At 38.5% G+C, this 124,365-nt stretch overlaps 1 protein-coding gene across 3 annotated transcripts; it reads left to right on the top strand.

Annotated features, from left to right (window-relative positions):
* Positions 1–2,937: 2,937 nt before the first annotated feature.
* CEP170 (centrosomal protein 170) lies at positions 2,938–64,233 on the top strand. 3 transcript variants are annotated; one of them, XM_054392742.1, is made up of 19 exons: positions 2,938–3,042; positions 8,246–8,335; positions 11,700–11,778; positions 12,346–12,404; positions 12,521–12,683; positions 14,805–14,939; positions 20,313–20,789; positions 23,976–24,137; positions 24,813–24,814; positions 33,021–33,170; positions 39,041–39,167; positions 41,936–43,765; positions 50,310–50,436; positions 53,874–54,051; positions 55,472–55,639; positions 55,923–56,011; positions 60,266–60,359; positions 62,642–62,693; positions 63,940–64,233. In XM_054392742.1, the coding sequence occupies exons 1-19, from the start codon at positions 2,938–2,940 to the stop codon at positions 64,224–64,226; spliced, it is 4,374 nt and encodes a 1,457-aa protein (XP_054248717.1). In that variant the 3' UTR covers positions 64,227–64,233. The 3 variants fall into 3 exon arrangements, with proteins under 3 accessions (XP_054248717.1, XP_054248709.1, XP_054248700.1); XM_054392734.1 differs by having other exon boundaries at positions 50,202–50,436; positions 53,874–54,021; XM_054392725.1 differs by lacking the exon at positions 24,813–24,814 and adding an exon at positions 24,324–24,619 and having other exon boundaries at positions 23,976–24,143; positions 50,202–50,436; positions 53,874–54,021.
* Positions 64,234–124,365: the final 60,132 nt, after the last annotated feature.

The raw sequence follows: 124,365 nt of genomic DNA, 5'->3' as shown, positions 1-124,365 counted from the left end.
AGATGCAGTTTTGATGTAACTTAGTCCTGCTTATAAGTTTTCATACTTTGTGGCATCTCTCCTTGGTTGTAGTTTGTCTAATGGGGCAGGGGTGGCATTGTTGTGCCATTACTCAGTGCTTACATAGAATCATCAAATCATAGAATTGTTAGGGTTGGAAGGGACCTCAAGGATCATCTAGTTCCAACCCCCCTGCCATGGGCAGGGACACCTCACACTAGATCAGGTTACTGAGAGCCACATCCAGCCTGGCCTTAAAAACCTCTAGGGATGGGACTTCTACCACCTCCCTGGGAAACCTGTTCCAGTGTCTCTCCACCCTCATGGTGAAGAATTTCCTTCTAACATCCAATTTGAATCTATCTATTTCTAGTTTTGTTCCATTCCCCCTAGTCCTGTCATTACCCTAAATAAGTCCCTCCCCAGCTTTCTTGTAGGCCCCCTTAAAATACTGGAAGGCCACAATAAGGTCTTCTCAGAGCCTTCTCTTCTCCAGACTGAACAGCCCCAACTCTCTCAGTCTGTCCTCAAAGGACAGGTGCTCCAGCCCTCTCATCATCCTTGTGGCCCTTCTCTGAACAGATCTTTCCTGTAATAGGGGCTCCAGAACTGGATGCAGTACTCCAGGTGGAGTCTCACCAGAGCAGAGTAGAGGGGGAGAATCACCTCCCTCAACCTGCTGGCTATGCTTCTCTTGATGCAGCCCAGGATGTGATTTGCTTTCTGGGCTGCAAGTGCACACTGGTGTCTCATGTTGAGCTTCTCATCCACCAGCACCCCCAAGTCCTTTTCTTCAGGGCTGTCCCTAAGCCAGTCACTGCCCAGCCCATATTGGTGCTTGGGATTGGCCCGACCCAGATGCAGGACCTTGCATTTGGTCTTGTTGAATTTCATGAGGTTGGCTTGTGCCCACCTCTCCAGCCTGTCAAGGTCCCTCTGGATGCCATCCCTTCCTTCCAGCCTGTCTGCTGCACCACACAGCTTGGTGTCATCAGCAAACTTGCTGAGGGTGCACTCAATGCCACTGCCCATGTCACCAACAAAGATGTTGAACAAGACTGGTCCCAGTACTGATCCCTGAGGGACTCCACTTGTCACTGGCCTCCATCTGGACATGGACCCATGGACAGCCACCCTTTGGATGTGGCCATCAAGCCAGGTTTTTATCCACTGAATGGTCCATCCATCAAACCCAGGCTTTACCGGCTTGGAGACCAGGATGTGGTGCAGGACAGTGTTGAAGGCTTTGCTCAGGTCCAGGTAAAAGATGGCAGTTACTCAACCTTCATCTATTAATGTTGTGACCTTGTCATAGAAGGCCACCAGGTTTGTCAGGCAGAATTTGCCCTTGGTCAAGCCATGCTGACTGTATGAAATCACCTCTTCATTATTCTTCTCCTTCAGCAGTGCCTCCAGGAGGATCTGCTCCATGATCTTACTGGGCACAGAGGTGAGACTGACTGGTCTGTAGTTCCCTGGGTCATCCTTCTTTCCCTTTTTGAAAATGGGAGTGATGTTTCCCCATTTCCTGTCACTGGGGACTTCCCTGGACTGCCATGAGTTCTGGAATATAATAGAGTGGTTTAGCAACCTCATCTGTCAGTTCCTTCAGCACCCATGGGTGTATCTTATCGGGTCCCATGGACTTGAACACTTTCAGGTTCTTCAGATGGTCACAAAGCTGATCTTCACTCACAATGGGCAGTTCCTTCTTCCAGTCCCTGCCATTATCTTCATGTTAGTCTTGATTTTGAGAAACTCACTGCATTCTTGTTATTACATGTATTATGCTCAAGCCCGCTATACAGTCTTATGTCCACTTACAGTACGTTTGCTGGCATTGTATAATTTTGCTAAATTACATAAAAATAAAAGAGAAATTACAGTTATTTGCTACTGAGAGGAATACAGACTGTTTGCTTTTTGTTTAGCTTCTGTTTTAGTGAATACAATGATAATGAATGAAATTATTGCTTTGGCTTGCTTTTTCTTAAAGAGATATTTGTAATACTACTTAAAGGCTTTTCTAAGTATCAACCATCTAATTACTCTGGGGAGTACTTCTAATCATATTTTTGTCCAGTTTGAAGTAGGCTATATTATGTGAAAAAGTTTCCTGTAAAAGATTTTGTCCAGTTTTCAGGTTTTGTTTCCTTTCATAATTTGTGACATTTTAAACAGTTATGTTGGGTTTTTTTCTATGTAAGTACATAGTATTTCATGTCATTTATTGGAAAATTAAGGTAAAATCTTGTAGTGTAGTAATAGTGCTTTCAGTTTCATTACTTACAAATGACTTCTAAATTGTTCATATTTCTCTACTTTGTTTACCATTCTAAATGTACACTGTTAAATTTCCAAGATAAGTTTTATAGGGAAAATCTTAAGGTAGAATAAGAAGCAAAACTTCCTGTAATTTAAGCTTTTGCTTGGTGCTATACTGAGTACCTAAACTTAAAATGAAATGAGGTAGTTCTTTTTCACAGGAAATGATAATGACACACGTACAAGTTACTTGCAGTGTTTTTTGAACACTTGCCATGTTGTTTATTGGCTGTGATAGTGAAGCATTAATGTAGCCATTATCGTGATAATAAGCGGTCAGATGTTGAAAGCTTTCTGACAACTCGATATATGACTTTGGCATTAACCTGCTCATTTTCATTTTGAAGAAGCTTACCTCTAGTTAAATTTGCCTAGTTGCATGAAGCAGAGCTTCAGACTATGTAAATCTGGAGTCTGTTGCTTCCTGTGATTGCTGGATTCAGTACATGCCATTAAGAATGCTGTATTTTCAGAGTCTTTTTGTATTCTGCTCACAATGTTTTCTGAGCAGGAACTGTAGCTAAAAATAACTAATATGAATTTCTCTGTCTCTCTTTCTTTTTTCCTGCAGGATGACGTAGCTTTGCCAAGGATTTATCAGCTAAGCAGAAAATGAGCTTAACATCCTGGTTTTTGGTGAGCAGTGGAGGCACCCGCCACAGGCTGCCACGAGAAATGATTTTTGTTGGAAGAGATGACTGTGAGCTGATGTTACAGGTAATTGCGTCACCCTTCCATGTGCAGCTGCTGAAATTGTGAGCTTATGGCACCAGTTTTATATTCCTTTTGAAAACTAAATTTCCAAGATACTGGGGGAGTGATTGTTTTGATTAATCTTTTGTGTTCATAGAAAAAAGTTAATTTAAATAAATTGACACCAATCATATACACAGTTGAAGTGCAGAGGATCACATTTTCTTCATATAAATCATGTACAGAATGCAAGAATAGAAGATTAAATAAATTTTGCCATGTGATCAGTAAAGCAGACCATGTGCTCCATTAAGTGCTATAATGCTAAGTGCACTGGATACTTTCAAAAGAGCTTTATCTTCAACTTGTAATCTAATTTAGTCAGATGGTATGATGCAACTCTATCCCCGTATTCTGATCTTGTACAAAGGCCAGTGAAATCAGTAGAGAAGAGTATTTCTCTATCTCTAAGGAAGCTAAATGACATAATCTCAGTAATGGTTTCGGTGGAACTTTAAAAATAGAAATCTTAGTCAAAATAATTTGATGCTTCAGTAGTTTCCTCAATTTTGGGGATCACTATGCAGAGCATTTAGAGGTATGTAGCTGCATTACTATGTAGCCACATTGTATCAATTTTGTCCCATTTAAGCTATAGTCCTCTGAGCAGCTTCTTTCTAGTATATATATTTTTGAATGGATGATGGTGATATTTGAGGAGTGTCTTCTTAACTTCTTGTCTTTGTTTACTGTAGAGCCCTTAATATAGAATTCTAATATTTTCTTTAATGTTCTTTGTTCCCCACAGTTTTGTATACAACCATTAATGGCCAAATTAGTCTCACTTGCAAAGGAAGTACCTAGAACTGTATTTCTATGTGTACTATTCAAAATGTAGTATCTCTACTAAACTGCATTTTGCTCTGACTCTCAGAAAGCATCCAAAGCTTTTATTGGTGATGGAAGTACTTTGTCTTATTAGAAAGTAGTTGAAAATACTCTTAGTTTCTCCTTAAAAACAGATAATACAATGTCTTGGTGATTTATTTGAGAGGTATTAAAACCAAACAAAACAGCAAACACAGAGGAAACCCTCCAACATTGAAACGAAAAGGCAACCAAAACCCCCTGCTTCCTGCTCAGGTTACAATTAAAACATGCTTTTATTTTACTGCTATCTTGTTGTAGTAGACTGTTATCTCTGAATAACAAATCTGCCTTCTCTGTCCCCTATGCCATCTCCTGTTTGTGATTCATCAGTTCTTGGTGCAGAGCTGAGTATTCAAGCATTTATTGTATTAGAAAACTTAAGTCATCACCACCTTCAAAACACTCTAGTTATTTGCAAAAGTTATTAGTTGTGTATTGACTTTGGACCTAGTAAAAAGAATCAATGAGCCTGGTGATTTTTAAGAATACTCTCTTTTGCCTGCTCTTATGTCAGGTCTGCATGCCAGCATGACTAACACTATGTACTGCTTTAGGGGAAGGAACCCACCAAAAGAGAAGCTAATAATGTGTTCTTGTTCTGTATGTATAGCTCTTTGTGTAGGATGTTCCTTTCCACTTTTGATAGCTTGGTTGTTCTCTTGCTGCAAAGCATGTGGACAATGCATGATAAAACAAGCAGAATGTAATGCTTTTATTTGTAATTTCTTGACAGAAAACATGTTAAAAAGCCTTAATAAAAAAAGCATTTCACCTCTGTTGCATGCCTGATGGAATTAGATCTCAAATCTGTACCTGACACTGTTGTTCTCAGAGGTTTTGTTCATGTCTGGGAATACATGTTTGCTCTTAAATATGTTATTTTGTGGGTATGCTACAACATACTGTGCAGTTTTTGTATTTAGCTAGATGCTCCAATGAATCATCCTAATGTGGTTAAATACCACATTTCCCCTGTCTTTCACCATTATGGTTAGCCAACTTTTTAAATCATAGAATCACAGAGTGGCTTAGGAAGGGACCTCAGAGATCGTGTGCTCCAACCTCCCCTCCATTGACAGGGGTGCCTCACAACTAGACTCAGCTGCTCAAGGCCTCATCCAACCAGGCCTTGAACACCCCCAGGGAGGAGGCATCCTATTCCAGAACTTCTTCCTAAGATCTAGTCTAACCCTGCTCTCCCTCAGCTTAAAACAATTTCCCCTTGTGCTATTGCTAGACACCCTTATGAAAAGAGCCTCTCCAGCCTTCCCATAGGATCCTTTCAGGTATTAGAAGATAGCAATAAGGTTCCCTCAGAGCCTTCTCTTGGCTAACAACCCCCAGCTCTCTCAGCCTATCCTCATAGCAGCTCTTGAGGCATCTTTGTGGTCTTCCTCTGGACTTGGCTCCAGCAGTTCTGTGTCCTTTTTATGATGGAGAAATCATCTTCAGGATAAAAAAATCCTGCTTTATACATAATAGCAAATTTTTTTCAGAAGAAGAATACTCTTATTTCCTGTACTCTGAACATTTTCTTAGTAGTCTAGGTTGAATTGAAGAATCATCTAAAATAATGCCAGTCATCTAAAATAATGCCAGTTTGGGGTTTTCTTATCTTTTCAGCTCTTAGCACAGGTATTCTGTGATTTTATTATTTTTGCAGTTGTATATAAATCTTTGTAATGGATTTTTCTGGGTTGGAGTTCTGTGTTTTGGATTGGGGTCGAAAACACTGTTGGTAATACACCGATATTTTAGCTATTGCTGAACAGCATGTGCAGAGTTTTGAGGCATTCTCTCTTACTCTGTTCCTTCTAGATACACATGACTATGAAGGTGCACAAGAAATTGAGAGGGAGCACAACCAGGACAGCTGACACTAATTTATCAAAGGGATATCCTGTGCCATATAATCTCATTTGGCAATAAAAATTGAGGGAGGGGGCTTTGAGGAAAGTAACCAGTGCTCAAAGACTGATTGGCCATGGGTGTGCTTGTTACAGATGACGATTAATAGCCTTTGCATCACTTCAGTTGTTTCACTTCCTCATCTGCAGCTTTCATTTGCTGCTTAAACTATCTTTAACCTGACCCATGAGCTTTTTTGCTTTTGCTGTTCCTGCTCCTTCCCCCATCACACTGGGGCAGGTGTGAGGGAGTCAGCAGCTGTGTGGTGTGTGGCAGCCAACTGGAGCACCACCATTTTATAAAAAGTAATGGCAATAGTACTTAAATTTCGATAGAACCCTGCAGTAACAAATTGGAAGGAAAAATGGCATTCGAAAGATTTCCAGTCTTTGCAGCTGTAAAGATTGTCTGCAATGAAAAAAGGTAAGGTCCAGTTATATGCAAGTAATATGAACCTAAGGAGAACCTGAATGTTACACAGAATTTCAGGTGTTTCTCTAAAAGCCACAGGCTTTTGAATAATCATTCATACTATTTCAGAAGATGTGACAAAATACCATGTCATGAGGCTTCAAGGATGTTTTTGCATCCTTTCTGTTTTAATAAAGTGGTTAATTATTAATACAATAGGTATTTGAATGGCGTAATTGAAAGATGTTGAGAAATTTTCCCCATAGGCTAGGTAAAAGCTCACATTTTGGTATCACTTGAGTATGGGAGAGTGTAATATCTGCTTGACATTGTAAGCTCATCAGAACACCCACACCAGTGAACTTGATTTTATTGAGATAGCTTGTTTTCACTATGAATAAGGGTTATAAAGTCAGTCAGAAAATCAACTATACTGGTATATCTTCATTTACCATTAAGAACACTGATATACGAGTGCAACTTTTATTAGCAGGAACCTTGTTGTTCATTTATCTGTCTCTTCCTTAATTCTTCCTTCCCTCTTCATCTCCTGACCCCCTTTCCGTGCCCCTCAAGGCTGCAGAGCAAATCAGCTCGAATGAAAAGTCTAAAAATAAAATCGTAGGTATAAGCTGAAGAGGACTGATTTCACTTTTCTGAGGAGGAAACAAAGCAGTCAGAAGATAGCAAGGAAAGGAAGAATAAGGAAATACATTGAAGCAACGAAAATAAATGTCACAAGAAATGGAGAAGGAATGATGATAAATATGGGATTCTAAGAAGAGAAAGTATTTCCTTAGGTGTCATGATTGAATGTTCTGATGCCTTGAACTGGACAACGCAGTGATAACCTGAGTCTTTTAGAACTGACAGACTGCTGGTGCTGGTACAGAAATAAACACAGAAGTATCAGAAATTTACCATTCTGAGTGCTTTATAGCCCTGAGCAATGATTTGATTGGCAAGGATAAAAAATGCAAACCTGAAACTAGACAGAATGATGCTGGAAGAAATTTGCTGCTATGCAATCATGTCAGGACGCTACACTGGCAGAACTACCAGCAAACAGACTGAGATCAAGCATGCAGAGCTGGGGAAGAAGAGCTATGTGCACTATCGAGTTGAGGACTCTTCCAGATTTCAAGGTGCTGATGACATGAATGTGTAAGGGAAGCATTTGTCCAGCCCTGTCTCTCCCTTGCTTGCAGTCAGAGCCTCGGGTTTGCAAATACTTGTCTCTGGGCAGGTGCTAGAAGAGGGATCTGGCTGTCAGGGAGGTGCTGTTCCTGGAGAAAATAGTAACAAAGATTGTTCCTGATCTATGGGTTGACATTGGATGTGAAATAAACTACTAATTAAATAAATACCGAAGTGCTTAAGGAAGGACTGAAAAAGAGAGTCAGAAATTATGGGAATAGTAATTCAGTATCCAGTCAGACATTTAGTGAGGAGGCTACAGTTAACTTGTTTAGGAAATTGAGATCAAGTAGAAAATTTGAATGCTTGTATACTATGGTAAGTGTCCCAGGCAAGGTAATGGAAAATTTACTGATGCATGAAAGGAAACTGTGTGTTTCAGAGAGACCAATACAACAGAATCATATTCATATTTTGATAGATGCTTATAGTTTTAGAGAAGTAAAGTTGATTATGTTAGATTAAACATCAGTGATACTATGGTGAACGAAACAAAAATAAATCTTTGGCCAAGTCATAACTGGATCTGACTTACCGCCTTTGAGGAAACATTAGGAAAATAATCCTTAATTTATTTTGGGAATCTACTACAGGCCTCTTTGGTCAGAATCAAATATTGTAAGAGGTTGAGGGGTTTTATATGTGCGACTTACTTTTGTACATAATTTGAATAAATGTGCTCTGTAGAAAGAAAATAATCACACTGAAAAATAGCCACTAACACTATTTTGATCTGTTTTTGAAACACCTAATTTTCTGTAATTTTTAAAATATATTTTAGTCACGAAGCGTGGACAAGCAACATGCTGTGCTGAACTATGATGCCTCTACGGATGAACACTTGGTGAAGGATTTGGGCAGCCTGAATGGGGTAAGCTAACATTAGAAGCACGTAGCTCCTGTTAGGTTGGGGGGTAGGTTTTGAGCTAAGAGAATATGACTTAAGAAGTGTCCATTAATACCTTTTTAATGCAAGAGTTGAAATGGGGGAACATTCTAAAGGAAAATGCAGTTTTTGCAGGCATTTTCCACCACGTATTATTTAAAGGCTTGCAGTAAATTTCGTTATTAAGAGGGCCTTGGCAATAGGAAAAAAATGAGAATAAAAGAAGTTTGTTGCCCTTCTGTACTTCAGAAACGTAGGAGAAAAAAATACCTTGATTATATGGGGGGGAGAGGGATTTCAATTTCAAAAATCCATTTCTTAAACAGCCATTTTAAGTTTATGTGCTATTTCTTTCTTCTCCACTTTTTCATACAGAAAAATGTTAAACCGTACTTCATATGGGAAAAAATACATATTCAGTAAACATGTATATAAACTTATTTCATTCTGTATCTGCGTTTAAAATGAATAAGGTGTCATGTTACTACAAACTAATACAAGAAAAATGTAAAGTTATGAGCAAAATAAAGTTTCATGTGACATTTTACGTTTTAAAGCTTTTCTAGGAATTGCATGTACAATATTCTAGGTAAGCTTTACCTTTTATAAATGTTTTGAGTATTATAATAGATTATTAAACACTTAGTAACTTTGTAATTTTTTGTAGTCCTTTAGATAATTCTTTGAGCTATATATACACAGTAGTTATGGTTGTTATTTTATCTAACTTTAAATCTTTGGCAGTGTCATGAATGTGTACAGAATAATCATGAACTCTCCTGTGATTGCTTATTTGGGTCAATATTTAGAACGCTACTGGTAGGAAGTAACTTTGTCAGATGTTTAAAAAAATAGAAGCTGAAGAACAAATTTTGTAGTTACTGCCTGTTAGCATTGACTTAGGTTTTGGTGTTTGGTCTTGAAGTTTATTTCAAAATAAAAACCCTGTTATCATAGAATCATAGAATCAGTCAGGGTTGGAAGGGACCACAAGGATCATCTAGTTCCAATCCCCCTGCCATGGGCAGGGACACCTCACGCTAGATCAGGCTGGCCAGAGCCTCATCCAGCCTGGCCTGAAACACCTCCAGGGATGAGCCTTCAACCACCTCCCTGGACAACCCATTCCAGGCTTTCACCACTCTCATGGTGAAGAACTTCTTCCTGTTAGTCTCTTATTAGCTTTTCTGTGTTTTAAGGCAGCTAACTCAGTATTTCAAAGAGTCAGTCTCAACTCCATATGAAACCAGTGTAATCTAAAGGGTTATATCCTTCGAACAGTTATATATAAGAACTTCTTAAATATTTAATATATCTCTGTATTTGAAAGGCAGTGCAGTGTTTCAAGGTAGTGATAAAAAATGAATTCAGCACATAGTATTTTTTTGCTGAGCCATTTGATTTTATTCCTTGTTCTATATTACTCAGGTAGTCAATAGGCATACCTTCAGTTTTTCATTGCCTTGTCATGGAACTTAAGTATAATAACAATATATGTTGAAATGCCTTCATTTGACTCCTTCCTTTGCCTCTGGTAAAGAGTTTTCCGTTATTTGCTCTCAAGTTTGAGGTTTCAGTTGCTGTGTAACTCTTTTCCCAGTGATACGAAAAGGAACTCTTTCTTCCCACAGTTCTGGAGCAGGGAATATTAGATCTTAGAATTCCAGTCCTTGCTCTTGGTCTTCACAGTGTTTCTTTTACTATCTCTTTCCAACTGTAATTTTCTTATGTACCTTTACCTAGTTGGTTTCAGGTTCAAAAGAAGAAATGAATAATTTTGTAACACTTCACTTAATTGTATGGCAGAAGATATGTAGTGCCTGCCTAGCATACAGGGACCTAATAACTAGGCAACAATTCTCTTATTCGTCTATACAAAACCATGTCTTCACCCTTTCGGGTTTCTCTGTCACTGAGTGAATTCGGAAGATACTGACATAATGTAGAGTTGTCTCTGAAGGTAAGAGACTTGATTTAAGAAACAATTCCTTTTCACAGTTAGAGATTCATCCGAACTTGGGAGTGTTCAAGAGCAGTGGTACGACTCTGGATGAGCAGAAGGGTCAGTTTGAAAGTTGTCACTGGGAGGTGGCATATTCTTGGAGGAATCTTACCTGAAATGTAACCATCCCCACCAATGGCAAGGAGGGAGAGGAACACTCTAAGATCCTGGTTTCTACCACTACCTTATTGTGTTGTTATCCTTGGGTTCTGGTATCTGGAGTCACCACATGCAACTTCCAAGTCTTGCTTGTGTTTAGAATTTTATGTAGAAGATATTCTAGAATTTTCTGTACAGCTTGAATAATCTAGTTTCAAGCCCTGTTTATGTTCATTTAATTTTTTTCCCATGGAGGCAAAATTGTTTTCCAGCTCCTCCAGATTACATCTCTGAGATTGATTTGGGCTTGAATATGTATTATTCTTCTTCCTTACTGCCTCTGTAATCATTCATTGTATACATCTCAGATGGTCTCTTCAAATTTATACCAACATGTTTTTACAAAGTCCTCGTTATTGTTCATTGTTAGATTTAATCCAGATTTTAAAATCTAAATGATTGGTATTCTGTTTGTAACATCCAGCAAATACAGCTGGTGAAATCGGTCAGTCTTTCAGGTACATAAATCCTCCAGGTCACTGAAAGCTTGTCTGATTTTTTCTTTTTTTTTTTTTTTTCAGCTGTGTTTCCAATGGTCATTTTAAGGATGAGAGGATTATTTGTTGTGCAGTAACTTATTTTCAAATGGTGTTGTAAAGCCTGTGGAATTTGCTGCTAACTGGTGTAATAATGTTATTTCTACATAACAAGAATTATATCAACTTTTTCAAGAATCGCAATTGAATTCTTTATTACTGTTATTTTGAGTTACTCAGATGTACTGGCTTGGTCCATTTTTCATTTAAGTCATTTGACAATGCTTAGAAATTATAAGATGCTTCAGAGCTCTCTTAGCCAGGGTCAAATGCTGTGCAAATGTGATGGTTAATCAATTTTGACAGATAATTGGGATTGAAAAAGCAAAGTACATGAAAAACAATGAACGGAGGTGCTAATTTGAAGAAACATTAATCAGCAATTCAGTAAATACTGCTAACGCAATTAAACTTTTAGGAAACTTTTCAAGGCCAGTATGATTTTTACAGCCTGGATAATGGCTGCTGCTTACACTTCCTTTTGAAATATTTTGTGAAGCAAATGACAGTTGGAGCTTACAGTTCTCTTCCCCAATGAATTACCAATAGAAAATTTGTAGTGATGAAAACTTTCTTAGAAAATTAAGTGATTTGCCATTTTACTAGTTTGGAATTTAATAGTATCTCTTTCTCTTTCCATTTATTTCTGTAGACATTTGTGAATGATTTGAGGATTCCAGAGCAGACATACATCACTCTGAAGTTAGAAGATAAGTTGAGATTCGGATATGATATCCTTGTCATAAAAATGCACAGTGTTGGGACATGCTTTTCTTGTTCAAAGTTAAATGAAGGGCTCTCATAATAATTGACAGCTACAAAATACTTATTTCTCCCATTACTTCAAAAATGCCTGTATTAGAGAAAATGGCATGTTTTGGAATACAGTGCCTTGGTCAGAACTATTTCACAAGAGCTATTTCACTGTGTCTTGCTGTAAAAATCTCAACTTCCAGACTTCTGTGTGGTTGAGAGCAATTCTTTGAGGCACATACACAAATACTTGAATCATACAAGATTGTGTACAAGTGGAGAAGATTACAAGTAATTAGAAACTACAAAATGGGGGAAAAAAGCCAGCTTGCATTATTATGTTAAGGTATCTACTAAATGGTCTATTTACAGTAGTAAATTTGTGTATTTGCTTTGAGTAAATCATATATGCTAGTCTAAATAGTGACATATTTGTAGAAGTGTCACCATCCCAGTGGCAGAATAGGCTGCAGAACCATTACTTTTCTGTAAAATTTGCTTGTGACTTGAGAAATCTTCCCAGTGCTTTCCTTATCATATCCTACATACTAATCTTTTTACTGTTGTCAGGGGAGAGATGAGAGTTCCTGAAGAAGCACTTAAGGTAACAGTGTGAAGTTCATAGATGTTTTTCTGTCATAGTGTAGTTACTGGTAACACTGGGGTTTTTTCCACTCTTTGAGGATGTTTTTTTTTCCCCCTCTATTTAATGTCATGTAGCATGAAAAATTTTCAAGCCAACTCCAATTATCCCAAAAACCTTCAGAGGCAGAAGGATCAAAGCAAACCAGCTCCAAAAGCTCAGAGGCCAAGGTAACAGACTCCACAGCAGAAGTGCGTCACAAAACTCCAGAAGTATTGAAATCTGAAGAGAAATCAATGGGTAAGGTTCATTTTTATTGCAGAAGCAGGCAGACTTGGAAAGGATATTCATTTGCTGTGGTAGGATGCATGCAAAGTTCTGTAGATAGGAAAAATTCAGTATATGTAAAATTTCAAACATATTTTAAGTGTAAATAGTAGCTTCCAAAACAGAATTTCGTCCTCTTTTCACTGTAGCATCAACATTTTAAGAAAACTCACAAGGGGACATTTAATCAGCATTTAGCAGATTTTTGTATTTGTCTTTCTCAAAATCACAGATTTTCAGCTTATGGCAGGAAAGGGCTGGCTTTTGCATTTTTAACCAAAAATATTTGTTCAGGAGCATTTTATACTTTTTACCACCACCAAGTGCTGCCCATTTTTTTTCCTTTGCCATTTTAAACATGTAGGCTTTTTGTTTATTTTATAAATCTTAGCATTCATTTCTAGATCCATCAGGAAAGAATCAATGTGTTCTAGTGTGGTTTAAAAATTTGTATAGAGTGTAGATTCTGTCTTATTTCTTCGTAATCTTTGTTATGTGTAATGGTGGCTCTGCTGAGGGTATCCTAACTTCATTGTGAGACTTACTAAAATTTATTGTTCCATCTTATAGTTACTTGCTGCGTTAGCTGTTAGTAGAGGAAACAACTGAAATATTTAGGAAGGAGTAAGGTACTATTGCTTACTTAATACGTAGCTAACGAGATCTGACTACTTAGGTCAAGGTTGTACAGTTTGTTTATATTTAATCCATTCTCCTGGAAGGCACACTTCAAAGAGTTCTCTTCCCCACATACGGGATTCTGTGATACAACTAAATAATCTCTTTGTTTAGTTGGCTGATTGGGAATCCTATAAAGGGTACATAAAGCCTCTCCATTACTTAGTGTTGCTATTCGGTATGGATTTTCAGCATTTATGTCCTCTTACATGAGATAGCATAGCGTGTTTGGCAGGGAGAATTATAATTATCTTCCTTTTTTCTTTTCAGTTTTCCAACAGCAAAGTTAACAATAAGGATTTATGTTTGGGTGCAATTCTCAGATGCTTTTGGAGGGTCGATTCTCTCTCTATTGCTGTATATATGCATAGCTGTTTCCTGTTGCTAATTCAGTGCACAATCATCAGCTGCCAGGTTTTTAAAAAAAATTCAGAATTGACTGAAGCGTAATGCTCTTCAAAAAAGAAGTGCTAAGTATCTTTGTATCATATTGGAACTTTTGGCATGGTGCTGAAATTGTGTATCATCTTCGGAATGGCAGTGAATGAAAAATTGAATAAAAAATTTTGAAATTCATGATAGCAAGGTAACAAACTATTAAGCTGCATTTAAACAGATCATGTTATTTTATATATAGACTGTGTAAAGTATCTTCAGAACATCTGTGTGATAATAGAATAGCTAAATCTCAGTAGGGTGAAGTATTCATCCAGGAGATATCATCAAAGCAGAAATCTTAATTTTATCACTGTGGGTTTTTTCTTATTTAATCCTTAGGTTTAAAGGTTTTTAATCGTGTGCATACATCTTGTATAATAAATTGTAGTACAATGAAAATTATTAACTAATATCTTTTTCTTAAAAAAATAAAAATGTAAAAAGATTGTGCTCAGTAATGTTTTACACAAGGTAACTTTCAGCGCTCTGAAACTAGCTGTCAGCAATTCAGAACTTCGTCAACATCGCAAAATTTGATCAGTTTTTTTGTGCAGCAAGTTCAGATTTCATTGAAAGGTCAGTGTGGGTATAAGCAAGAACCTTCTCACAGAAATAGTAGCTTTAATGAATGTACTCCTATGCTGATGTTTTCAAACTGAAAGCAGAAAGTAACATTTACAAATATATCAGGGTAACAATAAGAGATGTCAGCTGCCTTTACATAAGCATTTGTGCCAGAAGTTTTGATCAGGTCATTAGTATGCTTTTATATTTAGAACCCAGATCAGTTTTCCAGCTTCCAAGTTTGTTTTGTATTTAGGCAAATGCATGCAACCAATTCACTTAGCCTTCAGGAGGAACGATTGAAGCAAATTACTCTCTCTTTATGTCAAATAACTCGTGTCTTTATGTTATTTTAACCTAAATATCGCAATTAAACAGGAAAGTAATTTCTTCTGCTTTGGGCTGATTTTATAGATCTTTCTGCCATGCCTCGTGGGACACCTTTATATGGACAGCCAGCCTGGTGGGGTGACGATGAAGCTGATGAAAAAAGTGGTTGCAAGCCAGATGGCAAGCATGAAGAAAAAATGCATGAGACAGGGGCTTCAGGTAAGTCTTGGTATCTTACTTTTGTGATTTTTCCCCTGCCTCCTCCCACCCCCCTGCAGTAAATTGCATATATTCTTAAGAAGGGAACCAAACAGTTATTAATGTTTGGAAGAAAAGATAAGAGCCTATTAAAATTGTTGGTTTAAGAAGTGTATTTGGTGAGAAACAATGCATTATTAGAGATTAATTTCACATATAATGTATCAGTTTTCTTGTATATAATAAAATTTATTATCAGTAAATACAGATCATATTGCCTGAACCAGTGTCTTATTTATCAATTTAAGCAATTTCTGTCATGTTGTATGCTTATAATTTGAGATTGCATCGTGATATTTTATTATAATTTCTCAAGATGGTGCCTTTTTTTAAATTGAGTTGTAGCTGTATCAGGTGATCTAAGTTGGTATTCTCTTCTGTAATTCAATAATGCTGTGTTAATGGAAATAGCATTTCATAGTTCTTGCAATAAGTATTTGCATAGTCTAAAATTAAGCTGCTAATGTTTATTTTCCCATAGTACAGATATTATTTTTTCAGTTAGCTTGTCTATACACAGTATGTGTTGCCAAAATTTGATGTCTATAATTAGGCTTCTAAGCCTATTACCAGGCATACAAATAAAGTGACTGCTCTTCAAATGAAAACAATAACCTTCTAACTTAGTCAAGTTAAGACAGAATTTCAGCTGTTTCTGTTTGGATGTTTAGACATGCATTTAAGGCCCTAAGGTTCTAAATTTTCAATATGGTAAATGATCAGTAGAGACAATGTACTCGTGGTTTCTGCATTTTTTAACTGATTTTGTTTGGTTTGCATATATACACTATAAATAAAAATTAGGTGCAAAGCCTTCTTGGCAAATATATTTTTTAATGTACATGTTAGAAATCCATTTTGTTTGTGGTGTTGCTTAATTGTGAGTTTATCTCCTATGAATAGAATTAATCTAAGTAAAACTGTAGGAATATCTTCTCTTTCCTCAAACTGAAAGATTAATAGATCTGCAAGAATGGAATTCAGTTTCAGTTCGCACATACTAAACAAAAGCTTATATGAAATGGTGTAGACACTGCTGGTGAGAACAAAAAAACCCTGACATTTTTGCAAAACAATTTAATTTAGCAGGATGTGGAACTAAAATCTCTTGTATGTACTAGTGATTTACTTATCTTGATCACTTAATCTCTGAGTGGACGTTAGTCATATGTTTTACTAGTCTGTTTTTTGACTGTTTTAGATGCTTTTAAGTAGTGTTGGCAGAGAGCCTGAGGAGACTGGATAAGAGTTGACATTTGCCTCTATGAACACATTTCAACAGTCTTGGAGCACTAACTACACTAATTATGTCAGTGTATAAGTGTGCAAAAAAATATCCTGAATGCTTTCATACAATTATAACATAAAAATGTAGGCTTTTGGGGCCGCTTTAGCTTCCAGTTACATTCCATGAAAACATGAAATTGTCAGCAAGTTAGTATGCATTTCTCTCATGTGCTTAGGTTTTATAGATTAATGATTGGAAATCAATATAAAGAAACACTTCAATGAAGGGAACTGGAAACTTCACAGGACTGTCAGATTTAAAACCAAACAAAATGTAATAAGAACTGTTCAAGGCTGACTTTCATGGGCTGAATTGTATTTAAAACACCCATTTGGAACATGCTTCTTAAGCTACCTAGAGATAAGTACATACATGTATTCCCCTGTAGGGTCTTAAACTTTTTGCTCAGTAGCTCAATGAAAACCTGATACCATTTTAACAAATTAATCCTATGAAGAGTCTGCTTCATGCTTTAATGATTCGGTACATGACTGTTCATTGAAAAGAAAAGAAAGCATGAACTGACAACAGATGGGGCAAGCTTTAATGAGGAGATTGAAATGGGAGATCTGTTTCTGCAAAGCCAACTATAGACAACTAGTTTTTACAGTATCAAGTTAATAAGATTATTTCAGTGGTACCATCTTTCTATCACAATGATAACTTGCTAATGGAAATTATTTGCAAACAGAGCAGAAAGATTCTTTCTTTTTAAAGTTTTCCAGGCTTTCTGCTTTTTTCAGACATGCATGTTTCTCTAATGGAATGATCTGCAGATCTACTGGTCCCTATTAAAATAAACAGTTTCATATATACCTAACGTGACTTTATGCTGCAGCTGTTAAAATTGCATGCTATTGGCACCTGTGGACTGGGTGTCTAATTATTATTATTATTGTCTCACTTCCTGGAAAATCAAAAACTGTGTTCTCTGCTGGTCTTAGTAGTAGTTGTAGAATTTTACATGATTAATGCCTTTATCAGAAACCTAAGATGGCAGTGAACCAGTTATTTCATATTTACTGATAAACACTGTTTGGTATGTGGCCAAGAGATTGCTCTTGCCTGGCCTAAAAGTAGAAATATTTCATAACACGTAGTGTGTTATCCAGTTATCTTTTGAACACTGTGTCTTGCTTAGTTATTGGGTACATGAATTGCATGGAATTGTAGTCTTGAAGCTCTGAGTAGAACTTCAGGTAAAAAATAAAATATGTGTGTGTTGATTCCCTGGTGTATTAGTCTCCAGTTCAGTGACAGTGTGGCATACTGTAAGGATCCTGCCTTCAGGCGTGATCCTACTCAAGCTTGATCCATTCTAGCAAGTTGGCTGAATGAAACAAATAGGATGATAGTAGTTTACTTGTAATCTAGTAGCTGCAAAGAGTGACTTCTGTTTATTTCTGTGGATTTTCTGTCAAAACTTAGAAGCTTTTTAATGACCTTTGTATCAGTAAAATAGATCAATTTTTTTATCTGCTGAAATAAGTGTTTTCAGGGAGGGAACTAAAAAGGCATTCCATTCCCAAGGAGGGGAGTAGTGGTTGCTGACAGTGCAGTGCAAAGTGTTAGCTAGGTTATTCTTGAAATGCTATAGCATGATATACAAGCTGTCTGAATTCTGAACATCTTTTGTGTTTGCAACAGCCCATTTTACATGAATTAAAACAGCTCTTTTACTTGCATCAGAGTTACTTCATGCTGCTGGCATCCAAGCATGGTAATAATAATCAATGTGTATTATTTTTGTTATCACTCCATAACGTTCTTTTTTTTGGTAACTGTTTCAGCTAATGAGCTGTCCCTTAATTATTTCTTATTCTCTGTATGAAATTACCAACCTTTTATTTTATTTTTTTTTTAATTTTTAACCTTTTCCTAAATTCACAAGAAGCATGTATTTGTGAAGAACAGCATAGGCTCGTTATGCCACCTGCATCCTTTGCCTCTTAAGTTCATGACTCCAGTATAAAGGTTTCTATTGCTACCTTCTCCATAGAGAAATGTTAACTGTCTCAACTGATATAGTGGGGCTGTTGTTTTCATTAGAAATCTACCAGTTGAATTGAATTCCTTTACTTGGCAACCTAAAATGATTTCTTAAACATCTTAATGTGGAATTCTTTTTCTGGAATGTAACTAGCTGTTGCCTGTAACATCTCAAGCACCTCTTGCTTGTACCACATCTCTACACCAGATATTTTATCTGGCTTACTAGTTCATAAAATGTGACCAGAAGTTATCTGTTCTTAAAAAACTTCAAGAGTCTAGTTGGAGGGCTCTAACAAGTGGTGTTCCTCAGATGTCAGTACTGGGTCTGGTCTTGTTCAGTCATCAAGGACCTGGCTGAAGGGCTAGAGTGTACCCTCAGCAAGCTTGCTGATGACACAAAACTGGGATGGGTGGCGGACACGCCATAAGGCTGTGCTGCCATCCAGTGTGACTCGGACAGGCTGGAGAGTTGGACAGAGAGTAACCAGGCAAAGTTCAACAAGGGCAAATGTAGGGCATGGCATCTACAGAGAAATAACCCCATCTATCAGGTTAGGGGCTGGCCTGCTGGAAAGCAGCCCTGCAGGAAAAGACCTGAGAGTCATGGCGGACAACAAGATGACCATGAGCCAGCAATTTGGCCAAGAAGGCAAATGGCTTCCTGGGGTGCAACAAGAAGAGTGTGGCCAGCAGGTCAAGGGAGGTTCTCCTCCTCCTCTGCTCTGCCCTGGTAAGGCCTCATCTGGAATACTGTGTGCAGTTCTGGGCTCCCCAGTTCAAAGACAGGGAACTGCTCAAAAGGGTACAGCAAAGGGTTGCAAAGATGACTAGGGAACCAGAACATCTTTCTTCTGATGAAAGGCTGAAGGTCTTGGGGCTTTTTAGCCTGGAGAAGAGAAGATTGGGGGTGGGGGGAGAATCTCATCAATGCTTATACATACTTAAACAGTGGGTGGGGCCAGTCTTTTGTTCTGTGGTCCTGTCACTGTGCCCAAGTAGTAATGGGCACAAACTTGAACATACAAAGTTCCATCTAAATACAAGGAGGAACTTATTTGATGGTGCTGGAGAACTGGAACGGCCTTACCAGAAAGGAGATGGAGTCTCTGTTCCTGGCATTGTTCAGAACCCACCTGGACACATTCCCGTGCATCCTACTCTAGAGGAACCTGCTGTAGCAGAGATTGACTATGTGATCTCCAGAAGTCCCTTCCAACCCCTACAATACTGTGTAAAGACACATTGGTAGCTTTGCTGCAACCTCAAGAAGCTTTAACCTTCTTTCAGGCTGTATGGTGTGACTTGCAATTACTACCCCATGCTTTTTCCTCATTCTGCTTTCTTTACCCAGTTAGAGCATGGTTTGGTGACAGTCTGCATGCTTCTAGCTATGATTGCTTTATCTATTAATCTGTGAATTATGGAAACAAGTAAAATAGGAGCAGGATTTAGCTCAATTCTTTGTTTTTACCTTTCTAGAAACATAAAATGTTTGAAGTCCAAAACACTATCCAGTGTTCACCAGTGTTAAAAGTTTAAGCCAGAATTTATGTTTAGCTTGTGTTAATATGTGAATTGTCTTTCCATAGAATTTTACCAAACTGTACTAGCTGGCCACTGCAGGAGATGAAAGCCAGATTGCTAGCACTTGTTTTGCGGGCACCTTGATTTGATTGTTTCCTTTCCTCAATAGATTGGAATTGTAATAATTATCATCTCGACTATTTCTCTGAAGCGATTTACCTGTTTTTCCGTTATTATCTACCTTTACATCATGTAAAGATTTTTGGAATGCACATTTCCTTTGCAAAATTCCAAGTGAGCTTCTTGCCACTTTACATTCTTCACAGCCAAAACTTGTGCTGTCTTTCTAGTACTAGTGTTCCTAAGTAATTCTGGAATTATTTTTCCAGAACTACATTGCTTAATCTTCTCCATAATCTTACTCTTCATTCCAGAAATTACTCAAGTGGATTTTACAGGAGTTTGGAAACTTCCTGAAGAACCTGAAGTTCCCAAATATTGTGAAATCTATTTCTTATTTTTCTTAATAGGGTGCGACACAGATGCCAAGCAAGCTGAGGAGCAATCTGCGGCTGCAAGTGAAGAACTTTATCCTTTCTGTAGGGAGCCAAGTTATTTTGAAATTCCTACAAAAGAATTCCAGCAACCTTCACAGGTAGCAGAGAGCACTATTCATGAAATTCCAACAAAAGACACGCAAAGCTCCCATGCAGCAAGTGCAGGGCATGCTTCCTTTACCATTGAATTTGATGACAACACTCCAGGAAAGGTAACGATCAAAGATCACGTGACAAAATTCACATCAGAGCAGCGTCACAAGTCAAAGAAGCCTTCTTCCTCCAGTGGTCAGGACCTGCCTGGGCTTCAAACAGTGATGATGGCCGCAGAGAGCAAAGTAGCAGATTGGCTAGCTCAGAATAATCCTCCTAGAATGATATGGGAACCAACAGAGGAGGATTCCAAAAGTATTAAGAGTGACGTTCCGGTGTACTTGAAGAGACTGAAAGGTAAAGTGAATAATTCCAGCTATGCTTATTTCTGAAAGCAACAATTCCTCACCAGCATCCAGTGTGTGGATGCCTGAACCCTTGTGGACTTCAGCTGAGATCACAGATACTTCACTGTGGGCAAGGATCTGTGCTGGGAAATTCAGTTGCAGTATTAAGTCCTAGAAAGAAGTTAGGAAATTAAATCGTAAATCATCTTACAATAAGTATTCTAATTGGAGATACTCTAGTACAACTGAAAACATCAATTAAAAATTGACCTTGGAAAAGGATAAAACCCAAACATTTGTTAAATTTTATATGTTTCATTTTTTCCCATGCATGACTTTTTAAAAAACTGTATTGCCTTTTAGAAACAAAGCTCTGAAGTTCATTTTATGCTTCTAGCAGCTCTTCGAATACATTATATTCTATGAATATTGATGTCCTTTAAGAAAATAATTTATAACAAAGAATACATCATATAGATATTCTACTTAAATCAATCATGTATGAAGAAATCAAGTTTGAGCCAGGAATCTGAAATAGACCAAGAGCTTCAACTTTTATGTTAAGCTTGCAGCCACCATGAAGCAGGAATAAGCACCTTGTGGTTCATTATTTTCAGACCTTTCCTTTCATAGAGGTTGCTTTTAATTGCCACCTGTAACCTGCATAGTCAGGTGTAGATGTGGTACTGAGGGACATGGTTTAGTGGTGACCTGGCAGTGTTGGATTAATGGTTGGACTTGATAATCTCAAAGGTCTCTTCCAACCTAAACGATTCTGTGATAGAGAATATTGTGTCTATAAGAATGCTGCTACTGAACAGAGTCCCAGGTGACTACGCACATTCATTTACAGCTGACAGTGACGCTTCAAATGATCAGATTAAGCCTGCTAAGTGTACTTTCTTTTGGATTCTACTTAGAAGAGCAGAGAAGACAGTAGATCTGATGATCAGATGAAGATTTCAGTGCCATTCAGACTTTGAAAACTTCTGAAGAACTTTTTCAAGTTTCTCATTTTCTGTTTTTAATTTCAGTGAGTTAACCCTTCAGTTCCCCTTTTTCTTGATTCTGCAACTTTATCATGTCTAGCTCTTAAACCAGCTGGGACTAAGTATAACATACTTTGTCTTTTTCATAAAAAGCCAGCTTTAAGGCTGACTCTCCCAAATTAAGAAGAAAACCTAAAATTTTGAAAACAGAATTATCTCAGTGTGGTAGCTGGAAGATGATAGTATAGTATTTCTTCTAGGCTATATGACAGAGGATTCTTTGGTTAGCATGATACTGTATTATATTCCTGAACATTCCTTAAAATATTAGCAATACCACGTTGTTAAATAAGAAGGGCTTTTCCTGGCAGAAACTCCTCAAAGTTTAATAAATTATCATCTGAAAGAGGTGCAAGTTATTGTGTGTATATGGCCATAATAGGTATCTGAGTATCCAGCTGTTGTAATCTTCTGTGATCTGTTTATATTCTTGTTACTTGTACTTTTTCAAATCATAAAAGTAGAGAATACATATAGAGCTACTTTGAAAGTTTGAGAATAATTTGGGGGTTTTCTCCTCAGCTTTTTCTTAAAATATCCTGTAGTGATGTCACACTGCTAAAAATAAATAATATTCCTTTCACTGTGATTTGGATATTTTTTATAATTTGGAAGTATATGAACCATCAAAACATTTTCAGAGACACTGAACAAATAAATAGTAAACAGGAATGTAAGTTGGGATTTCAGCTGTGCCTTCAGTACTGTTAGGCTGATAAGTTAAGCTTTCCCAATATGCAATTCCTATTTAACTGGATAGTAGCTGTATATCCTAACTATATAAGAGAGAAAACATTTTAAAAAGCTGTTCTCTTGAGAATAAAAAAATTAATTGTACCTTCTATGTATACATGAGTAAGGTAAGTCTTGGTCCAAGAGTTCAAAGAAGATAAAACTGTTCCTTCCCAGGACCTGAGATAAAAGTGTAGACACATTCATTGTACATGAAATTTCTCTGCGTTAAATGTGACTTGCTATGTATGAGTAGGGCTTAGAGTGTCTCATGAGGAGCATCTGAGAGAACTGGGGTTGCTTCACCCAGAGAAAGTGAGGCTCAAGGGAGACGTTATCAGTCTCACCAACTACCTGAAAGAAGGTTTAGAGAGGTGGGGATTGGTCCGTTTAACCAAGTAACAAGTGATAGAACAAGAGGAAGTGGCCTCAAGTTGTGCCAAGGGAAGTTTAGATTTGGTATTAGGAAGAATTCCTTTACTGAAAGGATTGTCAGGTATTGGAACAGCTTGCCCATGACAGTGGTGAAGTCCCCATCCCTGGAGGTATTTGAGGGTCATGTAGATGTAGTGCTTAGGGATCTGGTCTAGCCAAGGACTTGTCATCATTAGGTTAATGATCGGACTTGATCTTAAAGATCGTTTCCAATCTGGGCAATTCTGTAATTTTGTAGTATCCAGCCTTCTCCTGCATTTTCAGTTATCATGACAGTCTATTTATAGGCATATATCTGATTTATTAAATACGTAATTTTTATTCATAGATCTCAAAGTAGTATGTGGACTGAATAAGTAATAACAACCATTTTACATGCATATATCAGATGCTGAGGGGAGTGAATGATGGAAAAAATTGTACTTCTTGGAAAGAGTAATAAAGAATTCATTTTGATTCTCAGTAGAGATTTTTCATTATAAACTCTTGTAAATGCGAGGAATCCAACAATACAAACTGTGGTTCTCAATGGGTATTTTCAGTTACCAGAAAGGCTGTTTTAGGGTATTGTTTTTCCCTCTTTAACCTGCCTAGAGTATTTTAGTAATCATTTGTAATCAACTAGCTGTGTAATAGAATTCATATAAATCAGAAACATACTCTAGTTCTGCTGGTAAAATACTGGCTTTTTGAAGTTTCTGATAAGTATTCACAGATGAGAATATTGATGAAAAGGGCAATTCAAATGCACTGCTGTTACTGATCAGATTATAAAGTGTTTTATTGACTTGTAGTAAATTGATTGCATTACCAAGAGCTGTACAAAATTTGCAGAGCCAGGAACTGAAAACTGTTGGCATCTAAACAAAAAATAAACTTGAAATTCTTTCTTTCTTAGTTTATCCATTTCTTTGTTATTTGTTTGAGTTGGTTTTTTTGTATGTTGTTTCATTGTGCTGTAAATTTTTCTTTTCTTGTAGGAAATAAGCATGATGATGGTACACAAAGTGATTCAGAAAATGCTGGTGCACACCGGCATTACAGTAAGCGGGCAGCACTTGAAGAACACTTGAGGCATCATCATACAGAGCTGAAAAAGTCACACCAGTCACATTGTACAGAAAAGCAGCAAGAGCAAGCTGGTTTGAGTCAGACTGCATTTATGATTGAATTTTTTGATGAAGACCATCCTCGAAAGAGACGTTCTTACTCTTTTTCTCAGAATGTAGCAGCTCTGTGCACAGAATCTCCATCTCCAACACCTCATGTGCGAGCTGAAAGAGTGAAACCTACGTCAGGAGAGAAAGCAGCCCCTTCGTCTGTGCAAGCTAGCTCATCCCATCACAGAGCAGTACATGGTGTTCATGCAAAACTTCTAAAGCAGAAATCAGAAGAACCTTCTGCTGCATTACCTGTCTTACAAGCTGCATTGTTAAGGAGTTCAGGAAGCCTTGGCCATAGGCCTACTCAAAACCAGGAGATGGACAAAAAGTTGAAAACCCAACATACGACTTCTACTACTGAAAAGGACAATGAGGATGACCAGAGTGACAAAGGTACTTACACTATTGAGTTGGAAAATCCCAATTCTGAAGAAATGGAAGCCCGCAAAATGATTGACAAGGTGAGAAACTTAAAATTTGTACTGATAGTAATATGTGATGTGTGGACAAGAGTCTACCACTTCAGTTCTAGTAATGAAAAATACCACAATAAACCAAGATTTTAACCCAATCTATAATTATGAGAATATTATAAAAGCAGCAGCAGGCATTTGGCTAAAATTTGTTTTTGATACAACTGTTCATTTAGTTCAGTAGTTTAAATATGTTTTCACAAGACTTAAGTACTGTAGGAATACTAGCTAATTCAGTTAGCTGGTATTTTTGTGAGAATTCTTAGATTTGACTTTTTATGTCCCTGTTCTTAAAATCTTGTTGTCTCTATGTTTTTCAGTATATAAATTGGTTCTATCTGAATTTTCATGTAGAAATAGTTTATAAATGTTCTCTATACTCACAAAAAAAACTGTCTTCAATAACAGCAACTTCAATTTCAGTGTCTGTTAAAACCAATACGCTGAAGAATCCTTTGATTTTTAAAAAATGCTTATGTGATATCAATGTCATTTTCCTAGTCTGAATATAGGTTTATGTTTCACTAGGCCTAGGAATCTTACCCTGACCAAATAACTTGCTTCTTGATAACAATATAAATAACAACACAAACCATATTTGCAGTTAAAAAACTGCAAATAATTCTAGGGATTCAACAAGAGGATAGGGGTAAGAGAAGCACATTTAATCTTTTGATTTAACTGGATCTTGAGGAAGATTTTTAGGGAGTTTTGTGGCAAATTTAACAGGAAATTCATCACTTTGTTATACGATTATTTAAGGATTGATTTTGTATATCTAGAACTTTTTCAGCAGTCGTATCAGGTTAAAAAAATATATTCCTAGGTAAGTCCATTAGTGGATGAAAGAATTCAAAATTATGTTTCTGCAGTTTGTCTTCCTCTTGATACAAAAAGACTGAAAATTATCAGGCTAAGGAATTTCCTTTCTTCAATAAAGCAAACTACTGCCAGCTGCAAGTTTTAATAAATAAATGTGCAAATAGTTGTCAATGTGTTTGGAATATGAAACATTTTGAGGCTATGGCAGTAAATAAAAAGCCACTCAGTGAGTTGTTTGCAAGCTCTTCAGTTTTCTTGGGGAGAGTCCTTTTTTTGTTTATTTTGTGTAGGGGTTTTTAATTGTTATTCTTCAGCCAATTTCATTTCATGGTGCTACTGAACAGAAATACTTTGTATAACTTACTATATACTTAATCACAAGCAACCTCACTCCTCCCCACTCCTGAGCTGAGGGACTGCTAGGTGAGGACGAGGTGGGTGAAGTCCCTTCTGCTAAGGAGAGATCAGGCTTGGGGCTACCTGAGGAACCTGAATATAAATAAATCTCAGAGCTAATGAGGTACATCCCCGAGTCCTGAGGGAATTGGCTGATGTAGTTGCAAAGCCACTCTCCATGATATTTGTAAAATTCTGGCAATCAGGTGAAGTCCCTTGTGACCAGAAGAAACATGACACCTGTAAAAGAGGACCATGGAAATTGCCAGTCTGTCTGTCTCACCTCTGTGCCATGGAAGATGACGGAACAGATCTTCCTTGAAGTGATTTGAGACGGCCAGTGTGGCTTCACCAAGGGCAAGTCCTGCCTCACTAACCTACTGACTTTCTACAATGGTGTGACTAAATTGGTGGATAAAAGAAAACCAACAGATGTCACCTATCTGGACTTCTGTAAAGCCTGAAGTCCTCCACAACATCCTCCTCTCTAAGCTGAAGAGGGATGGATTTAATGGGTAGACTGTTCAGTGGATAAGCAGTTGCCTGGATGGTCACATACAAAGGGTAGTGGTCAACTGCTTGATGTCCAGATGGAGATGGATGACAAGTGGTGACCCTCAGAGGTCCATACTGGGACCAGTGTTGTTCAGTATCTTCATCAATGACAGAGACAGCAAGATTCACTGCACCTTTAGCAAGTATGCTGGCTCTGTTGACATGACTGAGGGACAGAATGCCATCCAGAGAGACCTAAACAGGCTGGAGAAGTGGGCTCAGGAGAACTTCATGATGTTTAATAAGGCGAAGTGCAAGGTCCTGCACCTGAGTCAGAGCAGTTCTCTGTACTAATACAGACTGGGGCATGATGAGATGAAGAGCAGCCCTGCAGAAGAGCACTTGGGTTTCTGGTGGATGAGAAGCTGGATGTGAGCCAGCAATGTGTACTTGCAGCCCAGATGGCAAATTGTCCTGTGCTGCATCAAAAGAAGCAGGGCCAGCAGGCCAAGAAAAATGATTGTGCCATTCTGCTCTGGTGAGACCTCACCTGGAGTACTGTGTCCACTGGAGCAGATCCAGAGGAAGGCCATGAAGATGATCAGAGCACTTCTCCTATGAAGACAAGTTGAAAGAAGAGTTTGTCCTGGAGAAGAGAAGGCTTCAGGGAGACCTGATAGCAGCATTTCAGTATCTGAAGGGGACCTACAGGAAAGCTGGGGAGGAACTGTTAGCAAGGACATGTAACAATAGGATGAGGAGGCAATGGTTTTATACTAGAGAAGGGTGGATTTAGCTTGGACATAAGGAAGAAATTCATTACAATGAGGATAGTGAAATACTGAAACAGGTTGCCCTGAGATGTGGTGTGGAGGCCTTATCCCCTGAGACATTCAAGGTCAGACTTGATGGGGCCCTGAACAACCTGATCCAGTTAAAGATGTCCTTGCTTGCTGGTGGGGGGGTTGAACAAGAGGGTCCCTTCCACCCCAATCCATTCTATGATTCTACAGCAGCGTTAAACTCCGCTATGTATGCATGACAATAGAAGGAACAGAGCAGAGGCTCTATGTTTGTTTCACTTCTCATCAGCATAGCTAAGCCAGGGAACGTTACAGCAAATCATATACATATGGAAATGCTGGGCTTAAATAAAGTTCTATTTAATTCCAAAATAAGGTTTGTATTTTAAATCATGCTTAGATTATTTATTTTTAAATTGATAAAGGATGCTGTTTTGAAGTCTTTGCTTATGTGGATACAAATGCCTCAGTAGTAATGACCTTGTTTTAAATGTGGATGCTATCATCTTTAATTTTATTTGATTATCAGCTATCAGAAGAGTATGCATAAGTTATTCTATTGATATAAGTGAAGTTCTGTTTTCCTTTTTACAAATTTGGAATAACAGTTTAGGAGGGAAAGCTGTGCTGATGTTCCTACAGACAGCAAATTTTCCATTTTCATTTTCTACATCTTTTTGCCCATGATACTGAAATTTCAGTTTGGTTTGACTTTTTTTTTTTTTTTAATATGTATCCAAATGGGAATGTAATCTGAAAAGCAGTAATAAAGTTAAGTCTCCTTACTCTTTTTGTTCCCAAGGTGTGTCTCTTCATACCATATTATGTTACTGGCTAATGTGTTTTTCAAGGACTGTGTACTTTTGAAAAAACCCTAAGTAGGTATTTTGTTTCACTGTTAAGGTTGGATATAGGTCTACTTCTGTGAGAAGTACAGACTACTTCAGTTTTTTTCCATCACGTGTAAACAGTGTGCAGTGCTCAGCAGGGATTGGTTTTTGAAACGTGGCTATATGGATTGCCAATATGCCAAATCCAACAGTATTTTTAAGATCTTTAAAGTTTATTAGAAAACACATGTTCCGGACTAAAACTATATTCATGCCAAAACTTGTATTTGTAGTGCAAATGGAGTAGTAGGAGGAAATGTTTCTTCACTACAATACTTAATATATATGTAACTCCTATTGTTGTCTTCCATGTTATGGAGCTCTTTCTTGGCACAGTTTGGCAGTGTTACAAATGACAAACTACCTGAAAAATGTCCGTGAAGAGGAAGTAGGTTAAGGGGGCAGGGAAGGGGGCGGAATATCAGCATGTTTCCCTGACTGTTTAAGGAACCAAGACAGATAAGTGTATTTTCAGAAAATTTCTTTCAGGTTTTCTGTCTTTTCGTACCCTCTGACTTGAATTGCTTTTGTTCAGTTCAACAGTTTAATAAGGAATGCCTTTTAACCCCTCATAGTGTCTTTGTTGCAAAATGACTGTACGTCAGGAATGCAATGCTGAAAAAGCACTAGAACAGTTGAAGCCTATCAAATTTCTGAGTGTATAACTTTTGTCAACAGTTCAGAAGCTTTTTCTAATCCTCTCTCTTTATTTTGTAAGGAGGAACCTTAAAATCTCTAAACATAATGTTTCTTTCTAAATTTGGAATTCTACAGAAAATGATTTATTCACTGTAGCAAATAGGTACAAAATATGCATGCATGTAAATATGTAACTGGCATCTGGTAAGATGAAGTTACTAGACTTGGCCTGTTGCTTCTTTTCATTTGTTTATGTAGCTTTTTTTATACCAGAGCATCTTGCATCTGATTCTCTATCTTCAGTATATAGTTAACATGGCATGAACAGCTCCTATGAAAATCCATGGCTATTCATGAGATATGCCCTGCAGAGATCACAGTCTGTTTGCCTGGGATGGCTAGGATAACTGCCAAAACCAAGCAAAAACTATTAAAATCAGATTTCTCAGAAGCAATACAGTTAAGCACAGTTCAGGCAGTAGCTAAACACAAAGTGAATTTAGGCACTGTAATCTGACTCACCACGCTTTCTCAAAGGTGGGAAGAAAATGTTTGCCTTTTGTCTTTTCTATCTGATGAGTAACTCTCATTTTAACAACCAGTTTAGCAATATACTGTGTATTGGGATAAAGAATTTAAAAAAATATGGATTTATGTAGTTACAATACTAGAAAAACCCTCACTGAGATAAAGTGATGGAGTTTATCAGTATGTATATCAAGGTGCAGGGTTTTTTGCCATCAGTTATTTTGTACTTCATGTGTGTACTTTACAAGCTGAGTTTGCATTCCAGTGAGTAACAGCATCATGCTTTGGGAGTTGCTATATTTTCAGCCTCTTGTTTTGTCCCTTTGTTTTACTGGTGGAACTAGAGTGTAAATGGCTTATCACAGGGGTGTCTTTGGGGAGCGTACCATTTATTGCTTTGAAATTGAAAAGAGTGTGTGAGGAGCTCCCTTTTCCATGCTGATTTAGGAGACTTCATTATATGTCAACCATAGTGTTAGCAGTTCTGCAGTTGAGAAATTTTCTATTTTCCTTGGGGCTTTCTCAAGACTGACTCTTTGAGCTAGCAGGTGAGAAGTTACAATCCTCATTAACAGTGATCCTAGAATAAGATCACATTAGCTGGAGAGGACCTTAGGAGGTCTCTTGTCCATCTTCCTCTTCAAAGCAGGGGTAGCTTTGAGGTCAAACAAATTGCCCTGAACTTTATCCATCTGCGTCTTAACACCCTTCAATGACAAGAGACTAGACAACTGTGCTAGGCTGTTCCCAGAGTGAAAAAGCTTTACTTTATATCCTGTCTAAACCTTTATTGTCCTCTGACCATGCGCCGCTGTGAAGAGTCTGGCTGTCGTCTTGATACACTCCCACAGGTATTGGGGGCTGCTGTTAAACACCCCTAAAGTGTTTGCCAAACTGATCAAATAGAGCTTCCTCAAACTCCTCCCTACAGGGAACGTGCTTCAGCCTTGACTGTCTTGGTGTCCCCTGCAGAGCTCCTTCCAGTGTCTAACAGTTAGTGTATTGGAGAGACCAAAACTGTACGCAGTTTGATTATCACCTCTTAATACGTTTGCTTAAAAGGTCAGCTAGCTGGTTGGTAAACTTATGTTGACTACATTTCATATGTAGGGCTTGACTTTCTACACTTTGTTGTTGTTCCCTTGCCGTTCAAAATGTGCTGATTTGTGACAGAAATTGTTCCATGCTTCATAGCAATGGTTATTTTTAAATACTATCACCACAATTTAGACAATATTTCTGACAGTTCCATGACTGTAGTTGTGGGCAGAGAGACCACAGGAAGCCCTTGTAGTGGTGCACTTCAGTGCAGTACCTAGGTTTTTCCCTGTCAGTCAGGTTTCAGGGATTGTATGAACATTAATGTCCTGGATGTTTTGTTTTGGTTTTAACTTTATGAAATGAATCATTCAGGATGTAATAATCTGGTCTTTCTGCTAAAATGTAATTTCATAAAAAATAAACAATAATAGGACAGACCAGGGCAGGAAACTTTAAACGTTCCAGAATGATTCCTTGTGGGAAGCTGTTAGCTTGGAAATATCTTCTCTGGTAATTTCATTTTTAAATGGCATCTGTTTAAAAAACAGTATTAATATCTGCTTTCCTGGCCTATAAGATCCTCACAATAATTTCAATCATAAAGAAGAATAACAAGATTCGCTCAAATAGGACTTCAGTATTGGAAAAGATAAGACTGAAAGAAATTAAGCCTTAGGTGCTATTGTCTGTGATAAAAAGAATTTGACACGGTAAATGAATGTGCCACTAGACAATGTAAAGCAATTTACAGGCATCAATTTACTCCTGTAGTCCTGATTAAATATGGAAGCATTGAATTCCTGCTTTCTTTCGGGTGCTTTTGAAATAAAATCAGAATTTAGTTTAAAAAAATGTGTAAAATTGGAGCCATAAGTAAGAAAGTGCAGGGCTGAGTGTCAAGTGTCTTCTCAGTTGCATTCTGTGATAGGACAAGGGGCAATGGATATAAATTATAGCACAGGAGGTTCCACCTCAACATGAGGAAGAACTGGAACAGGCTGCCCAGAGAGGTTGTGGAGTCTCCTTCTCTGGAGACTTTCAAGAGCCATCTGGATGCATTCCTGTGCAATCTGCACTAGATTCCGTGGTCCTGCTCTGGCAGGGGGGGTGGGGTCGATGATCTTCGAAGGTCCCTTCCAGCCCCTGACATCCTACGATCTATGATGGTGACAGCAATATATTCAAAGAAAGGAGACAATGGGTGATAGCTGGTTTATATCTTCAAAACCAGCTAGAGCACCACTAATCAAAACTATCATTAAACAGGAAACTTAAGTTATATCATATATCTTTTAAATAAAAGGAATACTGATGAATACCGTTACGAAACTTGTGCAAGAATGTAGCTAGACATAATTTATGTATTCATTGAAAACTGGGGAGTGTTGTCTGAATCTTAGAATTGCAGAAAACAGGCTTTTCTCACAAGAGAAAAATTCCAGCCCTACGCATTTGAAAAAGCTTCCTCAGTTACAAATGTGTAAATGCTATAGCAACATCTTTCTGGGCATTTAGAATTACATAGTGCCCAGTTGGTTGTTTTGGTTCTCCCACCACCACCTCTTCAGCTGTGTCTCAGATGCTAAAAACCATTGTGATCTGTGGCCACCTAGTGGAGAATCCATTTTAAATGCACTAACCTTGTTCAGAATTTTAGTAAACCAGGTCTCTCTAGCTTTGCAGTGCAAAACGGAATTAGAAAACGGTAAAAATAATTCTGTATTTCTTTCTCTATTTTGCACTAGCAGTATTTTTTACAGGAGGATAACATCGGTGAAGGTAATGTCTTTGTTTTCTTTGTCTTTCTCTTAAGACAAAGTTGTTTTTTTTTTTTTTTAGCAGCCAATGTTATGTGTGATTTTTCCATTTTTATCGTGTATGGGTTTTTTTAATGTGGAGATTCTAAGTAGTAAATTAGTGAATTTATTTCTTAGGCATAGATTCATAAATTTTACAAATTAGGTTTCCAAAATTTTCCATAAAATATCTTTGAAGCGTACATAAATTCTGAAAGCAATTCATATTCCTTAGTATCTGTGACTCATAAGAACCTTGACAGATGATATGCTGCCTCTCCTGCTTAAGACTATTACTAAATTGCCTTGGTAGTAACATTTTTCTAGTATTTTTCTCTGAATACATTATTTTTTTTTTAAATGTCATGGGAAAATTATTCTGTCACAAGCAGAACGGATTAATATAAATGGTACTGGAAGAACTATGGCAGGTCATATTTTGAATGAGATGAGCCTCCATTACATGGTTTTTGATACGTAGTGGGTTTCTAACACTTGATAAGTTCCTATCAAATTAAAAACTGAAATTTTGTTTTAGAGATACAGTTCCATAAACATATTAGTAGCAGGTGTAAGTATTTGTGTTTCCTGTTTTTACTAGATAATAGCAAAAATCTGATAACTTGGTGGTTCCAGATATATTTTTTCCTTGAGAAATGGGGCTGTAAAATGTTTTTTGTAATGATTTTGCCTTTACCTTTTGTTTCTTTCATCAAAGTGTCATTTTTTTTCATATCTGACCATTCCAACTAGCTGTCCCTGATTTTTCACAGTGTTGATATAGATTTCTGCTCTCTTTAAATTGCTGTAGATATTTCTTGTATTTAGTTTGTAGATTTCATCAAGATGACAGATAAGCATAATACAACAAAACCTATATGAACTCACTATTCAGCATGCCACCATCCATCCATTAACATCAAACACTGTATCGGGATGGTATTGGGTTAATGTATGTAATGGTTTGTTTCATTTTCAGGTATTTGGAGTGGATGACAGCCAGGATTATAATAGGCCTGTTATCAACGAGAACCAGAAAGATTTAGTAAAAGATTGGGCTATAAATTCTACTACAATAGTGCTGGAAGAAAAAAGACCACTGAGTACAACTGGATTTCTTGACACAGAGGTAGAATTTAATTTTTGATGGTCATCTTTTTTCTTCCAATAAGAGAGAGCACTAATAAGTAACCAGTAAGTGTAAAACAGCAAACAAAACCTTGCCTAGAAAAAATTGGTTCAGATCTATAAGTATTCTATTTTTCTTAGGCCATTATTGCATTATCAAAACTTTTCTGTCAGAGACATGCACATTACATTGTGAAGGTGTTTCAAACTTTGCTACATTTCTATGTGCACTAACACTACTGTAATGGAAATGTAGCAGGAGTTTCCATGTAACTTTATATTTGCAACATAACATTTGCACAATATACACTTCTCTGAAGTTATGCAGCAGGGCTGAGGAAAAACTAATTGTGTTTTATAGCCCAAAGCAAGTAGCTATATTAAAATTCAGCAGTAAGATGTATGCATTTAATGTGTGATACAGAATCAGCAGAAAAAGAATTGGTGACCAATACATTTCAGATTTTTTTTCTGAAGCCAGAGGACTTCAGGTTTTTGAGTTCACAGTTTGAGTTCTGAAGTGAGATGCTACTCATGAGAAGTCACTTTCATTAGTCGGCTCAGAAGCAGTATAATTTAATCAGTTGGTGCAAGATTAGGCAACGAAAAATACTTGTAGTTTTATATGGCTCAGAATATGCACACAAGCTAGATGTTAATCGTATTGCATATTGAGATCTTGCAAGACATTCTGAAATAGTCGTCATGGATTCACAAACTTGAAGTGTGGTCGAAACAGAATGGGCTCACACTGGAGCAGAATTAATCTGGTGACGGTAACAAAGCACACCACGTTAATTCTACTTTCCATGGCAAACTGTTTCTGAAGCGTGATCTTGTAAATTAACAAAATTTATAAAGAGAACATTTTCTGGAACATACCCAGAGCTTAAAGTACGACTCCGTGTGCCTGCCGTGCAAATACATTTGGTTTGGTATCTAGGAATCTTGTTTCTTCTAGAGCAGATGTGCTTTGTTTTGGTTGCATATTAGCGACTGTGGCAGTCTTGATATACTGAGAATGTTACTGCATTTAGATAAATCTCTTTCAATGATTTCTCTAAGGTTACTACTTCCAAGTAAATTACTGCCGTAAAGCATGAGCATGCAGTGGAAGAATTTAACAAACTTCGTCACCACGCTTCTGTGCATGGATTTATGAATGCCTTTTGCCACATTCAGCCTCCTGTGCTGTACAATTTTAAATGTTATTAAAAGTATTAATATTTTTTCTTTCTATAATTTCAAAAGCAGCAGAAGAATATATGATTATGAATGTACCTGACCTTTCCAGGTGTTATATTTTGCAAATAACAGGGTTACTTCAGAACACTGAGGTGACATCTACAGCCATATGGCAGGTTTAAGAAGCCTTTTGGCAACGGTATAATACTCACTTCTGTTTAGATTGAAGTTTAAAAAATTATGCTTTTTTATTACTGTCTATGCTTTGCTGAATAGGTCTTTGTATATTGGGAAAGGAATGAGTTATTTGGCATAGTCTCAATTTACAAGACAATTGCAAGGCATAATAGGGGTGGAAGAGGAGCTAAAGGAGCAAAACTTACGTAAGCAACATGGGTATAGCAAGCATTAGGGTAAGAAGAGTCATGGATAGGTGAAGATGAGTAATCAAGTTTACCAGAGAAAGTTAACAGCAGAAGCTGGTTGATACATATGTAGAAGAAACAAAGAAAACAATTAAAAGAAAGAGAAGTATGTTTTCTAGTATCATAATAAGAAAACAATCATGAGGGTAACTATTGACAGGAGGTTCTAATATTTAAAGTCTTATTACCAAAACTTAAACTCATTTTATGTTGTCATTAGGAAAGGGAGAGGCAAATGCGTTTAATTTGTAAAGTATGTGTTTATCTCCTATTACATACAGACTTGTCTGCTTGTGATTTTTGGAAGACTTACTGCATTACTGAGCTGCAGAACATAATCTAATGAACCTTCTTAAGATCTTGGCTAAGCAGTCATGTAACTTAAGGGTCACTCAATGTTCCAGTCTTGAATCCGCTCAGATTGTGAGTGGACGTTGTTCCTAGCTGCTCCATCACAGTTGACTGAAGTAAATTCAGAACATGATTGACATAGAAAAAGCAGACTAATAAAAATTTAAGATACGTCAATTCAGAAAGATGGAAAAGATGGCTTTGGAAATAAGATCTTATAAAAAGGGATTTTGGAGGTTGAAAGATTATTTAGGACTTAAATTTCTTAACTTTACCAGGCTTGTGAAGTATTGTTAATTATGTACTTGGGAAGAACCTAAAAGCCGGTTTTCTTACAAAGAATTTCTTGGTCGTTCCTTTGATATGACAAGCTTTGGAACTTCAGAGTTCTATATATGTCGTAAGAGTAAATAAAATGCAGAGTGAATGTCTGGCACAGTTGAACTGAGCCTGCATGCACTGGTTCTTGCCTTTTCAATCATTACAAGTAGCAGTAAACATTCTTCATCCGTCCATTTAAAATATTCATGTGTTTTTATTTTCTGTATTGTAAGCCAACCCACTTCCCAACCCAGGTACATGTGATTTAAGAAAAAGAATTACATGAGACAGAGAACAGAGATAGTGGTGGTGTTATCATCATCATCATCATCATCATTATTATTATTATTATTATTATTATTATTATTATTATATTCTTATTATGTGAGCTTGGTTAATAAAAATATGGCAGGGTGTTTTTAAAACTTTTTGTTGAGGCTGCAGAACAGTTAGAAACCTGGTTCTACATTTGCAGAGTCATCAGTGACACTGACTACAATGTTTCTGTTCCTGTTCTGAATGCCCATTTCATGTCTTTCCCATTGAAGATAAATAATACTGCTGACATTCTGAATACTGAATAACTACATTCATGTAAATGCTTGCTACATTGCTTCTTAGAAGTGGAGAGCTGCTGTGTGTATTTTGAGGCTATATTTCCTTTTGTTTGCCTTCTCTAATTACGTTAATTTCCTGTCCTGCTGTTGAGCAAACCATTAAGGCTGAATTTAGATGCTATACTGCGTCACATGATGATTGTGTCACCAATGTCATATGGCTATGAAAGGACAAATGTGATTCTTGGATACCCTGGAAAATGCATTGTTGTTAGAAAAGGGCAATGTTGTCTCAGAGGTAGAAGGTGTTGATGAAATTGTTTTTTAAATACTAGCACTATAATTATTACCATTCTTGGTTAAGGTTGAATGCAAGAGTAGAGGAGATACAAAGCTGTCTGCTCAGATTATTAAGGAAATGGAGATTTACGTTACACAAACAAATTAATACAATTCATTTTTGTCTAGCAAAGTAGTAGTGGAGATGGGCATGGTTGCTGGAGATTACAGTGTAAGAGCGGCAAAATGCAATAGGACATAAAGAACTATTTGAGACAGCTGTCAGTGTTGTTCCAGGAATAAATGAAAACATTGGCTGTAAATAAGATTGAGTATGGAAATATGAAAAAAAAACTCATCAACCCTGGAGGAATATGGTTCTGAAGCAGATAGAGCGAAGAGTGACTAAAAGAGCTGCTTTCAAGGTGGCACTTCAGTGAACAAAAGGATGACATAATATAGTTCTTACAAGTCGACTGAAAAGACTGCTTGCCTTTTTTTTTTTCTTTTTAATACAGCACATTGACTTTTTTTTTTAAATTATTTTCTGAAGATCTCTTACTCCAATGTAGTTTTTGTATGTGATGAGCGAAAGGTAAAGCATGTTTAACACAAAGTCACAAGGCTGGTATCTCTGATGAAAACACAGCTTTTCTGAAGGACTGGGAAATTCCTTTTGGTATTCAAAAGAAGAGCTGAAAGATTACCTGTAAGATGCAAATTGATGTGGATTATAGAAGGAAGATTAGGATAACTGAATAAATTTTTAAATGTGTATTTAATACACCTTTCACCTTTGGGATGTGCCTAAGCTACTGTTAGAAGAAGCTACTTTTCAAAGCCTTGTATTTACAGAGAGTTGGCAAAACAAATTTACATCTGCTGCTACGGAGAAGACATTTTTTGGCAGTGTTTAAATGTTGCTTTAATACAGCCAATCTGCAAGTTGTGAAGTGGAACTCAGATTTCTAATATATCTGTGTGTCTAGAATTGGTTGTGGTACACAAGGAGTAAGTTTGAGTGTTCTGTAGCAAAGATAATTGGGACATAGATCATATTTGGTCTTGGCTGTAATTTTTCCTTTAAAGATGGACGTTCAGTGGTATGGTCAATAAATAGAGAAAAAGTTTAGAGATACAGAAGAAAAGGGAGGCTTCAGCAGTAGTTGTTAATGCATAAACGCTACACATTTTTGCATGGGGTTTTTTGTAATACTCCTTCTGGCACCCTTTTCCTTGCATTGTTTTCAGAACTGCCCATAAATAATGGAAACGTTGAATTGCCTTTCTTTTCTGTTATTAGACTCAAATTTTAGAATGTTTTCATTCTAAGAAAGTATTTCACAATGTGAAAATGTGCATAATAGTTCAAACAAATGATTTGGTACATCTCTGACTACATTCATAGTGTTCTGAAAAGGATTCATGATGTTGCACTTGTTTTCATTAATTAGGGTCATTCATTTAATCAGGAGAAATTCAAGATCGTAAATTCAAGTCTTCTCAAATCTGTAAGTAAATTTTAATTTGAAAGAAGTCATCATACATTGGATGACATTGTCCAGTATTCTGTTTCTACTAAATATATTTTATAAAATGTACAGAGTTGGTTCCTGGTCAACGACTGAATTCCAGAGTGGCGAAGGCATTATGCAAAGATCAGTGTTCTGAATAGAAATACCAAGATGTGAACAGGCAGCAGAGCTTCAGCCAACATTTCAGATAGCTCCTCCAATAGTTACTGGTCTCTCCATGGCCATCCCATCTCTTTTGATCTTGAATTGTGATTTCTCACTTTTTTGGAACTATAGTCAATGACTTCTGTCATTGGCAGTGCTTTTTCTTTTGAGTCCAATAAATTTATAGTAGTTTACATAGTTTAATGTATAGCCTATGTGTATGTGCACATATATCTGCATCAACAATTGCCTGTGTTTTTTGCAGATATCAGTGAGAAATGCTACAATATATTTGATAAAACATAACACTGCATTATATTTAGAATTCTTTTTTATAAAAACAACCTTAAATACTATAATAACACACCATAAGATTTTGTTGGTTGGTTGGTTGTGGGGTTTTTTTGGTTGCTGGCTTTTTTGTGGGTTTTGGTTTGTTTTGGTTTTTTGCGTTTTACATGGTTTCAAGAGGCATGTCACAGAACAAACTCCTTTCTAGGTCAGGTACAAAAACCAAATCAGGTATTAATTACATGGACTTCATTGTTACCTGGTTGGTTTAAAACTTTTGCTTCTTTACTTTGTTTAGGCCAAACCACCTGATCTTCCTTTCCTTTTGTTTCTATCATAAGTTATCTTTTAGTCCTTAAAGTCATCTTTCTGTAATGAAGTAAATACTCTTATTTCATCTGGAGAGAGGGTCTTCCTGAAGCACATTTTTAATTTTGGAACTCACCCACACACACCCTGTTTTTCTTCCTCTTCTGAACTGAGGACTGAAAGAACCTGTGTTTAGAATTAGCACAATATTAGCAATATTTCATACTGATTTTCATATTTAAAAGAATGCATTAGGAAATGCTGTTTATACTAATTCTGTAACTATGCAGGTTTTATTTCTTTGTCATTCTAGAGCTGGTAACTCAAAAATCTATTGACATAAACTCTTTTCAATTTCCTCCAGGAGAATAGTATCTGATATACCTATTCAGGAAATACCTGGAAAGAAGATCTGCTTTTTATCAAATAGTTGTAATTTTTGTTCTGCCTTTTTTTTTTCTTTATCTTCCTTAGGAAGGTTCTACTGCTGCTGGAAGTAAACGCTGGGTATCACAGTGGGCCAGTTTGGCTGCTAATCACACACATCACGACCAAGGTGATATCAGACTGGAGTCATCTGTGCCTGCTCCTTTAGAACATGGTATTAAAAGCTGTTCTTGTCATAATTTCTGCTGAAGAAACCTATGAGAGGGACAAAAGAGTGGTTATGTATCTACATAAACAGCTTTGTTACTTTTAGTGCCTCATTTTTACTAAAAATTCTTTCCTGTCATTTGGAAGAAACAGCATAAAATGACCTCTGCAACAGAGTTGTTTGGCTTGGTGGGAGAGTACCAATATTAAATAGAACGTCATTAAAACAGAAGATATAAAAAGTATTTAATATTAAAAAAAACTTTCTCTTGAATGCAGTTTGGATTGGGCTGCATAGTATGTTTCTTTCCTTACTCTTTGTCATTTCTGACCCCAAATTGGGCTTTAATGAATTGGTTGTTAAACAGTCCAACCTTTGAATTCATTATTCAGTTCAGCTGAACCATAGCATACTTCCTTATCTTGGAAACCTAGAAAACCTGTGTGATTTGAAAACCATTAAAACCTCTTCAGCAATGAACAGCATTCTTGTTTTCTTGTGAGTGCCAGATGTTCAGACTATGCCTATCCTTAGTTATTTTTTTTTATTTTAAATTTATTTCTACTAAATTTCTTATTTTAAATGTTATTGTACTATAAGATCTACACTTTTAACTGTGAAAGAGTTGCTTACCTTACTTTACTATGTCTCTGCTCTTCCTGTCAAATTCATCTCAGAGGAGATAATTTAACACAGAATTACAGTGTCATTTTTATGCTGAGACTTGTGTATTGAGGTGGAGTTAACATAGCTCTTCATTACAGAATTGACTGGTAACTACGAAGGCATGTCATCAGTGCTTCATATTCTTAAAGTGATAATGCTGTTTAGTGATCAAGAAATAACTGTTTATCAGTCTATTACTTGAGATACGTTTTTTTCATGCAATTCTAGCATTTACTCTTATTTAAAATTTTCAGTGTTAATACAAAGTTTAAAAGATCAGGGGGGAAACTGTTTTAGAAGTGGAAATGCTTTTCTGTGTACCTCCCTTCTGACGATAATTCAACATTTACAGATTATGTCCGATAATCTCTTGTTAGGAAATGGCAAGTAAATTTTTTTTCCTATAGTTTTGGACAATTTTTGTATTTTTTTTTCCCTAAAAGTGTCATTCACTACTATAATGTGTGTTCTGACCTTTTTTTTTTTTTTTTTTTTGGTAATAGCCACCGGCTTTCTTTGGATTTCTAAGAATCCATATCTGTTAGAATTAATCTGAGAACAATGCATTTTCAACTGATAACTGCCTTTTTCCAAATTCTTTGGTTTTTCACCCACCACCTTCTTAAGTCCTTAGACTAGTATAAAAGTCTAGTGACAGGTTTTTCTGGTATTTAGTTGTTCTACATGACATATAAAAAAATTAGAAGAGGAAAAAACCCAAATGGTTAAATTGTCCATATTATTATGGCCAAATTTTAGTTTCTTTGGTAGGTATAGATAACTCCAAATAAGCGGAAGGCATTCAAGCACCAAAGATGAAATGAAAATACAATGTCCAAACACAAATCACAAAGTCTTGTCTTACTGGCTTTGAGACCTGTGTTTTCTTTAAAAATCTTAATAGCTAAACTTCACATAACATGTATGGAGTCAAAGACAGTGCTGAAAAACTCCACACCTTTCTTCTGCTAAAGAATGTAAGACTTTCTTTCCCACTCCCTGTTCTAATGATGTGCTGATATAACGGTGATTTGCTGTGTATCTTATTTGCTGTGTATTTTAACCTACTGTGACCACATAAAAACTTGATGTTCATATATATGGTCCCAGTTTACACAGCTGTCTGAAGGTTTTATTTCAGGGAGAATGTATCTTACGTAGCTCAAATTCTTGTATTTATGAAAACTTCGTTTTTATGAAAGAGCAATCCGAGCCCAAACTATGGAACGTATATACTGAGATCACAATGAAGCAGGAAAAATTACCATAGTTGCTCTGCAAGGACACAAATGTTCACAAAGTGTTCATGTTCCCAAAAACAGAGTATCAGCAAGGTAGTAATTAGCCCAAAATGCCACACAAACAGGTATTTGTTCAATCATAGCCAAAATTGTTCACATTTAGGAAGAAATTTTGCCTGTTTGTAGCTTAGCAGGAGGATAGGATGTTCTGTCTTTGCATTCTTACCCTGCTTCTGAAATTACCTGTTCCCTTTTCTGCAATATGCTAGTTTTAAGTATACTTTTGAAAGATGGATCTTCCTATTCTGATCACATCTCTCCAATCAACCTGAAATGGTTCATTGCAGTAATTCCATTGCAGCCTTTTTTATATATATAATATCATTAATCAGGAGATATCCATTATAAAGTATACTATTCTGTTCAGCTTTTATTACAAAATGTATTGAAACAGTGAAATGAAACAACATAGTTTACACTCTGTGATAAGAGGAATGTTTCCCCTCTTTCCTGAAAAGAGGAAATGCTACCTAATGGGAATAGGACAAGCAGTAATGGACTAAACTGGAGAAAGTCCATCTCATGTTAAAGAATTAGAAAGTTATTTTGAGAATTATGTCCTCAAATGGCTTATAGGAATGGTCAATCTTCATCAACTGAGAATTTTTAAGAGCTTCTTAAATGTTTTTAAACATATATTTGGCTAAATGTAATTGATGCTGCCATAAAACAGTGATGGACTAATGACTTTTTTCAGTTCTGTTTTACATTGTTTTATTAACCTTACTCAGGTCTAAGAATTTAATGTTTCTATTTACCATGCTCTTTGAATGACTTCTCAGATATTTTTTTCTTTTTCACTTTTAGACACAGACATGAGTGAGTCTGCTATTTCTGTTAGAAGCACAGGTTCAGCTGCTTCTATGACCAGCCAAGGTGAGCGAAAAAGGAGAACACTTCCACAGCTTCCCAAAGAGGAGAAAGGGAATGAAAGCTCAAAAGCAAAAACTACATCTCATCAGAGATCAGAAATAGGTGAAAAGCAAGACACTGAACTTCAGGAGAAAGAAACTCCAGCTTGTGCCTCAGATGCTGACAATAGATGTATAGCTAAGTCAAGCAGAACAATGAATGGTCTTTCACCCAAAGCAACTGGAGACAAAGTTTTTTCTTTTCCAAGCTCTTCTAGTAAAGAGAGAGTTGAAACTGGCAAAGAAACTTCTGTAGTGAAACAAGCTTTAGCAAAAATTCAACAACAAGAGAGAAAGGAGCAAGGACACTGGACACCCACAAAATTATCCTCTGCAAAACTTGCTGCAAACCACACTGAGAAAGGTAGGGAGGAAATTGCTATGTCACCCAAAACTTTGGAAAATCAAAACAAAGCTCCTGGACATGTGACAGATAAAGGAGAAATGAAGTTAGTGCAGAGTGAAGGAAAAAGAAGGAAAAACGAGGAAACTGTTAAAGTACAAATCCCTAAATCATCTGGAGGAGAAAAAAAGGAATCTTCAAAAACATTAGTGAGGCAAGGTAGCTTTACTATAGATAAGCCTAGCACAAATATACCTATAGAACTTATTCCTCACATTAATAAGCAAAGTGGACCTGCTGCCCCTTTAACATCTGCAAACAGGTTACGTGACAGAAGTGATTCAATGGACACTGATTCCAGTCTGGACACAACACTCATTTTAAAAGACACAGAAGCTGTAATGGCATTCCTTGAAGCTAAATTGCGTGAAGAAAATAAAACTGATGAAGGTCCTGAGACTCCTAGCTACAACAGAGATAATTCCATATCACCAGAATCAGATGTAGATACAGCCAGCACAATCAGTCTTGTTACAGGTGACAGTGAAAGGAAATCCACACAGAAGCGGAAGAGTTTTACAACTTTATATAAAGATAGATGTTCCTCTGGTTCCCCTTCAAAGGATGTTTTAAAATCTTCTGCAGCAAGTGCCAGAGAAAAGGCAGAAAAGAAAACTAAAAGTCGATCTTCAGATAGTGGGTCTAGAGCTGATGCTCGCAAAACTGTGCAATCCAGTGGAAGAATGAGACAACCGTCAGTAGATTTGACAGATGATGACCAAACATCTAGTGTACCTCATTCTGCCATTTCTGATATCTTATCATCTGACCAGGAAACATACTCTGGCAAATCACATGGAAGAGTTCCTTTTGCCTCACCAGATGAACTTCTACATTCCAAGATTGAAGGAAAGTCAGCTAAATCAAAAACCTCTCCTGTTGCACTTGGGCAGTCTAGTAAATCTACCACTCTTCCAAGACCTCGTCCTACAAGGACTTCTCTCTTGCGTAGGGCACGGCTTGGTGAAGCCTCTGACAGCGAGCTTGCTGATGCCGATAAGGCTTCAGTAGCTTCCGAAGTGTCCACTACAAGTTCTACATCAAAACCTCCATCAGGGAGGAGAAGTATTTCCAGAATAGACTTACTTGCTCAACCTCGCAGGACTCGACTTGGCTCTTTATCAGCACGTAGTGATTCTGAAGCAACAATAACTAGGAGCACTGCCTCATCTCGTACCCCAGAAGCTATTATCAGAAGTGGTGCAAGGTTAACATCAGCAGGAGATAGTAGTAAAGTTTCTGCTAGAACTCGAGCCAATAGCATTTCTCGACTTTCAGATTCAAAATCCCGGTCTTTGGCGTCAGCTCATAACTCTCCCTCAGGTACGTGTGATTATTTGAAGTAGTCTTATATAATAGTAGATCTTTTTCCTGTGTAGACAGTTTTAATTTCTTTCATCTCTTTTCAACAGTTGTTATGAAACATTTGTGGAGTTTTAGTTGGTATAGTCTTTGGAGTAAGAGGCTTTCTTGGCAAGGCTTGTGGAAGTTTCTCAGTTAAAATCATAAAGACAAAAAATTGTAATCCTCACTCTTTGGATTTTTTTTTTTTTAACTTGAAACCAGGAACAGAGAGTTGCATTGAGACATTCAGACTTGGCAGGACTGATTTGCATTAGTACAAAAACAGAGCGGAGATCTCTTTGCTCAGTTCACAGTAGGAGAAGTTCAAAAGATCAGCAGAACTCTTTACTGCGTAGAAGATACAGTATTTATTTATAATGTAGGCTTTTAAATATGCTGAACACAAAGTATTCCCTGAGGTAAAACCTTAGCATCTGTAGGATATTTATGTTTATAATTTAAGGTTAGCTTCCAGAACTACAAAAGTGACATTTGATTGACTAGAATAACAACAAGGAAGTAACAAATGGAGAAGTAAAACACAAACATTACCTAACTAAATATTGTAAAGTTAATTTTTATTGAATTGTTTTCCTTGCCTTGCAGTAGTTTCTGTTCTCTATTCCAAGTCGTGATAATTTATTATTTCATCACGATTTCCAAATAAGGTTGATCTGGCGGTAGCTCCTTTACATGAATGTTATCTTATGTATGGAAGAAAAAAAACCTGAAAAATAAATGGATTAATTTGCACCTACAGTTCTGTTAGAAGTTAATATAACGTAAGTGTAAGCAGTGTGAATGGCTGCTAGGTTTTTTCCAACAGCAATATTAAATTAACCAACAATTGAATGTGGTAACTCTGAATGAGTGAGCTTCCGTGTGGAATGAATATCTCAAATTTATGTCTTCTTGTATTTTGAATTATCATAGTACTGACTTGACTTTATTTGAAGCTGACCCACAATCTAATAAGAAATAAGTATAATAACTTCCAGTGTCATGGGTTGCTGCTGAGAAAATATATTTGCCTTTACTGCTTCCCATTCAGAGCTGATCTAAAGATCTATGATACTTAAGGTTCCCAGTCTTCGTTCCTTTTTGTTGCTTGCATATCATGAATGTACCTGATTAGCATTCTTAGCAGTGGCTGTTCCCCAGAAAGGTATCTTCTGTGTCATGTATTAGCTGAAAAGAAATTTCTGTAGATACAAATGAGGTGTTCACTGAACTATAAAGTAGAATCTGTTTAATATTACGACAGGTGTAGACAAAGATTTTTTGATTTTTTTTTTGTTTTATTTATTTAAAGATGAAACTTAGTAAAAAATTCAGCCTTTCCTTTTAAGATATTAATGGAAAAGTAGCATGGTTTTGGTTTTAGTCAAAGTTTCAAATTGGCATGTGTGGCCTGAAAGGTGGCAACATTAGGTCACAGAGTATGTTTGCTTTAATAATTAATGCTAATTCACATTGTGGTGTTGCAGATTTTTTAAAAGGCAAGCGCCAGTTGTTACTTCACTTCTTGTATTTTTCACAAAACTTTATATGGACTTTATGTGTCCATTTGAACTATTGCATGCTTTGGCTTCCTAAACTTTGCCCAAGTTGCTGCACTGAAGTGGCTTGCTGCTTCTGTTCAGGAAAATGCATGCATCTTTCTCTTTTCAGTCTTCTAGTCTATCACGGTCATCTTCATTTAATGTTCATTTTTTTTAATCTGCATTACACAGTCAAAGCTTATTGTAGCTTGTACAAAATACTCTGTTTACAAGAGATGGCATCTTCTCATGAACTACCTGTTATGGTTATGATTTATGAATAAATAAGCCAAATATGATATAATAAAAATATTAATAACTTTTTATTAATACGGAAATTTGCCCAACACTTATTAATAAGGTTTGGTGTATGGCTGGAATGTATATTTACAGTGGGAATGTACAATATTTAGGCAATATTTAACAGCTTTAAAGCAAACCAGAAAAATAACTGATAAAAAGAATCCCAGGCTCAATGTGGCTCTCGACCACTGGGGGAGATTCAACAAGAACCATTAAACAAAGGAGGCAATAAACTACTCACTGAGTTCCACCCAAGTAGGGGAGGTGTTGCTGCTATATGCTAGCCAGTAAGGCTTTTGGTCAATGGCTGGTCTAGCTTCACAGCATGACGGCGGGCAGCCCTTGAACCTTCTTCCCAGGATCCACAGATTGTCCTGGGGTTTTGCAAAGTGGGTGCTTACACTGGTAGTGGCTTACCACTGCAAGGGGATGGTTCCTGGAGTCTTGGCTCACCCAGGATTTGTCCCTCTGCCCGGCAAGACGCTTCTGTCTGCTCCTGGGCTTTATGGCATGCTATTGCGAAAGGCACTTGCATCTTTCTGGGTAACTTGAGGCACAGCACAGATTCCAAATGCAAGGAAGCAAGGCTTGGCTTCTCAGGCTTGCAGGGAACGGCTCGTGGCTTCTCTCCTAAATCTTAGGCAAGGCAAGGCAGATACAATCTGGGCTGTATTTACCAGTTGCCTGAGATTCAATTTGGGCCAGTAGGGCAACTGAAGCCAGCAAACAGCCAATGAAATGGGATTTTGCCAGGCCGTGACCATAAAAGACAAAGACATAGGCCTAGTCTAGGAGAAGCATCTCCTGTAAATGGAGATTATGTCCCTTTGTTTACCAGATTTACTGGTGCCTATTCTTTTGTCCTTTTCCTGTGTTTCCCCAGATTCTTGGAGGAGTGAGGGGGGAAGGGGGACCGTGTCTAGACATACCACGACCTGTCTGGGTTTGTGCTGCGCCCATTTGGCCCTACCGCCACACAACCCCAACGTAATAAGCAAGATATTTTAAATAGACTGTTAGAAAAATCTACAGTAGAAATAGCTTCTGTCATGGAAAGGCTTTGATAGTTTATATATCATGGAGAAGCCTGTATCAAAGTCAAAGTGGAAATCTAAAAGCAATTAATAAAGCAATGAAATATTTTGAAAACAAAATCATGGCATAATAATACAATAAAGTCATGTTACTATGTAACTAAAGAACATTATTGCTCCTGTTTAGGATTTTGAGTTCCAGATTTCATCTGTATCAGTAAGAATGTGTTACTGTTATGCAATATATTAAAAAAGAACATAGTAGAAGCTTTTTGATTCAAACAATATAATTCCTGAATTTAATTCCGTTCTAGAAAAGTCAGCAATTACTTAATTTTAGGAAGTTACTAATGAAGTGCTTAACAAAAGTGCCTCAGTTGTTTGAATGCATCTTACTTCAGGCACCTTTAATCACAGCATGCCAGTGATGTATTTTCTTCTCTCCCTGAACCTACACAGACTGAAAAATGAATGATTATTACAAATACAGTGTTTGGCCTTTCTTTTATGAGAAGACTGGATGCTACTGAAGTGTTTAAAATGTCCCATATCAGAGTTAAGTTAACGTTACTGCATTGTTGGTCACCAAACATTGGCAGCAGTCTTGCTTCTTAAATCTAGTAGATGAAAGAGAAAATCATGTCTGCATTTTTCAGATCTTTTTGAATTTCATTCAGACATGAATGTCTGTAAAAAGGGGGCAAAAAAAGATGTAGTCACTGGATTCTTTTATTGTCTTGGACTTTGTGTGGATGGATTGCAACATAATAGCATTAAGCACAAGAGTCTTTTTTTAATCCTTGTTACAGTTAAGTATTTCTTACTTTTAAATTAAAGGACAGGCTCATAAATAGAATCTCTTAAAAGAGAATTACTAGCATTAAAGTAATTACCAGTGTATTTCCATGGTAGGAGGCTTGATAACTAACAACATGTTGAAGACATGTGAAGCAGAATTAGTGATTTTATAGCACAAGCAATGAAAAATTCAATCAAGGCACAGAATGATTAAACTAAGTTGTGATCAGTAAAAACAGAGAAGACCAAGAACCTTTTTTCACAGTTGGAGAGGAAAACTGAAGGTAATGTTACAGGAACTCTGTACTGGGAAAATGAACAACAGGATCAGACCTATCGCAAAACTGCTAAGCTGCAACTGTAAATTGCAGCATTGAGTCAGAGGAGAGACCTTGAGCAGCTTTTTGTATTCAGCAGCTCTGCTGGGTTTGTGACCTAGCTGTCATTGTGAATAGTAAGCAGATGGGTTGATCAAAGCTATTGAGGTATCTAAAAAAAAAAACAAAACCACAACAACAAAACAGCACAACAAAAAAAACCCAATGGTTTGGAGTATATTCACAGTATGGTGATATATATCAGATAAGGAATTGCACAATAGCTTTCAGTATACCTGCATAAACTACAAACACATTTTGGGGCTGCATAATGTTTCAGTAGTATCAAAAGTATGTATGTGCATACATGTGCCTAGCTTACTGGTAACCATGCTTGGATATTGCTTGTGCTGTTGCATGACATTGGTTGTCATGAATCATATAGCTTTGAGATTTTTACTCTTAAGCCTACAGTAACTTTTCCCCCATATTAATAAGAAAGCTATTGCTAATATAAAAACAAATAACATTTTAAGGCCTCAAAATCTAATGGTCTTAAAACATGTAGGAAGGTTTTGTGGTATGATGTAGACAGTTATTACTGATGTCATTTCAGTTAGTATCTCTAAAATGTTGAAGCTTTTACAAAATTGAGCATTTTTGATTGAATGTATAATTAAAGAATCTTTTCCTAAAAACGTGGGTGGAAAAGAGGACCTAAGACTAATATCATAAATATATTTTATTTAAACAAGTGATTCTAATCTGAATGTTCTAATACAAATTAACAAGATAAAACACTATTTTGTACACAGAGAAATTCAAGCTTCTTCAGATCCAGATCCTGATGTTGAAACTTACATTGGTAGAGTACTAGAAATCAAGTCTGTTTCTGATATTTTACTTCTCATTCTTTTTGTTTTTTGTTTTTAAATACATGATTACATACGCTCTTTGTACAGTGCTGAGTTGCTGGGCTACCTCACTTGAGAGGATTTTAAGATAAATTTCATATTTGTTTTGATGCATATAATTTGAACTGGTACAAAGAATTTGAACAAAAATTGATAAAATGTGCTCTTTGGACTTTGGTCATAAATTGCTTGCATGCTATTGCTGGGGAAATGTGCTTTTTCTGCTTATATTCTGCTTCCTTAAGATGAAAACATTTTTAAAACCTCTAAAAAGAGCAGTAAGTGACTGGAGAGACATTTTTATTTTCTTCAAAAAAGTTAGAATATTAAAAAAAAACAAACCCAAACAAACAATAAAAGTGGACATGGCTTGAAGCCCACATTTAAACCTTAAAAAATTACAGAAGCATATTTTTGTTCTCAGTTACTAAAAATGCATTACTTTGATGGGAGGGATCTAAAGCTTATACACCAACATCATATTCTATATACTTTAGGCTTCGAGACCATTAGACAACATTTTTTTCTTGACTAAAAATTACTTTCATTATTTTGTTACTTGAAGTATACATCAATATGTATTTATCTGTCTTGATTTTTAGATGTTTCAGGAGAAATTATTGTTACTTCTTGCATTTTTCTTATGGTAAAAATAGTACACATTACTTGAATCTGTTATTTTTAAATTACCAAGAGTTGATCACACACTTTTTAAAATTTCTGCAAGAATTTAATAGATTGTTGTGATAAACATTCCCTTACACTCTCTTCTTGCAATGAATGTTTAAGGACAACAAATCTGAAATGCATTTTCTAGACTTCAGTCATTTGTAGGGGGTCAAGAGCCTCCTGCTTAGCTTCAGTTCTCTTAACACTTCAGGCTGTCTTCAGCAGCATAGGTGGCTCTATATGCTTTATGTGCTGCATGTGAGAACGTGCTTTTTGCTCTGAGGCTGCTGGTTTTGAAGATGTGCTGCTGATTTTTGTAACAGTAGTAATTGTAATGAATTTTTTCTTTACTAAATGCATCAGCCATCATCTAAGTTTTTGATACTTTCCTTGTGTAAGCAAACATTCCAGGCTTGGTGTTAGCTCCATCCTTTCTTTTATGCCTCTTCGGGGATTTTTTGTGTTTCACATAAACCTTGAACGAAACATGGGATAAACTCTGCAGAAAAAGTGCAGCCAGGCTATATACTTAAATGTTAACGAATTGGGCCCTTGGTTTGTAATAGTTTGCTTAAGCTCATACAAAATTAGTGGCTTTTATGTTTATTCCACTCATCGCTATACAAAGAGCATCTGTTTCATGTTTTTGTTATCAATATTTATTATTTAACGCAAATTTTTTAGTCTTTTTTTAAGATCTAGTAAATAAACCTTTTGTTGAGGTATCTGGGGACTGATAATGAATAGTTGTGCATTTTTGTGATGTTACTGAAATAATACTATTTTTTCCTTATTAAAGATGCAATAATAATTCTCTTTTAATAATTAAACTAATTTAGTAAGCGCAAGATGGAGGCGCTTTCCTACAGATTATGCTTCCACCTCAGAAGATGAATTTGGATCAAACCGTAATTCCCCTAAACATACCCGTCTGCGTACCTCTCCAGCCCTGAAAACCACACGACTGCAGAGCACTGGGACAGCAACTCTAAGTAGCAATACCTTCAAGCACAGAATAAAAGAACAGGAAGACTACATATGTGACTGGACTGCTCACCGAGAAGAAATAGCAAGGTTGGTTTGAAAGGAGATTTGTCCCCAACCAGTTATACAGATATATATATATAGAACAAAGAGAGGTAATAGATTTTCTGTATCAATCTGCTTACCGTTTTCATTCAGTAACTGAATGGGTAATTAAACATTTTTCTTATGAAGAATTCTGGCAGACAGAACACTCATGTTACCAGCACATCTCTTTGTAATGGAAAATAGTAGTCATACCTGATTTCTGATAGCCAGATCCCAGAGTATGAACTTCTGGTTGCATTAGTGGGACTTGCAGATTTATACTCTGTGTAGAACTTTGTTGCTAATGATGTATTTCCTGAGGCTGAAGTATTTTTGATTTTGTACTGCTTTTACATTCATATTGAGGTAAAATTTCAGGTTAATGCATAGGTAAGGTGAGTGAAAGCCAGCCTGGCTGACTCAAACTGGCCAACAGAAGGGCTCCGTACTATAAACATGGTCCCTATAAACTGGAGAGTTTAGTAGGGACCAGCTCTTCTCCTGATGGCTGCCATCCATGGAGGCTCTCGCCCATCATTCTGCTCTCAAAGGCAACTCCCCTGTTTGCTGTGGCCGACACATTTTCATTGGAGCTATGGTACTTGCAGTGCTTGAGATCCAGAATTCATTGGGTGACAGGACAAGTGACTAACCAAAAGCAAATGAGTACAAGTTACTCCTCAATGTTCTGATTGGACACAAGAGGAAAGTTTTTCACAACGAGGATCAACAGCCATTGGAATAATCTCCCCAGCAAAGTGGCAGAGACCCGAACATTGGACACTTGTAAAATTAAGCTGGACAGGGTACTCAGCCATCTTGGCTAAACTCTGTTTTTGCCAGGAAAGGTTGGGCCAGATGACCCTTGAGGTCCCTTCCAACCTGGTATGAGTAACAGAGAGAGGAAGAAGTGGTTTTGGCAACATGAGAGACTGTGTTGCCGTTTTAGTTTTTGATTTATCTAGACATTATTTCATGTTAGGTATTTTCTGGTTTAAATCCTGTATATTCCTCAAAAAGTCATTTCTATTGCGAGTTGCTGAGATTAGTGTAGCAATTCCTCCATTATTGCTAATAGCACTCTGCTTCAAGTGAACAAAGGAAAAAGGTAGTCAGTTTGACATTCTGGTAACCAATTATTCCCAAATCATGCAATACCCAGGCAGTGAAAAGTTCAAATACCTTGCTCTGAATAAATAAAACTGTCAGTATATAAATGTTATTTAAAACTTAGATGGCAGTGTTCAGTTTCTGAACCTTTCCATATAACTTCATTTGGAAGCAAAAACAAGAAAAGTGTTTTTCTTTTAAAATTAATCTTAACACTGCAGCCTCACAGATGTGAAGCGTTGTGTTTCGTACTGTAGGGGGTTTTGTTTGCTTTTCTGGTAATATTTTTCAATGTTTGCTTTTCTAGTGTGTCTAGAGAGAGTCTTGCAGAATCTTGATAAATCATGAAATAAACATCTTCAGGGATATCTTGCTGAAACATCTCTTTCTTTCCAAGAACCAAAAAGTTACAGATGGATATATGGAAACATGTGTCTGTGTGGGGAAAAGAATTTGGAATAGCCATAGCATATTACTTTCTTCTTACAATGAGTGCTGCTGAACCACTCCGTCATTTAAATGTCTTGGTACATTTTGCTCATTTAGGAGAACTGGCTATAGCTTACTGTCACACTGAAACTAGTTCCAGATTTCGTTCACTTTACTAGAGTTTGTCTAACAACTTGCTTGCCACCTCTGTTAGAGTAGACATCTGACATTTTGTGTAATTTTGATTGCTTGTTAAGAACTCAGTTGAAGTGTCTGTGGCATATTGAAGCACTGATGATTCCTGTGGAGAGTTAATTCTTGGTTGATTGATGCTACTGTTGATTATGGTATTTAGTGACATTTGTTTTCTGGAGGACATACTGATAATTGACATTTTGTGGTTTTTATTGTCATCACAACTATTCATTTAATACCAAAATTTGTCCTAGAAATTCAAACATGATTATTAGCAACTTCTCTGTTTTCAAAAAAGAGTGATATGGTTGTGTGAAACAAAGGAAGTAGGTGCTCTAATACCTCTGCTACTTACAATATTAGCTTAAACCTTGGAGTTTTACTCTTATACATATGTATAAGAAGAAAAAATATAATTAGGTTAATTTAGTTAATGTAATTTATTAAAACAAGCATTTGACTTGGTGTCTGTTTTAGTTATCCCAACTATATGTGTATCTGTGCTGGACAAGGCTGCATTTTGTTGCAGGTTGCTGATGGTTAGCCACAAAATCCAGTGTTGGAATTTGAATAGAAATTTCTCGAATTCTGTTTGCCTTTCTAGTCTAAATTCTGCTGACCAAGAATTAAACTATCTCTAGGTCAGTGTTTGGACTTGAAGGCAAAGTGAACAAGCAGAAAGAAGCCCACCTTTAACAAGCACTGGCCAGTAAAATGTGCATCACTGTCATGGCTCTGCAACTCCTTCCACTTCAGTGGTGGGTGCTGCTGTTCACAGAGTACTTGGTGGTGCAGAATTAACACTGTTAAATTCTCTGCCTTCGGTCGTTTCAGACAGAAGTATGAAAGGGGATCTCTTGGTGGGCTGCTCTGAATTCTGTGTCTTCTGAACTGCTTGATCCATGAGGTGCCATATTTAGTAGGAGGCATTTAGCCCTTGCTCTCTCTTGCAGATTTTTTTTTTTTTTACTTCCTTCTTTTGGGAAGTGTCCTGGAGAAAAGTAGCACAGGCAGAGCTAGTCAAGCCTTCTCCCTGTCCTGAGCAGAGCAAAAGAACAGAGCTTTTTTATATGGCAGATTAGAAGAAAGGAAAAGCAATCTTCATCTAACAATCCAGGTGTATTCATGTAGTGCTATCATATCCATGTGTTTAGAGACATGTTGGGTTTTTTTTCCAACTAGAAAGCTTGCCTTGATTAAATTTGAGGATTTATGGCATTGGTCTGGAATTTCAGACCAGCAGCTTGATTTGAGTGAACTTGCAGAGCTGCTAGATAATTAGAGGTCCTGAAGTTCTTTGAAAATGGGTCATATAAGTTATATATAAGTATAAGTTAAATGTCTTCTGGATGTTTCAGATTTACTGCCTGTACCCAGGTCCTCTGTGCAGTATTTTTAGCATGTTTCCTGTGCATCTCATCTTACTGGATTTACTGCATGTTGCATGTCTCTTCCTGGGACTCTAGAAAGAAAACAAGAATGTTCTGTCTTTTGAGATTGCCCTCTACCTTCTTCCTCTAGAAAGGCTTCAGTTAAAAATTTGCTTTTACACATCTATAAATAAATTTTCAGTGTAGAAAGGCATATGCATTTTTCACAGCACAGCTGTCAGGAACTAGGGCTTAGAAGCTCAAAGGTTGCAGATTGTGCTCTACTGGTTCAGAAGTATTTGTAGGGGAGAATGTAACACTCTCTTTATTATTTAGGATCAGTCAAGATCTGGCTCTCATCGCACGGGAAATCAACGATGTAGCAGGAGAGATAGATTCAGTGACTTCATCAGGCACTGCCCCCAGTACCACAGTAAGCACTGCTGCCACCACCCCTGGCTCTGCCATAGACACTAGAGAAGAGGTAGGAGATCTTCATGGAGAAATGCATAAGGTTCTTCCTTTTCTTTATTTCTTTTGCTTTTAGCATTTTGCATAGCCTTTTTTAATTAATTCCCTTCAACCCATATGCATGACCTCTATGTTCCTTTTTTGATTTGAAGTTCCTTTACATTTCAACAAACATCCCAGAAATTATTCTATGAACCCAGCTTGCTAAGAGAATGCATACTATCTCTCGCTCTTTTTTTTCCACGAAACACAGGACAAGATAGTTACTTGTTTCTTGCTTATCTGTAGCCTTAGATACCATTGGATAGTATCTAAGTGCATTTAAAGATACTGATATGTATGCAGAAATATATGTAAATGTATACATTTAATATTCCATATAACTATTAAAAATAAAAAAGTCCCTCTTTTCACAGATGACATAAAAGTTTCATTTTCTATATACTGAAATACGTAGGTACCATCAGTTAACAATAACTGTAGCTTTTCTTTCTTAGGGACATTGTTATAATGACATCATCAAAAACTGCCTTGAAATAAGTTTGTCTTGTGCTTTTAATAATTCTTACTTTCATTGACTATCTCTGTTGTGCTGTTCTATGAATATATTGACTAACTTGTTCTAGTAACCATCACAGGTCTAACACTGGTAAAGATGTTAATCTGAATTTAAATCATCACTTTCTACCATATTACAATTCATCCTAATATGTTGTAAATGTTTACTGGATTTTTTTCCTTCATAGTATTCCTTTCAAAATGTGTTCATTGATTTTTGTGTGTATAATGTTTAATACATTAATTTAGTGTGTTTTAGTATAATACTGTCTTTTTCTGTGGAAAAAAAGGATATAAACAGTGAAATCTGTGACTGAGACCTCAGAAAAATTTTAAATGCATACTTTTTTTTTTTTGGTCTTTAATCTTTATGGACTTATAGCTAAACTTCAAAGAAGTAAAGTGCTCCTTTTCTCAGAGACATTTAGATCACTCATTTTTATATTACTAAATAATTACTTTTGTTCTTTAAAAACTATTTATATATTGTATAGTTTTTACATACTACAGGTGGCAATACCTCCTTTAAGTAGGTTTTTGTAGCAATATGCTTAATCTGGAAAAAAACTCTAATTTTGATAGTAATGTGCTTTATTCCACAGATATATTTCATTAATTAAAAGAATAAAATATTCAGTACTAGTTTATAGGTACTATTATATCACCAACCCATAATCAAAATTTCTGTGGGGTACTCTAATTTTGTCATTGATGTCTGGTATTTGAGCCACATTCATTTTTACAAGCCATTGTTACATAAGAGATGCATCATTTTATGCTATTCAACAGAATTATTTTTATTTGGTAGGCTTCCTGTAAACTGTTTCAGAAGGAAAAAAGTAGTAATCTGATTTTTTCGCATGTATCCAGTAGGTTTCATAAACCATTTTTCTTTTACCCTCCAGTTGGTTGACCGAGTATTTGATGAAAGTCTCAATTTTAGAAAAATCCCTCCACTAGTGCATGCCAAACCACCAGAGGGGAATGGTCGGCCTAATGGTGCTAGACCTCAGCTGACAGATGCCCTGGATCCCCCAACAATTACCCGGAGAAGGACTTGGAGCAGAGATGAGGTGTGAACACAACAGGATTCTCTGTAGTAATGTCTGTTTTAAGCTTTTACAATTTTCTGCCCGCTGAATATTCTAGACACTCTCCTTTCTTTCCTACCTGTAGCAGGTGGCATTGCTATTGGAATTTAATTTAATTTTCAAAATATAAAAGTATCATTAGACTAATTAGAACACAACTATGATTTTTTTTTTTTTGTTTGAAACATTTCAATGGATATGGAATTGTTTGCATTTAGTTCCCGTTAAACTAATCATACTGTTTTGTATTGAAAACTTACTGCAGGTTATGGGGGACAGTTTGCTGTTGTCCTCAGTCTTCCAGTTTTCTCGCAAGATAAGACAATCCATAGACAAAACAGCTGGTAAAATCAGGTGGGTTTTTTAAATTGCTGTTATTTTTGAAAATGGCTGCTCTTAGGAACATTCCCACTAGTAGATATATATAATATTCATACAGCAAATGTTATTTAGTATCAGCTTGTGTTTTAAAAAAGCGATGTTACCTATGGCTTTTCTTACAGCATTCAGAAACATAATTTCTCCATTATTGTTTGCGTGTATTTCACATTGTGAATTATGTTATATACAATATGCTTACTCTCAAAAGCTGTTCAACTTCATTCTGCAGAATGTATTACAAGTTATGCAAAAGTCTGCAACTTGTTCAAGCCTAATCAGTCTGTGAGTGCATGCTTTTATTTACTTTAATAGCTGAGCTCAAAAAAGGAGCAAATAAATACAAGCAGTGTGGAGTACTTAAGTGCAAGCATTTTTTGAAAGTCACCTTAAACCTGGAAACAGAAACAAAATACCATGTTTTATTTTGAGCATAATTCTCTTCAAAAATACAGGGACACCCATAAGGAACTCTGCTTACCAATATATATTTCTCTTTTCCTTTTAAAGCTGCATCATTGGAATAAGAATCTTTCTTACTGACTGACTTATTTGTGATAGGCATCTAGAATGATTGTATCAAGAAGCCTCAGAAGCAGTAGATAACTACTTTTTTCATTATACTGAGTTTTCTTGATGACTGGCAGTTTCTGATCTGTAAATATGTTGCTAGCACACCTCTAGCTTATTTAACGTACAAATTTGAATTCAGTCCAATGAGTTAAAAGAAATTTATATACATTAATCCATTCTGAGGAAAGCAGATAGCTGTAAAATCAAGTCTTGAACTTTTCTGATTAATTTTCCAGGCTTAAAAGGCAAGTCAGTCACATTCTAATGAATGTAATAGCAATATGATCATGTATGATATTATAAATACAAGCATATCTATAAATATTTTGTATACATTTAAAGAAAGTGATGTTGCTTATTTCTATAAAAATACATGGGGAAAACTGTCATTAATAATTATTTAGCATATTCCTTAGAGCTGTGATTCAAACTTCCTTTTCCTGCTGCTCAGAATGAATTTGAATAATATGTTATTCTTAATATCATGAGTACTTTGAATCAGAACAACAGCAGTAGTTTTAGAATTGTTTTTTAGAGAGCATGTAAGGTAGCTGGAGTCTATTACAGATTTTACCTTAGCATTGTTTTGATGTACTTATATAAGTCAAAGCAACTGGTGTACTTCTCTTCCTTTTACAGGAGTTAAGCCAGTTAAAATTTCTGCCCAGAATAAATACAATGAGAATCAGTCAGGATTTGTCCAGCTAGCTGTTGTGTATTTTTTCCAGAGTGCTTGAACCTGGAAGAAGAGGAGAAATTTTTAGAGGCATAAGTAGGAGTAAGCCAGTGAGTGAGTCTGTATTTTACAAGTCCCCCCTCAAGTTTCTTTTTCACCAATGTAAACCTCTCACCCAAGAGCCCAGTGTAGAACAATTACAGTCTCTACAAACTCCATCATAAATTCTAAAAACTTGCATCCTTCCTGCCTACATTGAAGTGCTTTAGTGCATGTGAACCCTCTTCTTTCTGTAATATTTCAGTTGCAATAGCTAGCTTTACAAAATGTTTTGCTTTGGCTAAAATATTAAGAACAAATATTTTCACTCATTCTTGACAAGCAGATCATCGGAAATTAAATGTGTTAAAATTTATCATGGAAGTAAATTGAGGATAATAAATATATTTTATTTTTGCTTGACCAGTTTCTCCCAAGCTTCCCCACTGACATTACCTATATATTGGAAAACAGAAATTTTCTGAGTTCAAATGAGGTTTGTCATCATTCCTCCTTTATATCAAGAGATAGGATCGAGAGAAGCTTTTGACATTGTATTCCTCATCTACATTCTCCCACTGCTGGCCAAACTGTTGTTTTTCCACAAGTCCTAGTGTGCTGTTTGAACCAGGTTCAAATGCTTGGTTCTGACCTTTCAGCAAATCCTCTCTATATTTGTAATTTTTTTCAGAATAAGCTCATAGCTTGGGTTTTGCTAATTTACTTTTCTGTAATTTATTTTTATTCTTTATCTGTATGATGAGTTAATTTCTTACCTGCTAGTGTACACAAACCTACGTTATACTTAAAAATTCTGCAGCATTCTTGTCACGTGTCCTATAACCCATTCTTTGCTAATAAAATACTATAATAGCTTCTCAGGAAAAAAGATGTGCAGTTTATTTTCTTTTTTGTCTTTTATGTGTTACAATTAGTTTGCAGGAATTTTCAGAGATCGAAGGACAAGGTAAGTGGGTTTTGCAGTGAGAAGATTTACATGCTTTTATCAATGTTCTACAACATGAATGCAGTGTTACTGGCTTGCTTTGTAGCAGACAAGTACCTCTTCAGTTACACAAAGTGCTCAGGACAGTTCTGGTACTACTTGATGGTCTCTGCAGTTTGCTGTGCATCCTAAAAAGTGGAGTGAAATAAAAATGGGGCCTGAACACAACCAAATAATGACCTTCAGGCAAATTTGCCCTAGAAAGCAGGGAAATACAAGAGCAGAGGGCAGCAGACATAAATAAGTTATTTTAATTTAAAGAGTATGGTTAGAAGGAGGAGGATCAAAGGAGAGCGAGATGAAGAGCCCCAGGAAGTTAGTGTACTAAATGAAGAATGTGAAAAGGAAGTAAGACTTCCTAAAGTAATAGCAAAACCAAATTGGCCTGTCCACTTTATAGCAGAAATAATATTTTTTAAATTACTGCTTTCCTTTCTTTTCTCTTTTTTGTTGTTAATAAAATTACCTATGAAATGGAGAGCTGTCAGATTTTAAGAAAAAAGAGCATCTGTAAAAGGAGACCACACACACAAGCGAAGCCATTAATCACATACATAAAGACAAGCAATTTAATGTAACACGATGAAGAAGATAAAACACATGCAGTATCACAATAACTTCTATATTTATTCTGCTAGTGCTGTTTATTGCTAATTTATTTTCCATGTTCCTACTTGTTTCCTGTTTGATGCAAATGTCATTAAAGTACAGAAAATACAGCTTCATAAGATACTCTGTATACTGATATTCTAGGAGTCACCTGGGTTTTTTAGTGTATGATACTATAAAGGATTTATTTTGGTCTACTTTTTCTTTATTTGTTTATTTTAACTTATCAGTTTCCTGTTGTAATTGCACTTTCTGGTACCCAGGTTTGCAGGCTTACACCTTTGCAAGCTTTTTTTATTCAGTTACAGGACATAAAAGCAATCTGATGATCAGCTTTGTCACAGGATGGTTAACACTACTTGAGGACATAGCGTTTCATGTTTTCTTCACTGTAGTTGTGATTACTTCTAATTTACTCTTTCCCTTCCACAACAAGAAGTATGTACTAGTGTTTGCTCTTTGTATTGCTTTGTAAGTTCATACACTAAAGGTACTTGGGGGAAGTGGTCACTTGCCTCAATCTCATGACATTGTGTTGTGTCCCTGCCCATGGCAGGGCGGGTTGGAACTAGATGATCCTTGAGGTCCCTTCCAACCCTAACAGTTCTATGATTCTGTAAGAGCACAACTTGCTCTAAGTGAAACATCTGACAAAACAGGTTCTGAAGCAGCAGTGAGGGAAGACTTCAAATGAGTTAAAGCAGCTTCTGGATGGGCTGTCTTGAGAGTATCTATGTGGTGATAAGACAGGGTAGATGCTTCAAAAAGCTGGACTTAGTTTTTGTTTTCATTGTCATATCATAAATATATTTACCACAGCAAAGAAGGAGAAGCATAAATAAGAGGAATCTCACAGTATGTTTCACAAATAATAGAAGTTATTTCTTTGAACATGTAATACAAGTGACACATAGTACTAAATCATTTTTATACAAGTTGCATGTTGAGACTTTTTGATAAAATGCATTTTTCTTTTAATTTCATGGTGGTTTATTTTTCATGAGTTTAATATAAAATGCAAATGTAAAACAGCTGCATTTATTTGCCAGCTTTCAATGCTGTAGAAAAAACATCAGCTGAGTCTTTTCAACACCATAAGCAAGTATTTAGCTACAGAAGAGCCATTTTAATGTCAATAAAAATGATAGTGCTGAACTGTATGCTTTTCAAATTGAAGCTCTATGGTTGGATTTTGTCAGTTTTCAGTATTTCAAATTTTACTTTTATTCAGTGCTCCCTATGCCGCTTTCTTGTATGTTATCTAATCATTCAGATTTGTTTATTTTTGTCTTATTTTAAACACTGTTCTTGAATTTCTTTCTTTTAGAATATTATTTAAGGACAAAGACAGAAATTGGGAAGAAATTGAAAACAAGTTGCGAGCTGAAAGTGAAGTTCCTATTGTGAAAACATCAAGCATGGTATGAACAGTTAACTTTACTCTGACTGAGCCTCTTACCTAATTGTTAAATAGTCAGCAGAGTAATGTGTTATTTTCAATATCAACCTTAAAAGGTTTTATTTAAACACTTAGTATATTTTGAGAATAAACCTAATCTTTAATAATTATGAAGGTTTACTATATTGAAAAAAAAAACCAAGATGTAGGGGAAATTTTAAATTTTCAGATAGGGAATGCAGTGAAGAGGAGACAGACTATATACAGACCATCAATGCTTTTAACAGAAGGTAACTAACATTAGTTTGAATGCTGGATTGCTTTTTAATTAACTTTTTTTACAATCTAAGGACTACCTACTGATTGTTAATACTTTCAATACCACTTATTAATATTTAGGTCAATAGTTGTATTTTGCTGTATGTGAATGAAAATAATCTGTTGACACATTGCAGTAAAAGCACTCTTCAACAAAAAAAATAAACAGTGGATTTTGTGTGGAAGTGAAAACCTTAGAGGAATAGCTACCTGTAGTTGATTCCTGTAGCCTTCTACCTCTTCCTTCTTAGGGCCATTTCGTGATGAGACTTCATGACAATGTTAGGGAAGGGAGCATGGATGTTGTTTCTTGGTAGCTTCTCCTCTGTTTCTAAACACAAGAGCTTAAGGGTTGAAAAATATATCTGCCTGTGAGAGCAGGTGGAAAGTCTTAGCTACATTATCCCATCTGGAATGTTGTGCTGTTAAGGATGTCAGCTTACTGAGGCAGTTTTCTCTTCTGAGGGAAAGATGAGAGAGGAATCTTCTTCTCACCTACTTTGCACTGGACTGCTCAGAAACAAAAAGGTGAACACATTTCCTCTGGCATTGAACTGGCTGGCACTTCTCTCTTAGCTACTAAACTCATCCAGACTGATTTGTTGTTTGTTTTTTTTTCCTCTGGAATTATTAAAAAGTCTAAAGATTGATATATTTTTAAGAGCAATCATTAGTTGCTCAGTGTTAGAATTTAATAGATACACTGACAGTCTGGGTGTTTTAAAGTTTAATTAAGGAAATTATTAATGGAATTTTCTAGTTTTAGAAATATGGTAATAGAAAAAAATTTCTCTTACGCATTTCCAGAAGAAGATTGGAGTTTAGTGTTATATATTTGAAATGCCTTGAATGTGGAGTTTTAAAGCATTCATTGGAAAAGAAGATTAGTTGTATATTTATTCCTAAGATTAGCATTTTACAAAGTTTTTCCTAGTGCATTAAAGCATCCTACATTGTTTGAAAGTGTGTGAGAGTATTTTTGTTCATGCTCCAGTTTTCAAATTTCTGCTCAGTTTTCAGAGCAATATATTATTCAGATGCAGTGTTTATTTTTGCCACAGAATGTTATTAAAGGTTACCAGTTACAGTTGTTCTCTGTTGTTTGTGTTTGTGGGGCTTTTATGTCCAGTTCAATTGTGGAATCTGCCTAAAGATACTGATTTTATAAAATCCAAGGTAATCAATCTTTCTGCCACCCACAAAAATCATGTTACTAAGTACAGAATAGGTTTCTGAAATGGGTTAAATGGGTTTCTGTAAACAGTGAATTGAAAATTCCCAGCTTTTGAAGACCACTGATAGCACTCCTCAGCAGTCAGATTAACAATACACTAATCTTCAGTTGTAGGAGTTACATATTTGTCATTTCAGAATTGGTACATTCAATGATTGTTGTGTTTCTGAGTGCATTGCTGTGGCTGTATCTGTTAGCAGGTAGTGCAGAGGAGAAAAATCTGTAAAGCAAACGAGCTCTGAGGATCACCACTGATATGCTGGACAGGGTCTTATGGGCACAGAGCCAAATGGATCTAGACAAAGTCCCAGTGAAGTCATCTTACTATTCTGACTCATACCTAAATAAGGTTATAAATCACCCTATTCCATTAACGCTGGATTTAACACACTTCCTTTGAAGGTTTGCTGCTACTCTGTCCCATTTCTACAGAACTGTGGTGTCTGTAAATCTGTGCTTGCAAGGTAGTGAAGGCAGGTGAGCAAAGGAGAGAGGGAGGTTTTGTTGACCCTAGCAATTGGCCAGTGCAAAGGAGCTCTTAATTTCTGAGTGGGCCACAGATGTCCAGCCTCAAGCACTGCCACCCAGGACCTGTGGTGGCTGGCCACTACCAGCAAGGGTGTGATGTATGCTAGGGGAACAACACATAATGTATTGCAAAGCTTGAGGAGGGAGATTGTTCACTACTGAAAGTTAGTCTGTGTCTCTTTTTTATTTTTTTTCTTAATGAAATGTGTGTGTTTCTTTCCTAGGAAATATCATCAATCTTACAGGAGCTGAAACGAGTTGAGAAACAGCTGCAAGGTACAAATGCTTTTTCAGTTTTGTGGTTGCTTGCTTTTCTTTTGTTTCATTATATATTAAAAAAAAAAGTTACTGCATTCGTTTAAAATATATTCACAGTGTCAATGAAATGCTTTGGCAAAGAGACATCACCACTTTTTATTTTTAATGATGATATCTTTTTATATAGATGAGAAAAGGCTCAACTTAAAACGAAATAGTACAGAGAATCCCAGAGGAAACATTTGTGAAACATTCTTAATAGAAATATTTTTCTGGGTAAATACTGAAGAGTGAGGGACAGAGAGTCCTGAGATTAGCTTTTATAAAACAGTCTTTGACATCAGCAATACATGTGTAGCATAATTCAGGAAAAGGATGCACTTGGACTGTTAGCTCTAGGAAATATCAAAAAGAGAAACCCTATGTCTGATACAATAAAATGAAAATTTAGAATTAGCTCTTGACCTCTTCCCTTCAGATTACTGAATCCACCCTGTTGCAAATTTCTTGTATTTGCTATTTTTACCGTTTAGATCTAACCCTACAATAAAAAATGTTTTTAAAAAGAGGAGGAATTATTAGCTACCTATAGAGGGAAATTATTATTTCTGTCATGCTCTGCTATAATTTTTTTTTAAATGATAATTTATTACAAATTGTTTAGAGAAACAAGAAATGAGGCCCAGAGAAAGAGGCCAGATGAAAAGATGTTAGCTTTGGAAATAAATTAAGAGATTCTCTTAACACAAGTGTGTTAATAATACAATAAATTGAAATTGTTGTAGATGCTTCAGTATGTGAACAGAATGTCCGTCATTACACATTGAAAAGGATAAATGACTGCTCTTTCATACAGACTTCATTCAATTGTGGAATTAGCAGCTTTGGATATTTGGAGATGGGGGTGGAACGAAACAATCTAATGTTAACATTAGAGAAAAATGTGCTTTAACATTAGTAAAAATCTCATTTTTCAGTCTCTATATGCTAATTGTAGACAATTTGTCATCTTTTTTCCTGTCCACACATCAGGCAGTGTTTAGTTGGTGCAGTTTCATTTCATCTAAATTTCAGTATGCTTATATATGTATACTTAGGTGCTTTTTAAATGTATGTATCAGCTGCAAATATGTAGTGGGCACCACTTGCACAAATAAAAACAAAAGTGTGAGAACAAGATTTTCATAGGGTTTACAGTAGTAGAATATCACCTTTTTTTTTATGGTTTGTTCCTTGACACGTTTATCTTTTCTTGATTGCTTAGCAATTAATGCTATGATCGACCCTGATGGTACCCTGGATGCTCTGAGCAACTTGGGATTTGGCAGCCCCATCTTACCAGCTCAGCCAAAGCCAAAGTCCAGTCCTGTTTCTCAAAGCAGCCGCCCTCAAGTGCAGGCAAACTGCCAGCCCGAAGCTCGAGCTCTTCGACCCGCTGCCGGCCCTGTTGCAGCTGAATTTGAGCATGCTGAATCTGAGTCAGATTTCAGCATACGTTTCAATAGGTTTAACCCAGATGGGGAGGAGGAAGATTCTACCCTGCGTGAGTGACATCTCATTGTCGATACAAAAACTTTTCATGTGAAATGTTTAGGTATAAAGGAAAAATTACAATTTTGGTTTTATAATTAGGAAGAAAAAAGGCTTGGTCAAACAGCAGTTGATTTATTAAACCAATTTTCTTTAACTGTGATACTTTGATTGTTACACAAATCCTTTTCAAATCATAAAGATATGCATAGGATACCGGTGTAGGAAAGCAGATTGTGGCAGGTTTGCCCTTTGTGGTTGTGTGCTTTGCAAAATAATTATTATATCAGCAGTTTTCCCTTAGTAGTTTTATTTCTTTTTAAAAGCCTTGCAAGCAGTCTAACATTTAATGTTACTGAAACCCCAAATCTCTTCACCAAGCTGCTTTAATGAATAGACTTCCTCCATTAAAGTATGTACAGAACTGTTGAACAGTTACACTTGATCCTGAATTAGACAATTTATATAGGAAACATTACCTTTGACTTCAGTGACACTTACTGCAAAAGGTAAGACAGATTTCAGAAAGCATTCATTCTTGCATACTGAAAATCTCAAACAGTTCTGTAATTTCCATAACCTTGTTGCTGTCTAAAATTGTGTTGGGGTTTACAAAGTTCACATACTATGTTTGCACTAAGATTTGCTGGGAGTGGTTGGTGAACATATCAATATCATCAATATGAAACAGAAAACAGTGTTTTGGTGTACATAGAAAACTGAAAATTCTGTCCTTGTATTATCATTGCAGTGTTTTAATCCATTTCCAAAAGGACTATTTGGCACTTTTTGATCATCTTCAAATGTCTTTTTGATGTTAATGGCAGTAGAACTGTTTCATACCTTATTTCTGTCCACATGCTCATTGAAACAAGGAGACAAATTTAAACATACGGCAACATGAGACATTTTAAAACATACTGAGGCAAACAGGCTCTCACCAATTCAAATGCAAAATAAACTTACAGAAGAAATTACTGTTCATTGGAATGATCATCAGATGTAAGTTTTTTCATTAAGAACCTGGAAATAAGAGTTGTCATCATTTGCTTGATCGATAGATGCACTCCCAAGCAAATCATTTTATTTGCTTCTGTATATTTTCCTGTGGTCTTGCTAGTAAAGGTGTCTCTGTCTTACATATTTAAAAGGATTCTGGAAGATGACTGCTAACATAGACATTTTGCTTATACCACTGAAAAGCAAGTCTATTTAGAGTTTCCTATATAAGCCTATTTTCCTTATAAGTTGTCCCAGTAACTTAACATTTGGAAACAACAATAAAAATAAAGGTAAATGACTGTATTTCCAGAACACTGTAATTTGGAGGAATGTTATTTCTGTTCATTGCAACTAATAGACTGGAATTTTCCTATGTTTGCATCAGTCTCTATATATTAAGGTTAATAATACAGTTTTTCAGCTTTTATGAAATGGTCTTTAATATTTCAGCAATAATCCTGTATGATGTTTGTTTAAAAAAGAAACTACTTTCTGTACTCTTTTAAATTGTACAGGCTTTCAGAAGTCAGTAAAAGTTGGACCACTTAATAAAAATGCAAAACCTTATTTTGTAGAGTTGTAAAAACAAAACCACTAATCTGTTATATAAGGAATTTCATATTTTCTTTAAAAAAATTAAAAGCAAACAGCCATCATGGATGACTCAATATGCTCTACTCCAGCTAACTGTGGAAGCCTGAACTACACTAGTTTACAGAGGCTACAAGAAAAGTTTCAGAAGGTGCAGAAGGACAAAAATAAATCAAAACTAGAGCTAGGTCTTGAAAACAGAGTGTACCAAACCATCACCATTATTCCTTCTTATGTTTAATGCTTGGGAACATAATTTTTCTGCGGACTCCAGTGGAAAGTAGGAAATGGCTGGGAAGGATTTAAAGGTACAGTCTCTTCATGTGAGATTGTTTGTGTTCTTTCAGACGTTTATACCTTTATGTTCTGTAACAAGCATTTTGCATTACTATGTTCTTATTTTGTATGAACACGTTCTCCTTATTTATTTTTGTTACATTTATTATGTATGTTATTTTGTTATATGCATTTACAACTCCATTTTTAAATAAAGTGTTTCTGGAACTTTACAAATGTGTGAATATGTAATTGAGAGCTGGGAAGTTCACATACTCTTCCTGCAGTCTAATTTACCTCTAATAAAATAGGAAACGACATTTTTTTTCATAAGCTTCTTTGAAAAAAGTTACATTATTGCTGCTTCTGCATCATTTAGTCTGTGCCTTATGGTATTGTCTCACTTTCTTGTACTCAGATTCATTTCCACACTTGAATTGATTTTTGTGTGCATGGCTAGAGGAAAAAAAAAATTCCAGTGTGCCAGTCACCAAACAGTGACTGATGCCCTCTGTATAATGAAAGGAAGTGAGTCTTACTGCTCTTGCCAGGTGCAGCAATAGATAATTTTCAGACTGCTTTCCTTCTACATTTTCTGTTAGAAAACTTTATTGAACACTGATTTGGCTCCAGACTGGTGCCTTTTTTACTTCTGTCTGTTGTGGTTGAGGGAAGGAATATTAATTATTTACCCTCACAACAATAATAAACAATATGGCAAACAGGTATTAATAAAAATGGTAACCCTTTATTAATATAAATATGCCAAAACTCATAGAATAGGATCATTGTACGTTTGGAAGATATATTTACAATGGCAATATGCAGTCTTAGGGCAAAATACAAACTATTCTGTGCAAATTAGGAGGCAACAACTTGGAAAGAAAAAGTCCCCGAGAGCAGATAGCGCTCGATTACAACGGGGGGAGGCTCGATAAGAGCCTTTAAACTCAAAGGGCAGTGAACTAATTACTCACAGCTAGTTTTACCCACACGGGGCTGCTGCTGTGTTAGCTGGGGGTGCTCTCGTACAGCGCTAGCACAGCAGATTGCCAGCAAGAACAGTTTACCTCGTGGTCCCAGGCTGATCTGGCTTCAGTGGACGGCAGGCAGTTAATGATGCTCTTTGCGATGGATGCTTGCTTGGTTTCTGGGTAAACTGAGGCAGGCACGATTCTGGTGGCAAGGGGAAGCAGGCTACGCGGATTCGGCTTCTAGGCTTGTGGCTTTTCCGGCTTGCATGTGTATGGCTCATGGCTTTATCCCAGGCTCTGGACCAGGCACTCGAGGCAGGCCAGGGCAACTCGAGGCAGCTTCTATGAGATGAGTCCAAGTAGGCTTGACGCAAGGTTCAAAGCAAGGCAAGGCAAGGGCGACTACCAAGTCACTTGCATATATACAAATTGCCAGAGATCAATTGGTCCAATGGGGCACTGAAGCTAACGTGTAGCTGCCCAATGGAAAAGCATTCTGCCAGGCTATAACCATAAAAGGCAGAAGCAAAGACCTTGTATCTCGGGGGGAGCAGTGGTCAGCTTATGTGCTCTCATCCCAGATAAACATCTTGTTTACCAGACAGGCAGGAGTCCTGTCTCCTTTGTTCTTTTTCTCATGTTGACCTGTTCTTTTGCAGGAAGGAGGGGAGAGAAAGGGACCCTGTCTAGACATCTTAAGGCCTGTCTGGGTTTGTACTGGGCCATGTCATGGCCCTACCATGACACTGTCCCAGCTTTGACTCTGTGTGTTTTTCTTGCAAGATACTAAATTTTCTCTTAGCTGGTTTCATGCAAGTACAGAACTGAGTTTAGTAAAAAGCTCCAAGAGTTCCTTCCCAGCTTATGTATTTCAGTGTTGATAAGCTTTGCTCTGGCTTGACAGCAGCCAGCTCTGATCTTCTGTGCACATAATTTTTCTTTTGTCTGCCAGGTCTGATGGCATTAAGGCTGCATTGATGGCACACAGTAATGCTCAGCAGCACTCAGCTTCAAAAGGGCAAGAGATTTTTATTGATGTTCAAAGATGTTGCTGTTGTGACGGAGCAACACATACACACTTGTAGTCATCAACAGAGTAGAGCATAGAGCCTTTATTAACAACACACATTTATATATTTTCTATGCTATCATGGCTACTTCTAATTGGTTAACAGGTTGTTTTTAATATTCTTATTGGTTATTGCTATATCACTATGGTCATAGCTATTTGTGTTAAACTACGCATGGGAGGAGTCAAACCTTCTATCTCACAGTTTCTGAGGCACTCTTCATCCTTGCAAACCATATCTTTATTAATACACAGTAATCTGCCCAAGGTTAAGTTCTTCTTTCCCAGGCAAGGAATCTGTGGACCCACCGCAGTTTCCCACACAAAGATACCAGTGTGGTATAGTCAAACACATGACAAGATTAGAATAGCTTTTCAGGTGCTCAGGACTTTTTCATATTCCCCAACTTCACCAGCTGTTGTTGTTTTCCTCATCTGTTGCCAGTATGTTGTAGAAGTAAGGGAAATGCACTTCTGGGTCAATACTTTCATGCACAGAGCCCCAGCTGTGTAAGCAATAGTCTAGCATTTTGTTATTTCTTACGACTTTAAATATTTTGATCTACCCACTATACTTTGAGCTGAGGTTTTGCAGAGATGTTTTTCAAAAGTACTTAGGAAATCCAACGAGATTACATCAGTCCTCTGTTTCCTTTTGACATCAACAAGTAGGGCGCGCATGCAGTGACACAGAGAAAGCAGAGTTCAGACCTTTTCTTATCATCACTGATGGTTGCTCCCTTAGCTGAATGCGCTGTTACAATTATACACCCAACAAATACTTCTAACAACACTCAATTCCAACTGTAGCACACAGGTAAAGCTAAAAGTGTCATTTGTGTGCCTGACAACAGGTAACAGCAAGATTGTGTTTCACCACAACGTGTACATGATACCAAAAGCAACTGGTATAATGCAAAAGCAACTTCAGTCTCAGAAGAGAATGCTGCTCCGTACTGAAAACTGGATTTCAGTCAGTGCCCATTGGAAAGTCATTGTCATTTTAACTGGAAAGATTTCAACTGTAGAGAAGATCCGCAACTGCTGCTTTGATATGCAACCATGAAAAGAAAGTGTTTGCAGGAATGCATGAAGCATTCTGTGTGTACAGTAAAAGGAGGCAAATCACTGTAGACCAAGGAGATTCTGAAGAGAATCAAAAGGTAGAAACTTAGCTGGTCACCGTATAAGTTTCTTAGCTTCATTGTGCTGAATAATCAGATTTTTTCAAAGTGCAAAAATGTCATCTTTGACTTCAAGTCAAAGTAGAGCACATAGGTAAATACTGACAGGGTTACAATCCTGGTAGTTCAGCCATGCTTGCCAGACACTAAATGCAGGTAAATGTAGAGGTTAGGAGTTGACTGCTGGAAAGCAGCTCCATGGAGAAGGACCTTGAGTTCTGGTGTACAAAATTTTTTCCATGGGACAACAATGTGCCCTTGTGGTCAAGAAAGCCAGTGGTATCCTGGGGCACATTAAGAGTGTGACCAGAAGGTCAAGTGAGGTTCTCATCCCCTTATAATCTGCCCTGGTGAGACCACATCTGGAATATTGTGTCCATTTCTGGGCTCCCCAGTTCAGTAGGGACCAGGGATAGACTACAGAGCATCCCACAGAGGGCTATGAGGACAATTAAGAGACTGGAATACCTGTCTTATGAGGAAAGGCAAGGCTGTTCAGTTGGGCGAAGATAAGATTACAAATATCTGAAGGGTGAGTGCCAAGAAGGGGCTGGTCTCTTTCAGTGGTGTGCTGCAATAGGATGAGGGCCAATGGACACAAACGGGAACACAGGAAGTTCTTCCTCAATATGAAGAAAACCTTCTTTAATGTAAGGGTGATGGATCACTGGAACAGGCTGCCCACAGAGGTGTGGAAGTCTTCTTTTGTAGAGACTTTCAACACCCATCTGGATGCTTTCCTGTGTGATCTCCCCTAGGTGATCCTGCTTTGACAGGAGGGTTGGACTTCAGATTTTCAGAGGTCCCTTCCAATCCCTATCATTCTAAAATTCTATGACAGGGTGTTACAAAACACCTTGTTTGGGGAGACTGTAGTAAAACAGAAAATTGTAGTTACTGAATGTCCTTATGGGAGCACAGGGCAATGTTTTTGTGGCAGACGTAAAAATTACTCAAGCACTAGGGGCTTAGTGGTGGAGTGAGGGGACAGAGATTTGTTAATTTCAGGGATAAACCCTATATGTTTTCATTTACCGATTAATATGTGTCCTTGCTGAGTTCTGTCACTCAAGGCTATCAGTTCCTTAGGGCTAACATTTTTAGACCAGTTTTTAAAATTAATACATGTTTATAATTCATAAGGCTTTCTGCTCCTATGGAGTAGCTAAAAGCACTATCAGGACTCTAGAGGTCTTTATATTATATTAAAAAGTAAGAGTTTAGCAGCAGCATGACTCACCTTTCTAGCAAACTGGTCTTTCTTAACAGAAAAACAAACAATCAACCCCCCTAAATTAATAATAAGGATTTTTATTTTTTTTAATGCGCAACATGAGGTTTCTAACGATCTGCAGTCTGCCCCTGCACACATGGGCCTGTATAAAGCTGACTGCAAAGAACAAGGATTATGTATAAACTTCTAAAATGATAATGGTATGAATTCGTATTTCATTCACAGCATCATCTCTGAAGTAGTGTTACTTACAAGTTAATAAAATACTGATTGAGGAAGTTAATACAGGCATGGATGTGAGTTGTTCAGATTGTGACTGATGTTATTGAGAGATGAGAGAGGTGATAGCACATAACTGAGGAGGTTTTAGAAGTGTTAAGAAATTAAATGCCTTAATAAAATTATTGAAGAAAGTGACATAAATACACCAGTACGACAACTGAGTCATAAATGAGCAGGGAAAAATACTGTGTTCTCAACAGACATTATTGGATTAGGAGACTCAATTGCAAAAGGCTAAGCAAACTTATGTAAAAACTCTAGAAAGAAGCCAAGTGGCATGAACAGCAGTCAGTGGGGAAGGAATAGGCAGGATCGTCTCCCAAGTCAGGGTAGTAAGTACTGAGAGGTACAGTTGATTTGAGGCAACTTTAGTATGAAGGAGAGCTCAGAGATACAGAAGGCACTTAAGAGCTTGGCTACAAGAACAGTGCTTTCGGAGCTGGTCAGAAACTGTGCAAAAATTACACGATTTCTACCCCAATATGTGCCTCACGTGCAAGAGAGACTGCAGCCTCCTTGCTCCTTGGCAGAGGATGACAGCTGGAAATACTGAAGAGTTATTCTGTGTATTAGTAATCACATCATTTTTCACTCTGCTGGAATTTCCTAAATAAACAGACTGACACAACAGAAGGCTGTTTTTCCACACAACAGAATAAAACCTCCCAACCAAATTCATATCCTCCAGTGCAGTTTATTTTATGCTGTTTTCCTAAAGTAATTTTGGCACCTCAGAGATCAAATTCATTTAACTGTCTAAAGATGCAGGTGTGTAATAACTTTATCTTCCTACTGGCACTCTTGAGAACCCTGTTCATTCTTTCTTTGTTTCCAAACATGCAAAGATATATGCAAAGATCTACTTAAAAGAATCTCTTGAGCTAGGACTCTAGAAGGTATGGGGTCCAAGAGAACTGGGTAATATTCAACCATCTCCTCCAAACTCCAGAAAAGCGTATACCCTTGAAAAAGGCAGGAAATTGACCTGCATGGATAAAAGACCTGCTAGAACAACTCGAATGTAAGAAGGAAGTCCACAGTAAGTGGAAGAAGGGTCTGTTCAGTTAGATGTTGAGATGCCACAAGGAAGCCCAAGGCTCTCTTGGAACTGAATCTGGCTAGCAAGGTGAAAAGAAAACAAGAGGGGCTTCTTTAAATGTATCAATAGTAAAAGGAAGAAGAAGGAAAGAGTAAGTGCCCTGTTAAATGAGGTGGGAGACATTGTGACAGAGGATGCAGAGATGGCAGAATTACTGAATGCTTTCATGGCCTCAGTCTTTACTGCTAAGACCAGCCCTCAGAATTCTCAGACGCTGGAGGTAAGGGAACAAAGTTGGAGGGTGGAAGACTCTCCACTGGTCATTGTAGAATGGCAATCACTTGGATGAACTAAAACTACAGAAATCCATGGGCCCTGATGGGGTGCATCCATGATCGCTGAAGGAGCTGACTGGTGTTGCTCTACGACTCTCCATAATTTTTGAAAAATCATGGAAAATGGGGGAGGTGCTTGAAGACTGGAAGAGGGCAAATGTCACTCCAGTCTTCAAAAACAGCAAGAAGGAAGACCTGGGGAACTACAGACCAGTCAGCCTCTCCTCCACCCCTGGAAAGGTGATGGAGCAGATCATTCTGGAGGCCATCTCTAACCACATGAAAGAAAAGAAGGTTATCAGGAATAACCAGCATGGATTTAGTAAGGGGAAATAATGCTTGACTAATCTAATGCCTTCTATGAAGGCATGACCAAATGGGAGAGCAGTGGATATTTTCTATCTTGACTTCAGCAAGGCTTTCGATACTGTCTCCCATAACATCCCCTCAGGTAAACTCAGGAAAAGTGGGTTAGATGATTGAACTGTGAGGTGGATTGGTAACTATCTCAAAAACAGAGTTCAGAGCTGTGATCAGCAGCACACAGTCCAGCTGGGGACCTGTGGCCAGTAGTGTTCTCCAGGGATCAGTACTGGGTCCAGTTTTATCAATGACCTGGATGAGGACGCTGAGTGTACCCTCAGCAAGTTCAATGATGATACAAAACTTGGGCAGGTGGCTGACACTGGAAGGCTGCACTGCCATCCAATGTGATCTGGACAGACTGGGTGAAAGTGAACCTCGTGAGGTTCAATAAGGACAACTGCAGAGTCCTGTGTCTGGGGAGGAATAACACCAGGCACCAGTACAGACTAGGGGTTGTCCTGCTGGAAAACAGCCCCGTGGAGAAAGACCTTGGAATCCTAGTGGACAGCAAAGTATCCATGGGACAACACCCTGACCTTGTGGCCAAGAGGTTCAATGGTATCCTGGGGTGCATCAAGAAAAGTGTGTCCTGCAGGTCTAGGGAGGTTCTCCTCCCTGTCTGCTCTGCCCTGGTGAGACCACACCTGAAATATTGTGTCCAGTTTTGGGCTCCCCAGTTCAAGAGAGACAGAGATGTGCAGGGAGGGTGACAGAGCACTGGAACAGGCTGCCCAGAGAGGTTGTGGAGTCTCCTTCTCTGAAGACTTCCAAAACCTGCCTGGATGTGTTCCTGTGCAGCCTGTTGTAAGTGATCCTGCTTTGGCAGTTACTGATTGCTTGTGTATTGTTCATGTATGTTAAATATCCACACAGTCATGATAGTAAAAAAAATTGTTTTTAGAATACATACAGTTTATAAAAGATCTAGAGCCATTCATTCACCTACCTGACAACTTCAGAAAAAAAGGAAAATATAATGAGGTACCTTGTGGAGCACACGATTATATTTGGAAAGAAAACCTACAAAACTACACCTCTAATGTTGCCTAGTTAAGTTTCCATTTTACCAAATATTCAATTGGTAAAGTTGTTACCTTGAGAAAGGCCACACAGCCCATTAAATCTGTATTTCTCTGAAAGACAATCAAGTTTCCTATTTCTTTGTCACAGGTACCACTGAATTATATAAAGTTAATGACAAACCAGAAAGGATTGCAGATCAAGCTTTCATTTTACTCAGTGGTCTTGAAGGGCAGAGCTAAGTGGATAATACCATATTCTACATGGTATTATCACTATCAAAAGAGAAATCAGAGGCAGGAGAGACAGTGATGATTTTAAGATAATCAAGTTCTCCCTAGCCCCTCCTAGCTCTGTCTGTGCCTTCATTCCAGCTTTCCTGTAAAGCAATTTAACCAAGGAATATCTAGATTTGTCTCACTGATTTTCTCTCTGACATAAATCAGTGCACTGAAGTCCAAGAAGGGTATCATAAAGACAAAGCAGTGCTGTTATCTGTAGCAGCAGAGCTTCTAAGGAAAGAAATTTTGACATAGGACTCCTGCTGATCCAAGCTACAACAAATAATGCATTGTATTATCAGAAGTGCATTTCAAAGTGCATTAACAGCAGGGCTAGAAATTCCTCAAATAATTTAAATGGGGTGAGGGGGGAGGAAATTCCCAGAAAACGTTTTTTAAAGGATTTACATTTCCTAACTGAGAAAAATAAAGCTTTGATTGATGAATCTATCAAATTTTCAGGTAAACCTGCAAACCTAGCTACAGCTTTCTCAGTCTGGATTTCACTGCACTGCAGGTCACACTGCAAAGAAATTCAAGGTGTGGGAGATTTCTGTGCAAGTTGATTGCCTTGATGGACAATCAGACTACCTGGAGGAGGCTCACTCAGGAGGACTCAGCTAAGAAGACATGCTGTACTTTTGAGCTCATTAATTTGCTAGCGCAGGAACAGGGTGGACTGCAGGAGCTAGCAGTTGGCAGAGCAATTTCTGCAGTTCAGCTGACCTTGGGCATGGGGACAGAGGAGGCAGTCAGAGCAGCTGCAGGGTCTGGTCACTCATACAATGGAGAGACCTTCCAGCCCTTCTAGCAGGCAGACAGAAGGAGAGAGAAATGCCAAGAGTCTCTGAAAAGCAAGACTTCCACTACATCTAATTTACAGGATAAAAAGAAGATGCTGAATCTTGTTCATTACGTTTTGAATGCTTTCGAAAGCTTGATTAAATGCTTACATCTGTTTCCTAGAATGAGTGAAATTTCTGGCAATGCAAAGCAAGGGCAGATGTTCAGTTAGATGATAGATCTGTGAAATAGTGGTTCTTACTTGGAGTTGCTTGAAGTAGCTAAAGAAAATGCCTCAGGGGCTTTGTGAAATCCCTTGAATTGGTTCAAAAACATGAAAGAAAGAAGGAAGGGGTGATCAGTACACTGGTTGCCAGAACTAGTCAGGTGCTGTTGCTAAATCTGCAGTGTTAAAAAATAAAAGGCATTTTACAAGTGAATAGGATCCACAGAATCAAGAAAAGCAGGGGACTGGCTCGAGCACAAGCCCAGATGTACAAATAATGCTGATAAATGGATAAGCCAAGATGTAACTTCCTGGGGTCAAACCGGGAAAATGACTGGGAAGTCAAGGTTAAAAACTAGAAAGCTGGACTCCAAGCTTAGAGCAAGAAATCTTATTAACTGAACTGGTAAATAGCTACCCCCAGACAAAAAAATAGGGGAGCTGCTAATAGCTTCCCACTCCCTGCCCGACTCCTTACTCTCCTGGACACAAAGGGACAAGAGAAAAGAGCAGAGAGTTATTTTGTTAGGATACTCAGCCAAAGAAAAGAACACAGCCAATTTCAGCAAAGCCAGCCAGAATCAAGTCAGTGTCCCCCAGAACAAGGAAGCCAAAAGAAGAGAAAGAAAGTTTAAGTATCTGAGTTTTATTCTGTTATCTGTCCAATGGGATTGTTTAGAACTTACTATTATTTTCCTTTTTATACCCAATAGTGATTTATTTAGATTCTACCACTTTCTGTTCAAGATCTGTGGAAAAATTTTAAAGGTACAGCCTAACACTACCACACCTGGATGGAAATTCCCCTTTATATGTTCCAGGCAAAAATTTTTAAATTCTCCAAATTTAAAATCCTTCTGCATTTCAAAATTCCTCAATTTGGATCAGTGTGGCTAAATGCACATTTACTATCTTATCATTCTATGTCTATTTTTCACTTACTGAGAATCTGAGTAACTGGAATATTTTTGCCCTTTCTATGTCAGTACATAACCTACACATGCCAAACAAAAAATATCTTGGGCCATTACTTACTTTGGTTAGGTTTTTTGTTTGTTTGGGTTTGGGTTTTTTTTTTTCCTGCTGAAAGATATTGAGAAGGAAAATTAGTGGTGCCTGAATGAACAGTTGGCTACTTTTACTACTTGGACAGGCCCTGTTACGGGGTGCTCTAAACCCCCTCCTCCATCAGCGGAGGTTTGAATGGGGGATGACAAAGGCACAAAATCGCCTTCCAAGGCGTGAAATTGCCTTCCCCTCCCCCTGGGGGACAGGTAAGAAGGTGCCCATTCTTCCCGACAGGAGCTGAGGTCCCTCACACGTATTCACCCGTGGGGGAGGCCCGCGCTGGGATTCGGAACTGTGACTGGCCGGGTTCTTCACGCCCAGTATATATTGGCACTGGACACACTGTCTAGGAAGGTCTTAAACAGAGTGACCAGGAAGTGGTCTGCGCTCTCATTTTTGGATCAGTTTTGGCGCTCATTTTGGACTCGCTCTGCTCTCACTGTCGGTTTGTGGCGAAATTGGAGAAATCAGCACTCGACCCTGGCTTCTCCCTGGACTTGCCTGCCCTGGGATCCTGCTCCCTGCCAGCGGCTGGAGTGACCCTGCCTGCCGTAAAACCTGTGGCTGTTCGCTGGGACAGGCTGGCAGTGCGGCTTTGCTTGCACTGCTCGGACAGAGCTGCTGCATGAGTTTTGCCTCGTGGCAGCCGTGTCTAAGGACACTTTGATTTTGGCCGGTCCCTTTTCTTTGGACTTGTGCTGCGTTATCCACAAATCGGATTATAAAACTTGCAGTTCTGGAGTCTGCCACCGAAGAGAGACTTAGGGACCATCTCCAAATTCCTTCTCCATCCTTGTGAGTAAAACCAGCATTCTCAGCTTTCCCTAGGGTCCTGGCTTGCCTCTGATTTTATAAGTGAGATGAAGTTATTTTGTGGCTTAGCCTTTTCCATTTTCTGAATTCTCTAAATTGTATTAAAGTTTTCCATAAGCTTTCTTGTAGAATTCGCCACCGCATAGAACCTGTAAAAAAATTTAATCAGTTTTGTATATAATTTTGGGGCAAGGCTTTCAGGAAAATAAAGATAACTATATTTTTATGATTCCTGCCTTGTTAATTTAATCCCAGTCAAAACAGGCCGCTCCCTGTGCAAGATCTTAGAAATTCAGGTGTGAGACTGCTTGATCAACTGGGGCCTTTTCATAGATGCCCCAGCACTCTGAGGGACTAAATCACTATGGAGTATCCTTCTCGTTGGATAGGAAGGAGTATCCTCCTTCATCTGAGTTTGTGAAGATAAACATCAACATACAGGGAGAGTTTTGAAGAGACACAGCCACTGAGGCAGTGCAGTAAAAGCCAATGACACCACCTCAACAGCCCTAGGGTTCTAGAAGTGCTGGTGTGACTGCTGGTTGATTGTCACCTCCTCACGTTTGGCTGCCCTTGGCCTGGCCAGCAAGATTTAACACAGCGGAAATCAGCAGCCTTTTATTTTGTTCCACCAGAAAAAGGGATTATAGGGATTTATTAATGTTAAATTCTTGTGAGTGAGGAAGAAAGTACTTTTATTTTACAGTTTCCCTTCCCATCCTCTCTGGGAAGCTTGTTCTGATCTTTAATTTTTTTTCCCTATTTTTAACAAAGGATGTTCTGCTTGGTGAATATGCTTTGCAGGGAATTCAAGTCAAAATAAAGCTCATAATCTGGTTATCACATCCCTAGTATGAAACAGCAATTGAGCAAATTAAAAGTTTTCTAAGGCCTACACAAATCTGGATTAGACTGATTTCTCCAGTCCTTACCTGTCATAGGATTATTTTTAAAAGCACTGCTCATGTCCAGTTAACCAGAACACGCCAGTTCTGCAGGGCTGAATAACAATAAAGGGTTGCTTTGCACAGCATCTCAGCAAAAGGTCTAGTATCTGTTACACCGAAGTTAAAGGACTTTGACCAGGTTTTCACTGATAACTGAATCTGTATCTTCCTTAACATCCTATATTTTTACCTAGGTCTATAATAATTAGTCCTCCTTGTGTTTTGTAATGGGTTGCACTTATGACTAAAAGCAAAACCTGTATTAAAAGATTCAAGGGAACATTCCTTGGTTGATTTTCTTCGTGTGGTTTTAAACCATATTTTAGCATAACACAGATTAATCATTTATTTTTCTTTTACTACCAAGCAATTACTCTGAAGAGCAAAACCAGATCACGTATTTTCCATTTGGGTTTTTAAGGGACCCTTTTTAAAAGCAGAATGCAAAATAAATCAATTCTTATCCACAGGATAGAGATGAATGTAGCTTAATTCTGCAGTCCTCAAATTCTGGATGTGTCTGCCAGCTGCATGATGTCCCTGATGCCTTTCTGTGGAGTCAGAGAGGTGGCTTCTCTTGACAAGAATATTTAACATTTTGGAATTGTTTAACAAGCCAAGAATTTCTGTGTCCTGTACAATGAATCCTGTAAATTCACTGCATCTCAACTCTGAGTCAAATATTGACAGCTGAGAGTGCATTTGTCAGGCTGCCATTTACACTTAAAAATTAAATTGGATGAATTACTTATGTTTTTTTTTTGCTCCTTATATTTGGTTTGGCTGGGCTGGAGTTAATTCTCCTCAAAGCATCCTTCTAGTGCTGTGTTTTGCAGCAGTAGTTGATAACACAGCAGTGTTTCGGCTCCTGCTGAACAAGTATCCAGGCTGTGTCCTTCCAACATTTCCCCATCCCAGGAGTATGCTGAGGGGTGGGCAAGATCTTGGGAGGGGACACAGCTGGACCAGCTGACCCAAACTGACCAAAGTGGTATTCCATGCCATATGACATCAGCTCAGATATAACAATGAAGTGAAAGAAGGAAGTGAGAGGGATTCGTCCATGGTGTCTGTCTTCCAAAGGAATCACCAAGCTTAGAGAATCCTACTTCCTGAGACCAACCATCATCCTGCTGATGGGAAGTAGAGACTAACATCTCTCTCTGCTTTTGCTTCTGCATGGTCTATTGCTTTGCTTATCATTATTATTAAATTGCCTCTATCTTATAACTGACTGTTGTTATATTTCCCCCTCCCCCCTGTCCATCTAAGGGGGAGTCATAGAGTGGCTTTCGTGGGCATTTGGCCCATAGGGAGGACCAAACCACCACACTCCTATACTAAATAAATGACAGAAACATCTCAAGAGCTGAAAACCCTACTGGTCTTGTTGTCATTCATATAGAAACAGAACAGAAGCCATGAGAGAATTTGTAGTCTGATGTTTTACTGTATTGTAGTGAGTCTGAGATCAATCATACGTATCCAGGGCTTTCCTGATTGCCATCTGGTGTGTGAAGCAGAGCTTCTTTATGGAGTTGACCAGAACAGTATGGAAATAGGATGTTGCAGTCACTGTCCTGAAAGCAGCATCTGGATGCATGCAGAGTGCATAATTCCTTAGCTGACCAGTTCCTTAGCTGACCAGTTCCTTAGCACGTGGCATAGAGCAAAACAATAACATTCCATGTGTGCCAAGAACAACATCCTCATGTTGGCACCCTTGGATTGGAACATGCTGCAGAAGCCACCTCCTTGACATGCTGGCACCTTTCATTGGGAAAACATTTTAGCTGTGGTTGGATTTTACTGGTTAAGGGAATGATAGAGTATAAAAAACTCTGAGCAATAGACACTTCAGTTAGGGACTTAGGGCTACTAGGGACTTTTGCTTCTGTTAGCTGCTTCTGGCTAGGGCTTCAGTGTAGGGATGATGCTAGGGATATGCTTGGGACTTCTGTTAGCTGCTTCGTCTGTTAAGGCCTTCCAGGACTTCTTCTGTAAGTGTGACTCTAAGGCTGTGTAATGTTGGGGATTATACAATGCAGCAATAAGGGACTTCAGAGAAGACTTCTGAGATTCTCTGCTCTCTCCATTTCTGGAATCTTGTTGCTATGCAGCAGTGGGGTTCATGCCTTCATTCATCATCCAATGGACCCCGAATCAGGAGAAGAACAACAATAGGATGTTTGGACAGATGTGAGGAACTATGAACCTCTCTTATTTGACACATTTCATCTGTTTGCAGGTTGTTTCTATGTGGAGCATTTGTTCCTACTCTATGTTTTCTTGTAATTTACCATCCTTAAATCTTGTTGCTTTTCTGGTTGCTGGCAGCTTCTCTAGTCAGTCACTTCTAATAAAGCCCACAACAGAACTCCTCAACTGTTAACCGCACAAATTCAAACCATTTGCTCTGTCACTGCATCCATTACACATGGATCACCATTACACTTTACTGTCCATTACAGTCAGAAAGACTCCATTCCACTGACACCACACAAGAAGCAAACCCAACATTTCAGCTTGGTATTTTTGTGACTTTACTTACTCCTGATATAGTTTATGATCAAATTTATAAGCTGGGAATCTGATAAAATATTAATATGATTTATTCAATATAAAAATTATTTTTCTGAGCTAATTTGATCCAGGATCGTTTGTCCAGTCAATGATAGATTGATTACACACAATAGGATGTTAATGAACAATGGAATAACAGTCTAGAAAAATCAGAAACTTGGAATACAGAGGAACAAACTGGAAACTCTTATAAAGCAAAAACAAACAGCAATACCGCCTCGGGAGGCAGGACAGACCCCCTCAGCCTCGCTGTGGAATTAAGCTATAGAGAAACAGTCTGTGAACTTTAGAAATAACCAAGTAAATTAGCTTTAGTTACTCATGAACCACTGAGCTTCTAGTCACCAAAACCTTTGCCGAATGAAGAGATACATGGAGCTGCAATTTGTAATCCAAGGGCAGGGGTAATCCCAAAACAAATCCCAAAATTGGAAGAAGTGAGGGAGAGAAAGAGAGCACTGCTGCTGTGGTGTGGCTCTGGACCCAACACGCTGCTGCTAGGACAATAGCAGGTAATCACCCTGAAGCCAGGCACAAAGTGGGTGCTTGTCACGGCCTCGGATCCCGCTAACAAACAGGATGTAGGCTCTCGAATCATCCCCTATAAATTCCCTTGGCCCAATGGCAGATTACCTATTCAAAGATCGCCAACCCGTTCAAAGTGCTGCATGCAGGCAAACTGCACACGCCTTCTCGACTAGCCTCTGACACCTGCAGTTGTCTGTGTGAAACGTGAGGCACGGAGTCCAGCTTCCACCTCTCCCCCAGGCAGCCTCAATGGCACCTGCTTATTGGCTCCCTGACCTCAACCTGGACCCTGTGATGGGGAGGGAGGAGAAAGGGCAGTGTCCAAACAGGTTTAGCTGGTTCATTAATGTCTCTTCCAGGACAACTCCTTAATTCTCTCTGTTTTCCAGGGCAACATCAATAAGACTACCTGTCAACTGTGCTGCGCAATGTAATTAAATGCTCACATTGAGAAGCTAAACTTTTGATGCAAAATGCCATTTGATACTTACCTTAGTTTCCAGATTTGTCATGTTCTCAGCAAAATATATTATTGTTTACAACAAAAATTAAATCAATGAGCTTTCAACAATTTTGCAAATGGAAAGAGTAGGCTACCGCATTTGACTGTTTCCAGGAGTGTGAGTTACCTGAGCAGTGATGAAAAACAGCTATTAGATGAGAAATGACCAAGCGGAATTAATTTAAATTAGCTCAAGTAGGTTTAATAAACTGCTATAAACAAGTAATTTGTGCTATGTAATTTCAGCAGTGGAATGCATAAGGAGATTGTGCATTAAGTGCTTAAATAGTGACATCATTACTGCTACAGCCAGATGCTTACAAGGGCTGAACAACAGCTCTTGATTTCAGCACAGCTGTGGAGAGCCAGCTCTTCTAAACAACCAGTTAGTAAGGACTAAAATGAGTCAGGCTTTGCCATGGCCAGAGGGAAGGCTGGCCATCATCAGCCACGCCACATAACAAAACTCTTGCAGCTGCAGGTTGCCATGCATTTGTGCATTTGGAGACATTGAGGAGGAAGGAATTTGAACTGGAAAGTCTTGAGAGAAGTCTGCTGCAGGCAGGCAGGCAGAGTAATTACTGTCTGTGGAATCACAAGGTAATAAATGTAAAACAAATGTCTCCAATCTTGAGAATGAAAGAAGCACCAGCTGTTACTGCTGTTGTTCTTGCTCTGTCTCCATTTTCTTTTTCAGACTCAACTGGACCTCAAGCCCTGGCCCACACTTCAGCACAGCTAGACTGGTCTTAGATTTGTTGTGGCTTGTTCAACAGAATGGTCTGGCCTTAGTGGTCTGACAATGAGCAACATTGTTTTTTATGAGAAGAGAATACTGGGTCAGTTTCCTAGTTTGGCTTTCCTTCACCTAGAATGAGCTCCTGTGCTGTCAGAAGAATGAAACCAAGCCAGTTACAGCTATGTCCTATTTGATACTAAATGCTATAATTTGATAACAGTGGACTTTGATTCCTGCTATTAATATTTACAATTCAGAACAATGTGACATAAGTAAATTCACTATCTGATTTGGGGTGTTGTGCTCTGTTCATCCACAGGATATTAATTCTTTGTCTCTTTAAACTTGGAGAAAACAATCTGATAAAGTGGTTTCTAAGAAAGTTGTGGGGTTTTCTGGTTATAACACCTCAGACATTTTCCATCACACAACAGGAGGATTATAGCTCCTTTGTAACCTTTACATTTCCTATGCATATTTGAGAAACAGCAGACAAAGAGGATAATGTGCCAGCTGATCATTAGAGAACTATGCCTGAGGCCATGAGAAACAGATGTTAAGATTTCAGCATTAGTCATGGAGTACAGTTATGATATCAAAGTTCAAACTACAACATGGCTTTTCTCAAATGGAATTAAAACCACTTCCTGACTCACAGTGCAATATGCAGTGGCTTCTGTAAAATTTCAACTCTCCTGTCTCAACTGCACAGCTAAATACAGCAATTCAAAGATAATTAATGGTGAGGCTCTGTAAATGGCCAGCATAAAAAAATTACTGGTGTCAGTGCCTGCATGTTTTGTCTATGGTATTCTTTTGGGTATGCAAGGTAAACTGATGAAAACATTGATTTACTTTGGTCTGTGTTCTGTCCTGTTTCTCATGTATTATGTGATTTTCTGCCAGTTTCTTGAGGAATGGGGGACCTCTCTCATTGTTTCTGGTTTATGTTGTTTATAGCTATTTGCCTTACCTTTATGATTTTTTTTTCATTGATAGGAGAAACTTGTAGTGTAACACTTTAAACAACTAGATAACATTTTGTGAGCAGCTTCTTTCAAACAACTGCCTGCAGCTTTGTCAACAAACCTTGATAATTCATAATGTGAGCTAGGACTGCAAATTATGTGTGTGTGTGTGTGTGTGTGTATATATATATATATATATATATATACATACATTTCTGCTGCTAAGGAAGGAACCAACACTTCTGCTGGCTGTGAAAGAAACTGAAGATATCAAAATCATTTCACATGTGACTGGCATCTGGAGATGAAATGAATTCACCACACTTCTGAGTTAGCGATTCAAAGTGACTTTTGTTCTATGTACATTTAGAATGTGACACATATTGAAAACGTGAAAGCATGTCTAAAATAATGATTTCACATATGATATATCATCATTTTAGATTTTTCAGATCCAAAGTACTTGCAATTTTTCTATTTCCTTCATTTTTTGTTTCCCTTGAAGTCCTGCTCATCTCTGGAAACCATACTGAAACACAACACATAAGTACAAAGTGATTAGAAAGATTTGTATTGTATTGATTTACCTTCTAGTACTTAAACCAAGGGTTCACACTGCCCTGCTTCAGCTGTTTACCCTTCGCTGACACTCACTCCATTACAAGGCATATGGATAATTGAACTGCTGAAAATCAGGTTAATTATTCTAGACTGAGCACCTGCATTACACTCCATCAACTCAAAATGTTATCCATGTCAGCCCACATTTATACTGAGCTGTTTCTAAACATTTGTAAAGTTATCTTGGCTGTTAACCATGTAAAGAGTTTGGGACAATTGCTGTCGTGATTTCTAACACAGGTACTTGACTGCCTCTTGCTACCCAATCATTCCCAGCCCAGCATGAGGAGAAGCCTTAAAAAAGAAGAGCAGATCCTCAGGTCTGCTGATTTCTATGCCATCTATTACTCCTGTTCAGCAACTATTTGTTCTAGAAACTTTTCTGTCTGAACTCTTCTGCTCATTTGCAACATATCACCAGATGGCAAACTATGGTGCTATTTTCTCAGGAAAGAATAACCAAGTCAGACTAGATGTTTTAATGCATGTGTATCAACAGGACTGTTTCTACAGTTATTTTCTTTACAACACAAGTAAATGAAAAAGTCAGCAGGCTGTGCTGGTAGCTGGCAGGTCCCTGTACCCTCTACTATGTGCATGTTCCCAGCACAGGCCCTTGCTTCTCACCAAAGAGCTCAAAAAGCCAACACACAAGTCTTACACACATTAGATGCACTAGTTATGTTGCTGAATGAGCACCTGGGAGATGCTGAAATAGCACAATGTTGAAGGAAATAGAAGAGCAGACATAAACTAGAAAAGACTCTGAAGATTTTTATGCCTCTGCACTAATATTCATTCCCTTCTCTCAGTCTCTCTCTTTTTCTCTTTCTTCCATTCAGGAAAGCTACAACTTTCAATCTTCACAAGCCATCCAGCTGTGTGGCAGATGGCTGAACTGTGCTTTGTCCTATATACTTCTACACAGAATTACTTATAAATATCAAACCAGATACAGTGAGCAACTCAGCCCAGTTTTGCAATTGGTAGCTGGATTGTTCTGGGCTTTTAGAAATCATAAAACTCCCTAGCTCAAAAAGATATCACAATCCTTAAAAAAAATCACAATCTCAAACAGATCTCACAATCTTTAAAAACAGTTCTTGGATTTAAAAGCCATTGAAGCTGCCATTTGTGTAGCACTGTGCAGTAAAACGCAAAAATGTTGTCTCCTTCAGCTACTTGTGGCTCTGGTGGGATGATGTCCTCCCTGCAGCTGTCATACAGGAGAGGGAGAGAAACATCATTGGGGCTTGCAACTGCAGTATGACAGTAGGCAGGAGACTGAAGGAGAAAGAGTACTAAATGTCCTTCCACTACCATTCTTACTTGAAGTAGGAGATACAGGAGGAGGAGAGTGAAGCTATACAAGAAGGGAAATGAAAGCAGAGTGAACTGAATGATGTGGGGCTAGAGCCGTTTCTTCCCCACAGTTGGCATCTGAGCCTTCTCTGCCTGCCCTGCTCAGCTCCTTTCATTAACCGTTGTGGGCAGAAATAGAAACAGCGAGATGATAATTCTCCAGGTTGCCCATGTCTGCCTGCTGCCTGCATTCTCTGTCCTGTGGATTGCTGCCTCTCAGGGTAATAGTGCAAAATACCCTTCAAGGTTACTCCAGTCCTGTGTGATATAGTGGAGCTAGGGACTTTCACTTTAAGACTCTCTCCCTTGTCCTTAATGATGCACTAGCCCTCGCTCAGTCTGTAGTCATTGTTATTACCTTTCTCTGTGCTATCAGGGAGCTGTCCAAAACCCACACACAACTGACTGCAAACTCCATTAGAACTCAGTGGGAATTCTTCTATTCCTCCAGCACTGGTATTTTTGCAGTGTTGGATAAGAGAAACCACAGAGAGCAACCTGGGTTGGATCTGACCTCCTGGACTCTGATCCACGATGTCCTTGCTGTCTCAGGATGCTCTTTGTAGTGCATACTTCAGCTTGCTGAACGTTGTAAGCTGTAGAACTACAAACCAAGCCACAGCTTTATGGGGAATGCAGATTTTGCAAGTATATTACATGACAGAGTGGTGTTACTATCTGAATCTATGATACTAAAAAAGGTGTTTCCCAAAAGGAAACAAAGAAAATATGTATTAAAAGGAAAGCAACCTTCAGTTTTGTATACCTGCATACAGATATATGGTGAGTTGTTTTGTATAGCTCTTTTGTTTTTTATATCTGCTACTTGTTGCAGTAATGTCTGAAATTCCCCTTTAGCTGTAAATTTCCACAGTTCTACATCCTTTCCAGGAGAGGTACCGACTCTGATGAGGTGTACTACCTTCATGCTGCTCCAGTCAGACTTAGTAATTATCTGTTATCACTCAGTCCCATCCTATGCATCCTTGAGAGAAGAAACTTCAGTGAAGAAAGTGATAGGAAGGGACTGGTCCACTATTGGCTCTGATCAGCAACAGACCTGGTTGAGACCATGCACTCTGGCTGAATGCTAGCACTAGACCATCACAAAGAACGGAGAGAGAAGATTTCATGCTGACATGGATTTTCACAGCCTTACAAGAAATTGTGATATACTACATAGAATGGTTAGGGTTGGAAGAGACCTTAAAAATAGTCTCGATCCAACCTCTCCACCATATACAGGGACACCTTCCACTAGACCAGGTTGTTAAAGGCCTTGTCCACCCCAGCTTTGAACACCTCCAGGGAGCTGGTATCCTGTAAAGAACTTCTTTCTGATATCTATTCTAAATGTGTCCTCCATAAGCATCAATCAATTCTCTCTTATCATTATCACAACAAGCCCTTGTAAAAAGTCCCTTCCCAGCTTTCTCGTAGGCCCCCTTCAGGGACTGGAAGGCCACTATGAAGTCTTCTTAGAGCCTTCTCCAAAATGAACAGCCTCAAATTCCTCAGCCTGTCCCCATTGGGAAGACGCTCTAGCCCTCTGATAAAGAGAGTGCTGTCATGACAATTTCTGCTATTTTTCTGTTCATAGCTCTGAAAAAAGTGAATTTTTCTGGGTCTCTCTGTAAAGCTGCATATCTTGTGTCTGAGGTATACAGAACAATACATGGCCCTTCTAGTGATCCAAGTCATCCTTGGGAAGGGAACACTGTGCCTCTGTAGACTATAGATATCTTTTTGTACTCACTGCTAAACATCTTTTATGTAGAAACTTACACCTGGAAGTTGAAACAGTATTTTTCTTTGTTTATGAATGTTGTACCCCTGGAAGCTTGTGAAAATGCTTCTCCTCTACTGCTTGTCTAACTGGCATAGTCTGTTATCCCAAACAGCTGTCTGCAATTTGTTTTAAAGTTTGATAGTATCAACCGAGAGATGATAAAAAAGGCAGCAGACTAGCAAGCTAGTCTGGCCCATGAAGTTGGTCATTGTAATGGTTTAGCGCAAGGGCTAAACTCCCTGCTTCCCCAGCACAAAAGTGAGGGGAAAAAGTAAGACACAAAACTCACAAAACTTATGAGAGATCATAAGCACAATACGTAATTATCTTAGTTAATAATCTATAATACATGATTACCTAAGCTTAGCCTGTTTGCAGAAGAGCAGTGAAATACACAGGGTAAAAAACCCAGCATAAAACAGAAAGACAAAACCAGCAGCTACCCGACTCACACCTGTTCTGCTGTTATACCTGCTGAAAAGAGACAAGACCCAAGAACCCAGAACCCAGAAGCAGCAACCAGAACAGAAAGCCTCCCATGCTGCAACTGAACTTCAGGCCCCATAATACTTTGCTCCAGTTACCACTTTCATTTTTGAAGCTGGCATGACTGCAGCATCGTATGAATAACTCAATCCATGACAACCATAGAGAGAGACACCTCAATTCATTTGGTCCATTTTTACAAGCTACATATCATTTCCTTAGAGTGACTTACTTGGGGATTTGCAATTTCTCATGTTGATTCTAATGGATGCATCACCAAAACGATAATGCGTTGACAAAGATGGGATTGCTTAGTGTATTCAAAGTTAAAATATGGTTGTGGGGAAAGCTGGCAAATTAAATGGAGCTTATCAGTAGTACACTGCCCTCTGGAATCAACAGTCTTAACCTGTGAGCTGTTTAGTATTGGCATCCGATCTAACTCTTATTTCTGAAGTCAATAACCAAGATTTTGTGGAAGCAAGAGTTATCGCTTAGTCTAGGGTTTTGTTTTGTTTCGTTCTGGTTTTGCTTTGTTTTGTTTTTAAAGTAGCTATATATAGTTCTGTGGTGAAATTTTCAAAAAATTACAAGACTAAGGTAAATTCAGGTATCAGCTGTGCAGTGTATACTATAAGCTAGAGTCTTTGGATGCAAAAATTGCTGGTAACCAATCTCACAAGTCCCTTTAAAAAATTTGTACCACTAAAACCAGTTAAAATGGTAATTGCTGTATGCATCGTATCTCTAGAATGTGACCCTGACATTAGTGTAGATAAATTACTTTATTCTTTAGACAAAACCTGTGTTGTTACAATAGTAACCTCTTCTGTTATGAGAGCTGGCTGTGCTTTTTTCCCCCTGTTAGTTGCTTCTCTTAATTGTCTCTTTCTCTTTTGAAATCAAGTACTTTCCAGCTTAGATTAGCCCTTCTGATCTGGTTCTACTGTTGCAACATCTAAGTGAGTTACTTAATACTTAATAACCGGTTTAAGAAATGTTTTATTTAAAACAAAAAAAGCCCCATGCAAGTCATAAAAACATGTCTTCTATCAGCTTCCTTCTATCTTTTCACTGTCTTTCAGGTATGGTTTTAGTGCAGATTATGATATTGCTCTGCTGAATAATCACCTCTTGCTAATATTTAAATAAAGGGCATTTTCAGAATAAAATATTAAATTCTCTTCCCTCATCTACCTTTCCTGTGTCAATTTCCTGGCAGTTGGACATTTTCAAATATAAATGAATCTCATTACAAAGTAATCAAGCTGTTCTAACTGGAGACAGGAAAACGAGAAAAAGAAGAAAGGACTATTAATGTTCAGTGTAGCATCTTAAATACCTGGGAGGTTCTTGTGCCACCATAAAGGAGGACTTCATAAGAATATATGTAGTAAACATAAGCTGAGATGCTGGAAAAAGCAGCACAAAGCTGTTCGTGCTCAGGATTGTTTAAGAAAGTTACACAGGCTTATATGGAAACCGATGATTGCAGAGCACAGCACAAAGTAAAAACCTGAAAATAACTTGAAGTGGGCTCATGTAGTGAGAGTTAGTGATTTCTCTTTCAGATAAAATGGTAGAAAGAATCTGCGTTTGGTTTCCAGGATCATGTAGATTGTCACTAGATGGCACATTGGTCTAAAGTTTCAGAACCATTACTGTGGTGGTGTGCCTGGTTATAGCAACTGCATGGACAAACAGAAAGTTATAGATGGGAAAGAGTTAGTAACTATGTATGTAATTGCTCTGTGTGTGTGTACGTATGGCAACATGTATGAGTCCCGGTATGGTGTATAGAAACACAGGGAAGAGAAAAACCCTAAGATGTCTATCCAACTACCATGTGTACCTACTGGTTGGCTTTGTACTTTAAGTAGGTGGAGGTCAGGTCAGACATTGGTGTGTCCTTGAAGCAACTTCTGTTATCTAGAACCTTGTATTTAAAGGAACATGGGAAGAAGGATCTTAGGAACTAAAACTGTAAATGACTAGGACAAGTGGCCTATGGAGGACAGATAACAAGGATTTTTATATTAGTTTGCAAATAGAGGTGTAGGCTCCTGCCAGTATCTCAGTAATATGCTTTCAGTTGTTATTTAAATGTTTGTTTTTGAAATTTGAAATGGGGAAATGAGTCAGAGCCCTACACATTGTATTGTCTGTATTGTGTTTATTTTAAGCCACAAATTTTCTCATATACTGAGAAGACACTTGTGTAAGGGATTTGAGACTGCTGGGAGCTTTCATTATAGAAGTAATTTCAAGTTCTAGATTCTCAAAAGAAGGCAGAAGACTAATAAATAGTACAAACACAGGACTGATGTTGAGCTCTTGAGAAGATGCTGTGTTTCTCTTATTGAACTTATCGATTTACCCTAACTCTTCTTAGCTTACTAGAAAAATTCAGAAGGGTATGGAAGCTCAGTAAAGGATAGTAATAATTTTCAGTCTTGGAAAGACTGTTCTTAAATGAAGCAGGACATCCACAAGCAAATTAGCACAATAGGTTCATTTTGAATTCTACTCTGCAGTAAAACCGATAGTGAACTTAGATTAATTAAGTGGGTTTCTATTTCACACATACATCCCTCCATTATATTTTCCTTTACATATGATGTATTGAATTAAATATTTTTGCCCTGAGATGTGGAACTGGCATTTACAATAGCATATATTAAATGGAAATTCATATTCAGTTAAAACCCAGGGAAAGGATTATAAATTCAACAGCTGGAGGTTTGTCCTTAGTATTACAGAAACTGATTTTGGTAAAAGACTGTTTTCTTTCTTTTTTTTTTTTTTTTTTTTTAATTTTTAAATCAGGAAAGAGTTTTCCCTTTGTCCTGTGCAACAGCAACTGAAGATGTGTCTTGCTTGTCATCTGTACCTGAACATGGTAAGGGTTTAAGATTTCTTGGTTTGTGTTTTACAGGCTGGTACTGCATGAGATGAAAAACTTTATGTCTTGGGTAAGTGAGACTTCTTGTTCTGTTCAGTGGAACAAAATTAGCAGCCAAAAAGAAGAGGAAAGTTGTTCATGAATAAAACACTAGGAACCCTGACAACATGGAGATAATCTGTCTTTTTAGGGCTGTTCATCCATTTTTTCATATAGTTCTCAAGCTCTTACTTGAAGTCAGTGGAATATTTGGGCAAGGAATCCAGGATCAGGTCTTAGATCTCTTCTAAGAGACATTCTTCTGATCCCCTTTTGGGAATCTCAGAAATGGTGTACTTACAGTTTTGCTGTGATTATTTCTAGATATTTCCAGATATTTTTACTGTGGTCTTCATGTAATAAAAATCTACACCTTCACCAGTAAAGAAAAATCAGAAAATATAAAGACAACATTGTTGTAGTCAAGGGGGGTAATATTATTTATTAATTACCCTCATAACAATAAGAAACAATATGGCAAACAGGTATTAATAAAAATAGTAACTCTTTATTAATATAAATATGCCAAAATTCATCGAATAGGATCATTGCATGGTTGGAAGATATATTTACAATGGAAATATGCAGTCTTAGGGCAAATATAAACTATTCTATGCAAATTAGGAGGCAACAACTTGGAAAGAGAAAGTTCCTGAGAGCTGGTCACGCTCGATTACAGTGGGGGGAAGCTTGGTAAGAACCGTTAAACCCAAATGGCAATGAGTTAACTACTCACAGCTAGTTTTACCCACATGGGGGATGCTGCTGCTGCTGTGTTAGCTTTGGGGTGCTCTCATACTGCACGGCGGATTGCTGGCAAGAAGAGTTTACCGCGTGGTCCCAGGCTAATCTGGCCTCAGTGGATGGCAGGCAGTTAATGATGCTCTTTGCGATGGATGCTTGCTTGGTTTCTGGGTAAACTGAGGCAGGCACGATTCTGGTGGCAAGGGGAAGCAGGCTGCGTGGATTTAATTTGGCTTCTAGGCTTGTGGCTTCTCCAGCTTGCATGTGTATGGCTCATGGCTTTATCCCAGGCTCTGGACCAGGCACTCGAGGCAGGGCAGGGCAACTCAAGACAGCTTCTACGAGACGGATCCAAATAGGCTTGAAGCAAGGTTTGAAGCAAGGCAAGGCAAGGGTGACTACCAAGTCACTTGTATATATACAAATTGCCAGAGATCGATTGGTCCAATGGGGCACTGAAGCTAACGTGTAGCTGCCCAATGGAAAAGCGTTCTGCCAGGCTATAACCATAAAAGGCAGAAGCAAGGACCTTGTATCTCGGGGGGAGCAGTGGTCAGCTTATGCGCTCTCATCCCAGATAAACATCTTGTTTACCAGACAGGCAGGAGTCCTGTCCCCTTTGTTCTTTTTATCACGTTGCCCTGTTTTTTTGCAGGAAGGAGGGGAGAGAAAAGGACCCTGTCTAGACATCTTAAGGCCTGTCTGGGTTTGTACTGGTCCATGTCATGGCCCTACCAGGACAAACATTCAGACACATGAGAAGCATAGTGTCAGTATACTATAGTCAGGTTGAACATGCACTAAAGGTTAAGGAGCTTGTTTCAGTTTTAACTGCTATAGAGAACTTAAAATATTCAAAACTTAAACCTTTCTCATAGAAGATAAATAATGTCAGCCCGAATCCTTCCCAAAACTATTACTTGGGAGTTAGCTATTGAATATGTCAGTAGTTTCGTTCCAGTACCTTTCATTACTGCAAAGTTAATGGAAAAAATATTGATTGGTAGTTCAAGCCATACAAATTAACTTTGCACAACAGTAGCGCACAGAGTTTAACTACCTATGAGGAAGCACTTCACTGGTGTGGACGTTCCTGCTTTAGGTAACACAGCCCCAGCAGTATCTTTCATGCTGTGTCACACTACAACATGGGCTTTGTTGGCCACCTGCCTTATTTAACTTGTGGCCCATGGAATGACATTACCAGTATGGACCATTCCTACTGTATTTTGTGGAAAACATTTTCCAGTTCTGCTCTTGTGGAAATAATTCTGAAACTTTAACCCAAATGCCTCTGAGAAGGTTAAAACTGGAAGGCAAAAGGCTGCTTATTCTACATGCCAAATGCAGTCCATTTAACATCTTTTCTTACACTCTTCAGTATGCATAACTCACACAAGGACTGTATGGCTTAGGCAGTGGTTCATAACACGGTGCTGCTGAAACTCACTTACAGGCAGTAGCTTTCCTGCCATGTGAGCCCACCGGTGTGTGATTTATTATGTTCATTAGGAATTCCAGAAACAAACATTTCTTAGATTTTTGAAGACAATTTTCTGAAATCTTTGTATCGATCACATCACCCAAAGTATTGGCAGATTTTCTTCTATATCTAAGAAAATTACCCTCTGTGTTTTGTGCCCACAAAAATAAACTGAAATAAATTAGCTGGGGTTTAGAGAAGGAAGAAAATGAAATAGTGTGAAATGCAAAATTTCAGAAATCTTGCATGTGAAACCACATGAAATTTACTTTGCTGTTCCCTGTTTCCTTAGGAAAAAACACAGCAGTATTGTGTATCAACATTCTTGCTCCATTGAAACTGTCATATAAACAATGAGGGCTTTGCATCCTGGGTTTCTTTCTGTCTTTCAGGAATGCCCAGTGTCTGAACTGTCATGCACAGACAAAACACTTCAGCACAGGTTCACCAGCATCCCAGCTACTTTTCAGTCCTCATAGACAAAGCCCAGTTCCAGTCTAACAATGTGGCTGTGGCAGTTCAGGCTGGGTGCCTCCTGTCACTGCCACATAAGCTATTCCTCCGGTGTTCCCAGTGTCCAACCCAATAAGGTGGACACAGGAAACGGCGTATTTGTAACCATAAATCCTGCCCCCTATAAATCCATCTGCAAAGTCCTTCTTTTCCTCTTTCTTCCCTCTCTGCTCCCGTGGGAGATGCTCTCTCTTACCGGGTAACAGTGGGGGAGTATCTCAAGGCCTCTTAGGCCTGTCTAGGCCTAATGCCAGGAGGAGAAAGGACGTGGGGGGCAGTCTCAGACCTGGCCAGCCTGAGACTAGCCTAGCAGTGGGAGGGGGAAGAAAAAGCCCTGGGGGTTTGGGTATACCCTCATCTGGGGAGAAGGGAAGAACTGGGAAACCTTTGGGTGTTATGTTAAGGGACTCTGTACACTTCAGGATGTTTTTGTCACTATGCTTTGTAGTTTTTTGTAGTTTCACCAATTGCTTTTCCATTTAAACTTTCCATCACTTTCCAATCCTTTTGTGTGTGTCATTCTTTAGTCCTTCTCAGGGCAAGAGAGGGTCTGTCTGGCCTCAAACCAGCACAGTAGCATACTTCTCAGTTGATCATTTTCTGAGTAAGACAACTACATCATAATGCAACATGGATTGTGTGACTTTTAGGTGACAGGTGATTTAGAAACATGGCTCCTCAACCAAATTTTATCTGCCAATGTTTGACTACAACATTAATTCTATCTCTGCTTTGAGCTGTTTATTACCAGTTGGTTATTAATCACAGGTAATGACTGATACCATGAGGGTTAATGCTTGAATGAATTCTTCTAAAACTGAAAAATATTTTTGTGTTCAAGCATATTCCAATGCCACGCAAGATAGAAGCAATCAAATGTGAAGTGTTGCACTCTTGGTATAAGGGTACTCCTGATATATATATATATATATATATACACACATATATATATATAAAATAGTAACGTACTCCAGATGTCAGAACTATTAAAATCTGCTACTCATCTGCATAACTGGTAAATTTTTTAAATGTGCAAAATGCCTGGTTTTCAGTTAGAAAGGTTTTTTTAAAAAAACAGCTACATTTTCATCCCAGAGCATGAATGAATACCAGAAGAAGAATCATACTGTCAGTAAGATTCCTTCCACCTAGGGAGGCTAGTGTTATTCCATCTATTTATGTCAAGAAATATTTGACTTGTGTTTCAGCACTATTGAGCCTGGCATTAACTCTTCCCTTGCTACCCCAAATCTTCCAAACACTCATTTATTAACAAATATCACCACCCACAAAATATTCATTCTTTATAGCAGCAATAATTCATTACTCCTCACCAAATAAATGCAGTTAAATCACCATCTCAAGGTCTTCTTGCCCCCAGTGACTAGCTTACTGCAAGCTTTATTAAGATGTCTTGGTATATATGTGGTGATATCATCACTCTGTTTCAAGCTCCTAACAACGCAATTCACATCAGGAGAGTGAGGTGGAAGAATTATCCTGCTGCCTTGTGCACAACTTCTTTATACCCTGTCATAGCATGGGCCATGTGTGGTTTCTGCATGCTCTGGGACACAGCAGCGCTCCATCTTCTTTTGACTGACAGTACTACAACTTCCAGAGCTTCTGGAAGAATCTAGCTGATTCTCTCTCACCTCTGAGAATATAAAAATATAATGAAAAGCAGTTTTATGATCTGTTTTCATGATATAGACCTGAAAAACAAAATTAAATTAGCACACTATGTCAAAAGTTGTCACACACTCACTGAGGGGTAAACACAGAATTTCAAAGATAAGCAAGCAGAATATCTTTAAATAGCTGAAAGACTGATGAAGTTGCTGATTATAGACCTAATAAAGAAGGGTCTGGAATTGGTTGTGCCCTTTCTGTCTGTGGGATATTAAAACAGTTGCCATGCCATACTCAATATGGAGGCAGTGCAACTGAAGATCAACTGTGATTTGAGGTCCTCTAAACATCGTAAGATAGAAATATTTGTATGGGTTCTGCTCTTGCTCAGTAGTTTTATAGTGGAGCAATTCATGAAGTTTTACCTTACTTTATCTCTGAACCATCAAATCATTCTCACAAATACAAATTAGAGGCTCTTCTGGTGTATAGTTGACTACTAACAGCAAACTGGGATGTAGGATGGTGAAATGCCCTTGTTCAGTTTGCCACAAACAGGATAAAATAAATATTTACAATAACCATATGGGTTACTGATCTTCTATTTAGAATACACAATTTTTCACACCATGTATCTCTTCACCTCTATCAAACTAAGATGGCCAAAGACCCATGAGCTGCTATAGTTATTTCTCTACAGAATTTATCTGTAAGGTGTTATGAGGTTATTTTCCTCCTGTTCTTACAAAAACAGCCCAGATTCCACTTAAAGTTTTAGCAGTATATCCAAAACCCCTCCACCCTTCCCCACCACTACCCCCTGCCACGGGATAGGGGAAACAGAGAAACTGGGATGAAGGAAGACAGGGAGGATACCTCCCCCTCCCAGGGCTGTGGATTGGTGAAGTCACATGGACCCTTTCCCCTAGCCACATGCCAGGCACAGACCCTATGCTGGGACAAGTCTGGGAATGTTTAGGTGGAGAGCTGATGGTTATCTGTTCCTGGCCTTTTGTTTAGGCTTTGGACATGCTTTGTGGTAATGTGTGAAAAAATTATCATGGCTTTATGAAAACAGGTGTGCTGCAGAGCTAGGAGCTCTTCTCAGTATTTTTCTAAGTTACCATGTTCAAGCACATATTCTTAGTGCTTTAAATGCAAGAAAGAGGAAGCCACTGAACTGCAAAAAAATGTATTAAAATGTGCATAGACACACACAAAAGCTCAAGCACTTTACATGAACCAATTAAATGGCACCACATGTCCCTAATGAGCAAGCACAGAGATACAATTAACTGATATGTTATTTGCTAAATGAATCGACCTTCCCAACATGATCTATAAAATTAATTTGACACACCATAATCCTTGTAGACTGGCAGTCTGTCCACACCAGGATCCTAAAAAAATAAGCACAACAGGCATTTCTATACCCTATAATATATCACTGAAACATGTCCCAAGATATTTCACAATCCATAAAACAGTACAAGCATTAGCAATTGATTACTCACTACAAGCACCACATACGGCATAGATGTTAACTTGTAAAGCTTCTTAATTTTCCTTGGCCTTAACTCCATGTTGCTTGGTAGAAGTCACTTTTGTGAACTGGTGAAAATGTCTTTCAATAACAGTAAACTTTGGCATCCTCATCTAAAGCATCATCCCTGGCAAAGCCAAAGAATATGGATGCTGGATAGCCTGAGATTCTTGTGCTTACTACAACTTGACACTGCTTTGCGATGATTTTCATATGGTTTCCTAAATCCATGACATGGTCCTCCTCTTGGTTAACGTGCCCCTTGGCTTTTGCCTGAGCACAAACTGTATGCACCTTAGTTCTTATGCTACAGTTGGAAATCTACTGTACCTGAAAACCATACTTAATTTCAGGTACATTCTTAAAATAAGAGTTGCCAGCTGGCAACAGTGGTGTAACCCTTCACCACTAGCAACAAAACAGTGGCTTGCCAATGGTTGGTTAGCCATGCAACTACAGCAGTCTGGGGAAGCTGGATCTTAGTGATAGAAGCTCACAACCGTAAGACCATGGCTTGCTTTATTTGTATGCTATGGTGCTATGATTGAAAAGGTCTGTTTCAGACCCTGTAGCTTTGTCTATGTTGCAAAGTAGATTTGGGTTAGGACATGAGATTAAGGTATCATTTAGCCCTTCACATTGCTTACCTTCCCTCCCCTTCCCTCCCCTTCCCTCTCCTCCTCTCCTCTGAGTTTGTACCTAGTCAACAACCACTGCAGAGTCTTACTGAGCATCTGAGCTGCAAAAATCATGGTGAATGGAATTTTTATAAGATATCCTGTGGCTGTTTTCCAGCCTGGACAGGCCTTAGGCTTGAAAAAATTGCCCATACTTTAGTGAAGGGCAGCCAGAGCTATTCTACACTTATCAGTATTGGCTTGTGGAACTGAAAATGATGAATTGCTCGAATTTGTTTCCATTCATTCTTAACCATACCTAATGGTGCTTTTAATCAAACAGACTTGTTATAAAAACTATGTAAATTCAAGACAGAAAAAAATCTTTAAGAGTAGGAAAAATATTTATTAAAGATACTTCTGGGCATAATGACAAAAACTATTAAACTAATCAATATTATTTTGGGAGAAGTACCTGGAGATATAATTTTATCATCCATACACATTTTGGGAATACTGCCATCTTGATAACAATAGAAAATATGAAATTATGTAAGTACTAGAATTATTTAGGTCTCTAGCCTGAAATCTATGAAGTTACTCTGATTTGCACTTCCAAAATTATATGAGTTTGACCCAATTTTATATGAAGCATATTATGCAGAAAAAATATTAAATTTTTCAGAAATACCAAGTACTTCAGACTGTAGAATTAAATCATTTTGCCCAGACTGAGGGACTCCTGTTCATTGTACAGCCAACCAAGATTTTGAAAAGGGCTTCTGGCTCCACATGGGAGACATTAAATATCACCAAATCATAACAAGATTTCAAAATGCAAAATATTCAGCTTCCTTATATTTCTTTTTTTTTATCCCCAAACCCATATAGCTTGTAGAGAGACTGAAATAAAATGAATCCTTTTAGAGTAGTGACTTAATATGGGGCAAAATAATTCAGCACTTTATCCCCAGGTTTCCAGATAACAGTGATTAATGCTGAGTTTCCAAGCTACTGACTTTTCTAATGTCAATAATATTTCCCTGTGACTGGGTATGCTGTGAATTAATGTTTTCCTCTATGTGGCTCTATACAAACAACTGAGAATATGAATAAAGAGTGAGAATGACAGCACATAATGGTGTTCTGGTCCACACAAAGGACCATGAATATATTAAGCCAAATTAAACAAACCCAGACTTCAATTTAGCTTTCATTTTCATCACAGACCAGATTCACAGGGAGGGCTTTGAAGGAAGGTAACTAGGGTAGTTTTGCCTATTGTCTGGGCACAGTGTGGGCCATCCCATGGAACCAGGAGTCTCAAGGGCTTCCTGGGCTGGCAGGGCATCACCAGCCAGGGCCCTGACTGCCCTAGACAGAGAGTAGGGCAGGCTGAGGGACAGACGGGGGCAGTTCCAGCCCCAGGCAACCTGCCTGGGGTTAGACTTAAGCCAGGATCGACCATCAGCCCATTAAGTGGGTACTAGAATCAAGTCCAGTGAACCAGGGTCAGACGCAGTCCCAGGATGGTGCTAGGATCAGGCTGAGGTCAAGCCAGGCAACCAGGTCCAGAGTCCTGATCAATAGGATTCATGGCAAGGAAGAGCAATAAGTAGCCCAAGTAATATACTGGCAGAGCCTCAGCTTCAAATCAAGTGAAGGGGGCTCAGGCCTGTTTGAGGTCTCCCCAGAGTGCCTCCTGGGTCAAGGGCAAAAGAGGAAGAGGTCCACCCTCAGATGCAATAGCTCAAAGTTGGCCTTTAGCCTTGGGAGCCAAACCTCCTGAAAGGGAGATGTTTTCAGGGCTCTAATGCCTATGTTTGAAGATCTCTTTTTATGCATAATATCAGGGCATGTTGGAAAGATTTCAGCTGCATGATCAAAAGCAGCTGGACTGATGTTATTGGCAGAGGTGTGTCTTTCCAAATGAGCAGCATGGAGATTCAGCCCTCTGCTACTCAAAAGGGAAATCTAGACATTACAAAACAAGGCCTTTTAAAGCTTTAGCTGGGACCCAACAGGAAAGTCTGAAGAATGGCTCAGTCAGAGCAGCTGCTGAATCAAGTGAGCATGACAGGGTTGGTGGTGTTTTCCATTGCTGCTGAAGGGAGGTTCATAAGTCGTTGTGAGAAGCTACAAACCAAGACATGGTTTGCTAACAAACATTGAATGGGTGCTTACTGTTTAAAAAAAAATATGTAAACAGCCATACCATTAACAGAATTCAATATCGCTTAGATGCAAGATAGCATTTTTATGCTGTCTATATATGCAAAAACTACTTCGTTCTAGTCATCACAGGTTTAAATTCACAGAATGCCAATGAAAACAACAGTCTGAGATCAATGGCTATCATACTGTGGAAAATGGCAAATACATTTCCCTTCCAAGAGACTGCTTTAAACAAGGTTTTAATGTATCAGTGGAAAATACATGCAACTCATGGCTGATCTGAAAATATACTTGACTCCCACATGAGGGTCCAACATCAATTTGTTGGTGTTTACAAACTTAGAAGTTGTCTCTGGTATACTGCAGTGCTAAGAAGAAATCAGATGCATTAACAGCTTGGGATGCATACAAATGACACATTTCTCTTTATGACATGGTAGAAAACAAACATTTTAAATAAGAATCCATACTAATTCGTTCTTTATAGCAACCTGATTTTATCAATAAAGCTAGACAAAATTTATCTAAGCCTACATTCTCATCTATATCTATGGTAGACAAGTTTTAAAAGTGCTATTCACTCAAAATATTGTTATCTTCTTCTCTTTCCTTTGGGGTGGATAAGCACAAATGATCTAAGATCACAGAATTGAATAGGCTAAAAAACCACATTAAAATCATTGAGTCCAAGCATAAATCTGACACTGCCAAATCCTCCACTAAACCATGTCCCTAGGTGCTACATCTATACATCTTCTAAATACTTCCAGCGGTGGTGACTCAACCACTTCTCTGATGATGAATTAGGTTTGTGCATTTATCATAAACATCCCTGTCAGAATCTGTGTCCTTGATTTCACTGGGACAGAATCCTAGACCAATCATAGGCTGCAGGCCATTAGCAGCTTTGAGTCAGCCAGAGCAGCTGATCTGAGCCAGCTCACAGGTGTATTCCAGATACAGTAAATGCTCTGCTCATTATAAAGGATGAAGTTTACTGCCAGGGGATTTCCTGCTGGGCTTCTGCTGTTCCTCTTGCTCTTTCTCTTGAGGACTGCTTTCCCATTTCCTGTGCCATCCACCCACTGGGCTTGAGTACAACTTTATGTACTTTATGTTGACATTTGAATTAGTTTGACTGTTTTACTAAATCTGTTTTAATTTCATCCCACAAATATCTCTCTTCCTTTATTCTCTTTCTTTGCAACTGCTATTGTTTAGCCTCAGATACATGCTAAACATAGACAACCCACCCCGTATGACTGATGCTGAAGGAAGCAAGCGTTCTGACAGAATGGCAAGAATTTGGACAAACTGTTGCAAGTGTCTGGTTCTGTTAAAAAAAAAAACATTAGTCAAGAGTGGCTACAGCTTGTAACAGAGTTTTTTTGTTTAGTGACCATGGATTCAAATGCTTGGATTATATCTTCTGTGAGGTTATGTTTTCAGGATACCTTGACTAAATCATGGCTTTTAAAAGATCTTACTTGGTTTCATTAAATCGTGATAGGTCTACACTGATTTTTTTGAGATAATTGTGGTGACGTTTTAACCTTCTGGCTTCACTCAGACATATAGCCAAAGGCTGTATCAGGTATCTGATTCTTACTGAGGCTTTTGATATTAGGTGGATTTAGCTGCACAGGTTTAAATCAAAGTGGTAGTTTCTTTATTTGTCCTTTCTTATACATGGATTTTGGCTAATCATTTAATCTCAATGGTTGTTTCTTTTGTTAACTTCAAAGTTAACTGTTGGATTACAACAGTATTGTTAGTGGGGATGTTCCCTGCTTTCCAGGGGAAAAAAAAGCAACAACAACAAACTCCAAACAAATCCCACAATAACAACAAAACCCCAACAAAACCCAAAAACTTGATACTCTCTGGTTATGTCATTTACAATTTGCCTGATGCTTCAAGGAATGATACAAAAGACAAACTAGGTTCTGCCACAATACCATTCTTTATTGCTTGTCTCTTCCACATTTTTTCATACTCAAGAAATTTACTGTCTGTATGATCATCTTATTAGCATTCAGCAAATCCTCAGGGATATTTCCTGCCTGAAGTCATGACCTGAGCATTGATATAACAAATTGTAAAGAAACACAGACAAATAGAGATAAGCAGCAGTTTGAGACAAATTCCTGAGAGGTTGTTGTAGTTCAACATTTTGAACAGTTTAGAAAGGCTGAATGTCAGGACTTCTATTGTGTAATTAGTAATATTTTCATTCTGAAGGCAGGAAAGTTATGATTCAAAGCATATAGTTTTAAATATGTGCATTGAATTAGTAACAGGAGCCGAAGGATCTTTCTGAGGTAAGAGAAAAAGCTGTCTGCATATATTATGTTTCTGCTGCACAAAGTTCTCTTACTGTATGAGTCATCAGCCACTGGGAGATCTTAACAAGGTCTTTAACACGTTTTCTCATGAAAGAGTGGGCTGCAGAATTAGGGAAACATAAAATCTAATTAAATGTGGTTGATGCTACACTTAAGCATGTTCAAACATTCAGCTCAACTTTACTGGATTGAAGATGCTGTTTTCTCAGAGATACGATATTTTGACCACTATGTAATGCAGAGAGATTTATGCTTATTTTTTAAAATAAATTAATCTGTTTCCTGGAAGCAGTTGAAAGTCCTCTATTGCAAGAAATGTTCTCCACATATTACTTATCTTGGTGATTTATTTTATCTACATATACTGTAAACTATTTCTTACTCTTTATTAAGGTTTAGGCATTAGAACTGGACATGTAATTCCAGTGGCGTTAGCATGGATACAAAAAGTATTAATGTTTTAGCTGTCATAGTAGGACCATGACATGGCCCAGTACAAACCCAGACAGGCCTTAAGATGTCTTGACAAAGGTCCCTTTCTCTCCCCTGCTTCCTACAGAAAGACAGGGCAATGCAGGAAAAAGAACAAAGGGGACAGGACCCTGCCTGTCTGGTGTCTGGGATGACAGCACATATGATTACCACTGCTCCCCCAGATACAAGGTCCTTGCTTCTGCCTTGTATGGTTATAGCCTGGCAGAACGCCTTTCCATTGGGCAGCTACACATTAGCTTCAGTGCCCCATTGGACCAACTGATCTCTGGCATGTTGTATATATATATAGACTGACTTGGTAGTCACCTTCGCCTTGCTCAAGCCTTGCTTTAAGCCTTGCTTCAAGCCTTGCTTTAAGCCTTGCTTGGCTCTTGAACCTACTTGGACCCGTCTTGTAGAAGCTGCCTCGAGTTGCCCTGCCCTGCGTCGAATGCCTGGTCCAGGGCCTGAGATAAAGTCATGAGTCATACACAGCAAGCCAGAGAAGCCACAAGTCTAGAAGCCAGATCCACCTAGCCTGCTTCCCCTTGCCACTAGAGTCGTGCCGTGCCTCAGTTTACCCAGGAACCAAGCAAGCGTCCATCGCGAGAAGCGTCGTCAACTGCCTGCCATCCACTGAAGCCAGATCAGCCTGGGACCACACGGTAAATCCTTCCTGCTGGCAATCTGCCATGCCAGTGCCGTACGAGAACGGCCCAAAGCAGCATCAGCATCACCCACATGGGTTAAACCGGCTGTGAGCAATCAATTCATTGCCCTTTGGGGTTAAAGGTTCTTATTGAGCCTCCCCCCACTGTAACTGAGTGCTATCTGCTCTTGGGGGCCTTCTCTTTCCAAGTTATTACTTCCTAATTTGCACAGAATTGTTTGTATTTTGCCCTAAGACTGCATATTCCCATTGTAAATGTATATTCCAACCGTACAACAATCCTATTCAATGAGTTTTGGCAATTTTCATTAATAAATTTCATAATAAAGGATTACTAATATTTTATTAATACCTGTTTGCCCTATTGTTTGTTATTATTGTAAGGGTAGTTTACTTAATCATCCCCTTCACAACATTAGCCTATGCAGTCTTGAGTTGCTTCCAAGCTGTACAGGGATCATTTCCTTATCGTTGGTGGTCACGGCATCATAATGAACATGCCCATGTTTACCTGACCATACAGTGCAGGACATGGTCTTTTTAACACATAGCATTGTCTTCTGTCCCATAAGTAAAAAATTGTATATTCTCTTTGTGAGTACGAGCTGTTCATTTGTTTGCTTATTTTTTTCCCCACATAAGGACAATTTACCTAGGAAATCTGGTTTGACTTTTGTTGGGAATTTAGCCTTTTAATTACTCTCTATCTCTCCAATCACACCTGTGAATACTCCTAGTGATTTTATATCTTGGTTTAGGTTCACTGTTTGCGCTTCAGAGTGAGGAATGACAAATCTAAAGAAGCAAATTGCAAATGCTGTGTCTTAGCTTATACCTGAAGATTCTATACTTGTAATTTAAAATCTGTTGAAGCTCGGGGTTTTTCTTTAATAAAAATACCACAAAGCAATTTACTAAAGCAATGCTTTCTCCTTTGGTTTTTTTTTTTGTTTTGTTTTTTTTTGGGGCAGGGAGGGGGTTTGTTTGCACCTCAAATTGTAATGGCATTAAACAATCAAGTTAATGAAAATATGTATTGTTTTTGCCCGTGCTACTTTGCTGTAATTACACTGTCATATTTAATTCCTCAGTAACAGAGTCCTTTCCAGCCATCTTGGCTAAGACTGATGTCAGACTGGTATCCTCTAATGGTGTTTTTTTTAATATTGTCATAGCATAAATTTTCTTCCATTATCTAGAATTTTCCCAGTGTTCCATGAATTGCCAAACATCAGCATTAATGATTCAGAGCACTCATAGAATTGTAAAATCACAGAACAGCTGAGGTTGGAAGGGATTTCCATCTTGTCCAAACCTTATGCTCAACTGCAACCACTTAGAGCAGCCTCTGCAGGACCATGTCCAGATGAGTATCTCCAAGGATGGAGATGCCACCATATCTCTGGGCAACCTGTTCCAGTGTTCAGTCATCCTCACTGAAAAGAAGCATTTCCTGATGTTCAGACTCCTCTGTTTCAGTTTGAGCTCATTGCCTCTTGGCTTGCCTCTAGACACCATCTTCTTTACACCTTCCCTTCACATACTTGTATGCATTGAGATCCTCTTGAGCCTTCTCTTCTCCACATTGAACGTTCCCAGCTCTCTTGGCCTTTTCTCATAGGAGAGATGTTTCAGTCTCTAGTCATCTTCATGGCCCTTTGCTTGACTCTCTCCAGTAGCTACGTAGCTCTCTCGTGCTGGTAAGTCCAGAACTGGACACAGTACTGCAGATGTAGCCTCACCAGTGCAGAGTACTAAGGAAGGGTCACATTCCTGATGCTGCTGTCAATACTCCTTCTAATGTAACGTAGGACACTCTTTGCCACAAGGGCATGTTGCTGCCTCATGTTCACCCTCATGTTCACCAGGACCCTCTACTAAGTCACCTGGAACTCACAGAATTTTTAGCGAGATCATTAGCCAAATATGAGAAAACTCCCCAGCATTAGTACCTGCTGTGGACTATTTCTGAATTACTTATTAACTGAAAATAAAGTATTTAATTCTAATTGTAAAAGAGGCTTATTTAAGTGTAAATGATTTGAGTATACTTAGCAATAACTAAAATTGGTGCTCATTTATTATTTGAGTCTTTCCTGGATGAACACATCTGAAGAACAGAAAGATGAGAAAGTACTTCTTGAGTAATAAATGCTTTAATTATAAAACTCAGTGATCACTTCTCCACTGGTTCTAGGCAAAAATCTATATTCTTCCAGTAAATGAAACAGGTGATATGGTCTTGAACATCATCAATAAGCAAATGTTTCTGTGCTATGCTTCCTGTTTTAAACCGTGTATGTACACACTGCCTTTACTGGGATGCTCTGTGTTGAAGAAGGTCTGTCTTTATAGGATAAATAACTTGCTGAAAATATGAACAAAAGAGAGGTGGTGATAAACCTTGTAGGAATCCATTTGTGAGAAGCCTCAATGTAGTCTGCTTTGGTTAAATGTTTATCCCACACTTGAAAAATTTATCTTTGATTTACAAAAGTTCCAGCAAGCATCCAGAACCTGAGCACTGGTGAGTAACAGATCCTGGGAATTCTGGTGGGCTAGAGGACTTTTTTATTGTGAAGTAATAATCTCCTTCAGTTATTCATGGTTTTGTGACATCTTCTGAGGTATAATGGAACACTATAAATGAGCAAGAAACCTCAAGTACTCAGAAAAATTTGTCTATTGCAGCATGATGTGATATTTCTCTTCAACAACACAGCTTACTACAAACTCTTCAGATCTGTTCTTCATTGCATAGACTTCCTTCCAAGGGGGAAAATCACGTCAGATTCTTATTTCCAAGTTCTTGCTAACCAGAGCCCAGGAGACCTGACAGGTCAACTAATAATGATGAAAAATAATTAAGCTGTCTTCAGAAAGTTGAAGCTTATTCTTGCACTGTGTGAGGACTGATCTCCCCATTGGTTTAAAAATGATATTGTAACAAACCAGGGAGGTCTAAGAGGAGTGCCGTATCTCACATGGCCTGAAGTTTCAGCTCCCACTGATATAACTCTATCAGCTTTACTGGGAACTTTCACTTGTGTGAAAGGACAATTAGGTGCATTGAAATTCAGATCTCTTTCAAACCCTGCAACATAGTTATCAAAGGGAAAATTATGACTCTCTTTAAAAGTAATTGCCACAACAGATTCAATTATGTATTGTAAGGCAGAACTTGTCTTACAAGAATCTTAAGCTTGTCCTTTAGCTTCATTTTAGTGTCAACAGCAAGAATCAAAACTAAGCTATCTACCTCTTGCTTAGTGCAAGATTTAGCACCTGGATAGTGTAAAATCTAAACTGTCCATTTTATTTATTGTATTATATTGTCACATACAATCTCATTTGTTTTTTATCTTACATTTGATGAACTTGCCCATATTTATTTACCATACCTAGAAGCTTGAAATCCTGATATTTTTGTGCTATACAGACATACAATAAAAGCCTTTGTCTCACAGGACTGCTAACTGCACTCAGGCAAAATACTCATAAGGGAATGAAAGACGTGATGCAAGTTGTCCAAGGTCATTCAGGAGATTTGTATGAGAGTTTGCAATAGCAGTCAGCTTTGCAATATCCCTGTTTTGTTCTCTATCTTCTGGATCCATATGCTTCTCAACATAGGTCAGAAACTGGGAAAACATTGGGGTTTTTTATTATGACCTCAGTGGATGTTGCTTTGTGTCAAAGGTGTGAGTTTTACAGAATTGTATTTGCCCAGCAGAGAGAATATCTATTATTTTTTTCTTTCAGCTTAAGAGTGAAAATAGATTAGAAATCTTCAGCAGGATCAGGATCTCTGTTAAATCTCATACCCAAATTAACCAGAAGAATCCTGGTTGCTTAGGACTGCCTAGTTTATGTTGCCCTGTAAACTGTTTTTATTTCCATATATGATTTGTTGTGACACCTTTGTTATCACCTTGATGGAACAGGTTTTGACTGAACACAATTTTTGAGGACAGTCTTCTAGAGTCATAAACAACATGACTTATATCAACCTCTCTGTGAATGCACACCTGATTTTTTTGTCAAATACAATAGTGTAAACGGTAGACAGACTGATTCTTTATCCCTTCAGTTCTTAAAGAAACCAATTTTAAGTCACTTATTCTGCTAATAGGAGAAGTATAAACAGAACTAATAAGTTGCTTGTTCCTTTGTAAGATGCTAAGATATAATTAATAGATTTTTACTGTCTGGTGCTGAGAAACCATTTTATAGCCATTACTTGCATAACATCATTCATAGGAATTGATAGGAAACTCATGACCTCTTTATTTTGTAATGTTGTTCCTCTTCTGCGTACCTAGTTAAAACACATCTTCACATTCTTTATGGTCATCACATCAAGTCTCCTACCAAACAAGTTCCAAGCAAACTTTGCATTTAATTTCATTAGATTTCCACCTGCTTATTCTCATAAATGAAATTGAAATCTCAGTATTAAACTTTCAGAAAAACATTATTGACAGAAATGCATTTGTGTTCACTCAAATCTTTTGCTAGTTACTTTTAACCTGGACATCAGAAGCACAATAATATCTTTCTTTTGAATGTTTGCATTAACAACATGGAACTTGCCATAATTAATTCAGCTAATTCATTGCTAAGAATGAAAAGCCTGTTTTCCTAGGTTAAATTCTAATCTGCCACATATATTTTCCTTTTTTTTGCAGGTGATGAAATAATTATGAAAATACATGGTTTTCCTTGACTTTGGTATTGCAGGAATTTTTAAACATTGGTCCCTTAACTAGTACAGGAACTACTCAGTATGACTAATGTGTATAAACCTAAACCTGAGTACTGTGTTTATAGTATCTAGACCACAAGTTTCAGAGCTGCTATTGACGGACAAGAAATGGAGGCATGCAGGCAGTCACTGTTTTTTTTTTTCTTTTTGTCCTGTCAGTGCTTTGGCTAATTTGGCATCTTGTTTAAAAATTGCAGATCATAAATCTGAAAAAAATACTTGCATATAATATCTGCTTTTAGCATATGATTCAAGCCTGTTGGCTTCAGTTATTTCATTAGAATTAAAAAGCACACTCTGAAGTCTGGCATAGTCATTGGTCTAATCTCATTTACTTGTATTTCTTTATACAGTGTGCAATTGCTTTATTTCAAAATCCATGCACTTCCTATGTCCTGATGTCTTCAACTAGTGCCTATGCTCTTACCCATGATTGCAGCTGCTACTGTTGGCCTTCTTCAAGCTGCACAGGTTGCATTTGTTGTTACTACAGAATGGGACTGGATTGTTCCAGCTCAGTCAGAAAGTGCTCGTGGTATCCATGAGCCTCAGTGAGGCTGGTAATTCACTTTGGATCCCAAACTATACTTGTCCTCCCCACTTACTAGGATTTCCCAGGATATCTTATGTAATTGAACTGCTGTGCTTAATGACAAACTTAGTTGTGAACTGGATTCTGTCTGTGACTGAGAACATAATTCAGTTTCACTATATTCTGTGTTTCCTATGTATAGCTTAAAGATGTACTACGTATTCTTTTGGGAACTGTTATGACAGCTAATTAGCCTGCCTGACCAATTCTGGATGGTGCGTTTCATTGAAAATCTACCAATATTTTGGAGAGCTAACAATATCAATGATGTTAGTAATGAAAGATATGCACTGGCTTCTTTGAAGTGTAGGAGGAAGTAATTTGTGCACATCCCTCTAACCTTGCAGGTCTTGTGATGAGGGGAGGTTTATCCCAACATCTTATATACAAAAAAGCTTGAGATTAAAATGCATGGATAGTCTTTAGAGCTGGAGCTGGAGCTGATAAACTCTTCTATCCATATGGCCTACCCTGCAAAGCCATACACAGTGTGTTTTCCATGCAGTTCTTTGACTACTTTTAAAAACAGAGCAGTTTCATTAATGAATCTCTGCAGAAGTCCACTGTGGAAATCCACATAGTTTGACAGCTGGTGTGCTTTGGAGAAGATCTGCCAGACAGAAAACAACCTAGGTCCTGTTACAAAGCCTCATGCTCAGAGTTCAGGTACAGATGGAAGCAGGAGTGAATGAAGTTTTAGTTTGACAGGTCATGTTAATCCCCATTTAGTTAATCCCCATTAGCATAATAAGGATTAGCAAAAAAATGTCCAACAATTTTTATGTTTAGATGCAAAACTATCAGCATATAGTCCTAGCTCTGGTGTAGGGTTTGAGTTGATCTTCACAACAGCATGGACCAAAAGGCTTGCACTTCTGATGGATTCCGAAAAACACCCAAGTGCTGAGACAAGGGCAAGTAGGTTGCAGAATAAGTAAATAACAGTTCTCTCAGTGGGTCCACAAGAATAGGCATCCAGAAGAACTGAGGCCTAAATTAATCCAGTCATTAACAAATCATGAGCCACATCCTTGTACTTCTGCAGTCTATGTCTTGCCTCACAAATACTGCAACATGCAACAACAGTTTTTTTCCTTTCACTGCCTGTTACTCACATTCTAGCCTGCTAACCTCCCATACAGTTGTAACTTAGTATCCTATATCTATTCCAGAAATCCATGAAAATTTGCCCAAATGGGTATCTGCCTTCATTTTTGTCTTTGCTCACCTAATAGACCGAATATTTATCATCTTTATATTAATCCTAAATCTAGTCTAAACTCTACTTGAATGTCAACTCAGCAGCACTTCACAAATAGCAACAAGTTAATTTGCTATACAGAGTGCAGTCCTAGGTGTGGATGGCCAAAGTGAAGTGAACTGTAGTTCATGTCACGTTTTCTGTCCTGAAAGCCAAGAACAAAACAAACTCTCAGTCCTGATTAGTGTGAACCTTTGTACCACATAAGGCATAATTCAGTAGCTGGCACCAGTGCAATTGCGTATCATAAATTTCATGCCAAAACCATGACCAGCTAGCATCCTAACCTGTGGCTCTCATATAATCCAGCAAATAAATTTATGAGTATGGATGTTAAGGTAGGACAAATTCCATCAGATTCTGCTGCGATAAGCCCAGACATAGGAATCAGAAGACACTGAATGACATCTTTTGTGATGTATTTAATATGGGAATCCATAAAGCAATGGCAATCTTGGTTCAGCTATTTAACTTCCATAGACTGGCAGCAGGTTGAAAGGGATCTCTGGAGATAATGTAGTCCAACCCCACTACATGCAGGTAAGGTGAGATCAGGTTGCACAGGAATACATCCAGCTGGGTTTTGAAAGTAGCCAAAGAGAAAGACTCCACAACCTTTGTGGGTAGCTTGTCGCAGTGCTCCACCACCCTCAAAGTAAAGTTTTTAACTTACTTTCAAGTGAAGCCTTTTATCTTCTGGTTAGGACAAGGGACAACAGATATAATCCCACCACTGAGAAGAACCCATTCCCATTCTCATGACCTCCACCCTTTAGATATGTATATGCATTGATAAGATCCTCTCTGTCTTCAATTTTCCAGGGTGAGGAATTTGATGAGGCCTCTACTGGCAGCTGACAGTGGCCTCCCAACCACAGGCCCTGGTTCTCATGGGGAATTTTAACTATCCAGGTATCTGCTGGAAGGCCTACTCAGCCACAGTCCAGGAGGTTTCTCCAGTGCATTGATGATAACTTCTTGATGCAAATGAAGGATGAGCTAGGAGAGGAGCGTTACTGGACCTGATACTAACAAGGAGGGTCTGGTTGAAGCTCTGAAGGTTGAGGGCAGCCTTGGTTGTAGCGATCATGAGATGGTGGAGTTCAGGATCTTGTCTGGGAGGAGCAGAATATTGAGCAGGATCACAACCTTGGATTTCAGCAGGGCCAACTTTGGCATTTTCAGCGAATTGCTAGGGGAAATCTCATGGGACAGGATACTAGAAGGCAAAGGGTCCCATGATAGTTGGCTAATATTGAAGTACCTCTTCTTCCAAGCTCAAGATCAGAGCATCCCAACAAGTAGGAAATCAAGAAAGGGAGCCAGGAGACCTGCATGGTTAAGTAGGGAAGTGCTGAGGAAAGTCAAGTGGAAGAAGAGAGTCTACAGATCATGGAAGGAGGGACTGGCCACTTGGGAAGAGTATAAGACTGTTGTCAGAGGATGCAGGGAGGCAATTAGGAAGGCTAAGGCCTTGCTGGAGCTCAACCTTGCAAGCAGCTCAAGGACAACAGAAAGGGCCTCTTCAAATACATTGCAGGAAAAACTAACACCAGAGGCAATGTAGGCCCACTGCTGAATGAGGTGGGTGCCTTGGTGACAGAGGACTCAAAGAAGACAGAGTTACTAAATGCTTTCTTGGTCTCCATCTATATTGCTGGAGACTATCCTCAGGAGCCCCAGATTCCTGAGGCACCAGAGGAAGGCATGACAAAGGAAGAATTTTCCTTGATTGATGAGGACTGGGTTAAGGAACAGTTAGGCAATCTGGACATCCATAAATCCATGGGTCCTGATGGCATGCACCCAGGGGTGCTGAGGGAGATGGCAGAGGTCATTGCCAGATGACTCTCTATCATCTTTGGTAAGTCATGGCAGATGGGAGAAGTGCCTGAGGACTGGAGGAAGGCGAATATCACTGCAGTCTTCAAAAGAGGGTAAGAAGGAGGACCCAGGTAACTGTAGACCAGTCAGCCTCACCTCCGTCCCTGGAAAGGTAATGGAGCAACTTATCCTTGGCACTCTCCATAGGTTTATCAAGGACAAGAGGGTCATTAGGAGCCGTCAATATGGATGTACCAAGGGGAAGTCATGTCTGGCCAACCTGATAGCCTTTTATGAAGACATAACCAGGTGGATAGATGATGGTAGAGCAGTGGATGTGGTTTATCTTGATTTCAGTAAAGCATTTCACACTGTCACCCACAGTATCCTCACAGCTAAACCGAGGCAGTGTGTTCTGGATGATCAGGTGGTGAGGTGGATTGGGAACTGGTTGAAGGAAGGAAGTCAGAGAGTTGTGGTCAATGGGACTGAGACTAGTTGGAGGCCTGTATCTAGTGGAGTCCCTCAGAGGCCAGTACTGGGACCAGTGCTGTTCAATATATTAATTGAGTTTGCTGATGACACAAAACTAGGTGGAGTGGCTGACACATCAGAGGGTTGCGCTGCTGTTCAGTGAGACTTGCACAGGATGGAAAGCTAGGCAGGGAGAAATTGAATGAAATTCAACAAGGGTAAGTGTAGAGTTTTGCACCTGGGAAAGAACAACCTCATGTATCAGTATAGGTTGGGATCTGACCTGTTGGAGAGCAGTGAAGGGGAAAAGGACCTGAGGGTCCTGGTGGATGGGAGGTTGACCATGAGCCAGCAATGTGCTCTTGTGGCCAGGAAGCCTAATTCCATTCTGGGGTATGTTAGAAGGCATGTGGCTAGTAGGTCGAGAGAGGTTCTACTACTCTGCCCTGATGAGGCTGCATCTGGAGTGTTGTGTCCAGTTCTGGGCCCCTCAGTTCAGGAGGGACAGGGAACTGCATGGAAGAGTCGAGCACAGAGCCACAAAAATGATTAGGGGAGTGGAACATCTTCCTTATGAGGAGAGACTGAGGGAGCTGGGGCTCTTCAGCTTGGAGGAGACTGAGGGTGACCTCATTCATGTTTATAAATATGTAAAAAGTGAGTGCCAAGAGGATGGAGTCAGGCTCTGCTCGGTGATGCCCAATGACAGGACAAGGGGCAATGGGTGGAAGTTGAAGCATAGGAAGTTCCATGGAAACAGGAAGAAGAATTATTTCACTGTGAGGGTGATGGAACACTGGAACAGGCTGCCCAGGGGAGTTGTGGAGTCTCCCTTTCTGGAGATATTCAAGACCCACCTGGATGCATTCCTGTGTGACCTGGTATAGGTGATCCTGTTCTGGCACGTGGGTTGGACTAGATGATCTTTTGAGGTCCCTTCCAGCCCCTAACATTCTGCGATTCTGTGACAAGAAACATTCTCCAGTCCTCTAATAATTTTTGTGGCCCACTGTCAGACTCTCTCCAGCAGTTCCCTGTCCTTCTTGAACTGGGGAACTGGGGAACTGGAGAACTGGGGAACTGTCACAACCCAGTATCCTGAGCCAACATTCTACCCCCTTGGCTCAAATCATATAGGTGTGTTGTTCCTTCCGTCTTCCTTCTTCAGAGTAGTGATATGAACATAAACCATCTTCCCCAACCCATGAGTCTCAAAGATTTTCAATGCAATCCATGATGCTGGGGCAACCCTGTTGAACTAGTCCTTTTAGTTTTGATGTTTCAGGAACAATTTGGTGGTCTGGTTGGAGATTTCTTTTGTCTAAGCTCATCCTCATCAACAGAGGTGGTGGAGTGATGTAACATTCCTGTAAAGGTAACATCTTCAAAACAGTCTGTTCTGCAAAGTCATATTAGATTGAGTTTTCCTGGTCCTTTCCCTGTGAAGAAGAATGAAAACTCATCCCTTTTTTGGACTGGTCTTAAAAAGAGGGGACAATCCAAAGAATATTGCTTCTGTATTCCTTGTCATGGGTGTCAGTGTCTACCCAGGCATACATATTCCGGCAGTTTTTAGTGCCTGGAGACCCTGTCCCACATTAGGGAGTTCTCCTTTGGAGTTTTCACTGAGCCCTCCAAAATGAATCCACTTCCCACCCCCCGGCTCACTTAGTGGGGATGGGGTTTATGCTAGTTTATTCCCAGTGTGAGAAGATGTTAGCAGCGATTTTCTTTTCCCCAAATCCTTATCTGATCCCTTCCACATTTTCGTCAACTCCCAATTAGGAAGGGAGAGGCCATCCACCAACTCTTTGAGTATTCCCTTATTGAGGTCCTCTCTTCAGAGCTGGCATCCTAGTTCTGAGAACTTTTTAGGGGGGTTGGTAAACTTCTCTCTGCTCTTTAAGTCTCCCACTGAGATTCCCACAATGCAGCTACAGCCAGTTAACCCTTCAGCAGCCTCCAGCCCAGCAAGAGAGGAATCTGACTGGGGTTACTGTGGAGAAAAACCTCCCTCCCTCAAGCTTAAGTCTCCTTTCAGGTGTCCAGTGGTTGGAGCTGAGAGTGTGGCCCTCAGGTGGACCTGGATTTGCATGGCACACAATTTCAAAGATTCAATGAGGCCTCTTGTCAAAGCCTTGAACTGCTTCAGGCAGGGCTGCTGTGGAATCAGCTGCTGTTCATGCACCAGCTGAAGGCAAGCTACCCTCTGCACACCCCTGATCAGTTGGTCTAATCCTGAAGTGGGAATGGCCACTGGACCCCCTTTTCCGAGGGATTCAGCCCTCCAGCCCAACATGCAGCTCCGTAAGTCAGAGGCCAGACTGTATACCTATCCTCCAGAGTGAAAAACATACCAGGACCCCAGGACCCCTGGGCCTCACACCCAGAAAGCTTCACCCGGTCTCCCCCAGTGAAAGAGATTCTCCACACATACTCAATTCTCAGACTCCTAAGGAGCCAGCTATAGTTCTCTTGTAATCTTGCCAGTTCAGTTGCACCACAGGGCATTTCCCCAGCCATGATCTCCAGTCCATCCTCATTGCTCCCATCATACTGGAACTCAGTTTCAATAAAGAGATGAACCTGCTTAGGTTTTGCTTCTTACATTCCAGCCCAGGGATAATGACAAGGCACTTCCCAAGCAACTAAATCATGCTCTTTAGCCATAATATCAAATCTGCAATCACTCTCAAGGAATCCTCCACTGCCACTCAGCCAGTTCTACCCACAGCTGTTGCTCCCCAACCAAAGCACTATGCTACTGGCTCTGTAGGCCATCTGCAACCATCTTAACTTGCAGCTGATTTACCCATTCAGTTTCAAGCTTTGCCTTCAAGTCCTCCATCAATTTCTGTAATGCTCTGTTCTTCTCCAACTCTGATTTACAGTGCACCTATTTTTTCATGCTGCCATCAGCACTGCCCCTAAAACTGCAAGCATCAGCACTGTCAATGTTTCTAACAGGAGGGAGCAGTAAAATCAAGTTGAACCCAGGCAGTCATCATCAACTGCCAGGGAACTCCGACTCAGCAGAGTAAACACCCTCCTTTTCTGAAGCCCCACAGCAGAGCTGAAGATAAATCTGGTGAACCCCCTTCATGAGGGATGCAAGCCAAAGCTGCCAACCCCCCTTCATGGGAGTCACAAACCAAAACTGCTGCACCCCAGTCCTTGGGGCTGTAAGGAAGACAAAAAAGGGCAGGGGACTCTTCCTGCTCCTCCAGTATCACTTTTCCCTGAGAAAAGCCTCAGAGGTCTAGTCTCAACAGCTGCTTTACTCTAGCAAGGGAATCCTGCTGACTATGTCAATTAAAATATCATGACCTGGTGTCCTGAGCCAACCCTGGGCAGTGGCGGAGGTCATGCTAAGACTCAGAAATTCTCTTGGAGTATATTACAGGAACTGACACCAAATGGCTGATCAGTTACATTTATTAGATTGGACTGGAGCAGAGGGAAAATGGGGAGAAAGAGGAGAGGAAAAAAATAGAGAGAAAGAAAGAGTTAAGAAGAAAGAAAGATATCACCACCCTTGGTTCTCACAAGTCCTCACAGGCATAGTCCAGTTTCGTCCGTGGCAGGTGTACATTCCAGCAGGGTCTTCTGTGGTAGATGCAACATGTGGATCCTGGAATCTGTGGTCCTTTTATGACCTTTTGGTGGGGTGGGAGGGAGGGTGGTCTCTCCAAATCACAAAGAGAGGTGTGCATTCCAGTGCAATGTCTCTATTGGCCTTTCAGTAGTGCTGTTACAGTTATTTTTAAAAGGGAATTCCTGCCTCTGCAGAAATTATGTCTTCTCATTTTTAAACCATTCTGCCAGGCCAGCAGCTCTCTATGAGGGCTATTAAAGGCCAACAAACCCACCACCCTATCTATTCAGATCACCTAATGTCACACCTTGTTTGAGACAATGGAGTCACCATGGGCTATTAGCCCTGCCCTGCCAGACCTGTGGTTTTGAGACAATAGAGGACAGGGCTATTACAGGAGCCCAGAACTGGACACTACTTCAGATGCAGCCTTACCAGGGCAGAGTAGAGGAGGGGGAGAACCTTCCTTGAACTGAGTGCCTTAGATTTCCTTGTAGCTTCCCTACATAACTTTGCAATGCTCCTACATTACTCCCAAGTGTGGCCTTCCATTTGATTTTTTTTTTTCAGAAGCTCTTTGCTCATCCATTCAGGTGTCTTGCCTTCCCTGCTCGATTTCTTACTCATGGGAATGCATCCATCTTGAGCTTGGAGGAGGTGGTGTTTGAATATTAAACAACTCTCTTCATCCCTCCTATCTTCTAACCCATGGCATTATTCCAAGTAGGTCTCTGAAGAGGTCAGAGTTGGCTCTCCTCAAGTCCAGGTTTACTTCCTTAGTACCCCTGCTACTTCCTTGCATGATCCTGAACTCCAACATCTCATGGTCACTTCAGCCAAAGTTGCCTCCAACCTTCACATCCCTGAACAGACCTTCTTTGTTAGCACAAGGTCCAGCAGTGCACCTCTCCTCACAGGGTCCTCCACCACCTTTGTCAAAAAGTTAACATCAATGCACTGGAGGAACCTCCTGGACAGTTTGTGCCTTGCTGTGCTGTCTTTCCAGCAAATACATAGGTGATTAAGTCCTCATGGTAACTGGGGCATGTGTTCACAAGGCTACTTGAAGCTGTCTATAGAAGGCCTCACCAATTTCCTCTTCCTCATCAGGTGGACTAGAGTAAATGCCCACTACAATATTACCTATATTATCCTATGCTTTAATTCTTAGCCACACACTTTGAACTCATTCTTCTTCCTGTGTCTGGATAATATTTCTAAAAAGTGAAAAAACATCAATTTTTATAATAATAAGTGTTTCTATATAGTTTTTTCTTGCTTATTTTTTTGTAGATATTCAAAGTTTTCATACATGCAGGAAAACTGCACAATAAGCAATAATTTCTTAAGTAGCAAATAATAACCTTTAGGCTTGTTTAGGCATGCAATCAAACAAAAGTACTTCCTTTATTCTGTGTACCCAAATACTGATGTTTTTGGGGTCCAAATTCACTGCTGATAGAATTGGAAAAAACGTTTGGCTTGAAACAAATATCATTCTAAAAGATTAGTAATCTCATTTACCATAACTGATTCTGATAAAAAGGGAAGCTGCTGCAAAGTGGGCTGTCAGTGTTGAAACTCAAGAGAAAAAGGAATGTGACAACTGAGAAGGCTATAATGAAAAAGGTGTAATAAAGTAGGTAGGTCTGGGCCAAATATGTCATGAATTTATTGCAAAATAAGAAGGAATAAAAGCTGCAGTGTTAAAATACTAAGTGTTTGATTCATGCAAACTTAAAAAAATTTAAATTCTTGGTTGATATCACAGAAATGTGATTCAAGCTATTATTTAATCATAAGAAATCTAACAAAAAAAGGCAGGTTACAGATAGCTGAGAATTCACATTTCTCTAGCAGCTAGTAATTTCTTTTATTTAGTTTTTATCAATCAATTCATCGACAGTGCAGTTCCAAATAAAAAATTGTTGAGTGTTATCTCTTGTTATGTTTCTTATACATGCTCCAGCTTGACAAGCTTGGGAAATCTAGGCTAGATATGTTTTATTGGTATTTGAATTAAATTAAAGTCTGTAAATGTTTTGCTTTTATTTTTATACTCCACCTTTTTCACTGCTATTGCTGCTAATTGTTTCTATATTAAGTATCTAGGTTTCAGAACCATGGTTAGATTAATTTTCTTGCAGTTGCAATAAGTTGTCAGTAGGGACATCAGAGAAAATTAAATGGAAATAAATGCAAATTGATTCAAAAGTTTCTAATTTTACATATGAAGCAGTGAGCTCTGAAATCACCTTTGTCTTTCAGGATTAAGATCTAGGGTTTATGATAGAGGGTTCCACGGTAATGTCTAATCAGTACTCTTATCACAGAATCACAGAAACATTCAGGTTGAAAAAGACCCTCAGGATCACCAAGTCCAACCAATAACCTTCCTCCAAAAGGTTCATCCCTAAACCCCCAAGCACCACATCCAAACAACCTTTAAACACATCCAGGGTAATCTTATCAATCAAAAGAACAAATCAAACACTAGGAATTTTTAGTACTGTGTCTCTGACAGTGTGTACCTCCATAGTATGCTTCCATCTCTAGTCCTGTAAGATATCCACCTCTTTTCTCTGTCTCGGAAAGGATGCAATAGCAAAGGTCTGCAGAAGGGCAACAAGAAAGAACAACATATGGAAGAACTACTTATTGAAAATTACTAAATAAGAGAACCATAAAATCATGAGCAGCTTGGAGACATTATGTAAGTTAATATTGTGGGGTTATCAGTTGGACTTGGTGCTTTTTCGACCTGAACGTTTCTGTGATTCTGTAATCAGAATCTTTTGTACTTGTGTACAAAAAATAAGGACTTAAAAAGTAATGTATAGGAATCTGTTTCCAAACACAAAAAATTACTTTCGTGCAGTGGGTATGTGAGCTGTTGAGTTAGATGTCATTTTGGTGCCAAAAGTCTATGTGGAAGTATAGGATGATTGGTCAAGTTTATAGATGAGCATTCAATTAACAGTTACTATAAATGTAAATATAGTCCCTGAGCTGAAAGTGTCTGGAAGGTGCAGAAGCACTATTCAGAATCAGCATATCATCTTGCCTTGTTTTGCTGCTGCTCCTGAAACACCTGCTCTTTGTCTCCATTGGACTAAGTTCTGTGTTTTATCTGACTTTACATAGTTACAACTCAGAAAACACCTACTGGTAGTAATACTTGTATAAGAAATTTTTGTTAAGTCCATGGAGCTTTGAAATTAATGATTTAAAAAAAATGCAGTCACAAAACCCCACAGATGTGGTTCACTGGACCAAATAACAGGATGGTTCCCCAGGACTGTATTAATGCAATGTTAAGTGCTTGCACTTTCTGAGGAAAATTCGTGGAAACAGTGGGTCTAGTCTATAGAAATATAGCTTAACCACCGAAATTAACTTGAAAGTATCATAAGTTTGTGGCAGATGGTGAGTTAGGGAGATGTTCTTATTTATTTTTGTTCACTGGTAGGCTTTTATGTAGCGCTATCAATTTAGTAACAGTGTGACTCATGCAAAAATTAATGAACATAACCTGTCAACAACTTTCTGAGGGAAGTGAGTACTATCATGTGATATCTGCAGATCTCTGAGGTATATCTTTACCCTCCTTCTCCTCCAGCTGCAGGCATAGATAGGTTCACTAGAAGCATAGATTCACGTTATTGTTCACAGAGGAAAGAACATAGGGCATAAAGGTTTTTTTGGTGGACCTGGTAGTTGGGGATGGTTTCACTCAGCTGCACAAACCTGAAACTGCAAGAAAATGATCCCAGCTTTGAGTGTTCTGTACTGTAGACCATTCACTTACTGCACTTGTAGGCTTATGACGTAGCACAGAAAGTTGCAAGGCAGAGGGCTGGCAGTCATAGAATCAGTATTTTTAAAAAACTCTTCTATTTTATAACACTGTCCTGCTAGTGACATTTTTACTCATTCTTTTTCTCGGGGCTCTTTACCACGGGAAGCAGGTTATTTAACTTCCTTACACAGACTCAGCATAACCCTACGGGCCCGCGGCTAGCCTGGAGAGCCAAGCACAGCCGACCCCTGGCTGTAGGCCTCCTCACCGCAGCCTTCCAGCGCTCACCGGGCAGGGTCACCGCCACCTCGGAGCCAGCTGGAGACGCCCCCGCCCGCTCACGCTCCGAGGTTGACAGCCAGGGGGTGCAGCTCCGCGCTGAGCGGAACGTGGCCTGTGCCCTGCCACCGGCCCTGCCGCCCATCCCTGCTGTCCTCTGTGTGTTCACAGACCCTCAAAGGTAACGTTCTTAAACCCCTCTGCAGTGAGCAGAGACACCTTCAGCTAGATCAGGCTGCCCAGGGCCACACTGAGTCTGACCTTGAATGTCTCAATGGATGGGGCCTCAACCACATCTCTGGGCAGCCTGTTCTAGTGTCTTATTACTCTCATTGTAAAGAACTTCCTTATGTCTAATCTAAATTTGCCTCACTCCAGTTTGAAATCATTGTCCCTCATCCTATCAGTGTAAGTCCTTTTAAACAGTTCTTCTCCATCCTTCCTGTGGGTCCCCTTCAGATATTGAAATGTGACTATAAGGTCTCCTCAGAGCCTTCCCCAGGCTGGACAGCTCCAATTTTTTCAGCCTGTGCTCATGGGAGAGGTGCTCCAGCCCATCTTGGTGGCCCTCCTCTGGACCCACTCCATCAGGTCCATGTGTCTCGTGTTGGGGGCCCCAGAGCTAGACACAGTACTCCAGGTGAGGTCTCACCAGAGCAGAGTGGCAGAATCACCTTTCTTGGCCTGCTGGCAATTTGCTTTCTGGACTGCAAGTGCACATTGTTGGCTCACATCCAGCTTCTCATCCACCAGTACCCCGAAGTCCTTTACCGCAGAGCTGCTCTCAATTTCATCATCCCCTAGCCTGTATTGATATAGTGGGTTGCCCCAAACTAGATGCAGGATCTTGCATTTTGCCTTATTGAACCTCATGAGATTCCTCTCAGCCCACTTTTCCAGCTTGTCTAGGTGCCTCTGGCTTTCTAGGCACTTGTGCTGTTTACTTTGGGGTTAAAGGATGGATGAGACAGCAGGGCAGACGAGCTAGTCTGCAGAAGTGCCTCCTCTAGCATGGGTGATAGCATGAGGAAAAGGCAAGCCAAGGAGGGTTTGTCTTGCTTTAACTGTTAATGCACACAAATGCCATTGCAAGAAGTGGGGCAAGATGCAGGTGTAGAAAGCAGGGCTGTGTGGCTACCTGACCTCTGCTGATTTGGCATGAGATAGTCTGCAAAGAGGGCTGTGTTCTGTGGAGGAGGTAGTTGCCTCTTTATTAAATGTCTGCCTTGTTAGAAGCATTATATATATCATAAACTGTAAATGTAAATGGTGTGTTGACACTTGTCTAATCCAGAAGGGAAGTTTTGTTTCTGGATACAGAGATGTTCATTAAGGTGAAAACTCAGACTAGATTTTTATTTTTGTCTTCCAGTGAACTGTGTAGGGGAAGGAAAAGTATACATTAAAAATATTGATGAATTTTGGTTAAACATATAAAGGACTCATACATTTGACACATTGCTTTGGGAAAGTGGAATGTTGGCTTATTTTAAATAAGTCAGTGCAAATTTCTTAAAAATTAAATTTCCTTTCTCTAAAATAGAATAACAGTGACCTTAGCACATGAAGCAAAGCAAGAGTCACCATAAAGTCAATCTACAAACTTTGGATGAATAGAAAGACTGTCAAGAGCATTGGAATATGTAAGTAGATTCTGATAACAGCCCTTACCTGTTATTTAATGCTAAAATGTAAAAAGACATGCCTGCCAGTAACACTTCTGTGACATGAAAGTTTCTTAAAAAGCAAATGCAAACCTAGGGCTGATTTAAATAGAATTATCCTCTCATGCATCAAAGCATCCATACACACAGTGCCCTCAGGACCTGAAAAGAGCAAACCTGATCATTTCAAATGTTTGTGCTTGGCAGAGTGGGAAAAGAAATTCATGGGTGTTTATACTAGCCATAAATTATGGTATATATTCAATAAGTGTACAAAATTTTTTTATTCACTCATTATTTTTGCTGGTACAAACAAAGTATAAATATGGACTCATGTAACAGAAAAAAGCCAACAACCAGAGAAGCAGTCATTGAGTAGTCATTTTCCATTTACCAAAAAGGAAAGAATAAGACTAGGAAAGAAAAATGTGAGCAGAAAGAGATGCAGAGAGGCACAAACAAATACTTGTTTTCTTACATAATTTATTGGTAAACTGAGATGGCTAAGTTTGAAGGGGACTTGTTCTTCAGGAACTTACCAGTCAGAGGTCACTTTGTGACAGAAATACATGCCCACATTTGTTACAGAAGGAACACCTGAATGGAGAAGAGAAATCATTATAGTAAATTTTCCCAACAACTCTTTTAAATATGTTAATAACTAATCATTTAAGAAGTGAGACTGATTTTTTGTTACTGTTCTCTTAAAATCTTCTTCTCTTAGGTCAGTTAAGTAATAAACTATGTGGGTGTTTGGTAGATCCAAATCAAGAACTGGATGGGAATACACATTTTATTTACCCTTTGGGCTTGCCACTATCAGAAAGTGCATGACACTATTAGAGGAGTTTTATTTTTTGTGTTCTATATTGTACTTTTATGTTAATACACAGCATTAGTCTTAAGGATTGTTTTTATCATTTAAAAGATGCATATTCCACAGGCCTGGATGATTGCAACATCTGTTGAAGGGTGTGATTCCCTTTCCAGCTGCACATCTAGACTATTTTTTTCCCCCAATAAAAAATGCATAAGGGAAAAGGGAGGAAATTGAAGGACATTTGGAAAAACAACAGCTGAAACTTTAGCAATGACCTCCACCACTGCCTGCTGCCCCCCAAACCTAGCAGATGCACGTGCAGGATCCTTCACTCTTATGTATGTGGAGGTGGGGTTTGGCACCTCTCCCTGCACATTCTGGCCAAATGTGCAGGGACAAGGGCTGGACCACTGTACAATAAAAGGGGAGACTTCTCCTCAGGAGCTTGGGCAGCTGTAAGATTGAGGCCTTATGTTGACCCCCAGGGATGCCTGTGAAGATTTATGCCAACTGACCTCTGATCAATGCACCTACCATGGGGAAAAGCAGTAGCACCTGGACCCTTGCTTCTATGATTACATTTGGGCCAGCATGCATTTGGGATTCAATAAAAGGACACTCTGTATGCTTTGCTTATTTGAGTGAGTGTGTGTGTTTGTGAGTGCCTTTGCAGGTCTGGGGGAGCCAGACCCACTTCACAATCTAACTAGAACACTGACCTAATACTCTATAAATAAAGTTGATGCTTAGACAGTTAGACAGTCCCTTAATACCTAACCCTTTTCAGATGTTTCAATTTGAGTCACAATAAAATTCAGACCCCGCCAAAAAAAAAAAAAAAAAAAAAAAAAAGGTGGCATTTGAAAATACTATAATCTTGGCTTTTAAAACTGAGAGCAACAGTAGTCCATGCTGATGGTGAACAATATTGGCCATGCATTTAATTTTGGTCTTACTTTATCAGTGAAGTAGCAGGTCCATTAAAAAACAAAGTCACAGATTTAAGTCAAGGTTCATTTTGTGCCATTGCTTCTAGTCTTTCTTATGCTAATCTTTCACACATTCTTAAAAAATTATTTTCTTTCTTCTTTTATTGACAGGAGAACATACAGCACTGGTGTATGCATTAATGCTTTCATTACACTGGCACACTTTATCTTGCCAAAATAGGACAAGCTACACAAAAATAACACCACATTATTTTAATTTGGGACAATATCAGTAGTGTCTGCAAATGTCTGGTACCTCATAGAATTAAAAGAAATGAATCATATACCCAGCCTGCTCTGACCTTACTGCCTGAGATAGGATGCTTTGCATAAGGCTGAGTAAGTGCTTTTGCTCCTTTTTTCCTCATGGTCATGCAAATACAGTTTCAAAGAATTAAAAAAAAAGGAGCTATTTGGTTTCTTACAAAATTTTTCAAGAGCTTAATGATATTTTAATGAGGTGCTAATAAAGTGCAGTTAAAAAGTACTTGTATCAGAACTGCAGTATAAGGTTTGGAGTGGTGACATAAGCAACATTGCTTATCAATAAATAGTCATTAAGCCTCCAAATTTGTGCCAATTTTTCTAGTAGAATATTTATAAATAGCAGTTCAGTCCATCCAGCTTAGAGAATCCCTAGGATGGTTCATGCTTTTGAATTTATTTCTCTCCGCCCTGCTTTTATGAAACAGTAAAAAATGTATCACATTGCAGAGATAATTTTCAGGACACTGTTCACCATAATTTAGACTGCTGTGAGATTACTTAAGTTACACCAGGGACAAAAGCAACACAAACCAATTTGAGAGAGAGAAAGAGCATAGTTATGGATACTTCTCTCTTGCTGTATCTCTACTTACATCTAGTGCTCATGGGGTGAAAGAATTAAATGTTGTGTCTGTTGAGTTCATCCAAAACAATCCTGTTTTATTTCAACAGTCTTACAACAAAGGCCATTTTACACCAAAGAGTGCATGGAAGAAAAAAAATAGAGGTCAGAAAAAGAGGGTGTTGATAGTGATTTTGTTTCTTTTAGATTTGGCTCTGAACTTACTCCATCTTCTTAAATGCAATTAGAGAGCAATACAAAAATAAATAAATTGTATTATTGGAATGATATAAGTATGAAATGTGTATGCCCTCTTGAAAGAAGAAGTCAATTGCATCTCTGGAAAACTAAACATTTTGAACTGCCCAGAGGATAATAGGTTATGAGATTAAGGGGAGAGTGAAGAAGCCTTTAATTGTATGGAAATGTAACACAATAATAGATCAAAGCCTTTCTACAGAGCAGTTCAATATTAATATAATTTGCCTACAGATGAAAATGAAAGATCATTGGAAAATCAGTCAGGACATTGATTTTTCACCATTAAAAAACTCTGTAAAGTAGGAATATTGAATGAGATCAAAACTTAAAGAGCCATTTGTTTCTGCTTGATTCTCAGGATCATGCCATTTTGTAGCCTAGCTTGGGCCTTCGTTCCCTAGCTCAGTGAGTGAAGGGTTTTATTTTATTTTTTTTTCTGTAGAGGACCTCTGTAAGTAAAATTCACAAAAGTGCTGTAACAAGTGTTTGTGCCTCAGAGTAAGCAGGTGTTTTCACTACTTAGCCCATCGGTATCCTAAATATTGATTCCCTGGAGAGAGCACACGTTAAGTATAGTGGCTGAATATTTGGTACAGGAAGGTTGAGATGATGTCTTCTGAGTTCTCAGCCTGCCTGTCTCCTCTGAGGACTTTAGCTTTGTAGTAAGTAGTTTCAGTGCAAAACTATTGAATTCAAGGTGGTCTTATCAGCTATCACAAGACTCGATAATTCATGTTTGATATAAAAAGAGGCCATTGGACTAGTTTGCCAGAGGGCAAACAGTTAGAAGAATAAGCCTTAGT

This window comes from Indicator indicator, chromosome 2 (genome assembly GCF_027791375.1).
Source record: "Indicator indicator isolate 239-I01 chromosome 2, UM_Iind_1.1, whole genome shotgun sequence".
NCBI classification, from domain to species: domain Eukaryota; kingdom Metazoa; phylum Chordata; class Aves; order Piciformes; family Indicatoridae; genus Indicator; species Indicator indicator.
Note: the sequence above shows the minus strand (reverse complement) of the source record. Positions and strands in the feature narration are given on the sequence as shown.

What these genes read in the sequence shown, in the direction of transcription:
- CEP170 (XM_054392725.1), top strand. Translation starts at nt 2,938, where the DNA reads ATGAGCTTAACATCCTGGTTTTTGGTGAGCAGTGGAGGCACCCGCCAC. An exon ending in TTCCTGAAGAAGCACTTAAG is followed by an intron (nt 12,405 to 12,520) that starts GTAACAGTGTGA and finishes AATGTCATGTAG; the next exon opens with CATGAAAAATTTTCAAGCCA. An exon ending in TTGTGAAAACATCAAGCATG is followed by an intron (nt 60,360 to 62,641) that starts GTATGAACAGTT and finishes TTTCTTTCCTAG; the next exon opens with GAAATATCATCAATCTTACA.